Source organism: Equus caballus, chromosome 17, assembly GCF_041296265.1.
Source record: "Equus caballus isolate H_3958 breed thoroughbred chromosome 17, TB-T2T, whole genome shotgun sequence".
In the NCBI taxonomy this organism is placed as follows: Eukaryota; Metazoa; Chordata; class Mammalia; order Perissodactyla; family Equidae; genus Equus; species Equus caballus.
In genome coordinates, this window is record NC_091700.1 from 93,276,158 (window position 1) to 93,420,336 (window position 144,179).

The 144,179-nt window shown below is 36.7% G+C and overlaps 1 long non-coding RNA gene across 1 annotated transcript; it reads left to right on the forward strand.

Moving 5' to 3' along the window:
- The first annotated feature begins 68,960 nt into the window (after positions 1 to 68,960).
- LOC138918565 (uncharacterized) lies at positions 68,961 to 112,943 on the forward strand. Its single transcript, XR_011428081.1, has 3 exons — positions 68,961 to 69,600; positions 105,477 to 105,677; positions 105,907 to 112,943. It is a non-coding gene; the product is annotated as an uncharacterized lncRNA (long non-coding RNA).
- The last annotated feature ends 31,236 nt before the right edge of the window (positions 112,944 to 144,179 follow it).

Consider the following 144,179-nt stretch of genomic DNA (forward strand, 5'->3'; position numbering starts at 1 on the left):
ATCATAAACTTCTTAAAGCTAAATCCACATCATAATATTTGTATACTTGCATGACATGAATTCATTGAAAAAGAACGGCATTGGAAAGGTAAAAATTGAGTATGTCAGAGAAAAATAATTGAGGTGGAAAGAAGGATGACAAATTAGATGGAAATGTAGGAAAATAAATGAACAGAATTTTTATTAGTTAAGGTCTTATGAGTTTAGAGAAGACTGTCATCCTATATGAGCCTGAGTTAAGAAATTTACACAGCATAGTATTTTCAGCAACTGCTGATACTTAAGTTCAATAAGTGAACAATACAATGTACAGCAAGTCTTTGACTTACTAGGAAATAACAATGGGATTAGGAAGTCCAATGTAACTTTTTTTAGACACAAATTCAGAAGCTGTAACTACAGGCAATTATAGTACCATGATTATGAACTTGGGATTTGATGTCACTCTGAGATTAAAATTCTAGCATCACCACTGGTTGTTTTGTCACTTTGGGAAAGTTACTTGAATACTTGAACTTCAATTCTCTCATATATTAAATAGGAATAATAAAAACACATCCTCGAATGAGTTCTACTTGTTTTGTTTTGAAATAAAGTTATTTAGTACAACACTAGCATAAAGTAGGCATTCAGTGAATGGTAGTTGTTATTAGATTGTCGAGAAACTAGCTCTCCACTGGTACTGACTAAAACGAATCATGCCCCTACTCTGCTAAATAATTCATTATACTTTACTGAAATCACACATTTAAAGTCATTTTTTGCCACAAGCCTGTCAGTTTGTAGTGACAAGAAGTCTTCCATTTTTCTTCATCCAGACATCTTTTGCACCAAGCACAGAGCTGGATATGCAGTTAGTGGTACAAGTTCAAGAAAGAATTGTTGGATAAATATTGTATATTGATGAATAAATAATATAGTAATATATAATAAACTGATATTAACAAAGAAAAATGAACGCATGTATTATAAATATAAATAAATTATAAAAATAGAAAATAAAGTCATGTATTAATTACTCATCTATTCACTCAGTTTTCTCAACTTTTCTTATTAATGTTCTTCTAGAAAAAATATATTAGATCCTGGAACACAATAATTCAATTTATCTATATTGTGTTCACAAATTGAATGCCAAGAAGTACTTAGCCAGCCAGTTATTCTATAGAGTGGACCCAAATTCCATTTTTGTAAATAAATCATTTTAGTTTCTTCACAGTTTCACTTACATTCCAATCAGCACATCCCGGCCAGACCAACCATTAAGATGTTCTTTAATGTAATATGCAATTAGCACTCCAGCATTTAAATTACTATTACTGTAGGACAATTCATCTTTTTAGATACATTGTAAAGAGAATGAGGCATACAATTAACACCATATTTGATCAGGTGAATTAAACCAATGGGTAAAGTGGTCTTTAAAGATGATGATGCTTGTAAGGTATCCCCTCCACGGTGGTTTGTGAAGACAGTTGTCTTAGAGCTCTGAGGTAGGTGCTCTGAGGAAACTTCCTGTTCAATGATTCTTCTCCTCCCCCAATATTTTTGCAGATGTCAGAGCATTTCTCCATGCTCCAGAATGTCTTTATTTCTGTTTTTAAAAACTCACCTCTTCATTGAAAGTTTACAACCAACTGTTTTGGTACTATGAATATTTGTGAAGTCCCTTAGTCTTTGTAAAATATAAAACAGAAAATATTTTTATTACAAAATAATGAAATTCGAATGTGTGGATTTGCACATCTGATACCTAATACCTAATAAATGCACATATCTTATTTTGCTTTATTTGCAATGGTACTTTTTGGAAGAATAAATTTTTTAAAATGTTAACAATTAATCGGTTTAGGGTGATATATTAAAGGGAATTATCTTATCTAAGTAAATCTCATAAAAATGTCAGTTGATCTATTTTCATTGATTTGCATCTCCTGATGTTTCTTCCCAAAACCTCTATGTCTGAATATCCAATCATTTTATGTTACATAGGCACAATTTCATTAATTGTGGTCTAAATAGAATAGACTACATGGATTATCCTTATCTAGTGTTTTTTGTTTCTTTCTCTTTTTAAAAAGAAATCTGCTTTTTAATTTTTTTTTTCCATTTTCCGTATTAAAAATACAACTTTTATATGTGAAAGGGCTTAAAATATTTGCAAATGGTTAAAATTACCAAATATCACCTCTAAAATGTATATATTGTATGTTGAGCATTACCAATGAAAATATATGTCATCTCTACTCATTATTTTCTAATTACTGTTTTTAAGCCTTCTAAGATAAAATTCTTCCAGGTTGTTTTGTCAACAGCTTCCATTCCAAATGAGATGTAAAAGACTCCTTGAATCCATTATGGAAGACATCACCAACTCAAGCCATCTTTATCTTCTTATGAAAAGATTTCCCTTCTCTCTTCCAGATGCCTTTTGAACACCAGCCAACAGAAGCTTGAAAAAGGAGTATTTGAAAAATATATCGGTACTGATGGGGCTAACGAAATTACAAGAAATACTTTTATAAATTCTAATCCAGATACATATTATAAATTAGATATGAGCTGCCAAAATTTCAGCTATGCTGCTTATTATATAAGATCTACAAAATTAATGATAGTGGTCTAGTATTTTTTACAAAAGACCTAATGCCTTCATTATTCTGAATTAAAAAAAAAAATATATAGTGGTCTCAGGACATACCTAAAGTGGTGCTACTCTTAAGTTTATTAAATAATTAGTACTTTTAAGTAAAAATAACCTTTTAATCATCAAGTCTTAGTGATTACTACAACTTCATTTCAAATGAAAAAATGAGTTTATCATTTGTTCTAAATAGATAATTATTCCACTCTTTAATACAATTTTTGCTTACTTCATTTTTCTTCCAATAACATTACATATGCACACACAGACACACATAACCTTTAAAAAATCTGAGACTTCAGAAGCAAAGGGAGGTAGAATTATGCATTCAACCTGAAAAAAACGCTGGATTTCTCAGCTTGCCATGGGCTTTTTTATATTAAAAAAAGATACAAAATCTCAAGCCAGATATGCAGTCAAATGATTCTCAGATGTTGACAGTTACACTTTTTAAAATGAATATAAATCTCAGCAAATAAATGTCAGCACTCTATATGCATAGAGCCTGAAATTTGTATCTTGCGGTGAAGGAAGTGATGTGAAATAATGATTTACACCACTAGATATGAAAGCCTTTGGCGGAAAACAGCAGATGCATTCAGTGGAAAATAGAAGAGTTAGTCAGATCACTGTTGCCAGGAAAGACTGAGAAAACATTTTTTCCCTTTTTATTTTTTAATTATCCTACATTAATCTGTTTACCTGTCCTCAGGAGATAACGCTGGGATGGCTAATGCTACATCATTCCTTAAAAGACAGCAACAACACTACATAGATTTTTCCAATTGTAAAGGTCACCTGTTACATTTTGATTTGCTGTGTGTAAATTTCTAATATAAGGAGTGCTGTATCAGAAAAAGAAAAATAACAATTTACTAATTTTCTGAACATAGTGTGCTCTTTAGTTATTTTAATCAATATGCTGTCCTTCAACGAATGCTTTCCTGCTCTCTCTGTGTCTCCTAGCAGGATCATATCTAATTAAATTATCTTTTTCCCTACATTTCAAAACAGTAGCAGGGGGAAACCTTTTCATTTCATTCTGAGAGATATGCCAAATAAATTGTAATGTTTTCTAGGCACACTGAACTCATGTAACTTCATCAAGTATAGTTGCTGTTTTCATTAACAAAACAGAAACACTATATATGTGTATGTGTACATGTTTTTATATATGCATATATAGTATGCATATCTAGAGAGAATAGGAATAATATATGTGTATATATGTAAATTCATAAACACCTACAAACACACGCACACATTCTACGTTTAACTGTAGGAAGTTCTCATTACCGATCCTTAAATTAAATAAGGAAGTTTGATTTTTACAGCCTAAAAACAAATCCCATTTATATCCAGACTTCACTGTATGAGACGAATTAATTTCTCTGAGCCGTATACACATCTCCCATTGATTTATACAAGAACCTTTAATATATATGAACGGAAATTTCTCACACAAGCTAGGATGTAGTTACGCAATTATCTATCTTTCCTTCACAGTGTACCTAATGTAATAGTTTTTTCTTGGAGACAAAATATTATACATTCTCTCGAAGTATTCCTGGTATAAATATCTCAGAAAGTGACTCACGAGAATAAAATAGTAGATCAAGTATTCCTGTGCTCTCTAATATATGTTTAGCAAAGATTCTTAGATGTAAACATTGCCACAAAAGACTTCTCAAATTAAGTGAAATTTAACGGCCATAAGTATGAGCAGGAGGGAGAAAGGGCAAAGACCACCTTTCTTTCTTTCCTCCGTCTATTTTTCAAAAGCTCTCTCTCTTTCCTGAGAACAATTGGCAGGTTGACTGTTTGATTGCCTTACCATGGTTCGTGCACACTCTAATATTTTCCACCCAAAGTAAGAATGGAGGAAGGCATTGACTGTGTTGATTTGAAGCAATGCATTATGTCTGTAAACATTGTTTCACTGTTCAAACATTAAAAGTAACCTTCAGCTACACGCTCCAAGAAGTGAGATAACTGGACACCAAAGCTACTGCTGCTCCATGTTTCACTTCCCCTGGTTCTTTGCCATTAAGCCCACTTTATTCTGTTTTTTGGTGAAGAAGGTAACACAAAGCCCTAAGGAGTGATTCTCAATCTGGGACAATTTTGCCCCCATCCCATTGGGACATTTGACAATATCTAGACACATGTTTGATTGTCCAAACGGGCAATAGATGCTACTGGTATGTAATGGATAGAGACCGAGGATCCTGCTAAACATCCTATCATGCCAGGACAGACCTCCCTACAACAAACAATTGCCTGGCCCAAAATGTCAATAGCTCCACAGTACAATTCTGGGAGACCGAGAATGAAAATGTAGAGATTGCTAAGGAAGGTAACATGAGGAGGAGGAAGCAAGGAAAGGAAAGAATGTGGGAGAAAGGAAGGAAGGGAAGAACAGTCACCTAACATTTGCCAAAGACATTAGCTAGCAATGACTGTTCATGTCACTTTTACGTGAATTTACATTTATAGTTAAACTACAGGTGTGTGGGCACCATGCTAAGCACCGAGGCAGGTAAACAAAAATTCAACATGCTTTTCTTTAGGATTAATCACTTCAATTTCGCTATGCTTAACTGAAACATTTGGTTTTCTGAATCTAACCCTCTCCTAAAATTACTCATTCTATGGAGTGAACAGGCAATATTTATATCTCACAACTAATCAGAAATTGAAACACAAAGCTTGAAAACTAGTCATCATTCAGAATAAGATTTGTGTTAAAGAGGAATATGCTAGTTTGGAAAATGCATAAAACATGTGAAAATAAAGTACAGGGTAGGATATAAGTCAAAGGGTTCAAAATAGCATCTTATAAAATTGCATTTTATACTGAATTATGAAAAAGTTCATTGGTGGGGCTGGCCCTGTATTCAAGTTGTTGTGTTCACACTCTGCTTCGGCAGATGGGTTTCACTGGTTCAGATCCAGGGCACAGACCTACTCGCCGCTCATTAAGCCATGCTATGGCAGCATCCCATAGCGAGGAGCTAGAATGACTTGCAACTAAGATATACAACTGTGTGCTGGGGCTTTGGGTGAGGGGAGAAACACGAAGATTGGCAACAGATATTAGCTCAGAGCCAATCTTCCTCATGCACACACAGAAAGTTAATTTGTGAGCAAGTCGTGTAAATTGGTCATATCAACAGGAGACCTTAGGCCTTCAGAGGGAACACAGCTTTGGAAATCAACACAGTGAAGCCCAACACAGCGGTTCTTGGAAGTCTTGGACTTAGCCAGGTCTCCCTACAGTCATGTCACACCCGTCTCCCTCTGTTAGTCATTTATTTACTAACAGAAGGAAATAGGAAAATACTGGAGGAAAGAGAGAGAAAGGCAGGAAAGTGGCTTCACGTTATCAAGTATGTTCTTATACTGATAATACAAGTTTATATCTTCATTTTCAGCCTATCATTTAAATGTCCATGGCAATATATGGTAGATCAATAATCTCACTGGACTATTCTTTTTCCCTCAAAAAATACTTTAATAAAATGAAGAATCATTGACTGTTTACATTTCAGTGAGTCAAGTGTCCTGGGAAAGTGCATTTCATCATATTTAGTTGTTTGGGCAAGAATTGTTACAGTATGTTATTTTGATAGCAGTTGAACCTATGAGGAATTCAGTTTGCAGTGAAGCAAAATCCTCAGAGAAGGAAGATGATACAGTCTATCTTGCCTTGTGTAGTAGGTTTTCCTAAACTTTAGCACAGTTGGTTTCCTGGTTGAATTCACTTGCTTTGTTTATCTACGGATCCCTACTATATGTTTGACTCCTTTATGACAGCCTTCCTATAGGGACAGAATAGGTCTCAGTAACCTTGGAGAGCTGATTTACAAAACATCTCTTTTAGGGATTGAAAATCCAGTAAGAGTACTTTTTATAAATTAACTTTTAAGCATTTCCTATCATTTAAGTCAGGCTCATTTGGCTGGTATATATTTAGGATAATTTGGAATTATGTAACATAATTCTCGAAATATAAATTTCAGTTTGCAGTGATAGCTTTGTGATAAGCTGGGTTTAAGTAATAGTACTATTATGAATCTCCAAATCCTAAAGACTTCGTTGAGTAAATTTTTCATATAAAGATTAATTGCGTTTAAATTCAATTTCAATTCTCTTCAAACTAAACAAAATGTAGCATAAATCTAAATTCTGTTTAGAAATGAATATTTAAGAAATTCTTTTTGAGGGGGAGGTGGCAGAAATCATACGTTTTTATTTATTTGTTTGCTTAACAATCACTTTATTGAGGTATATTGACATACAAAAAGCTATATAATTTAATGTACACAGCTTGATGAGTTTGGAGATAAGCATACACATGCAAAACCATTAACACAATCAATCCCTTAAATCTGTCCATTACCTCCAAAAGTTTCCTCCTGATCTCTTCTGAGTGTGTGTGATAAGAACACTTTACATAAGATGTAACCTCTTTGCAAATTTTTAAGGAAAATCAGACAAATTGCATTACATCAAACTAAAAAGCTTTTTCACATAAAAAGAAACAATCAACAAAGTGAAAAGGCAACCTATAGAATAGAAGAGAATATTTGCAAACCATATATCTGGTAAAGAGTTAATATCCAAAATATCTAATGAACTCCTACAGCTCAATAGCAGAAAAACAACCCAAATGAAAAATGGTCAAAGAATCTAAAAAAACATTTCTCCAAACAAGACACACAATAGGCCAACAGGTATACAAAAAGGTGCTCCACGTTACTAATCATAAGATTCTTTTTTTAAAATTAACAAAAATTGGTTGACTCAGTTCAGGTTTCATAGCTCTCTTTCTCAAAGCTTACTTTCTGGTAACTCATGATTTTATAATTGCTCTAACAATTGAAGACTTTAACCTATTATTTGTATTTTTGTTTTTGTTTTATTTTTGTGATACATTTACCCATCACAGTATATGAAAATATCTGCATAATACATTTGTAAATAAATTTTAAATTAACATAATAAAATTTTTGTTTTGTGTTGAAAATCATTTGGTACAATAACAGCTCCTGGAGACCAGAAAAGTCATCCCAAGTTTTCAAAATCATTGCTTTATACCATTGATAGATTAGTATTAATAGATTATTCCTAACTGACCAAACTTGGAAGCAACCAACATGTCCTCAATAAGTGAATGAATAAACAAACTGTGGTACATCTAGACAATGGAATATAATTCAGCACTTAAAAAAAATAAGCGGGGGCCTGGCCCGGTGGTGTAATGGTTAAGTTCGTACACTCTGCTTCGGTGGCCCAGGGTTCACTGGTTCAGATCCCAGGTGCAGACTTATGACACCGCTTATCCAGCCATGCTGTGGTGGCATCCCATATACAAAATAGAAGAAGATGTGTACTCAATGTTAGCTCAGTGTCAATCTTCCTTAGCGAAAAGAGGAGGATTGGCAGCAGATGTCAGCTCAGGGCTAATCTTCCTCAAAGAAAAAAAAACAGAAACAACTCCCTTGACTCATACCCATCTCCACTCTCCCATAATAATTTTTAAAAAGACAATATTACAAGTGTAGCAGTAGATTATATTTTAAATGGAAAGCAATAGCCTGATAAAAACAAACTTATACCTTCAAATGAAAAAACAAAATTGACCTGGGAAGTTAAACACAACATAGTACACTAAATAAAGACTTTTTGATATAGAGAAGATCTATTACAATGAATTCAACTGATTACTGATCTAACAACTGGTTTGTGGCTAACACAAATTCTGAGAACTATTCACTTTTATGATACACAAATGGAGTCACATTCTTTTATTGTGTTTATAACATAATCCAGTCTTTAGAATTGAGATTAAAACATATTGGGGTGTTTTCTTAATTCTGCCACCAGCTAAAAAATAATAAATGTTATTTTTAAAAATTATATATATATATATATGTACTCATATGCTTCCATCTCTAAAGAAATGACTGTGATTCACATAATACATTACGTCCAAAATTAGTGAATTATTTATATTCAAGAAAATTAAGTTGTCAGTTTTTCTCATGCAACAGTGGTTTATAGAGAAGAAATGTGCAACTGCAAATTTGATTTAGATATAAAATTGTATGTAACATAGTCCAGTAGAAAACGGTAAAATGATTTTAACAGAATGAATTTAATATTTCTGTCACATATAGTTTCTTTCTTTTTTTTTTGCATGCTTTATTTTTATTTATTTATTTTCTTTCATTTATTTGTTTATTTTCGGATGCACATCATAATATATTTCGAATTCTGTGTAGATTACATCATGTTCACCACCCGAAAACTAAACTAATTATAGCCCATCCCCTCACATGTGAGCCTAATCACCCCTTTTGCCCTCCCCCCTTCCCCTATGGTAACCACCAATTCAATCTCTGTTGCTATGTGTTTGCTTGTCGTTGTTTTTATCTTCTACTTATGAGTGAGATCATATGGTATTTGACTTTCTCCCTCTGACTTATTTCACTCAGCATAATACCCTCAAGGTCCATCCATGTTGTCACAAATGGCCGGATTTCATCATTTCTTATGGCTGAGTAGTAGTCCATCGTGTATAAATACCACATCTTCTTTATCCATTCGTCCCTTGATGGGCACCTAGGTTGCTTCCAAGTCTTGGCTGTTGTGAATAATGCTGCAGTGAACCTAGGGGTGCAAGTATCTTTATGCCTTTGTGTTTTCAAGTTCTTTGGATAAGTACCCAGCAGTGGGATAGCTGGATCATATGGTAGATCTATCCTTAATTTTCTGAGGATACTCCATACTGCTTTCCATAGTGGTTGCACCAGTTAGCACTCCCACCAGCAGTGAATGAGGGTTCCCTTCTCTCCACACCCTCTCCAACATTGTTGTTTCCTGTCTTGTTAATTATAGCCATTCTGACTGGAGTGAGGTGATACCTCACTGTAGTTTTGATTTGCATTTCCCTGAAAGCTAATGATGTTGAGCATCTTTTCATATGCCTCTTGGCCATCCATATATCTTCTTTGGAGAACTCTCTGTTCAGATCTTTTGCCCATTTTCTAATTGGATTGTTGGGTTTTTTGTTGTTGAGCTGGATTGGTTCTTCGTATATTTTGGATATTAACCCCTTATCTGATATATGGTTTGCAAACATCTTCTCCCAATTATTAGGTTGTCTTTTCATTTTGTTGATGGTTTCCTTTGCTGTGCAGAAGCTTTTTAGTTTGATGTAGTCCCATTTGTTCATTTTTTCTTTTGTTTCCCTTGCCCGGTCAGACATGGGACTTCAAAATATGCTGCTCAGACCGATGTCAAAGAGCATGCTATGTTTTCTTCTAGAAGTTTCATGGTTTCGGGTCTTACATTCAAGTCTTTAATCCATTTTGAGTTTATTTTTGTGCATGATGTAAGAGAATGGTCTACTTTCATTCTTTTGCAAGTGGCTGTCAGTTTTCCCAACACCGTTTATTGAAGAGACTCTCCTTTCTCCATTGTATGCTCTTGGCTCCCTTGTCAAGTATTAGCTGTCCATAAATGTGTGGGTTTACTTCTGGGTTCTCAATTCTGTTCCATTGATCTGTGTGTCCATTTTTGTACCAATACCATGCTGTTTTGGTTACTATGGCTTTGTAGTATATTTTGAAACCAGGGAGTGTGATACCTCCAGATTTGTTCTTTTTTTTCAGGAATCCTTTGGCTATTCGGGGTCTTTTGTTGTTCCATATAAATTCTAGGATTCTTTGTTCTATTTCTGTGAACAATGTTGTTGGAACTTTAATAGGGATTGTGTTGAATCTATAGATTGCTTTAGGAAGTATGAACATTTTAATGATGTTAATTCTTCCAATCCAAGAGCATGGAATATCTTTCCATTTCTTTGTGTCTTCTTCTATTTCATTCAACAATGTTTTATACTTTTCGGTGTACAGATCTTTCACCTCTTTGGTTAAGTTTATTCCTAGGTATTTTATTTCTTTTGTTGCACTTGTAAATGGGATTGTATTCTTAATTTCTCTTTCTCCTACTTCATTGTTAGTGTATAGAAACACAACCGATTTTTGCACGTTGATTTTGGATCCCACAACGTGACTGTATTCCTTTATTGTTTCTAAAAGTTTTTTAGTGGAATCTTTAGGGTTTTCTAGATATAAAATCATGTCATCTGCAAAGAGTTACAGTTCACTTCTTCTTTTCCAATGTGGATTCCTTTTATTTCTTTTTCTTACCTGATTGCTCTGGCTAAGACTTCCAATACTATGTTAAATAAGAGAAGTGACAGTGGGCATCCTTGTCTGCTTCCTGTTCTTAGAGGGATAGCTTTCAGTTTTTCTCCATTGAAGATGATATTTGCTGTGGGTTTGTCATATATGGCCTTATTATGTTAAGGTATTTTCCTTCTATACTCATTTTATTTAGAGTCTTTATCATAAATGGATGCTGTATCTTGTCAAATGCTTTCTCTGCATCTATTGAGATGATCATGTGATTTTTATTCTTCATTTTGTTAATGTGGTGTATCACATTGATAGATTTGCAGATGTTGAACCATCCCTGCATCCCCGGAATGAAAACCACTTGATCACGATCTATGATCTTTTTAATGTATTGTTGTATTCAATTTTCCAGTATTTTGTGAGGATTTTTGCATCGATGTTCATCAGTGATATTGGCCTGTAATTTTCTTTTTACTTGTTGTCCTTGTCTGGTTTTGGTATCGGGGTAATGTTGGCTATTAGAATGAGTTAGGAATCCTCTCCTGCTCTTCAATTTTTTGGAAGAGTTTGAGAAGGATAGGTATTAAGTCTTCTTTGAATTTTTGCTAGAGTTCACCAGGGAAGCCATCTGGTCCTGGACTTTTATTTTTTGGGAGGTTTTTGATTGCTGTTTCAATCTCCATACTGGTGATCAGTCTATTCAAATTTTCTACTTCTTCTTGGTCCAGTTTTGGAAGGTTGTATGTTTCTAAGAATTTATATATTTCTGCGAGATTATCCAATTTGTTGGCACATAGCTTTTCATAGTATTCTCTTATTATCTTTTGTATTTCTGAGGTGTCGGTTGTAATCTCTCCTCTTTCATTTCTGATTTTATTTATTTGAGCCTTCTCTTTCTCTTGGTGAGTCTAGCTAAGGGTTCATCAATTTTGTTTATCTTTTCAAAGAACCAGCTCTTGTTTTCGTTAATTTTTCTACTGTTTTTTTAGTCTCTATTTCATTTATTTCTGCTCTAATTTTTATTATTTCCTTCCTTCTACTGATTTGGGGCTTTGTTTGTTGTTCTTTTTCCACTACTTTTAGATGCACTTTTAGATTGTCTGTTTGGGATTTTTCTTCTTTGTTGAGGTAGGCCTGAATTGCTATAAACTTCCCTCTTAGAACCGGTTTTGCTGTATCCCACAGATTTTGGCATGTCATGTTTTCATTTTCATTTGTCTCCAGGAAATTTTTTATTTCTTCTTTGATTTCTTCATTGACCCAATCGTTGTTCAGTAGCATTTTGTTTAATCTCCACATTTTTGTGGCTTTTCTAGTTTTCTTCCTGTAGTTGAGTTCTAGTTTCATACATTTGTGGTCAGAAAAGATGCATGGTATTATTTTGATCTTGTTAAATTTATTGAGACTTGTTTTGTGGCCTAATATGTGGTCAATCCTGGAGAATGCTCCACGGGCATTTGAAAAGAATGTGTATTCTGTGGTTTTTGGGTGGAATGTTCTGTATATATCTACGAAGTCCATCTGGTCTAATGTGTCCTTTAAGGCCAGTGTTTCCTTATTGATCTTCTGTTTGGGTGAACTATCCATTGGTGCAAGTAGAGTGTTAAAGTCCCCCACTATTATTGTGTTACTGTCTATTTCTCCTTTTATGTCTGTTAATAATTGTTTTATATATTTAGGTGCTCCTATGTTAGGTGCATAGATATTTACAAGTGTTATATTTTCTTGTTGGATTGTTCCCTTTGTCATTATGTAGTGCCTGTCTTTGTCTCTTGTTACAGTTTTTGTTTTAAAGTCTATTTTGTCTGATATAAGTATTGCTACCCCTGCTTTCTTTTCTTTGCCATTTGCATGAAATATCTTTTTCCATCCTTTCACTTTCAGTTTGTGAGTGTCTTTAGGTCTGAAGTGTGTCTCTTGTATGCAGCATATACATGGGTCTTGTTTTTTAATCCAATTGGCCACCCTACGGCATTTGATTAGAGCATTTAGTCCATTGACATTTAAAGTAGCTGTTGATAAATATGTATTTATTGCCATTTTGTCACTTTTTTTTCTGGGTGTTTTAGTAGTTCTTCTCTGTTCCTTTCTTTTTCTCTTGCTCTCTTCCCTTGTGGTTTGATTGCTATCTTTAGTAATATGTTTGACTTCTTTTGTCTTACTTTTTTTCTTGCTTGTTATATGTTTCTGATTTGTGATTACCATGAGGATCCTATTTAATATACTATGCATATAACAGTCTATATTGAGTAGATACACTCTTTAGCTTGACCTCTTTCTAATGGCTCTACTTTTTCACTCCCCTCCTCCCACATTATATGTTTTTCAAATCATATATAGTCTCTTGTTTAGTGTGTGTCTATACATTACCCTCTTATGATTGAAATAGGTGATTTTAGTACATTTGTCTTTTAACCATCCTATTATTGTCACAGGTAGTTGATCTGCTGCCTTTACCATATTTTTACCTTACAAGTGATTTTATTGCCTGGTTTTTTGTTGTTGTTGTTTTGTTTTTTTGATATCTCTATTTGTGGTCATTGCTTTCCCACTTGAATAAGTCCCTCCAGCATTTCTTGCAGCACTGGTTTCTTGGTGATAAACTCCATTAATTTTTGCTTGTCTGGGAAGCACTTTCTCTCTCCTTCCATTCTGAATGACAACCTTGATGGACAGAGTATTCTTGGCTGTAGGTTTTTTCCTTTTAGAACTGTAAATACGTCATGCCATTCTCTCCTTGACTGTAGGGTCTGGGCTGAGAAGTCTGCTGATAGCCTGGTGGGCTTCCCCTTATATGTCACTTGTGGCCTTTCTCTTGCTGCTCTCAGGATTCTCTCTTTGTCTTTAATTTTGGACATTTTAATTATAATATGTCTTTGTGTGGGCCTCTTTGGACTTATCTTGTTTGGAGCTCTCTGTGCTTCCTGAACCTGGATGTCTGTTTCCTTCCTCAGGTTAGGAGGATTTTCATCTATTATTTCTAAAAATAAATTTTCTGCCCTTTGTCTCTCTCTTCTCCTTCTGCGACACCTATAATCCAAATGTTTGATATTATCCCAGAGTTCCCTTAGACTGTTCTCATTCTGTCTAATTCCTTTTTCTCTTTTCTGTTCTGCTTGGGTGATTTCCTCTAGTCTTTTGTCTAGCTTGCTGATCTGTTATTCTGCTTCTTCTACTCTGCTATTGAGTCCCTCTAGTGAATTTCTCATTTCCAGTATTGTATTCTTCATTTCTGATTGTTTTTTTTAATATCTTCCAGTTCTTTGCTGATGTGCTCATTGTATTCATCCATTCTTCTCCCCATATCTGTGAGCACCCTCATCATATTTTGTTTGAACTCTTTGTTGAGTAGGTTACTAGTTTCTGTTTCATTTAGTCCTTTTTCTGGGGTTTTGTATTGTTCCCTTGCTTGGAAACTATTCCTTTGCCTCCTCATTATCCCTCTTTCTCTGAGCTTATTTCTATATATTAGGTGAGTCGGCTATGGCTCCTGATCTTGGAGAAGTGGCCTTATGTAAGAGATGCCTTATGAGGCCCAGCAGTGTGCTTCCCTCTCATCACCAGTCCATAAGAACCAGGAGTGACCCCTTTGTGAGCTACTTGTGTCCTTCTGCTGTGGCAGGGTTGCTCCCACTGCAGGTACCCAGGGAGTCTAATCTTTCTTTCCTTGACCAGCTGATTATAAATCTGGTTTGGGGAGCCTCAGCACTGTTTGCTACAAAGTCTATCACACACTCCTATTGCAGTTTTCCTCTTAATTGGGTTGGTGCCAAGTGTAGCTGGTTGCTAGGCTCAGGGGCTTACAGTTGTGATAGGCCTCAGGCCTACAAGGCTGTTGTCAGTTCTCTTAGGAGTGCAGCTGAGTGGGGCTGGCCCTTGGCACAGGAGCACTCAATTGTTTCAGGCTTTGGAAGATGGGGCTGATCCTTTTTTATGGCTATTTGTGAAGCACACGTCTTCTGCTGATGATAAGTCTCACCCCCCACAGGACCACATACACCACCAAGTCAACACAGTTCTGGTCATTCACATTTCTCAACCCCGTGGAGCGCACCCCGATGCTGCACTGCAGGGGCCCCCACTTCTCCACCAATGCCTCCCACAGTTCACCTGGTCCTCACACAGGCCCTGCCCCACAGAGGCAGACACCCTTGCCTGCCTGTAGAGGATCAAGGCACCCAGTCAATGCAGGCTGAAAAGTAGCCCGAGGGCTTGCTGTTAGGTGGGGCCAGTCCCTAGGGGGTGTTGCCTACCCTGGCTGAAGTGGATTAAATCTGTGCTCTAGTGGGCGTGGCAGACCCCTGGGCTTACAGGCCAAGGGATGAACCTCAATGGCACCCACCCAGGTAAGTGTCAGCACACCTGGACCAGCTCAGAACACTGGCCCCCACCAATGTCCCAGTCTCTGGTAAGGTCCTTCCTCTTACCAAGACGCCCCCAGAGCCCACCAGGTGAGTCTCATTTCACCAAAGGACTGTCAGCCTTCTCTCTGGTGATTTTAGGTTGCCGCAATGAGTGAGTTTGCGTATGGGCAGTTAAGACCCGCGTCTTTTCGGCTTTTGGCCAATAGCTTTTCTGGGGGTATCCTTGCTGCAGTCAATGGCCAGCAAAGCCAGATAGTAAGACCTCTGTCTCAGCTGAGCTGAGTCTGAAGGATGCTTATAGCAGTATCAGCCTAGCTCCGGACCTCACATCTCCAGGGAGGGCTGCTTACCTTGGGGTGACTCCGACCTGGCCAGCTGAGAAACTCCACTGCTCCCAAAGGTGGCTTTTTTCCTCTCTAGCAGGAATTTGTGCCTCTTCTGCCTTCATCAGGACTGTCCCTTATTGTGGGGGTTCTTTTTGTCCAGTATTCAATTTTCAATCTGGGGTAATTTTTCCAAAAATTGTTGTAACTTTGCTGTGTTAGTGTGAGGAGGCAAGTTCAATGTCTGCTCACGGCGCCATCTTGACAAAATCTCCACATATAGTTTCATACTTTAGAATTTTCCCCTTTCCTGTTGTTAGGTCATTTTAGTTACTAATTTTTGAAAAAAAAATCTTAAATAGAATTTTGCCACAGTAGAACAATAATGTTTCCTTCTTGGTTTTGGCACTCTAATAAATCTCTCAATGATTGAATAAATCAATGCAAATTGAGCCATAAAACAGAACATTATGATGGTGATATTTAATAATATTATCAATAATGCAATACTATCATTTAAAAATTCATATCAACACATATTTTACTACAGTGATATGCAAACTGATTTTTACTACTTGAAATATGCTTTCTGAAGACCCTCTGGTTCCTCTAGTAACTTCTAGCCATTACACATTCATAGTATATTTCCATTATAGTTCCAAAATACAGTATAGATGATCTTTTCTAATTCTTTCCAATCTAATTTTGGTGTATTTAGCAAGTAAATAGGAGACGGGATGGGGTCAATGGATGGTGTCTTTGATGAAATTATGTGACTATTCCCTGTGTGTGTGTGTGCATGTGTGTACGTGTGTAATAACCAGTTTTAAATAGTTCCACTATTCCTCATGAGAGGGCCAGGCAGATTGAAATTCTCTTTCTTCCTCTGTGTCTCTGTCTCTCTCTCCTCTCTCAGAGACAGCTTGACAGCATGCACAGAGGTATTAGAATGAGCAAACTTGTCTGAAGTTTCAGTGGAGGCCTTGTTCTTGCATTTCTTTGTTCTGTGTCATCAGGTAGTCCATTTAATTTTCTGAGACTCAATTTACATTTATGAAAATCAGCCACAGTGATGCTTTACTTGTATCATAGAGGCGGGTGTGAAGCAGGATGAAATACTATGAAAATATTTGGCATATCTCTAATATACCACATAAATGCAAGTCATTATTATGAATCTTGAATATTTATTATTACTGCTATTGGATTTATCAACCATGGTTGTACTTGGAAGCTCAGAAAGCTAAGGTAAACATCATAGAGATCGGCATTAGATGACAACAGATAGTTTTTCCCACAAGAAATGAGTGTGTAAGATCAAGAGAAAGTTTCAGAAAATAATAGATGGAAGCAGAAGAAATCAAGCAGTTGAGATCAGAGTGTAATAGCAAGAAGAGATGGTGCCTTTGTAATGAAGACGGGAGTGCAGGGCAGAGTCTGCGATCTACAGAATAGATCTGAGGAAAGACAGCAAATTTTGATATTCAGGACAAGTGTGTGATGGACGAAGAAACAAGGCAGAGACGCAGACTAAAGAAAATAACTCTTAGTGTGAGTTACTAAAACTGAAATTTTAAGACATTCATTTCCAATTGAGAAAACAAAATGTCTAGTACTTTATAAAATAATGCTCTTTATTTTGAGCTACTAAATGTTTTCTGCTTTGAATCTAAAATTTATAAGACCCTATTAACAATCTAAAGTAAATAATAGCAGTGTTTAAGTGACAAATTATACTTAGAGGTAATCTATAATATTTCTATACTCTTCTATAACAAGGGCTGTTTTTAAGATGCTACAGAGAGAATTGTAAGAAAAACCACAAATGCTGAAGTATCTGTTGTCACTATTCCATTTGGTTTAACAGGCAAAAGCAGATTTTATTATTATTTAAAAATATAGCTTAATTTTAGCAATACACATTATTTAAAAATAACAGTCAAGGAGTGGGTGGAATCAATTTTGTAAAGTGATGTATATATGTAAAATTTCTTCAAGTCAAACAACATTCAATTTAACCCAGTTATCTGTGTTTGGTGGTGATTAGAGATAGGCCCACAGGAATTGACAGAGTTTTTAAAAGAAAAATTACATTTTATACATCATATTTTTTAAAGTGTTACTGAATTTTTTTGAATAGTCATTAAGTGAGAAAGCTGAATGGTTTCTTTAGCTAAAATAACCCAAAGAAAAATATTTAATATTTCTAGGGAGATAAAGTCTGGCCTCTGATTTCACCAGAGTACCAGGAAAATAGTAGCCACTTCCTCTATAAAATGACTTCAGAGTCTGGACTGGTCAACTGGCAATGAGAAAGAAACAGAAATTTATTTCTTGAAACCATACCAAATATGTACCTTAGCCCTGGATATTGTGAACTTTATATAAAAATCAGACTCAAGTACTTAATAAAGAGAGTAGATAAAGGGATTCAAGAGAAGTTAGAAAAGAGATAATGATTTATATTTTGAAAACCAGGCTTAGTCCTGTCTCAAGAATATATTGTTGAAAACTTTTCATTCGATTGAAACTACACCAAGAAATAAATATATACAATCATCTAGAGGGATAATTTTTTTTACTGAGTTCTTACCTTAACCCTTATGGAGGAAAATTCTGAAGAATTTAATAGACATCAGACATGCAGCACACAGTAAACATATATACCCTATTTCTGGATTATACATAGGAGTAAATAATTTTGTTCTATGTTGAGTACCCAAAGTATAAAAGATCTCTTTGGGGGAGCTCCTTAGAAACAGTCTGGCAACAAAACAAAATTCTCAGAGAGGAAGGAAGATTATGTATTCTATTTTGCCTTGTATGGTGGGTTTCACTGAACTTCAGTATAAGTGTTTTCATGATTTAACTTACTTGTTTTTTTTTCCTATTCTGATGCTAGTTTCAATTTAGGGGAAAACTGATAATCTGTACCTTGTGCCCATTACCTCACTGGATGGAAATGTGAAATTGCCTCTTGTGGGCAGCATATAGATATCATTCCAAAAATGATTATCTTTGGTTATTTATCTCAGCTACTTAGAGCAAGCTTTTAATGAAGTTTAGACCATAGACCATGAATACAGGGAGTATAGTACCAATCCCCAAAAGGAGCATTTAACTTTGTTATTGCCCTTCCATGGACTTTTGACCCATTTTTAACTAGTAATTTTATAAACAAATGTAGACCAGACAGAATGGATTATTGTCTATCAAGAATGTAATGACCAATAGATTGCTGTTTACTCTAGTAAATCACCTAAGACGGCATCAGAGAGAACATTTACTAAAATTTTTTGAATAAAACAATGCTGGGAACTAGATGGTACATAGAGAAAATGTGTAGTATAACTTGAAATTATTGGCTGCTCAGGGCTTCTGAGTGGGTGCTCCAAAAGTTAGGGCCAGTAGCCCCTGCATCTATTTCTCAGAATCCCCTTTGCAATTGCATCCAATTAAAGTGTTTTCAAGGGTGAGGTTTACTGAAACCACACACACACACACACACAGTCACTATGATTGTTCTGTAATATGTTTCCATTTCTTCTGTCTCATCTTAACCAAAAATCTAGATCAGGGTTTGGCAAACTACAGCCAGCTGCCCAAATCTGGCCAGACACCTGCTTTTGTAAATAAATCTTACTGAAACATGGCCATGCCCATTGATTTGCATATTCTTTCTGTCTGGGTTTGTGTTGTTCTGGAAGAGTTGAGAAGTAGCTGGAAGACGGTATGTCCTGCAAAACCAAAGAATTTACTAGTATAATCTCCCTTAAAGAAAAACTTGGCAGATGTCTGATAAAGATTTTACAACATGCGTACGGGACTCTTTCCTTCCCTCAGCACATGTGGCACCTGGTATGGGACCCTCTCCACTACACACAAACACAGCCCCTCCTGTTAATTTTTTTTCCTCTTTACCTGTAAAACCAAATGCTTAAATTAGGGAATTAAAAATCAGAAGAAGAAATAAAAGATTTAAAAATGGTTGTTAAAGTTTTGTCAAGGGGTTGGATGAAGTCGTTTGTGGCAGGCCAATGTTCCCACTGAGAACAACAAAAAATATAGATAATTCACAAAAATCGCACCTCCTCCCTGCCACTGTTATCTCTTCAGAATTTTCTCACAAATTCTATTATAGGAATCTTAGAATATATCCTTTATAAATGTCAATGAGCCCCATATTTTATTTGATCAAGGATAAAGGCTTTCAAAGAATGAATTAAAAAAGGACGTTACAAGTGGATTTTTGGATTCACTGAAGATTGTAATTACCATATTCATAATTAAGAACTTTGGAATAGATCAGAAGGCTTAAACTTAGAAAGTTTATACTGAAATATAGTGTGTTTTGTTATTTTTCTCATAATGGCTTATGCTGCATCTGAAAAACAAAATCTTCTGGACAACCAAGGAGATGTTTTCAGGCTTTTGTGATAGGGAGCTCATTAATGAGGAACTTCTCAAAGAAATGGTAAGGACTCTGGGGTTTATAGAGGCAGGCCAACAAGAGAGTCATCCACAAGTCTATGGAAGTTATAAGGAAGAACAGAGACAGTTTCATCTGAATCATTGAGAGAGGATAAATGTGGGTACTTATCTCAGCATATGTAGGAGCTGTATGATCCTTTGAGGCTAGCGTCTTCTTGGGGGAAAAAAATGGGTAGGGAAATTTCTCAACTATTGCTGCTTTCCTGGACCACAGGACTTCGATAACGTTCAATATTATATTGCGGATAATGCTATGTAAGAAATAGAGCAAATACATAATCAATGCATAAATAAATATCTAATAAATCAATCAATTGTTTTTCATTTTAAGTAATATCATTATAATTTTTTAGCATTATGAAACTTGAGCACATTGGTTAACATGTAACTTTTAATAAAGAGGATAATATATGATGTGCAAATGCATTTTCATTTATTTGTGGCCACGGCCAATGTTCATGGCACTAAGAATTAAGTAATTAAATGATTGTCTTGTTTGAAGTGCTATAGAAAGATAAACTGTAACTATAAGAATTACTCTTAGATTTTTACAATGATATAATATAGTTATATATACAGTTATATATGCCAAAGCCTAAAACTTTTTGCAAATATGTAAAATATTTCTAAGACATAATGCATTTTATTCAATATTATGAGCATTGTGAAAATGGGGTCAGTACTTGAGACAATAATAGGTGTATTTGTCTTTCAGTGTATGAGGAAATTTAGGAAGACAATGCTATTCTCAAAGTGGATACAACTGCTCCCATGCTGTTTTACAATGACATTTTGCTGTTTCTCCCATGAAAGATGGCATGTACTTCTCTTCTCCTTGAATCTGGCCTGGACAAAAGACTTGCTTTATCAACAGAATATGGCAGAAAAGATGCTGCACAAATTCTGGGCCCAGGTGTCAAGAAGCTTTGTAGTTTTTTGCTCTCCCTATCTTGGAACACTACCATGAGACCATCAGGCAAGGAAACTGGGCTAGCCTGGAGGATGAGAGGGCACATGGAGGAGAACCGGAGTCTGCCAGGCAATTGCCTGCACACACCGCCAGATCTGTGAGAAAGGCGCCTTGGCTTCCTGCCCAGTCGCCTGGCAACTGCGTGAGTAAGGCCAGGTGAAAGCAGTTCAGAACCACCCAGCAATTTGCTGAATGGTGAGAAGTTACAATTCACTGCTATTTTAAGCTGCTACAAATTGGAGTGTATTTCTATACCGTAATGGCTAACTGAAGCATGTAGACTTAGCAGATTACTTTAGTTAAAATTGATCCAATTGAACACTATCATTCTGGAAAGATATTAAACATCACATGTTGATATTTTGACTTACCATATTTTGTTGGCTTGCCACAATTTTGTACTTTCTAGAACATGTATTCTTCATTGCATAGACACCTCCCTTGTGAAAAAAAAATATCTGTTTATTTCTGGATCATTATACAAATTGTATGCAGGAAAGCTGTCTCTTTTGGTTTGTATCTTTTTAAGGCTACAGAAAATAGTTATGCTTAAAACGCTTTAAGCCTTACTTTTCAGTAAATATCAACCTTTTTTGAAGCCAAAGGTTTGCTTTTGATTGACCTGAAGCTTTCTGACCAGAGAACATTTGTGCTGGACTGGGCACAAGCACTGTGAACCGAAGGCTGTCATCAGATACACTTGAGTAGTTTCCATTGCCTTCATCTAAGGCCAGAATTTAGCCAAAGGCATTTTTGTAGTTTATTAAATTGGCTTTTTGACCAGCTTAGAGTCAATGAGCCAAAATGCTAGATAATTGCCAAGGCAACCTTAGAAAAGACATTGTTCAGTATAAAGCTGGTAGAGGAAGAATCTTTCAGTCAAAGCCTCCGGTGACTCTCAGCCATCATCGGGATGACCGAAATGACTTCCTTTACACAGAGCCGCAAATGAATTGTTAAATGGATTTAACGTTTTAAATCTGCTGTTTATCGTGTAAAATATCTCATTCTAATTTAGAATGCTTTCAAGAACCAGAGGAAAACTGGTGGTTTTCCCTTCATTGGTGGGCCTTTAAGGAGAGCACACCACATTGTGTATGTAAAAAGTCTGAAGTCTAAAATCATCAGTTGTGTTGTTTCTCCTGGGTGGCCTGGGTGCAGGTGAAAAATATTTGTCATTGTTTGATTTTTTGCTTGCTAATGAATTTACAAATGTTTGCTTTAAAAAGAAGTACATTGGACTCTTAAGCTTCTAAATAAGATGCTATTCTAGTCACTGTCTGTGTCTGGCCTATATCTTATCATGAAATTTTGACAAGTGACTATATTTATGGAACTTAAATCAACTTGGACATGACGTTTCAATTTTCCAGATTTAGTTTGGTGTAATTTTGTTCTTATAGAAATATATACACTTACTGCTTGGTGAAGTAAATGAATTAGCTTATGGTTGAGATCATAAGAAAACTTGTCCATTGTGATCATCATTTAGGATATGAATACTAACTCTGGAAATGTTCATGGCAAGATTGGTGTAAATCTTTCTTCTTTTCATTTTTCTAAATATTACACAAGTAGCACAGACCAAGATGCTAATTCTTGGATCATATGTCGATACTTAAAGAATCCTATGGTGGTCAGTGGGAATTATTGAGCTATTGATGTAATTTAAGTCTTATTTTATTTTTAAAATTTGTTTTCTACAAGTTTCTATTGTAACTTCTTGAGATAAGGACATATTTTAAAGATTTGATCATTTTGGGAATATAATGATCTACTTTCCCATTCTTCTAAGATGAATAGTTCTAATGACGAAAGTTGATTCTGAATAAAACCAAGCTGAGAAAATGTCTAGAGTACTTTCAGTTTTGCATGGAGAATTGCAGTGTATTACTTTTCTTGGGCAATCTGCTTTATTATTGGAAGAAAAATAGAAAGAGCGTTTTTTCCCACAAAAAGACAACAGAATCGTGTAGGAAAGAAAATTTTCTCTTATAATTAGATGACACAATTTCAGTTGTTGGGACCTAGCCAGACTACAAGCTTGAGTTTCTTGGATTATAAAATTGTTTTATATTCTAACTCTGCAACAACGTTTCAATTAAAAATTGAATTAAATTAAGTTGAATTTAATTTGCTTGAAAAGATATGTGCTGAATGTACTGACTTCCACAAGAAACTACCAAAATACTTCAAATAGTGCTGCAGTTTTGGCAACCCAATACTCTTAAGAAAATGAGAAGATTGTACCTCTTAGTTTCTGAAATATATGTTCCCCAATTAATGTAGAATGTAAAAAATATCTAATATGTGACTACAATTATATCAAGCCTACTATTTAATAAACTCAATATATATAGGGCACAAAGAATATAAACATAGTATAGCTTCAAAAATTATTACCAATTTGTACTACCATTAAAAGCTTTAAAAGAGGTATTCAATACCAGTTCACTTATTCTGTCAAAATTTACTTTAGTAAAATTTGTTTCACTTTCGTTGTCTATTAAGTCTGTAAAGTGTGGGCAATGATTATAGAATTACTGATATATGAAATATTAATTTTATTTTCCAAATGAACACCATTTTAAAAACAAAATATATTCAATGCTGATTTTTTAAAAAATATTATTCAAAATATTCTCTGACAAAAGCTGCTTTAAAAACTTTTAACTCGGGGCTGGCCCCATGGCCAAGTGGTTAAGTTCGAGCATTCTACTTTGGTGGTCCAGGGTTTCGCCAGGTCGGATCCTGGGCACCAACATGGCACTGCTCATGAATCCATGCTGAGGTGGCGTCCTACATGCCACAACCAGAAGGACCTATAACTAGAATATACAACTATGTACTGGGGGGCTTTGGGGAGAAGAAGAAATAAAAAGAACAGAAGATTGGCAACAGATGTTAGGTCAGGTGCCAGTCTTTAAAAAAGAAACAAAATTAGGGGCCGGCTCCGTGGCCGAGTCAAGTTCGCGTGCTCTGCTGCGGCAGCCCAGGGTTCGGATCCTGGGCGTGGACATAGCACCGTTCGTCAGGCCACGTTGAGGCGGCATCCCACATCCCACAACTAGAAGGACCCGCAACTAAGATATACAACTGTGTACAGCAGGGGTTTGGGGAGATAAAGCAGAAAAAAAAGAAGAAAAGATTGGCAACAGTTGTTAGCCCAGGTGCCAATCATTAAAAAAAAAAAAAGAAAAAATTAACTCTTGAGACTGACAGTAGTCATGTAAAAATAAATATTTGTAGCAAATATACATTTGTTTCTAGTTTCAGAAAATATATTATATTATCATTGAGCCATAAGGCAGTACTTTTTCAACTTTTTTCTTGTCGTATTATAATTATGGAATGGTCTAAAAATGCTATATCTTTTTGAAATTTATAAAATCATGATGTAGATAAATTCCAATACGGTTCAAAGAGTATGTATAAATCTCTCTCTCTCTCTCTAAATTTTGTCTCTGTCTATGTGTTTATTTCTATAGAGTATAAAGTTGCATCCAGTAGCCCAATGTCATGCTGAGAAATCTTGGGAACTTAAGGAAAGCAGGAAAAAAGTTCAAAGTATCCCCATGTTTTAATATCCCTCTCAAATATAGTCACCTCTGTGAATCATTTCCTAAAGATTCAGTGCTGTGCTTTCCCACCTTGTAACTTTGCTCCCAACTTCACCCTACATGGTATCCCACAGGCATTCAGCATGCAGAAGCTCTAGCTCTCTAATCTGAGCTGCCCTTACCATTTAATTTGTACTTTATTAAGGCCATTTATCCTTGTCTTCTTGCATTGAAGCTGGGTACAGACTTATCTAACTGCCAGTGCCTTAGCATTAATACCTTGATATCTAGTTATTTGTAGCACAATACCTGGGAATGGAGTTTTAAAAACAACGTGGTCAATATAATTTTCGTTACGTACTTTGTATGCAATATTTCATTTGATCCTCACAAAACCCATATGACATAGGTCTATTGTTAATTTCAGACTATTTGAGACCACTAATGAACGAAGAAGTGTCAGGGCTTGTGCCAGGATAGAAGAAGCTAGATTTGAATACAAGTCTAACTTCCAGTCAATACTCTTACTATAAATCCATAAATGAAGATCTTACCTGGAAAATCCAAACTATGTAAATAAATTTCAAAAAATATTTCTCTAAGAAAAAAAAACAAAAGTCACCATTTAATGCTGTCTCAAACTTGCCTAAATATAGCTGATCGATCTGAATTAGTGTGAACTAACATCAATCTCAATCTTTTATCTAAAATTTATCTTGTTAATTCTGAAAGTTAAAGTCAAAAATATAATTTTCCTAACCTACAATGTTTCCGTACCATTCAATTACATTTTAAGGGAATTATGATTAATTATCAATAGTATGTCTCAGAATTTGGTAGGAAAAACAAGTTTAATCTCCAAATTCAATAAATAATTGATAAAAAGTTAATTATGCATGCCTGTGGGCAAATGCTCAGTCTCAAATCAGTAATTTTGGTGACATAAATTAGCAGGAATTTCCAAAATAATATGCCAGCACCCTCAAACTGTCAGTAATATTCAAAGCAGGTCCCAGTTGTGTTATTATGGGGTAGGAACAAAAGCAGATGGATTCTAGAAAGCTACAATTTTGACATTATAATGGCCTTAAGAAATTGTCAAACTGTCCCTATGAGGCAGCAAATAAAATCAAAATAGAATTAGGACAAGAATCAAAAACTTTTGGTGTGTTGTCTTGTCCAAGGACTCAAATTAAAGTCCTGCATTGTGATGAGGACACTCTTCCCATAGTACAACACATTTTTAAAATGCTTTGCTTTTTTCTATAATGCCTTTTATCTTTTGGAAATAACCCTTCTCTCACTGCTGAAGTAAAAAGATGATTTGGTAATGGTTATTGTTAAAATAACCATGGAAGAAACACTAGCAGTGTCTTCTACTGTCTTATACCTAAGCAGAGGTGGCCATTGACAGAATGTGTTGAGTCATGACAAAAAGACTACACAGAAACTTTTCTTTCCGAGGAGGTTGTCAGAGTGAAGGGATTGGTCAGATGCCCATTGCTCCCGCCTCCCAGTCTCTCAGCCTTATCTATCCTCAAGTAGACAATTCAGTAGTTTCTGGTAGAATACATAAAGCCGCTATGAAAATCCAAATGCAAGTCTTTGTAAAACAAATGTTTTCGTTTCCATATTGTGTATGTAAATGTATGTTAGTCAACGTATATTAATTGCCAATGGCTATACCATTTTGCTTTTAACCAGCAGTGTGGGAGAATTCCTGTTGCTCTAAATTCTTGCTGAATATATTGGTATATCTGTAATGTGTTATATACTTGGTACATTAAGGTTTTCAATTTGAGACATTTGAGTGAGTGTGTAGTGATATCTCATTGTGGCTTTAATTCGTATTTCCCTGAATGCATTATAAACCACATATCTTTCTCCTCAGAAACAAGTTTTCTCTTAAAGAATTGATGGATGATGATTTACGGTAGATCGGCATGTGTGACAATCTTGGTGTATTAATTTTCTAGAGTTGCCTTAACAAAATACCACAGACTGGGTGTTTAAATGACTGAAATTTATTTTCTACAATTCTGGAGGCTGGAAGTCCAAGACCAAGGTGTCAGTAGATTTGATTTCTTCTGAGGCCTCTCTCTTGGTTTGCAGGTGGCCACCTTCTTGATTCGACCTCACATGGTCATCCTTCTGTCTGTGTTGTCTATGTCCTGTTGTCCTCTTTTATATGGACACCAGTGGTAAGGCCCACCTGAAGAAATCCATTTAATTTAATTACCTCTTTTAAGACCCTGTCTCCAAATATAGTCAAACTCTGAGGTACTAGAGGTTAGGAGATTAACATAGGAATTGGGGGAGGGCACACAATTCAGCCCCTAACACATGGTCAGAACTACTCAAGCACAGTTTTGATATATAGGAATAGTGACATGTAATAAAGAGTTTGACTGTGTTTTTCATGCTTGTCTGCTAACCATTTTCAGGCCCCTCTACTCCCCTTCTCCTTCTGTGCCACATCTCCTTAAGCTGTAAGAAAGCCTGATGCTCCAACCACACAAGTCATGGCTTTTCCAAGGAAACTCCACCTCAGTCCTATCTCCTAACCACCCTAAATCCCCAAGCCATTTTAGATCTTCTTGGTCTTAAAATGACCCTGATTTCTCCAGAAAGACTCGTCAGGTGAGTAATAAATATATCCACATGCTCTTGATGCCTGTGTGGTGTCATTACTCTCAATATCAGAACCAATATTGGATGTGAGGTCTAGCTTACCTTTGGGAGTGACCACAACCGCAGGATATTTCTTGTAATTCACTTTTCTCAAAAGTTAATGATTATTTTGCAAAGGATGTGCCCAAAGATGATTATTTAATAGTTTAATATCCATTAATTGCAATTAATAAAGCAAAGCTTGCAAGCAAAATGATATTTAAATTTATAGTTAAGAATAGCAAGAGAGATGCTGAACTAGTTAAATTATGAGAGCTCACAGAATATCGACTATTTAATTTTGAAATTCCAACATAACATTGCCATTTAGAATATTTCAAATTGTAGATGAATCTTTGAATAAAATTTCTTAATGAATCTTTTAATATCCACATTTGGTGAAATACGTAGAATCAAAATGGAAACAACTTATTTGATGAGTTTTGTTTCACAAACATATTTGTTAAAAAAAAAGAGGTACTCAAAGGGAGGCAAAAATATATTATCTATAATATAGTTATATATGTAAATATAAAAATATATGGGGGCTGGCCTGGTGGCATAGTGGTTAAGTATGTCTGCTCAGCTTCAGCAGCCCAGGGTTGGGGGTTCGCTTCCCGAGTGTGGACCTACAAACTGCTCATCAAGCCATTCTGTAGTGGTGTCCCTTATGCAAAATAGAAAAAATATTTATGTATACATATGTATGTACATTATGAATATATGTGGATCAAAATACTTTTACATTTTGAGAGAAACAAATAAGCAATGAAACACCAACCAAAATAAAAGCCCTTTCAAAGAGGTACTATCAACACAGTTGACCACCAAACCCAAAACACAAAGTAGGTGGGTTCTGAGTTGTAATACCAATGTCATGTCAAGGTTTTCTTTTCTAAGACAAGGCTGGCAATTCTTCATCAAAGTAGCTCAGGAAGTAATGTGCGATCTAATCCAGTCCAGATGCTCTTCTGTTCCAAGCTGTTTTAGTTTAATGCAGCCTCATCCAGGATTTTCACTTCTTCCCTTAGGGACTGGGTCACTAAAGCAACGCATGTTTCTAGCACACTCCGTCAATGGCTAGAAATAATGCTCAGATTTTGCTAGTTGTGTAAGCCTCATCTTCACTGCTAATGGGCTTCAGCACCCTCTTCCACGGTCCCCTCTCCTGTTAGTATTCCTGAGTGTTCTTGAATTCTCTCCCATGTGTTCTCAAACACTGCTGACTGTGCTCTTCCTGCCACCGCTGCCCTCCTCGGAGTCCCCACATTTGCTCAGGCACCACCTGAGCACTCCAACCCACACAACACTCCGTGGGACAGTGGAGGTGCACTGGGCCGCCATCATGGATCCTTCCTGTATGTTATAGACAGCCCAAATTCCATCTCTACTATGGAGAGGGCAACTGTGGTTGAAATGACGACTCTCAAGCAGGTGAATCAAATTCTATGAAAGGTCTGTCTCCAGATCTCTTTCTGTCTTTCTCGTATACACACACACGTATGTGCATGTGTTTGTGCATATATATGTACACAGATATACATTTTATGTATTTCATATTACGTTTTTAATATATGCACTATATAGTACATAATATATATTATGTACATATATATGGATGTATTATGTATCTATCATAATATATATATTATGTATATATCTTCTTTGAAATCTTTATCCAAATATTCCATAGTGCATAGTTTTGCACACATCTGTTTTGTAGTTTTAGAATAATCAAGTATGAATAAGATAGTTAGCATCTATCCAGTAAGAATTTATCAAATGAGTACCAATTACTATGTGGGAAAAAATAGCATTTTTAGAATCTGTATGTCTACCTTATATTTCATATAATATACATATCATCTGTGTATTTTAAATAAAAAATTAATATTTATTTGAGAATATAACTAGACTATAATGTCTTCTTTTCTATCTTGCTAAGGATTATAGTCTTAGAGATTTTTTTTAAAAAAGACTAAATTAAAATCTAAATTTCATCCTGATCTCTTGCAGCAATGTGGCCAACATCTGTAGACCTCCAATCACTACCAAAATCGATAATAATTTTGACCTTAAATAAAATGTATAATAGCTTAACATTACGTATAAATGATTTGGAATATGAGCACATCATATTCTTCTGGGTTTTAATTCAATTTGAATAAACAAATGAGCTTGGGGACTATGTCACAGATCGTGGAACTCCCTGACATGGAAGCCGTCCACTAATACAGAGAATTCATTTGACCCCTAACTTGTTTGTAGGATTGAAAGGGCAAGTGCCCTTTTGAAAGATGCTGTTCCTTAATCAAATTTAATGTCAGTCAGGTCAACCTAGTTTTAATTTTATGCTACTTTATACATCCCTCAGGGTTCATTGTTCCTTTTTTTATAATGCTGTATATGTTTGATTATTTAAATTACCAGTCAAGAGTATGCTCTCATTTCTGTGCTAGTATGCAAATTATTTAAAATTTCATTTCTAAAACTTTTTGTGTGCATCTTAATTCCTTTTGTCTTTCCAGACGTTCATAGAGGATAGCCAAAATATGTTCTCAGTTGCAGGAAAACCAGCGCCAAGTTTTTCAACTTTAAAAATATTTTTCTACTTCTGTTGTTTTTCCTGGTTATGCTATTAAAAATTATCCTAGTTCTTAAAGAGCTGGCATCCTAAAGCAAGCGCACCTAATTAGAGGATAGAATATTGGGTGGGTGGCCTTGGAAGGGAGGTTTCCTAACCCAATTTCCTTTGCTCTTCCTTTTAAAATAAACCTGAATTTTAAAATGAAAAGTACGATGCCTACTATTTAAAGTGGCAAATTTTATGGTGGATGTTCATTGTTCTCGTTTTTTCTTTTTCCCCTGGGAGGTGCCCCTGCAAAAGTGTATAGTATTATTTTATCATCTTTGAAATCTTTTTTATCCAAATATGCCATGGCCCATAGTTTTATACACACCTATTCTGTGGTTATAGGGTGGTCAGGCATGAATAAGAAATTTAATATTTATCCAGTAAAAAGTTACCAAATGGTTACTACACTACTATATGGGAAAAAAATAACGTTTTTAGAATTGGTATGTCTGGCAAAGTCAGAAAATTTAACACAAATGGGGAAAGTAACACTTGATTTGGGTCTTTTAGGACACAAATTGCATCTATATGTTGTGAGTAGAAGGAGGTCATTTAGAGAAAAAGGAAGTGGGATTAAAATACATAAAATTGGAGAGATGGAAAGGTACAGTTTATGCTACATAAATAGCTAGTGGATTGGGTGGGCAAAGTGCTTATTTTCTAGTGGAAAACAAATGCCTGAAAGGATAACTCTATATTGAGTTCCTAATATGTGCTATTAATTTCATATAAATTATTCAGTCATGGTAGTGATCTTAGGTATAGTCCTTGTGATTTCACGCACACACACACAAATTAAGTTGCCTGAAATCACAAAGCAAATAAGAAGTGGGGCCAAGATTGGATCCAAGATGTGTGGGCTCTGAATCAATGTTTTCTTTTAGCTATACTCCAGCCACTAGAGCATGTTCCATGTAAAGATAAGGCCAGCAGGTATGTTGGGACTAAGGGTTGGAGATACTTGGAAATGAGGAAAACTATTATCTTTACACTTCCCACCTCCTCTCATTCTTGGAGGGCATCTTTGCCCTGTATGTCACAGGTCCAGTTCTAAATTAACCTATTACTTCTATAATATTTCTTTACATCATGCGATCATGTTACGGGTTATAATTCTGAATCCTTGCCAAACCCAACACATCACTTACTGCTTTAATCCTATCCCTTTCTAAAGTGCTCCCTCATGTCCCCCAGGAAGAGTTAACTATTAACTCCAATTAACTCATAGTAATCAGTACATGATTTTATGTTAGAATCTTATCCCACAAAATCAGTGGTTCTCAACTCTGGCTGCACATTTTAAGCAAATGGAGAGCTTTCAAAAGTATGAAATGTCCACATGTCTCAAAGATTTTCTTTTTAAATTGATCATGAGTAAGGCAAGGAATTGGTCATTTTAAAGCTATCAAATTGGTTCTAACATGCAGCCAAGGTTGAGAATGACTGTCCCCTAATATTGCAGCTTAGATTTGTACCTCAACCTACCTTCGACTACTACCTTTTTGTGGACAGGCACTGAAGTCCTTATTTAAAATATCTACATAACCTGAGTCCTTTCACACAACTATGACATGAAAAAAGGAATGTGGAAGAGAGGGAAAAACTGGAGAGGACTGATTATGTATAGTGACAACGGAAGAAACAGAAGACCATAATGCCAGGGAAGAGAAATTTCAAGGAGATGGCCTTGAACTTTTTATACATTTTATGGAAGATGATTTCTGAGTGAAGGAATTTGCATATGGTGAGTTGATGACTAGTGTTAACCAAGAGGACCATTAAAACTTAGAGTGATGGTGGTAGAAGGCAGCTTGAAAGGGGTTAAAGCATGAACAACAGGTGTGGAATTGGAAAGAGGTGTAGATATATTGTTATTATTATTGCTATTATTTTCAATATTTAGGAAAAGAAAGAAATTAACAAAAAATATTGAGGGCTTGCTTTGTAATCTTCATTAGAAGAAACTTTCATCTGTTTTAGTTTCTTTGTTTCATGCTGAATAGACATTCAGAAAGTGATTATGAAGCTCTGGAAATTGAAGTATTTTAAGTTGCTGTGAATATGACATTGCCCTATTAAAAAGCCTCTGGCTGTTCCTCTGGCTGTTTAGAATGATTTCTAAACTGAAGTATATTTTTCAACGTCCTCACTTTTCCGGAACCTTCTCTACTACCTGAGAATTAACTTTGAGCCCTGATGACACAAGACCTTTTTTTCCGAATACACCCTAAATCGTACCCTCGAGTCTCTATATCACATGACTTCTTATCATAAACTTGATAAGTAATTAATAAAATATAATGCATACCAGGCAATCTCCATGTCCAAGGCACCGAGAATCCAGAGTTGAAGATAAGTGAGGAATACGAAAGAGCAGTGGGCAGTTTTAAGAACTATGAGACCCACTGCACCCCACTAAGGTATAGAAAAGCCTGGCTATGTTTTGAATTCGACCTGTAAGTGCTCCCTGTTTTTAGAGACTCAATTTACATGCATCTATTTCAAAAATGAAAATAAATCTTTAATTCCCCATGTTGAGAGCAGTCTTTGTCTGAAACTCTATTCATTGTTATGTTTGTTACATTAGAGTGATTTACGTGTTTGTGTCCAACCTTATGTTACAAATTTCCACAAGACAGGGTTACTAGTTCTTTGTTATCTGTGTTTCTTCCTCTACACATCGCATATATAACTATTCACTTAAGTCCGCAACTATTTTTTCTCATGGTTCAAGTCGATATTTCCATTTGTAGATTTACATAGTTTTTCATTTGTGTACATACATAGTTTTCCTTTGTGGTCCAGTAGAATGTATCTTAGACCATGAAGAACATTTATATAAAAGGAGTTGGTGTGTTAGCAGGGTATTCCTTCACTGGGAGTAAATCCTCTTCATTGCATACCCCACAATGGATTTTTCAATATTATGTAACATCTGAACCGCTAACTTGTAAGGTTCACATATCATCTTGATAATACTAACAAATATTCCAATAATCATGCTTACTGTTCTGCTATAGAACATCCTACTCCTCTCAAGCCTTATTAAGTAATAAAAAGAATGGGAACCACAAGGTGGAAACTGGTTACTAGAAAGTAAAATATAATTCAAATTTTTTTAGAAAGACCTGTTGCTAGTTACTTTATAAGGGAAGAGAGCTCTTTGTACTAAAAAATCATTCTTTCAAATTAACATCTCAATGGCTAAAATAAAGATGAATGAGTCAAGAATTAAGTACTCAGTTACAGTGCACACAGCTTCTGAAATTACTGGAAAGTGCATTGGCAAAGGATTTTGGAGCTGGCTATATTCTATACATCTGAAAATAGGAGACTGTCTTCTACTAATCCCCAAATCAGTAGGTTTGGTCGAAAATTACATTTGGACCATCATTTACTCTCTTCCTGTAACTTAAGGAAATGGAAAGATTTCATCAGTGTTGTAGGGGAGGAAAAATAATTTCCCCTTTACTCTTCTAGGTTTTTGGCTGAGAGCCCCCTGTAAAAAAAAGACAGATTAACAGGAGAATAACAAACAGAGGTTTAATAACATGTATACCTCCTGTATACATGGGTAATACCCAGGAAAACTAAGTAGCTCTCTGAAATGGCCCAAGCCATCACCTTAAATACCATCTCCAGCTGAAGACAAAAGATGTTGGGAGGAGAGAAGCCAGTTATGGGAGGTTATTAGGCAAAGCACAGTAACAAGGGTAAGATTGTTACATAGGTCTGAGTCAATGCCTTCGCCACTGATAAGAGTTTCTAGAGATTGACTCATCTTTCTCTTCCTTGTACAGAAAGGGAGACATCGTTATGAATGGAGATTTCCCTTAGAAATGCAAATGTCTCTTACCAAAGGGAATCTTCTACTCATTTTTCAGATATTCTCCTATTCTACAGTGCTTTAGAAGTAATCAACCTAAAATAACCCTTATTATATTTTGGAGTGGCAAATTCTGTGGTCCTTTAGTGTCATCAGATAAGTGTTCAGATGGCACAACATCTGGAAATAGAAAATGATTCAGGTCCATCTTGGCTCCAGTTGTAGTAAGAAGTTGTGGTGTTTGTTTTCTTGTAATGGACGAAGGGCTTCATTGACATGAACATTTTATATATTTGTTATTTTTACTATTATGATGTTTTTTGTCCCCAGTCCCAAATGTTATATTAAGAATAGCCTTCCTTTTCTCGTACTAAAACCAATTCAAAACTGAAATGAAGCTTCCTCTTAGATGATCATGTGTCAGAGAGCTTTACAGTATTGTTTATCTTTTAAATATTTGGGGGAATGAACCTTGCCTTTGCAAAACTTGTGTATCTTCTACTCACAGAAGCATAACTAATTGTACCTTTTCCTTCAACGAAACACCAGGGCTTCTTTGAGAACGTGTGTCATTTGTTTACTTCAAGGTGAGATACCTGAATCCTAATGAAGCAACTAGACTCCCTCTTAAAGCACCAAACCCTGTGACCCTACTTTAAGTGAATCCAATAGTACTTGCAGCCGTGTTCTTCATTTCTGGATGGAAACAAGGTTGATGACAGTTCTCACTGACATTTCATTAAAATTAGCAAATTGTCACTCCAGCAGAGGCATTTACTTTTTAAAGTTCTCCTCAGTTTAACAATAAGTATTTGGATAACTTTTTATTCTTTCCTCAGGCTCAGCTGGAAGAAAGTTTTACCACAAAGGAAGCCTGATTTTATGCGTGTTTGACTTAATTCAGAGGGATTTATGAATACCACAGTAGCTTGCTTGGCTTGGCTGTGAATAATATGAGGCAGGTAGTTTTCATATCTTTTCAAACTGAAATAGCTGATGTTTTCTTGGTAACTCTTTTTAGAGAAATAGACATTTTAAATACTGGGACCCAAGCATCAAACATTCTTATTTGTTCATTTTCCACACACTTTCTGAAATATGTGAGAAAATTCAACTTTTACAAACGTACGAGCTCAAAGAGTATGAAATAAATGTGGCTAAGTCCAAAATGTGGTGCCAACTCAGACCTAATATTTTATGTTATTTCATAGAATAACTAAAAGGAAACAGTTGTTGAAATAAACTATGTCAGAGTGAAACACACACAGAATTGGTGTTGGAATATATTATTGCAATTTAAACATAGCTGGCATGTGATTTTTAAGGCAGAGATTAACTTGGATAGCTATATTTTGGTAGGTATTTATTTGCTCAAATCGGAAGATAAATATTTTAGTAATTATGCTTTCTTTTTCATACTTACTACTTATACCACTTGATGATGATAGTGTTATTTTAGATGAAAGTATCATGTTAAATCTAGTTAGAAGAAATGAACTTGCTTAAAATTCTTATTGTCACATATTCTTAGATTTGGAATTTGTAGGTGGAAAAGAATGGAACAAGAACATCTCTTCTCTAAAACACATAGATATTAATGCACTTGATGAAATTCGTCATTTAGCAGACGGTTTTGGAAGACAGACCTTATGTCCAGTTCTGCATTAGGAGACATGAGGGATTGTGAGGCATATAGAGACTGTTTAGATAATGGCCCCTCCCTGGGAGGACCCAAAGAGTCTAGGAGCATCCTTTATGTGAATAGCATTCACCTGGTTCATTGAACTCTCCCCTGACTCCAGAGTCACCAAGAAAGAATTGTGTGTGGACCTCAGCTTGGAGGTAGGGAAGTGCTTGCCAGGACGATTTCAAGGTCTTCAGGAATCTAAGACATAAGACAAAGAAAATGTTTTTACACTTCATATATTCTCTAGTTATCATCTATATAAAGAGGAAGCTAAATAATGATTATGTTATGACCTTAATTTATATAAATTTTGTTGCATGTGCTAAGATCATTCCTTAAAAAGATAGTAATCTGATCCAACACTAAAACATAAGACATCTTTGTCATAGTTTAGGTCTGGATCCAAACTGTTCTACCATCTTGAGACAAAATATTTGACTACTGGTATTCTGTCCCTTCAAAGCAAGGATGTTTATTATTTGCCACTTTAATTAGTTTTCTTTAAAGATTTGGTTTAACAAAATTTGTATTGTGATAAAACACCTGTTAACGGCTACAATTTCACCTTTTTTAATTCAGTTAGTCAGTATTAATGACTGCAGTTAGTATTGAAATTCTTGGCTAAACTGCTAACAAGAGCTTACCACACTTGGGTACTTCTAAAGAAGAATCCAGCATCTGCTATCGTTTTCCTTACTTTCACTTTACCTCCCCTCCAAACACTGACCCTATCCTGAGGCTGTCCTTTTTAATATAAGTAACTTCAGTCCCTTGCAAAATGAAGGAAAAATATTTTAATAAAAACTTTTGCCTATATGGACAAAAATTGTAATCAGGGATTGCAGAAGACCTAGCAAAAATGACATCTGGAAGTTTTCACAGATGTAGCAAATATATGAGAACCTCTTAAAGATCTTTCTTTGTGTGACATAAGCACTAAATCAACAAATGCATCTGCAAGTGTCAGATACTCCTCATGATTCCTCCCATTATGAGAATATTCCTCTCCAGATGAATGTGTGAGCTGCGATGTTAAGAGATAATTATGCTTTATTTTCTAGAGACTCACATTTAATTTCTGGTAAATGAAAACTGTATCTTTTGCAAGCAGCACTGAAGCAAGTTGTATTTTATCATAAAATTGAATTAATTTGCTTTATATGCACAGTGTGAGTGTTTACATGCGCCTCTGTTTGATACTCACTGAAGCACGGCGTGTCTTGGATATTTTCTGAAGACTTAATAAAATGTGAAACTTTCATCTACTATCTAAAACTTAATAAAACTGGGATTCATAGTGGGGGCAAATGTCTGAAGTTAATATCTCAAATTCTGTGTGTGACATTCAGAGAATGATTATAATTTGTTCTATGGGGAGTCTAAAAATTAATTTTTTGCTTCTTTATTTATTAGATTTTTCTTTCTCAAACTGTTTAGATAGGTTTATTTCTGGGCACTTTTATTAGCTCAGAAAAAACACAGAGCCTAAAAAAATCCAAAGTCTTTAGCCAATATCGTTTCTCAGTGCTCATTTAGTACATTTTCAAACAATTCTAAAAATAAGAGTTTAAATTCCAACACTGTCTACGCTCTAATACGATTTTTCCATATTTCAGGGACATAACGGGTCATTGCTTTCAAGAAAGAGTCTTAGTGAGGAAGAATGATTCTAATTTACTTACTTGAAAAGGAAGTGAATTTTTGTGGTTACTTTCTTCCCTTTCAATTTGAGAGAAAGAGCTGAGCTGAACTGTTGTCAAGATACACATGTCCTTCCCTGGACACAGCAGGCCTGTCTACCTATTTGGCCATCATGGCCTTGAACTGGAGTAACTAAATGCAATGCAAGTGCTTTGACGACAAGTCACTGAGAGGGTGATCATGCACTGTGGACCCTGAGTGCAGGCACATCTTTGACACCTCTGAGGGTAAGTCCCTCAGTCAGCTGGTGCTGTTCATAAGCTCTCAGTTGATTAAATAAAAGGTAGTATTTTCATCTGTTTTCTGCAAGTCAAAGTTGCCATTCCTCAGTATTCTCATTTCTAAAATAGGAATAAGAATAATGCCTATTCGGAAGAATTAGAGCAAAGAGTACATGGATACTGCCTAGACGATATCAAGCATGCTGTTCATTACAATTTTTATCTTATTGAACAAAATGGAATAGACTATTATTGACGATCTTATATTCCCTTTCATCCTCATTTTGCCTCTTCACTATAACTAAATATTGTGAGGAAAAGTTAAAAAGAATCTCAATTCAAGTATTTTTCTTGTACAACTCAGAAACAAATTTCTGGAGATGAAAAGAGTAGCTAAAAGATGATGATGGGCAGAATTCCTGGATTATCAATGATAAAGGGCATTTTCTCTAATGCTTGCTGATTTCAGACACTGCTACATCTCCCAGAGTCATGCTGGGCCTACTTCTCTTATCAATGTGTCTGGCATTGTGCTGCTAATCAAGTCTTTCAGATGGACTGACTTTTTTGGTGGGGCAAGGAGGACATAAGGAGTCAAATTATAATTCTCACTTGATTGGAAAGGTTATCTCCCTTTGGTCTGATAATCTAAACAAGATGAGAGCAAAGTTGAGGATAAATTTTTACATAATAATGGTAACAGTAATAATAATAATAGTATATTAGAGTAGGTTGTAGGTTATGGAGATTATATGTGTTTATATAATATATTAACATATTTTTATATTCTGGATACAAATTATGGTGAATATTTCTACCTGCAGTAAAACAATTGGAAAGATAACTGCAAGGGAAGAAGTGATAGAAATTCCCTTCTTCTTAAAACTGGCTAAGCTATCCAGGCTTAGGCAAAGCAGGAGAGCTTGTCGATACAATATAAAATCACTATTAAAAACTATATTTATTCAGTGTCCACTATATGCTAAGCACTATTCTAGGAGCTGGGCCAGTTCAATGAAACAAGCAACAATGCCCTTGCCTTCCTGGAGCTTCATTCCAGTTAGGAAGACAGAAAATGACCAATATAAAAAATCACTTCAGAGTGGGGAGAGTGCTAGGAAGAAATGAAACCAGGGTACATTGAAAAAAGAATGGAAGTAGGCAGGGTGTTGGTAAGTTGGATCTGAGTGGTGAAAGGAGCTACCTATGAGAAAATCTTGGAGCAAGCATGGCAGACAAAGGGACAACAAGAGCAAAGACCCACTGGCAGGAACAGCCTCTCCATGGTTTTGAAGCACAAAATGGAAGTCAGTGTAGTGTGTCATCAGGAGTAGTGAAGAAAGTGAGGGCAGGAGCAGATAAGGTTTCAGTGGGAACCAGTTCATGTAGAAATATGGACAAACCGTGATAAAGGAGAGTGGAGAGCTTTAAACAAGGTAATAAAATGATGTGATTTGTGTATGAAAACTAATATAAGGGAAGCAATTCTTGCATACCTGTCTTCACAAAAACGCACATACACAGCCAAAATGATTAATAAGAGATCATGGCTATGAAAACTAGAGTGTTGATAAAATGCAATTGTTTCAGTGCTATGTAACAATTTGGGCTTTCTTTTCATTGTCGTAAGTAATACCAAGAGATCCGTAGACATCTTTGGACAAATCAAGTCTAATGGAAAGATAGCAATTTAATCCAATCACCTCGCTAAAAAATCTTCTGAATAATCACCAAAAGGTAGTACCTACAAATTTAGTTCTAGAAATATGATTCAAACTCAGTCTACACATACTTTTTAAGCGCTGCCAAAAAAGTTTAATTACTATGCCTAGTCTATGTTATACGACTAGTAACATGAGCATGGCCCTAGGATTCAATTTTCAAATCTTCCTTATGAAAGATAAATAATATAATTGTATCAACTGTATGTGCATAGAGACTTATGGCTTAATATTCTTTTTCCATGAAAACTCACTTCATTATGTATTGTAATTTTCTTTAGGAAGACTATAAAGGCTGAATTTTGAAAATTAATGAAATAATAACATGACAATACTTTTAAAAAATTCAAGAATCCTACTCTTTGCCAAATGCCTTTCACTAAGAAATAAAATATATTCTTTATAGTTAGGATTAGAATTTATATCACTTGATATTAAGCATTCTTATCAGCATTTTGTATTTTGATGATTATTATTCAAGAATACTGCCAAAAGAGCTTGTATGTAATGATAGATTTATCGATGAAATTGAATGTTATTTTATCCCAACAATATGTTTTCAGAATGAAAGCTAATAACTGCAGCCTGATTTCCCAACATTTCCAAATTATTTGGTTATATATTTCATGTTTATCATTTACATGTTGTGGTAGATTGAAAAATGCTCTCCTCAAAGATGCCCACACCCTAATGCCCAGAACCTGTGACTATGTTCCCATACAGGACAAAAGGGTCTTGTGGAATTTATTAAATTAAGCATCTTGTGATAAGTGCATGACCCTAGATTGTCCTGGATGGGCCTGATGGAGTTAAAGAGGGAAGAAAGATGTCGGAGATGTGATGGCAATGTGAAAAAGGAGGCAGAGATTGGAATGGTGAGGCCACAAGACAGGGAATGCCGACACTTTCCTGAAGCTGGAAGAGACAAGGAACTACATATTCTCCCCTGAAGCCTCCGGAAAGAACTAGTCCTGCTGACACCTTGATTTTAGACCCATAAAATTCATTTCAGACTTCTCAGCTCCAGAACTTTAAATGAATATGTTTGAGCTGTTTTAATACACTAGGTTTGTGGTAATTTTTATAGTGGAAAGAGGAAACTTATACACATGTTAAACTGAGTTAAACTGATAGAGAAACAGGATGAAATTCTAACATATTAAATAAGAATAATAATATATAATCCTAATTCTCTCCTAGAGAGTTGAAAGAATTAAGCATTGCTTGGAGACTGTTTAATACATATCTACTACATAATCAACTTTGTTAGGGTTTTTGAGGAATATAATTGAAAGCCAAAAGAATAGCTTCCTCTGAAAAAGCAATCAATTGAAATTACCCTTTGAGGATCTTAGAGAATATTAATTTTAGAATATTATTCATATTCACTATTTATTTTTCATCCTCATATATTTTGGTAGTATAAGGTATGTAATTCATGGAACTTACTAAAACAAAAATCATGCCTAACCTGCATGCACATCTGTGGTTTTTAACTGGTGCCTTAAAGGTGAAAGAAACCCTCAAATGTGTTTACGGTTGAAAGAATGGCGATAACATATCTAGCAAGCTTCCTATCATGGTTAGATCTCATCACATTTCACTCTTTGCGCCATGAAGTGTGCGGCTTATTTGTAAAATGATACACCCCTGTCTGGCAAGGCGTGGCTCCACCCTAGAGAATGCTGACGCATGCATTAGAGCACAGGGTTACTCCTCAGATCCCCGCTTTGAAGACTGTAGCCTGAAATAGGCTCCTTTGGGCTTGAGGAGTGTTACTTTTTGTCATTGTAACAACTACAAGATCAAATTCAAGGAAGCATTATTTTTATGCACAATGTTCACTTTTTGCTTTGAGTTCCAGCTGTGAGTGGAATTAACTTTCAAAATAAAGAAAATGGCCTCTGCAGCTGGGGAAGAGAGGTTGGGGCCTGCTTGACTCAGACACAGTTGGTGGAGGGAGGAAATATCATGAATACCCTTCCACCACTTTGTGTCACTGTAGGAAGCCTTTGTAGAAAGATTCTAAACATTATTCTGCCTTTCCATCTTCCGACTGAATGGACGGGTAGCAGTGCTTAGGAAAACCAGTTCTGAAGAAAGTGCCGGCTTTGGTCACCACTTTTCTGTTTAAGAGAGGACTAGTCTTTCAATGAATTGCAAGAACGGGATTACACATCTAAGTCATCCCTACTCTTGAATTCAAAGCCTGAATAATGGAAGGATGTAAAATGCATTTTCTAGTGACTTTCCTTCACTGAGCTTCAATCTGCGATATGCGGTTATTTTAAAAATCATATTTTCATGCATTTAGATATTCTGAGTACCATACACTCACTGTTAAACTCTGCAGTAAAATTTAATTTTTGCTGCTAGCAAGAAGACAACATTATTTGTAATATCTGCAAGTGTAGTGAATCATGGTCCTCTGTTACTTTTAAAAAGTAAACAACTTACTCTACTTGTTCTCAAGATACTTGAAATGAGAAAAAATACAGAAGCACAATTTATTTTTGTGGTGACTTTCTTCTCAGGTATATTCACTCATCACTTTTTTATTCAGTACCTGCTACAGATCAGTCATTGTTCTAGGCACTGGCAATAGAGGTGGAACAAACCTGTGATGCCCCTGTGCTCATAGAACATTCATTTTTGCGGGCATTTCCCTAGGAAACCAATATGACCATTATCCCAGAGAGTTGTAAGCTTGATAAGGCAAATACAACAGGGTAATGTTATTAGAGAGTGCAGGTGGCCAAGAAGGAGGTTGGTCTAGAAAGTTTTCTGCGGATCCCTAACTGGCCCGTCATGCAAAGATCTGAGAGAAGGACTCTCCAGCCAGAGAGAGCAGCAGGCACCAGTACTGGAGGCTTTTGTGTTTGGAGATCTTAGTGGATGAGAAGTAGAGGGGAAAGAAGGAAAGAAGGAAGGATAAACTGGGCGGGATCAAGTAGAGACTTAGAAAGTGCAAAGTTTTATATTCCTCATAGGACTTTCTCACGGACAGACGTTATAGGTACCATGGCGGCTCTCTGCTACCTATTTCTAACCATCATTTCAGGTTGATTAGAATATCATGAAGTTATGGTAATTTGTTTTTTTTCTTCCTGAAGAGCTTCTTGAGCCTACAGCCCTCAGTGCTGTTGCTGATACTAATATAGCTTCGATTTTCTCTCCCTCATATCACAACATCGGATTGAAAAGAGGGACTTGTTTATTTTCCCTGAGTTCTCAAAGAATAGCTTGTACTTTCAAACCTACAGAAAGATGCTTTAAATCTCATTTGCTTATTTTTTAAGTGTTCTTTTTTGAGCATAATACGAATATGTTCAGTGTTACATGGTAGAGAACACGAAGAGCTGACATGTGCTTTCCGTATTCACCTCTTTCTTTTTCATCTTGCCCAGAATCCTTCCCTTTACTTGCTTCTTGATAACTTGATATCTTGATGTCGAATTTCTGGCCCGTAACATGATCCCCCAGGGCATCAGTCCATTCATTCCATTTTGGGTGGCATGTGATAAATCACAATTTTCGACACCAAGCTGTACTAAATCTTGTTTGTGCTCCATTAATGAAATCATCTATTTTATCTCATCACTGCAGGTAAAAACAATTTTCCATATGTTACATACCCTTATCATGACTTCTAAAATGCCATCATGGTTACATACTATCTAGTTTACATTTAGGAAGCAGAATGTCAGCTTACCAGAAAATAATTCTAAAAATATGTAGAGCTATTCATCAGCCAGTCTCAGCTGCTACTGAATGAATAATTGCATGATTAAGAGCCTGGACTGTGCAGACACTCACAGAATCTGCTGTTTTCATAGAACTTGATAAATTAATTAGTTCATCTTGTGCTTATGTGACTCTGTTAGAAAGAACAAAGTATTGCTGGGATAGCTCGGGATAAACAAGAGCATACTGAATTTCCCTTATTTTTAAAAGAATTTTGGGCAGAAATTAAATATCTTAAAACAGATAAGGCTACCGATACTGCATATAGTAAACACCCTAATCAATTAAGCTGAAATCTCAGAAAAGATATTGAGTGCACAGCATTCAAATAATGGATCAATTAAGTCCAATGAAATGAAAATACATCTGTAATAAGTTGATATTGTGTGCCAAATAATGCATTGGACAATTGAATTTTTCAATTTTTCAATTTACAATTAATTGTAATATTTTATGGTCCTAATCAGATATGAGAATGTAGGAGAAAAATACTTTGAAACAAACAAAATGATAAATCTCTATTTCTATCTATATCTACACACACACACATATATATGGAGTATGCGGCGTATATCATTTGTTGAATGAGCATTTACTTATAACTTACTGTATGCATGCTGCTGCACATATTTATATGGAAAATTATATACTCAAGGGATATGATTACTTTCCAAATAATTTTGATATAACACTGCCCAAGAGGTTTTAAGATTCCAATAATTCTATCACATGATCAGAAGAATCGCATTATAACACTCCTACTGATAACAATCTTTAGTAGACTCTGAGTCTGTGCTATCTGTGATGTGTTCGGGTTCATTGTTCTTGGAAAAATGGAAACATAATTTCAAAATGTAGGAAAACAGCATTAAAGAAGGTAAATACCTCATTTATACTTGGAGTGTTTGGTTTTGTTTCTATATATCTGGTCAAAAAAGTATGACAAAGGAATGAAACTATGATAGCACAGAAACATTAGATAAATAGAAGAATTAGGACAGCATGTCAAAAGTTTTGATGAAAAAAGTTCCAACCAGCAAAAACCCTCAGTATATTTGACAGAACTGAGTGCTGGCTGACTTCCTAAGGCCCAGAAACTCTTTTCAAATTTCCATTTGAGATTTTTGTCTGCTTCAATCTCTACACAAGTGTACAGTTGGTCTTCCAGAGCAAATCTCAATCAGTGATTCCCTTTTGATCTGATTAGTCTGCAAATTCAATGGCATTTGTAATTTCCTCCAGTCTGTGAATAGTGTGAGTCTCACATTCTCTTTCAAAGTAGACTCTGGCATTTGGAATGTACAGCACTAATGGGAACGTATATTATCAATTTGACTCAGTGTACTAGGAAGAGTGCACTTTCAAACAGGAACTGCTGTAGATGGCTGTCTCCAAATGTGTGAAGAGCTGCGATGTGGAAGGAGAATTAGATTAACTTTGTGCAGCTGTAAGTTTCAGAAATTGGACCAAGGGCACAAGCTACAGGAAGATGGAGTTTAACTCCATGTACAGAAGTTCTCTCCAGCCCTGACAGGACTCCAAAGAATGGAGTTTGTTAGGTGTGGAGACACTGAGCTCAGTAGAAGAATTCAACCAGAGGCAGAATGACCCTCTACCCGGGTATCACAGAACAGATCACTGCAGTTGGGTAGGATGTTAGGGTGTGGACTTACGTTGGATTGTTTTCCAAACCTAAGTTTCTATGCTTATAAGTAGGTTGGTTTCAATGCTATCGCCTTTTTCAAAATCTGAATATCTTTGAATCAATCGAAATATCAAATTGAACTTTTATGTATTACATTTGTTGTAATAAATATTAATATTAAAATGCACAAGTACTACCAATTCAAAAAGAAGTCATCAAATAGCCCAGACTTAACAAAAACAACAAAACTATATAACAAAGTTCTATAGGAGTGACTTGAATGAACTATTGAGAATAGTAAAATATGCTTCTTTCACACTTATAGAATAAAATGCTTGATAGAATTCATTCAGTATGTAGCGGAAGAATCATGAAAGATTTCTGCCTTTGTAAATGCACACATGTGGTCAAATTTTGGCTAGGCTGATATTTAAAAAGTTGCCACTAGCTGGCTGTTCAAATGAAGCTTGGTTCTTGGTCTCAAAACCAACGTCTTTTTTGGTTTCAAGACGCTGGCTTGAAACATCCTTCAGTGAAAGTTTTCTTCTTGTTAAGTCTTGTTATTGCTCACAATTCATGAAAATTCCATTTAGACAACATTCAGTGAAGCAAATACGTATAAGCAAATTCCATGAAGTTAAAACTCATGGAATTATGTTCTTTTTCAATCTACCCTTAAACCATTATTGTTTAATCAGGATATTTTAACAGGCATTCACATCAGTTTAAACCCACAGGTCAGGTACTCTTAGTTCATACACATTAGAAGTAATGGAATAAGCTATGGTATTATGTGCTTTCCAGCTATTTTTGTTTAACTTTTACCAAAATTTGATAAAAGAATTCTCATTTTTTTCTAAAAAGTGAAATACATTTCCCTTGAAATATTTGAATTCTTTAAGGCTTGTCTAATGCTATCTAAAGAGTTTTCTCCTTTTTTACCTTTGGATATAAAGATGCTATCTGGATTTGTTGTAGGAAGATGATTTGTTTTTGGCTATATTCAGACATTAATTAAACTAATTAATTTCTAACAAATCATCTAGTCAATTAAAATGTTTAGTTCCATGTAGATAAAGCATAAGACTAAGGACATGTGACCAAATATTTCACCTCTTCTTCGTTTGCATAAACATGTGAGGGCATATACTTGGTTATTTATTTGGAGAACAGCCAATAGTTACTGTAAAAAAATTTTAAAAATCCACACATTCTACTACATGCCCAACACACAATTTGAGGAACTTGCAATCTTGAAAAAAATGTCACAAGTAAAAGTATATAGTTTTTCTTTCTAAAATATGGCAATTAAGAGTGTAAATACAATTTTGTTGGGGGTTTGCGTCAGGCAATGCTCCTCAGATCTGAGAGATGTTTTAGTTTTGGGACACATGCTTGGTGAAGAGAGCTTCTCAGTGAGCACTAGTTCTGACAAAGCTTTCTTTTATGCAGATGCCAAATCAATTTCATAGCAGGCTTTTCATCTCTCACTCTGCCAGGGGAAAGTATGTACTTTAAAACTGAACTCTCTGTTAAGGAAATAAGAAAGTCACCCAGAGGGCTTCATGGTCTTTGCAAATCAGTGCCTAAAAATTTGCAGATGTACCATCTGATTTTTAAAAAATCATTTACAATAAATATAAACAGAAGGACAAAATTTCTCCAGTAACCCTGTCCTCCAGGCTCATTTGGGTCTTCAGTTCGTAATCAAATACGGCGTTTTGCAGACTCCAATAGGGTGTTTTGAGTTTACCTTGCAGAAATTCAGTTTTCTCTTTCTCTCAAGAAAAGTGAAAGAAAAATTATCTAATATTTAAAGATTGCACAATTAAATCACTTGTTTTCCAGTGAGTAAATATCTTTATTATTATAGAAAACGTTAATGTTTCTTAGCAAAAACTTGATGCGCTGTGTAGTGCGGTTTCACGGTGCTTCTGTGCTTGTGAAATACTTTAGTTAATTAGATGATATACTCTATCCTGCATTATCCTTTTGTTAATTATTGGTATAGTATGTCTGAGAAACTAAGTACTGAAGATTGAATTCCTTATTTCAGCAAAATGTACAGAAGTAGATGGTGCTTTCTCAGTTTTCAGTTTATTCTATTGTGTTGTGCTAAGTAACATAAAAAGATATACAGGATAAAGAAGTCTGATGTATTCTCTTACATTGTACAATGTTTTCCAGTTACTTTAAGGCATACGTATTTTAACTACTGACTTAGTTTGCTAGGGCTGCCATAACAATGTACCATAGATGGGTGGTTTAAACAAAAGAGATTTATTTTCTCACAGTTCTAGAGGTTACAAGTCTGAGATCAAGGTGCCAGCAGGTCGATTGCTTCTGTGGACCATAGCGGGAGCTCCGTTCAGACTTTTCTCCATGACTTGCAGATGGCTGTCTTCACATCACCTTCCCTCTGTCCATGTCTGCCCAAATCTCCTCTTCTTATAAGGACGCCATTGGGAATCAGGGCCCACACTACTTACCTCATTTTAATTTAACTATTTCTTTAAAGACCCTGTATTCAAATACAGTTACATTCTGAAGCATCAGGAGATAGGACTTCAACACATGAATCTGGGGCGAAAATGATTCAGCCTATATGGGCAAGGGGCCCTGTTTGTGTTTAGGAACTTAACCTGGTTCTAAATTCTGTTGGGTAAATTTGTGTTTGTAGTAGTTCGGAAGATAACTCATAAAGGAAAACAACAGAGGAAAAAATAATAAACTGGAGTATAGGTAAAGTCTCATCTATATATGATCCATCTCGATACAGTATTTATAATGAAAACTAGTTAATTTACTTTCTCTTCCATCCTGAGATTGTTCGTTACTATCTCATAGTAATTTTGCATACTTTTTCCACTATCTGGCCCCACTATCTTGCATCCCCAGTCTCCATCTTGTCTTTACTATTATACATCTGTGAAACTAAAACCTTATTTTCACAAGAATAAAAGTCAAAAAAGCATTTTTTATGGTTAATTACCCTTGACTCTAAAACCAATTTTGGCTGCACATGTACTAATGCTATATTATAGTGGAAATGTGATTTTAGTGCAGAAAGTCACTATATTTCTCTTTGAGTTTATTTTGTTTTATGAGGGATATTCATTTAGTTCATTATGACATCTCCCAAATAGATTAAAAGGTGCTAGAGGGCAATGTATGTTCCTTTAATTTATGGTGGTACCCAAGGCAGCATCTGGGTTTGTGCACTACAAATAAGAACTCACCGGGAAAGGTTTCTTCATCAGCTTCACATTGAGGCACAATAATTATTGTACTCTGCTATCCAGTTTATGGAGGCCGAATTCCTTCCTCTGTAGCATTGTGGTTCATCCTTGTTTGCCACATCTAAATTGATCCAGGAAGCATATTTTTCTTGATGTATGCCTCAAGTAAGCTGCTATAATAAGAAGTCAAATAACTGGTCAGAGATGTTCCTTGGACTGTGCCTATCTTACGCAAACACTCTCATATGACTTATGGAAAGAACACATTTTCTTTCAGCCAGCATAGTTACAAGTCAAGTTACTGCATGCATTTTGCTTGGTTTACCTTTTAAGCAGCCATGCAAAATATGCCATAGATTTCAATGCTTTGTATGTATGATCTCTTGGTGTTGACATTTTTCTTCTGTAAAACTAAGTGAAAGGAAGGTATTGCTGAAAGCTAAAGGAATTATAGTTTAAGTGCTAAATTCTCACCAGCAGGTAAGCCACATGCTAGTAGTGAGTTGGGCACATTGAAAAGTGCGCTAACACTCCTAGAGTCACATAGTAAGAATCAAAGTATTTCCAAACTGATGGCATTTTGGCAGACTCACTTCTCATGGTTAAAGAACTGAAAAAAATCACAAATTGTTACAATCTACTCAATCCTTATGGAGTTAATCTCAAATTAAAAGACCATTGAATATTAATGAGGCTTTGCAAAATTTCAGTTGCTCATATGAAAATACAAGTTTTAGGATAAATATAAATATGACAAAGGTTATTTTTGTCTCTGAACTTCCCATATGTTTGTCTTATTTTAAAAGTTTGGTCACATGTCATTTACCTGTTTATTATGTAAAATTTCAAACACATATAAAGTAAAGATACTAGTTTAATGGCACCCCATCACTCAACTTAAAAAATTAGAAACATTTTGCAATTATATAAATTTAAACAAATCAGATTGTTCATTTGTTTTGAGAATTTATTGACTGGTTGTTTCGTGGATCTAACTAGCCAAATATATCAGTTCTGTTAAGTAATTATTAAAATTAGTTTAAAATGTCTTTTAGTATTTGCTAATATCATTGAAGAAATCTAAGTAGATCTTTTAGTAGTCACTTGATTGGTTTTTTACATCAGATTAGCCTGTCATTACATCTAAAACTTTGGCTATAACATGCACTGAATTCACTGGGGTTTGACACAATGTTCAAATCATACTTTTTTTTCCCCAGATTCTATAAGTCTGGACGAATCTTGTCGGAAAAAGCAAAGTAAAAGGTTATTCAAACCTTACTATTATTATTCTTTGGTCTATAAGAGGAAAGGAGTGGAACTTGCTTTTTAGCAATGAGGAAATAATACATATCAGTGTACACACCTTATGCCTAAATAGAAGTCATATAACTTATCAATTCATTTGTTCACGTGTTCAACCAAGAAGTATTGAAATCTCTCTGAGTGTCATGCCCTTGCTCAGCACTGGAGTGACAGTGAGTGATACAGACAAGCCCTGACTCTCATAAAACTTACAGAAAAGTCAGGCACTGAGCAAGTAGTTGCAACCAAAGGGCAGAGAATGGAGCATTCAGGGAGGTAACTGGTGTTGTAGAAAGTTAAGAGAGGACCCAATCTAGTCTGAGTCAGGGAAGTCTTCCTCAAGCAATCAAATGAGCCTGAGGTGGAGGCCAGAGGAAGAAGGGAAGCCCAGTTATTGAGAGCAAAGAGACAGGGGCCAGAAACAGGCTGAAGAAGGAAGATGCGGGCAGGACGCACACTTTAAGCTAAGGAATTGCGATTTATTCTGGGCCTAATGCAGAGCTACCCCAGAATTTTAAAATGATTAGAAGGACACAATTTGATCAAAATTCCCTCTGGTTTCCGTGAGGGAAATGGAATAAGGTAATAAGTCTGCAGGCAGGAAAATAAGTTAGGTGGACTTTACGACTACACAAGAGAGGTGGGATGCTCAATTACATTAGGACAGAATCCCCTGGATAGAGAGAGAAGGATAAGCCATAGAGAGAACATAAATTTTCTCTCTCTCTCTCTTCTTTTTTTTTACTAAAGATGGAATAAAACCCAGTAAAGATAACTAACTTGCTCAAAATTAAATGAAAGATTTCAGCTTTTCCTTGATTCACAGTCCAGTCCTTTTGGTTTTATGATAGTGCTTCCCTTTAGCAAAAGTCCGTGTTCTTATCAATCCTTGTCACTTAAGAATACTTTTTATGTGACAAAAATATATCTTAGTATCTCAATCAATCTGTGCTAATTTTAACTTTTGCATATTTTATTTCAGTACTCTTCAATCCAACTCCCTGTTGGCTGCCATCTTGCTTTGACCTTCTCCATTGCTAACTGGACAATGAGAAAGTACAATGCACACAGGAGGGAAACTGGTCACCAAAACACCAAAACACTTGATTGTTTGCATATGTCCCACCTAATTAACAATTGGTGTATTCAAATGTTTGGTTTTTTGTTTTTGTTTTTTGGTAAGTAAGATTGGTCGTGAGCTAACATGTGTGCCAATCTTCTTCTATCTTGCATGTGGGATGCTGCCACAGCATGGCTTGATGAGAGCTGTGTAGGTCCGTATCCGGGATCCAAACTTGCAAACCCCGGGTTCGTGAAGCAGAGCATGCAAATTTAATGAATACACCACCAGGCCAGCCCCTCAAATATTTCATATGTATAAGATTTTTTCACATGTGTATGATCATCTTATTCTCTAACTTCTAATGTGCTTAAAATATTTCCACATGACAATATATACATAAATTATTTTTTAAAAAGTTCATCTTGTTGTTCTCAGCAGATTCTTTATGTTCGAAGATCTCAGAACAAATGGCAACACTGAGAAGTAGCAATTTATATTTCCTCCTCTAAATCCTTTTCCATAAAGTTAGCACAATGATTTGGGTTGATTGGAAAAGCTGCAGCTAAATGACAAGAAAATAAGTGGTAGGTGCGGCCAATTCCAACAACCAGTCAGTTTAGAGTAAAGAGCAAAGCTGGAGAAATCGCCATGATCAGCAACAGTCACAACAAGCTGTTACAGAGCTGACTGAAAAGTTTGCTTCGGATCCAGAGCTTAGGTGAGAATATAAGATCCTAGTGTTTAATTTAGTTTTTCTTCAAGAGTTTATTGAAAGGAATAATTCAGGCTTCTTTTCAAATTACTTCTATTTTTGATTCCCTCTTGAAAGAGCTCTATTTACACAAAAGCCCAGGCGTAGGGTTTATTTGAATTTGAATTAAAATGTGGGATGGCTCCAAAGTCTATCATGTTTACGTTCCTGGCAAAACCTAAATATTGCTGGAAGGCACGTATTCCTTTGTGGACTGTGTAGGAATTTGAGGGATTTTGGTGTTTTAGCTTTCTTTTTGAGGTTATGAAAGCTTCCTAAAGGAAATATACTGTGGCTTTACAAATTTGAAGGTGAGAATTCTTTCAATATGCCAAGTTCACCACAGATTTCTGTTGGTATTAAATTCTCAGTATATGAAATGGAAGGAGCAAAATAGGAAACAGTTTCTACTAAAATTGTTTATTCCAGATCGGTGCAATCAGCAATTACCGGTTTACAAACTACAAGTACAGCATTTAGTGTGCCGCTGTAGTTTTTCAAAGCAGCACATGTAGATTTAACCACAGGACACCTGTTCACATTAATGGTTGTGAACATACAATAAACTTCCCAAGGATTTGAACATGTATCCTTAATTGTACATTGTGTTTTTTCAACAATCACATGTCAAAATAAATGCCTTCTGAGAGATATTTTAAAAAGACACAGGAGGATTGATTCTTTTAAAGCTGTATTTGTATAATCTTTATAATCTTACCCCCTTCACCTTCAATTTAATCTAATCTAAGTCTTCCTCCCTTAGGTTCGGATTAGGTGCTCCTATGACACCCTGCCTTAATACTTCAATATTCTTACAAGCTTTTCTGTTTCCCTCCCTAGGCTCTGAGATTCTTAAGGATGAGGACTGTGTCTTGTTCCTGAGCCTAGCTCAGTTGTCCCCTATGGGAGGCAGAAAACAGCTATTGTTTATTGAATAGTGTGATCAAATTTGATTGGGTGGTAAAGCAAATATTCCAATTGTTATATCCTTAAAGGTATGTTAAGGTCATAACTTGGCTGCATAAAGTTGCACAGTAATAAAACTATGGAATTCAGGTTGTTCCAAGAATATTCTAGTAGTATTGTTGGAGCACAGAACACACCTATTCTCCATCCTAGAGTATAACCTATAGGGACAGCTTAGAATTAAACATAGGAGAAACATTTGCTCTTACACCTTCATATGTGATCATGCCTCTTTGCAAGATATTTGCAAATAGGTGTAGATATATTACATGCATTTCAACTAAACTATCCTGAACATAATTTCAAAATCATAAGAACTGCACAACAGGAAAAAAAGGATGTTAGGCTCTCTTTACCTAGATGACCGCTTTTTCAGTTGCACAGAAAATTATGAGGCTATTCCACTCAGATAATTGCCTTCCTTCAGTCACAGGCCACTCAGACGCATTGCAGAAAGCAGTGTCCTTAATTCTCCACCTGCCTGTTTGTGACTGTAGTATTATATCTATTGAGGTTCCCTCCATAGTCATCTGTATTAGTGGCTGCTGTAACAAACGACCACAAAGTTGGTGGCTTAAAATAACACAGATTTATTCTTCTACTGTTCTCCAAGCCACAATCCTGATTATTCTTCCTGGGCTAAAGTCAAGGTCCTGGCAGAGCTGGTTCCTTCTGGAGTCTCTGGAACCCCTTGGGTTTTCTAGCTTCTGAAAGACACCTTCATTCCTAGGCTCGTGACTCCTTCTTCCCATCACTCCATTCTCATGATTCTGCCGTCATATCTCCTACTTCCTCTTTGGGCATGCCGGCCTCCCTCTGGTAAGAACCTTTGTGATTACACCTTGGGCCCACCCGCAGGTAACCCAGCGTAATCTCACCATCTCAAGATCCTTACCTTTTTCTCTGTAAGGTAACACTCTCAGGTTCCAGGGAATAGGAGGGGATATCTTTGAAGGGTCATTATTCAACCTACTACACCAAAACAAACACTTCAAAACACTCCCCGCCAAAAAGCTTAAAAAACAGAAGGAGACACTTGCCACCAAAAAGCAGTAGTTCCCACTATAAGAGGTTTCCTATAATAGCAACCACTCCCCATGGAACACAGATCTGCCTTTTAGAGTCTCTTCAATTACTTGTCCACACTATATGACTTAAATGAACATTAAGAGAGTTCAGTAAATTACTTTACTAAAATTTCAGAATGATAGTGTAATATCTGCAATGCAATGACCAGATTAAAAGGACATAGTGAAGGGACTGACTCCTTTCCCAAGCGTAATGCACGTGGCTCCCTGAGTCTTGCTCCTCTTACTTTAGCTCTATGCCAATTCTACCCACACTATAAGCAAGAGCTCCTTTCTTGCAACCCCAATGTTACATTTAAGAAGAATGGCTCACTCTTTCTCTGACAACCACTTACATGGTCTCTCCAACTCAGAAACATCCCGTGAATCAATGACTTTTAATGAAATTCTTCTAAGTGTAGAGAACAATTCAATGGATAGGAGTTTTCCTACAACTATTTTCGTGCTGGGCACTGCACAGTGTCTTTAGTATTTACCCTTCCAGCCTCACTCTCTTGGCTAAATCTCTCTCCTGAGGAGCTTCTTTCTCTGTTTTTGATACTCTTGAAATTACGACATCCACCTCCCCATTAGAAATCTTGAAGGGAAAAGCTCTTCTCTTTTATTGTATTTTTCTTTTGCAAATTATTGCTGGTCAAGGCAAGAATCTCATTTTATTAAATATGAAAAGCATTTGTCTACAGCAGATTTATCTATCCAACCGTCAATTCATTCAATAATAACAGATACCACTTATTGAGGGTTTTCCCTCTGAGGAGCACTGAGCTAAACACTGCATCCATGTTATCTGACTTAACAGATATCTATCAAGAAATAATTTTGTGCACAGGATGATGATAGGTCTTATAGTGGATAGAGGAAACAGTGACTTGCAATCTAGTCTGAGAACTGTATTATAACACAAATTTAAATAATGCTTCAACCAAGGTTTACAGACGCATAAAAGAAGGGGATCAGATTACATGTGAGGAAATAGAAGTGACATTTGTGGATAGAGTAGCATCTCAGAAGGACAAAGACATTGGTGAATCAGGGAAAGTCCCAAAACACCATGCAAGTAAAGCAAAGAGAAAGGTTGATCCTAATGTCTACCTCATGTATCTTAAATGTGCTGTTTGAAGGTTGAGAGCCAGAAAATATGGTAAGATATTTGTAATTCAACATAGATATGATAAGGGACTATAAATCTTTTTCACCTATATAAACCTCAGCCATATAAACCCATCGTAAGCTGAAAATATCCTAAGTTGAAAATGCATTTAATACATCTAACTTAGCAAACATCATAGCTTAGTCTAGCCTACGTTAAACATGCTCAGAACACTTACATTAGCCAACAGTTGGGCAAAATCATCTAACAAAAGCCTATTTTATAATAAACTATCTCATATAATTTACTGAATACTGTGCTGAAAAGTGAAGAACAGAATGGCTGTAAGCATATTGGTTGTTTACTTTTGTGATTACGTGGCTGGGAAAAGATCAAACTTCAACGTATGATTTCTACAGGATGTGTATCACTTTTATACCATTGTAAGTCAAAAAAATTTAAGTCGAGCCCTTGTATGTCAGGTACCTTCTGTATTTCTTCTGTATGTCTTTACACGATCAATCTGAAGATAAATTCCCACATCACAAGAATTTGCACAAGAGAAGCAAGGTTGATGCTCTCATCAACCAGATGTCTGGGTTCTCCAAGCACGTCCTGAAATCTTGGTTCTCCTTCAAAGACCTTTAAAGAAATTCTTGATTTTTCCAAATGAGTTTCTCCTTTTTAGAATCTTGACAGCAATTTGTAAGCACCTCTCTTATGACACTCTCTTCTTGGTTACAGCTCTTTTTCTATATATTTTTCTAATCTGCCATGCAAGACTGTAACCTCCTAGAAAGTACCACCTGTGTCATCTTTATCCTTTTCACTTCTGGAGCCCAGCACATGCCCTTGTTTACAATAGGAAAAAACTAAGTAATTGGAACTATTTATTGTGAAATATCAAAGAACCAGGAGGCTATGGAGAGAAATATTTTAAGGGCAAATTGGGCTTGGAAGGGAAAGACCAATCCATGTCCTGGAAAAATCCACTTTGATTCTGTCCCTCTTGTGCTCTATGAAAGTGCAGGCTACACATTCCTGTCCATATTTTTGGCTAGGGGGAAGCTTAGGAGACTTGATCTCCTTCATGTGCTCAGGAGGCCTCAGAACAGGGACCTATTTACAAAGAGAAACACAAAGTGTCCTCTGTGGTGAGAGTTGTCCATACATACACATTATTTTCCTGATCCCCGGCTTTCTGATTCCAGAAGTTGAACTTTGGAGAAATCGCAACACATCTGCTGTGCTATGTTTCAACTCCACTATAAATCAAAAACCAGCAAGCCCTTGTCAGTAGTAGTGTTTGAACTGAATCAGACCCACTTAGTGTTTTGTCCAGGATTTTTAAAGAGGGAACTGCTCCCCTCAATGAGATGTTTCTTCTTTTCACAGCTTGATTGCCAGCTCTACCTCTGGCTGTGCAGGATGTAAAAGTGCTTTGAAAACCATGAAGTGCCATCCAGAAGTTTCGTTCTGCATCCCAATGTGATCTGACTCCATCCTTCTCTCTCTGTGCACTGACTCCCAGCCTGGTCCTTTGCTTTTGCCCCAGGCCCATACCCAGCAACCAGAGTGGTCATTTTAAAACATAAAGCCAGTGGTATCGCTTCCCAGCCTGCCTCTCCTCCTAGCCATAATCTGCCCAGTCCACATGATCTGCCCAGAGCTCCCCTCCAAAATCACCCCCATCATGCACCCCTTCACCTGTAGTGTTCCAGACTTGCTCTCCTTCCCACTACTTTTCAAGTGCATGTACCCTACTCATGACCTTGGTGCTTCACTTTTTCTCAGGTCCAAACTCGGATGGCACACATTGGAGTTCTCTATCTACCCGAATGCCTTCTCACTGCTATCCTGCCCATTGGGCCTCTCCTTCTTACATTACCCTCCTTTATTTTCTTTGCTGTACTTATTATGCACTAATTGATTGATGACTTTGTGTCACTCCCTACTAGAATTTAATTGGAATCTTGCTTTTCAGATTTGTTCAATAAATGTTGAATGCTATGCAAATAAATAATTCAGTTTTTTCTTACTTTCATGCATTTAGTGTTTATCTTTTTGGAATGAGTATTCTTCATTATTTAGTATTATCCATGATGCCATAACTATAAAGAATTGGGATTTGATTTTCAAAACTTTATTGGGGAACTTCTTTTGCCTTATGAGAGGCTGCCAGGGTAGAGTGAATAAGGTTCCTGTTTCAGACCTAGACCGCTTGTGATCTAAATCCAGCTCAATTATTTACAACTTGTGTAACATTGGATGAATCCCTTAATCTACCTGTGCCTCAATTTCCTCTTCCACTGAATAAGAATTATAATTAAAAAATAATATTACCTTAGAAGATTTCTATGAGGAAGAAATGACTTAAAACATGCAACCACATAGAACAAGACCTGGCCAACTGTGAGTGCCCCATAAGTATTAGTTATTATTGCAGATTTAATAGACTTAGAGAATACGCATTTAAGCTCTTACTGACTATTCGAAGTTTTATATAGTTTACAATTAATTTATTTTTTAAAATACATGATATTTAAGCTGCTAAAAGGCTAACAAGACATTTTATCCCAGATTACACATAATTTTTCATTCTTTGAGTCAAGGAAATCTAGGCTATATTGAGGTTTTGACAAAGGTTAGTTAAAAGCTTACTCTTTGAAGCTTATGAAATCATACCACTCCAGCTATAAAAAGATAAATAAAATATTTGACTTGTAGTCTACCTAATGACTTCTATCTGTTTATTTATTTAATTAAAATCATCCATGGGGAACCAGGTATGTTGAAACTAGGCTTTTCATGGAAGTGATATGGAAATGTCAATTAGAGTCTAAGAAAATCACATATTGCTTAAAATTCAGCTGGGCCACAGCTGGAATTGAATCCATAAGCCATAATTAGTGCAAATATATATCCCAAACTCTGTTGTTTCTCTCTTACAGGAAAAAAGAAACATGAGAAATGTTCTTCCCTATGGGGAATCAAGTTGTACCAATTTTATTAAAGAAACTAAGCTGGTTGTATAATAAGATAAAAGGAGAATTATATGCATAGTAATGTTGCTAAAACTGAAGCAGAAAAATAGTGTACCGTCCTTTTCAAGAGATCACTGGTTCTGATTCTCTGTGCAGCTTCTGGTGAGATGCATGTTTTGCAGCTGAAACCTCCTGAAGCTTTTAATAGTAATCAAAGAATCAATGAAAAGACAATCATTTTCCTTGTACACATTTCCAAATTGAGGTCCTTTTGGAATGTCTCATTGATGAACATTATTTAATATAAGGAGTACTCATATCCCTTCTTTTTAAACAGATGATTTTGAAAAGTGTTGAATAACTTTATCTGCTACATATAATATAATACACAATGTGATAAATTATGTCCTGAATTTACTTAAGGCGGAAAATGAGATGAAAAAACTATTCTTCTAAATTACTGACTGCTTCTATATCCATCTTTCCTATAGATTGAATAGAACTTCTAAGTATTTATTTGAATACGAATATGGAGAATGAATTGTGTAGAAAATCATTGTATGTCTTTGTCTAGCACACTTTTCTTTTACCTATAACTCTCCAATTTGAGAAAGCAGAGATGGCTTGATAAACATGTTGCAATATTTAAGACTGTAACCTTAATTTAATACCATGATAAGTAAAATATATATATATATATATATATATATATATATATATATATGATGAATTGTGTTTTCCTTTTTAGGTAAACACTTTGATTCCAAATACTGTTAGAAAATATTAGATATTGGTAGACAGAATTTCTTAAACAAAAGCCATTGGAAAATCATCCTAAGGAGAAACCTTTGACAATGCATGACTAAAACCTAATTTCTCTTGGGTACTCACTTCTGAGAAAGCTACTCCAATAGCTCAACTTTATGATAGACAAAGACTGAACTCTAGGAAATGCTCTGTTCAAATTAGTCTCTGAAGCCAATTGTATAGATGCTCTTGCTTCAATCTGACTCATTGGTCTCTAAATTGTTAACCTAATCTTTTTGGTTCTGGTCATATCATGCTTTGTCTCATGCTTGATATTCTTAAAATCTGTTTCCAGATTGACCCACCACATGGCCATTTGGAGAGCTTTCTTGAATATCATCACCGTCTCTACACTTTGCAACTCAACCAGCTTTTCTCTTTTGTGACTTCAGGATGCTACTAGCCAACACAGTGTTCTAGCACAAAACAAAAGGCACATTGTTAGAGTGGATGTAGACATTCGGTAATAAGGCTTGATGAGCAGAGAGATGGGTGGATTTCAGCCCTGCTAGCTCCATAAATCAAGAGCCCTTGAGCAGTGCACAAGTTGTACATACAGACACAACAACCCCATATAACTTACAGCTTAGATGTGGGTGGACACAATGAGAATCCATGTATCGGGAACTTGAATTAATCAAAAACTGCTCAAAACAACTGAAATAATAACTTAAGAATCAGTCATTCAATGAAAGAAATATCAAGCCACCATGTATAAGATGGGTGTTTCTAGAAGTATCCTTATAGAATTTCCTCCAGAAGAGGAAATCTTTTGTACTTTTGTCTTACACTAATCTCATTTTCCTGTTTAGTTATTATGAATTTAAGTGAAATTGTGAGTGAAGATTTTATAAATCTCAAGGTTGTCCTGTATGTGTACTTCTCATTAACACCAATTTACATGTAAAATGAAAGACTAAAACTTAATTGCAGTATTGAATCAATGCTTAGTCAGATTTAGACTACCTGTGTTCAAACCCTGGCTCTGCATTGTCTCCCACTAGTCAATATTTTTAAGCCTCGATTTCTCCATTTGTAAAAAGAGGATAATAAGCTTGCCTGGCTCTCAGACTTTTTATTCAAAACAAATGAGAAGGTTCACACAACATGCATAAGACATTGTTTGACACATGGTACCTACTCAATAATTTGAGGTTATATTATTTTTAAGACAAGCAATATTAGGTAATATTATTTAAACAGTGACAATTCATTTGCATCCTCAAATAGAAAGGATAGTTTACATAATATTACTAAGTACCCACTCTTTTTGATTGAAAAATAAAAACAGTATATGAGAAACAGAGGTAGATCTCCCAGGACCTGAAATAACTGTATGTAGCCTCTGGTCCTCCTCCCTGGGAGCGCTCAGTTATGCCAACTGCTGCAAGCAGTAACAAAGACTTCTCATCTTCTTTCTAGACGGAACCTCCTCATTATATAGCAATCTTCTCTTCACAGGAATTTATCCATACAATAGTCAGAAAAATGTCTAATTTATTCTGAATCAGTGTGAAGATTTATCTACTTATTTTCCTCTTTTATTTCATGGTAGAAGATGTTTAACTGACAAAAGATGTCCCAGTAAAATAGAAACAGTAGGTTTAAATATATCACTTTCTTCAAAAAGTTAATCCATACTGAGCTAACTCCTACATTACTAAAGGAAAAAAGCAACAGAAAAGGGAGTAGGAGCCCACTTGACCCCAGTAGTCTCTGCTTTAAAAACAGCAGCAAAGGACCCTGGCATTACAGGTCAGGGAGTGGATAAGCGGCGTGCTTGTTGACGCCAACGTTCAAGATGATTTCATTAAAACAAACTCTCCTTTTCTTACTTATTTCATTTCAGGTATTAATCTCTTCCTTTTCTGCTAAAACTTTTACAAATATTTTTCTTAGAATGTAGTTTTTATAGCTCTCAAGTACTGTCTTGGTTACACAAATTAAAAATAGAATGAGATGTGACTGGAATTATATCTGAACCAACCTGTTTTTACTTGAGAAAACTCTAGATGGAGAATGGTTTGTTAGAAAAATGTTGATGTAAAAATCTTCTTGTTGTAATAGAAAAATAATATAAAAAATACCATGTAATACATAAAGCCAATTTTCCTTATGTTCGCAGTTTCCGCCGTCATATAACTGTGGGTTGTGAGATACTTCAGGGCCTTCCTACTTTAAGGATAGCAGACTTGAATAGAAAGACAAAGTAAGATAAAATTTACCAAGTTCGTACATAGCAGTGTGATTCTACATTTAGAATTTTACCAACTGAAAAGAAGTATTTAAGGGGATGTGGCAATTCTTGCATATTGCTTTAAAGCTAATAGTGTTGTTTCTATCTGCATACATTTTTAAATTTCAGAGAGATTTTCTACATGTGACCTGATTTGATTTTACAATAACTGAGTAGGATGTTAAACACAAATATTATTTTCACTGCATATAAGAGTTTTCTACAGCTGAATCTTCATATTTTTATCAGGTTTTAATTTCTATTTGTGCCATCCTCTCGATTTTTCAAACCATCCTTTGCTTTTTGTACTTGCTTCACTTGGATCAAGGCTTTCAAATGAGCTCTGGTACGTTTTTCTACCTGTTGCTATAAGTTGATACACGTGACTATGCTATTCACAGTCATAGCTCCTGGGACAGGGACCCTGAGCCTGGTAAGGATCAGACGCCTATCTGACTCCCCCAGCCAGGAGATAGCAGGCTCCAGTGCACATTAGTCGGGTGAGCGGGGTTCTGTCACTCACCCTGTCTATGTATTCATTTCTTATCTGTACAATGTTGATATCAGAGAAAAGTAATTATCTCATGGATATCACTCGCTTAAAAATGCTATGATTCCATAAAAGATATATGGTCACATGACTGTATCTATGACCAAACTGAGGCTACAGCACAGGTCTCTAGGTCACTACTTATCTTCCCTTTGCCCCATTCTTCCATGTCATCTGACACTGAACCAGTTAAATCGTGGCACTTAGGAAGGGAGCACAGAAACGAGCTCCAACAGTATTGAAGAGTTGTTTCATCCCGTCTACTCCTCCAAAACTAGTGCGGCTCCATCCGTGAAATCAGCTGGAGGTGACAGAGGGGAGAGAGTTTGGAATCTGTTCTATTCTCTCTCTCTTCTTGGATAGGAAATCAACATTCAGTAAAAATTATGGTCCTTGTGTGTAGCCGTAGGCAGGCTGGCCTGGTCGTCTTCCTACTAGCAATGCAAACTGATTATTTTGGTTTTAGTCTTGTCCATCAGGGCATCTCTTGTCTTGTGGTCATCAAGAATGTATTGTTACTGAGCTTTTGCTCTCAGATAAAATCAGTTTCTGAAGCATTCACATATACATTGCTGAAAACTCTTTCATCACACACACAGACACAGGCAGACAAACAGGCACACACAGACACACGCACTCTTGTACACATGCATGCACATGCACTCACTCACCCACAGTCACCGAGCACAGTGCTTTAGTTTGCACAAATGAGAGTCTTCCCTTTGTAAACTAAAGGAGAGGAATTCCACATATATTCACACCCTGATCAACCTTGATATTCAAAATTGCAAAAGTTCTAAGAAGCAATGTGTTCCATTTTATTAAAAAAATGCTTTTGATTGCTTTCGAGTTCTGTTTCTGAACCACTGACAAGTATTTTGTTTGTTTGTCTTTTAATAGCTTCAGGTGGGACCTAAACATTTGATGAATTCCATCCATTCATAGCATGTTTGTTAAATAGAAGCTCTACATCCTGTTCAGGATCAAGGAGGAACATTTTTGTTTGTTAGCATTGGCGAGATTTGGTGTCGGCTGTATGCTGTAACTCTCCTCATGTTGAAACTGCTTACCTAAGGATGCAGGGCTCTGCACCTGAACTCTTGAATTGAGACATCAAGGTGTTCCTCCTCTCATTCTCTTATTCTTCTGTTTTTAAAAAAGAATTCTGTCAGTTAAATCAAATTCCTGGCCATAGTATCCTTTCTGGAGTATGTCGGAGCAAAGCAAAGGTATACAATTTTTTCCATCTTCTAGATTTTTCCTGAATGTGTGAAAAAGCTTGTTTTGATGAACCAGTGTTAAAATAAGAAGAAAGAAAATAAACCAACTGGGAGGAAATATATAAACAATTATTTGTTAAAGGAATTTCAAGGTTAAAAAACACAAGGTCTGTCTAATTTTTATGTCACTGATGAGCTTTTCTTGAGGTGCACACCTTTTTGGGTGTGCAATTTAACTAAAATTTCCCTGAGGCAAGAGAGGCGTTTCCAATTTCCTCGTTTTCATTATATCATAATATCTTTGCCTCTAGGTGTTAAAATTATAGTCATAATCCACATAAAAACTGTCAGTTTTAAAATGCATCCATTATGATCTCAAATAGATATTCAAACTATGAAATCGTGAATATCCACGCTCCACCACTATCTGAACTCAGAAAATGACAATTTGTCATTGACACTGCATTGATTGAGGGAAATCAGGGCTCTGTTAGGATGGACAATAAGTGAGAGGAGAAGGTGTTGGATAGGCCATGAAAGACACCCACTAGGATGATTGGCTGTCTTCTTTGATGAAAGTTGCTATGATCTTGCTGAGCAGAGACATGATTTCTTTTCTTATCACTGTTTCCAAAGGCCCAACTCAGTGCCAAGCAGCACAGAGGGAAAAGGTCCTAGTGAACAAAGCTTAAAGACAGCTTGATAGTCCAGGCAGCAAACGATGAGTCCCCGAATTTATAGAGGAATTGATGCGAAAATTAAAAAACTGAAAGTTAAGAAAGTAAAAATAACATGGCAGCATTGGTGAATGGTTGGATTGGGGCTGAGGAGAAGAAACAAAATGAGGAGAGTCCTCAGATTCCACAATGGGAAGGAATGCTGCCAGAACTGAGAAGGATATGGAGGAGGAAAGCCAGTCTGTGGGAGAGAAGGATATGGAAGGAGTGAGCAGGGATACCTATGCACGAGGAAGTTTTGTTGGAGGTGGTGGCACCAGACGTTGGCGCAGACACGTAAAGCATAGGGAGTGCATTCCTCATGCACAAAGGTGACATCGTCAAAGATATATATGGAAACAAGGACTAAGGTCATGTGTAAGGACTAGAGGAAAGGTAAACTGAAATAACACCAACAAGACGGGATAGAGGACAGTGAAAATCCAAGATGAAAATGTACGTAGTTTACGATATCTGCAAGGAGGAACCATGAAATATTTTTAAGCACCACAGTGATTTTGTAGAAATATAGGTAAATTAACCAGGCAACTGTGTACAAAATCACATGGTATATTAAGAAAATAATTATTTGTCCCCTGCTATGTTCCAGACACTGTACATCACCCAGGAGTTGACAGCGAATAAGACAACAGGATTCCTACGCCACAGACAGCACAGCTAAGGGAGAAAGAATCTAGAGATAAGTGTCCAGTGAGAAGTCTACTGTGATAGTCCAGGTTTAAATAAGGAGTCCACTGAGAAAAGTAAAGAGGGTTTTGTTTTGCTTTTTTTGGCTTTTGTGTTTTGTTTTCTTTTCTTAGAAAAGTAAGCAGTATTTGACAAATGATTGCAAATAAAAAGTTGGAATGGGGGACTGTAAATGAGAGACATTTTGAATGTCTAGTTTTAAAGACTGGCTCTTGTGAAAAACATGGTGACATGAACGAAATCAAGAGCAATGGGGAAGGAAATTCTGTAATGGGGAATAAAGGAGTCACCTTTTTATTTTAACTACTAAAATTCTAGAATATGCTTTCACAAAGCTTCTCCTTGTATTTTCCCCAATTATTTTGTATGTCCCTCAAATTTTATCTATCACAATCCACCTGGAGCATGAAACTTTGACATCTAGTAGAAGTTGTTCTTCCTAAATTACTCCAGTGTGGTAATACTTGGCAGGGAGATGGAATACATGTGGGTAGTTCTGTGGGTAGTTGTGTGCATATGAATGCACATTCTCCACATTATTGTGAAAAGCAGAACCTACTTTTAAGGTAAACATTGATGTGAAACTAGTTGAATTTTACATGCAATTGCAAATAAGTTTATATTGTCTAACTATAATGTATTTCACAAAAAACTTAAAACAGCAAAATGATAAATCAATTAATTTAAAGCAAGCCATGTGCCTGTACAATCCTGTCAAACTCTCAAACATGTATGAACTAGTTATGTAGACTTCTCTGGGCCTGCGCTTTGTCGTCTTTGAAATGAGGAGACTGGGCTACACAATTTCCCAAATATTTTTCCATTTTTATTGATGTGTCTGATTATGTATAACGAGCATGTGCAGGAAAAATAATCAGTTTGATCTCTCTTGTAAAACAGAAAAATGTTTTAGAGTCTTTCATCATCTCACTGACCTCTTTGGAAGAAAAATTCCTATGTGCTGTGTAGAAATCATCAACTTCCGACAACCTGCTCTGCTGGTTCTGTCAACACAGTGTTCTAGGTTATGTCCCACAATGGGCCATCTATCCAGGAAGGAAAGGAGGATTCAGATGTGAAGCCACCTCATTCTTATGAGAGATGGAAGGAGAGAGGAGGAGCACACCATTCCCCAAGAACTGAATGTATCATGTGTGAGAGTTTTTTGGAGGGGAAGGGAGGAGAGAATTTTATGATCAATAAAATGATGAATTAGTTTCTGTTTTCATTTAAAACATTTACACTGTCTGTATTAGTAAATCATTAATCATCTAGATATCAGCAATGGTTTCTGGTCCTTTGGGATTTAGATATGTTTAAATCAAACCACCTACTACCCCAATTCTTGGAAAAAGTCCCTTGTCCTGACCAAGAATTCTGTAACTTCCGAGAAGTTGACACATACATGGTAAGCTCTGCTTCCAAGTTTCTCTCCAGCTCTTTTCTTGTTTCTTCTCCAGTCCAGAATTGGAAGTTAGCCCCTTTCCCTCCATTGCCTCAAAGACAGAAGAACCAACAAATCCTTTCGAAAAGTTTAATACCTTATCCACACAGCATTTTATACAAGCCATGTGTTCATGTAGCAGAGTTCACTGTTCTTAAAAGCCCAGTTGCTGTTCCTCCACGAGGACTTATTTCTGGGCACTCGACTCTGCAGATGCCAGTCTCCTGCCATATTGCCGACTCCCTTTTACCACTTTGTTTGGCACTCCTTCATTTCTGTTCAAGTTAGCTATCTCTGCTGTCTCCCATATTTCAGAGCCCTTAATTTTAGAATCACCCTTTCCAAATTCTAAGTGCTTGGCAGTGCATTTGCCTAAACAAATACAGCCTCTTTCTGGGTATAACTAAAGTGACTGCTATTAAAGTAATATACACACAAATATGTCAGTATGTGAGTGTGTGTGTATGTATGCGTGAACTTCACTTCGCATTGAAGCAAGTTTCAGTATGTTCTAAATTCTTTGGAAAAATGTACCATTCTATAAAAAGGCACCCATAATTATGGCTCTCCATCATGATAAGCAGTCTTTATTGAAGTTTCTGCCATGCCGTTCTTTCTGAGTAACAGAGGGCCCTGCTTCAAGCAAAGCCAGTTGCCTGGGAAAGCCAGCCTGCACTGTGACCCACTTCCCCACATTTTACACTTTGGTCCCATATTTTACCTGGCAAGACAAGAACTGTGGTGAGAGCTGTGTTGGCAGCTGACCCACTGGCAGCAGGCCTGCCGGGGAAAAGATGTTGGTGCCTTTTCAAGACTGCCATTTGCTTTCCTCTTTGTGTTTCTGTGAGTACACAAAGGTTCAAAGAATAAGAAATGATCTTTCTCGTCCCCTGTGATTACAAGCCCCTCTATCCAGTCCTGTGGCAGCTTCTTCAGAATAGCCTCATCAGTTGTGTGTGGTGCATAGTGAGGTAGGAGCATGCATATGCTTTGCATTGTACTAATCACATGAAGCTTGAACTAAGCAATGAACAAATGAGCCAAGTACAAAGACAGGAGGGCATCAGGTTCACTGTTTGGTGCTTTTAAAATACCAGGCATTACTAGAAAATGTGCTTTGAAAGAATTTTTTTTTCTTTTTCTTTTTCATCCCAAGAGAAGATCTCTCCCAACCATGATACTCATTGCCCTTTCTGTCTTCTTGATTTCCCTTCCTGGGTCTGAGTAATTTAAGGAGATAGATATTCTGTTTGTAAAAACAGGTATGGGATGTAGGGGCTCAAATTACTAGTGATCATTAAGGAGCTGGCACAGATCATCTTAAAACTATACCTTAGATTAATGCAATTAAGCCCTTTCTTACGCAACACAGTCTTGTAACTTTTAGACTCCAGAAATAGCACAGCAAAAATATTTTGTACATTTAATAAAGTCTCATTGCAGGTGCCATCACAAGCTGACAAAGTGTGACCTAAAGGGTAGGATTCAAGTCACCAGTTGTTTCAGAAATCCCAGGAGACTGACCTAACCCACATTATAAGGATATCCAACTGAAATTTTATATTGAGCTCTGATTACAAAAGGACCTGACCTCTGGATTTAAAGTAAGTTGAATATATATAGAATTTCACTTTTGGCCTAATTACCTAATGGCCTTGCTTCTTTCTTTGAAACTGTTCCTGTTCCTTTCAGTCTATACCAGCCCCGTCTTTTTCTGTTCCCAACGTCTGTTTGGGCAGTTGTCTCCAAATACCTTAGTCCAGGATACCAGGAGGAGAACCTACCCTTTCTCCCATAGAAATGCAACATTGTTTCCCTTCTGTTACAGGAGACACAGAATTTAAATTTGTCAACAAATTTAAATGAACGCATTCTTGGTGATTGCGATAAAGATGGTCACATGTAATGTGGCTGTTGAAATATTATTTGTGGGAATGTGAGATGTTGAGACAGGGCCTCATAACAAAGGAGGCACTTATGTCTGCCTCAGGGCTGCATACGGCCAATTCACGTGGCTCAACTCCACAGTCAAATTGAGAATTCAATAGTTTATCTCTGGTGCATGCAAAGAATCCCTGTTCTTCCTCAAAAGTAGTTTAGAGGAGTTAGACTTTGAAAAGCTGTGTTTTCTCTGGTTAAATGTAAAACTAGTAATAAAGGCAATAAACTTTGTTCTAAGAGAGCTTCGAGAGAACTGCAGGGTTTAAGGCGGTAGCTTTGGAATCCCTCACAGTTTAAAAGCATTTGAACTACTTGACGATGGTGCATGTGGAGCCCATCCAGACTCGTAACTCCTCACACGGTCCTGGCGGTACAGCCTGCACCTCCTGGTTATTATCAGCTGTGACTAACACCGGTAACCACCTAAAAGAACAATGGCGATTTTTTGTTTCATCACATGGTGAAAGAGCACTATTGGCACACTTTTATCTGTGACTCAGAGATACATTCGCAGAGGACTAATAAGGAGAGGAATTTTGTGTGGATGGTGAAGTTTCCTCCACCACCAGTGGGAGCTCCTTACCTAAACGTTTCCCATAGTTAATCCACCCTACAGTAAATTTCAGCCACTGAAGTGAAGGAGCAGATCTCCACAGAACTCACAAGGTGCTTGTGTGCATGTGTGTGTGCCTGTGTGCACCATTACGTGATTTTTAAGTGCCTTAAAAAAATAGAACAAAAATTCAGAAGGGATTGCTATTGCCAGCAAAGGAAGCAGAAGCAATGGCTATAATAATGACATTCTCTTGAGACAATTATATTACAAAGCTAATTTAAAGTGATCCCCTAAATTCTCCCTCCAACTGTTAAAACTGGGTCCTCGGGGGTTAGAGCTGTGTAAGGCCTCATAGCAGCTTTTCTGCAGCTTGAAGTCACTCAAGACAGCACAGGCCTCTCACACACCTGCCTCTTCATTCTCCCTGTTAGAGAGGTAGTTTTTCCTTTCAATTTTTATCCTATCCTGGTCTGAGGAGCTTGGATTCAAACCATGCACAAATGACAGAATTCATTTTTCTTTTTATTTTTGACTTAGGAGAACAGGAAGGAAAGTAAGATTTTAAAAAACAGAAAGAGAGAAAAAAGAAGATGAGTATGGAGATTAACCAAATGCAGAGATTTTTAAATTTCTGAACTATTAGTGTTCAAATTTTAAATGGATACGATTGGTGGTGTTATGTTCAGCTTGAGTGGTTGTGTGAAGATTGTAGGAACTCATCTGGCTTCCCTGAAGTCAAGCTGGGTGTGTGTGCAGGGCATAAAATGGCTGGAAGAGATTGTTGGTTTCAGTGGGGGTGTAGGTGGGGCAATGTGTGATTCCTGCCTTAGAAGCCTCACCCTTGGATACAAAGGTTATTCAATAAAATGTCATGATTAATAAACAGCTGCGAAGGAGGGGGTGGACAAGCTGGGGCCACAAAAGACAATCAAATTAGCCCAATCCACCATCAACACAAAATGGATTCCTGCCTAAGTAATAATTGCTGGGCACTCACTGTCCCTTATGAACTGGGCCTTTTCTTCTTGTTCTAATTCTCAGTTTTAGCAAGAGAAAAGAGGAGGATCTGTAAATGAAAGCACAAGAGAGAAAGACAGAGGTAAAGAAGCTATAAATGTCTCCTGCTCCAGTGACTAAGGCAGAGCCCCCTCCCCAACATGCCCTTTCAGAAGAAACACCGGAAAAGTAAGGAGAAAAAGATTAGAAAAGTGATGAGAAAAGAATGAGAGATTTTGGCCAGCCTTTTGATGTATATGGACTATATATAGTAGCCTACTGAATAGCAGATACTCCTGGGGGGAAAGAAATAGAAAATGCAAAAAAAAGAAAAAAGAGCTGAAGATAAAGTTCTCTAAATCTGAGTTAACTTAGATAACCAGGATTTAGAGTTACTTTTAGAGAAAAGTGAGGGCTCTGGGAATTTGGAAGAATGAGCCTAAGGAAAGTTGGACTGAAAGAAAGACTAGAATCAAAACATATTTACTTAAATTTTTATTCATATATTAATAAATCTGAGTGGCAAACTTTATTAGGAGACATTTATTGCTTTTTTCCACGTGCTGTTTATATTTTTTTCCAAAAAAAACCTTCAGACGATATCACTAATATTATGTATATTTTTTCAGGATTAGAGGAGAGAGAAAATAGTGTTTTTTGAAACAGGGGGTCAAAGGAAAATAGCAGGGAGTGACAATTAAAAGGTCAGCTGGTAAGTCAACTATCGCCCACAGGGGGCGCAAACTGTCTGTGGTAAGAAGATCTTTAAGATGGGCTCCAAGATTCTCGTGGCGGTTATTCAATTCAACCTAGGTGCGTCTGGGAAAGGCCTTTACAAATGTAGTTAAGGTCCCAGGTGAGCTAACCTTAAGGTATGGGGATTACCCAAGTAAGCAGAGCCCTGTCAGGGAGGCCTTCACAAGCACAGACTTTTCTCAGGCTGGGTGCAGAGGTCAGAGAGAGGGTAAGGTGACCGGAGACTGGACGTGAGAGGTTTGCCTGCTGCCAGGTTATGAGAGGTCTGCAGGACCAAGAATGAGGGCGGTCTCCAGAATTGAGAGCAGCCCTGGCAGACAGGCAGCAAGGACACAGGGATCTCGGTCCTAGAGTCTCAATGACGTGAGCTCTGCCTGTATCGGGGATGAAGGAAGAAGATTGGGAGCTCCAGGTGGGAGCACAGCCAGCTGACCCTTGATTTCAGCCTCATGAGACCCTCAGCAAAGGACCCAGCTACGCTCTCCCGGACTTTTGACCTACAGAAGTACAAGATCATAGATGGGTGTTGTTTTTAAGCCACTAAATTCGCAGTAATTTGTTACAACAGCAATAGAACACTAACACACCTTCATTAAAGAAATGAAAGAGAAAGGAGGAAGGAAAGAAGAGGAATTTATCAGCCATCCGGGGCTGCCACTTCTTCCTCCTCAACACAGGCGTGGATTTCCTCCTCCGGTTCCTAACCTGCAGGCAGCTCCCGTGCCAATCCACAGGTCCCCTGAAATCCCCATCGTCACCCAGAACCTCTCGCAAGGTTTGTATCAGCCAGGGTGAGGCCCTAATCTCCACACTGAGACGTCGTTAGATATTCCTAAATTAACATTTTAGAGACATTTCCTGTTTATTAGATTCCCTTTTGAGTATATACTTCAATTTATGAAAAGAAAATGAAATTCTTATGAAGTATTAGCACTGCATTTTTAAAATTATATATTCCAAGTTCCAAATAATTGAGCTACAGGACACAAACTGCAGGCAAATTGTAAGTTCATGTGTGTGTGTGTGCGTGCATCCCCAGATGACCTTCCTTTTAGTTTGCTATCACTTCAACTTTGGATTGAATAGTAGAAAGAACTATAAGCATATTAAATATCAGGGGATAAAAAATCATTTTGCTATTCTTTTTCTTAGCTTTGGGAATCAGTGAAGGAATTTTTAGAGTGATAACTGCAGTGCCTTCCCAAGAATACCTAGGAATCTCTGCCCCACCCTATGGAGTAAATAACCTGGTTGTTACAATAATGAAAACACGTTAGGGAATTTCCCAAGAACGTATAAAGACAACATTATCATGGCATCTACCTGCTGTGTGCAAGAGGTCCACATTTGCCAAATGTGGCCATGGTGTTCTTAAAATCTAAAGAAAGCTAGACTACTGCAAAAAATAGTTTACCCTCACTTCTTTTCTGTACTGGACACTGTTTCGGACCATATTTTACTTTTTTCCAGCCTCTACACTGGATCTACTTATTAGGAAGTAAATTAAAAAGAAAGGCTCTTGTTATATTTCCTTGTCAATAGTCTGTCTGTGTTGGCAGGAATTCTAAAGTCGAAACACTTATGGCAGCAGCAGGAACCTAACTTAAAAATTACGTGGAGAAGTGGATGAAGCAAGGCGTCGCTGTGTGAGCTCTCTGCCTGCCGAGCACTTTAAATTTCTCTCTCTTTTTTTATGATCTAAAAATAACCAGAACAGATTAACTAAGCCTGCAAATAAAGAGATAGGCATGTGGAAAACGCAACCAGATTTTGAAAAATGTTCATCTGGAAAAGGAAAATTAAAGAACATTTTAATCCACCTTTTCCTGGTCATTATTAATATGATATACACTGAATTTGTGTAATGCAGCCTTCCAATTCAATTGTGTAGCTAATGGTTGTAAACAAATGAAGCATTTCAAGCCCTCTTCCACCAACTCTTTATCCTTTGTTACTTATTAAGAAGGAAAAATTTCCAGAAATATCTATACAAGTTACTCTGGATTTATTCAAATCTGTGGAAAGAGAGAAACTTAGTAAGGGGCAGGGATCCAAGCCCATTGCTCTATCTCTGGGTTGACCCCATTGTCCTTTAAGCTCTAAGCTCTGTAAATATTTAATTTCTGATACCCCCCAAATATGAATTCATTCTAAAAGAACTCCTCCTCCAAGTATCATTTCTGCAGGCGTTAGCTGTGTGACGTTTATGGAACTTAAAGTGGTCAAGGAGATGGTTGGGAATCTGTGGAGTCTTTCCAGGGTTTCACGCAATTGCCTGTGTTTTGCTGCATTGGTTTGAGTTGTTCTTATGTAACTGTTGGGAAGTCATCATTTAAAATATATCCTAGATAATTTAGAGTTTCCCCCACCGTTAATATCAGATTAAACAGAGCCTTACAATCCTTTGGAAAATTCTACCAAAATTGCACCTGTTTGTTGCATATTTAAAAAAAGGAATTAGTACATTTTGTTATTAAAATCTTAAGGTAGGTGGTAGATGTAATTTCCCCAAATGCCTGACAGCTCCCACACGGTAGCTTTTTCAATGAGAAAGTATGACTCACTCAACCTATGGATGAGCTAATTGCGCTTTTTCATTTTATCATCAAGTTTGAATAGAGCAAGGTTTGATTTGGATAAGACTCCAAAACGTAAACATAAGTGACTAACACCAAGTGTTGTTTAGAGAAGTCTTTATATCATGTCTTGACCACATAATATAAGTAGAACTTAAATTCGAATTTTGTCTATTGTAAAATCACTATTGTGCTATTTATTTGGAATTACAAACACATCATCTAGGGAAATCTGGGAGTAGAAAGAAAAGAACCACCATGTATTTATCTCTGACTCTATCCTAGGCACAATGCTACTTAGTTTATACATTCCATTTATCACCTTTATTCTCACAATGATAACCTGCTCTTACTATTTAGGAAGTCGCTGTAGAACTGGCAAACAAATTAAACTTTAAAAACCAGCACATATACAGTTCTAATAGGAATATGCAAAATATTATCTGTTTTAATATGAAGCAGGAATCATCCTGCCCTCTGGACATCTCCCCAGAAGTTTCCACATGATCAATATTTAGGTTTTGGCCCTTAAAAATAAAGTGATTATATATATGGTCTGTCTTCTTTGGTAGGAACTCATCTTTTTGTGTTTTGTTTCCCTCTTTCATGAGAAATCTCTTCTTTGTTTTCAAAATCTAAGCATATATATTCTTTTCCTTTATTTCCCATCATTTACCGCTAACAAAGACCTTCCAAATGTCCCTCTAGTTTTTCTAGAAGGATGACTCACTCCTCAAACTTACCCCTCTGGATGAGCTTATCCCTAGCAATGCTTCTCTCTGTTCTTTTGGCTCTCATTTTTGGGGTTACTTGACCAGCAGAGAGGCCTACATGCAATTTGGACTCTTCCTAAGAAGTGGTATTTCCAAATGCACTCACTCATAATTTAACAAGAAAAGTTTAAAAAAACATTTCTAAAATGAGACAAATTTACCTCTAAATAAGAAAGCCTGATTTTTTTAAATATAGTTTATTTATAAAAATAAATAAACCATAGATCAAGAGACTATTACTAAGAATATTTGGTTTATAGTTAATTTTTATGCATACACCTCTGCCTTACATTGGAAAATTTTCCATTGTCTCCTGACTCAGACTTGCCCATTGTTACCAAATAAAGACAAAGGTCTCCTTGAGTAAGGGCTCAACCTTATGTCAACTCTTCCTTTTGGCAATCTGCAGGAGCCCACGTTTAGTTTAGGACTCGGTTCAAGATTTCTCTTCCACAGATGTTGACTTAATTTAGGGACTTTCAATTTCCCGTATCAATGTGCCCAAGCCTGTGGTTTCACTTAGTAAGTGGATAAATATCTCCAGTTGATGCTTCTGTGATGATAGACATTCAGGTGAATAGGTAAAAGGTGCACCGTAAACTGTAAAGTGGAAAACACTAAGTAAAGGGGCACTGGAATTTGTTCGAATTTTCAAGTAAAATGTAAAATACTCCAAAATTGCCTCAATTAAATATTGAAATGAAAAGGGTCATGATAAGATGGTTCTTCCAATTATTTGGCATATGAAAAGATAATCCTACAAAAAGGCCTCACATGAATAACTTAATTTAAACCTGCTAACCACTTTCTCACCTCAGCAGGAGTCCACCTTCCCTTTGTCTGGAGGCTGCTTCCCTCATCTTCGCTTTCTCAGTACTGCTGCACACAATATCCACGCCCCACCTCCCACACAGGGAATTCTTCATTCTGTCCACCCCTCCTGCAAGACTTCTGACCATCGATTCCTCTTCACACCTTGCTCAGGACATAGGAAGCGTTCAACCACTCTCTCCCACTCCTCTGGAGGGCATGAGGCCCAGAGAATCTGCCTCAGGTGGACCCATCCACCTAAAATTCCTTCCCATCCATTGGTCTTCTACCACTTAGGAAGGTGCTGGATATGGGACATCTAGAAGTAACCTGCAGTGTCTTTAGGCTACACCCTATGAAGTTAACAAATGTTTTCCTATGCTCTAGAATCACCCACATCTTCTGCAATTTCATTCTCATCCCCTTTTCTGAGCGTGACTCTGCAGGTTGAAATACTAAACCATGTCTTACTCACCAATAGGTGTTTGAGTTCTACTCACATAGTTTCCCATTCTACCAAAGTCATCTTCCCCTGAGCTCCCTAAGCTTTGCTGTTTGCACTCCAAAATGCTTTGCTCTCTTAGAAAAACCCAGATCTTGTACATCCCATTGTGAAAGGGAACACTAACCCCAGTAACAGTCAAACCCAGAAAGCCCAGTGACTTCAGACCAATAGAAAGTTATTTCTAACTCATATGAAGACTAATCAGAACTGGGGCAGTTGGGAAGGCCCAGAAGCAAGAGAACCTCTGCACCATTGAGAGTCAAGGGTCTCAGCAGACGATGGCTCTGCTGTCCTTAACACATGGCCTCCATATTTATCCCAGGCTTCGGCATCCAGCCTGCTGGATGGTATAGGATGGAGATAGAGACAGGGTTGCAAGGGACATATTTTTGGACCTGGCTTCGAAGTGGTTTCTATCAGTCACATGGACATGCTTAATGACAAGAGAGCCGAGAAAATATATTCTATCTCCGTGCCCAGGGGGAAAGGGAGATAGATACAGATAGTGAAAAACTGACCAATCTCTAAACAAATTCGTCTGTCACATCAAGCATGTTCGTATTGCATCACTATCAGTTTTGGTGCCTACTTGGAATGCTCACCCCATGTAAAAACAAAACAAAAGAAAACAAATAAAATACGAATATTTATTCTCAGCTACCTTTTCTGTTATTTTCCCTAGAATGATCCTCATAGAAAGCTTCTTTACTATTTGAAAAGAGTAAAAGGGAACGATTGCTACAAGAAAGAATGGGAGATCAACTTTTGTTAATCTAGGAAAATATGATCCCTGTATCTTTATATGCATTTATAATGTTTAACTTCCTGATGGTTTTCATTCCAACTAAATATCTTCACTGGATTTCTGGTTTCTTACCATGAGCTAGCACTGTGCTGAGCTCTGTGTATAAATTATTTGATTTACTCCTCCCAATCCTTAGGAAATAGGCACACTTATTACTTCTACTTTTCTGCGTGATTAAGATGTCTTGTTGAAGGTCCAACAAGACCTATTTTGGGTTTTGAGGTCCTAGGACCTATGTTGGAGCCCTTAGTACACATATATCTTGCTTATAGAATCACAATATTGCTGTATTTCATAGGGAAAATTATTTTATATGCTCTAGAGAAGCTGGATTTTTACAAAGATCCCGGGGTAAAAATTTTTGTAAGTCACACTTTTGTCTTGTGTTATTTTTCTCATAAATTAAGCAAATGTTTATTTTAGAGTACCTACTTTCTATTCAATTGTAAAAATAAAAGTGTTAAGTAGCATTAATTATAGCATTGATCCATGGGGCTAACTAGAGCTAAGTCTGGGAGATAGCAATAAATAAAAGTATACTCAACTAAGAGAAAATAATAGAAACATGAAATATAGTCTGAATTTTGTCACTCAAATTGTATGTACTTATTATGCTGTATAAAGATTATGGTGATCAAGTAAGGCTCTGTGAATGAGGAGGGCACTGGAACAGGATGAGAAAAGATAAATTAGGAAAAGAAGAGAGGACAGGAGAGGAGAAAATCTTGGGGGAAACAATGGGAGAAAGCTCAGAGGTGAGACAATGTGGAAATCAGAACTGGAGGCTGAATTCAACATGTGGAGTGTCAGGCAATAAATTTTGACCTGTGGTAAAAGATTTTATGCTGAAGACAGGAACAAGGGAATACAGACAAGAGACATTGGAGGTATAGGATGGGGCTTGTGTAAGAGCACAGATCTAGACACATAACAGCATGAAGGTGCCATTTCCCTGCTCAGAACCCTTCAATTGTTTTTCATTGATTGACAGATAAAGTATATAATCTCATCCATTGATATTTCAAATCAGATATCTTTTATCTCAGGGGATTGTTGTAAAAATGAACTGGACTGATAAATGTGAAAATGTTTTCTAGACACCAGTGTGCTCTATGAACAACAATCTCATCTCCATTTACTTGCCAATGAACCCATTTCCTCCATGAAACACATTTTGCGTATTCTTGCCTATGTAACTTTCTGTTCACATCCATGGTCATTTACAAAGTTAATTAGAATTCAGCGTAATAAATACCTGGTGCCTGAGCAAGGAGAGTTCAGATTCGAGAAATAATTTGTTAAGAGTCCCTGTTCTCCTTTTATCAGATCATCTGGAGCTTAACTTCTACTTTTGAAATCTAACTCTCCTTTGACCACTAAAGCCAGGCTTAGCTCTCCCTCCCTCTTAACTATCACAGTGCTTATCTGTTCACATTTTGTGGCTGTATAGCGACATCAGCATTCTAAGCTTCTTGCATATATCACCCCTTTAGATTTGAGTCTGTTATTTGAAGATATTTGATTCAGTTGTTGAACTTCCATCAGCATCATCTCCAAGCTTTAGCTCCTTTGGCAAATTCTTTGTTTGTTTTTCTGTCTTCCTTCATTGGAATGAAATTTCCATGAATGTAAGTATTTAACTGTCATATTTATCTGCTATGTCTCCAGTGCAGCTATATCTCCAGTGCACACAAGTGTGGCTCACACATATTGGACACAAAAACAAAAAACAGTTGTGGAATTAGTACTTGCCAACCCCAATGTATCCTGCTCACATCCCCGGGAGTACATAGCCAAACACCCTTTTCTACCTTTGTTCAGCAGTATGGACCAGGAAAAAAACACCTGACCCACAGGGAAATAGAATTCACTCACTCATGACTTGTCCTGAGCAGTAGAGAGACTGAAAGTCAGTTAGTCAGTCATTGATGAATTTCGAATTTGGAAAGCCATGGAATTTTAGAGACAAGGTGGCTCCCTTGGGGTCACATGCAATAATAAGCTGGATGGGAGAACGACTCTACTAAAGGAGAAAAGTGGAGGCAATGGGATGATCACTTGGTGGGAGGAGAAGAAAGAGATCATATGACCCCACAGGTAAAGAGAAAGAGGAGAAAGTGGAGAATGACAATACCTGTAGGAGCTGCCTTGGTTATTGGTAACTTCCCACTTTCCAGTTGAAGACACTTAAGAGACCCAGCTGTACTTGATGCTCTTGTGATCAATGAAGTTCTAATCAATAATTATGATGGTTTGAGGTGAACAGCTTTCAGAAGGGAAATGACTGGCTCTCATATCCTTAGTAGCCAGAATCAGAAGGTCATTGCCTTCCCTTTTCTTTAATCCTACAGTTAATCTATCACAAATAGATTGCGTTCTTAAGTTTCTTCCCAAGTAACTAAGCCATGAGAACCAGGGACAGGCAATCTATGTTTTGCTGATGTTTGAGCCCCAGTACCTGCTACGTGTAAAGGCTTACTGCACTCACTGGTTTACTCTACAGTAAGTGCCCACCTCTGCCACACAATGATTTAGACACTGGGCAGATTGCAGTGAACAAAATCAATAGCCCCTCCTTATTATCTGGAGCTTGCATTCCAGTGGGGGAAGGCAAGAGATGAACCAAAATTTAAAAAGTATTATACAAAAATGATAAGTACTGGAGATGGTGATCTTTTCAATGAAGAAAAAATGGAACCAAGTACAAAGGATTAGGATGTTCTGAAGAAGGCTGTAATTTGTGAAATAGTGATCAAGAAAGATCTAACTGAGAAGGTGATGTTTGAGCAGATACTAGAAGGAGGTGTTGGAGAAAGAAGACAAAGTACCTGTAAACGTTTTTTGGAAGAACATGAGATATATAAGTAAAAGTAATTGCAAAGATGCTAATACAAGAATGTGTGTTGTGTGTGAAAGGAATTATAGGAGAAGAGGTGTGGCGGGAGCAGAGTGGGTAAAGAGAGAGAATAAGGGAGGAGGTTACCAATGGTAACGGGAGGCCAGATCATGTAGTGCTTTGTAAAGCATGGTGATGACTTTGGCTCAGACGCTGAGGGAGATGGTCAGCCATTGAACGGTTGCAATCAGTGGAGTGATGGGATTTGACTTACATTTTAAAAGGATCTTTCTCTTTGGAGGACAAGGACAAAGATGGAGCATGTTAGGAAGAAGTTACAGCAATCCGAGGAAAAGGTGATGGTGTCTCTGTTAGGATGTAGTCCTCTGTCTGACAGATGAGGAACTTGATTTAGATTTTGGAAAAAGATCAAGATACTGAGCAAAAAAACATAGCTAGCAAATGAAAGAAGGTTTCATTTGAGCAAGATCACCCCCATCTGAGAATCTTCTAGTAGTGCCATGAGGGGAAAGAAAAGAAATGTATAAAGAAATAGGAGGATCAAGAATAGCAATAAAACAAGATCAAATGTTTAAGACAAAAGCTACTGGAAGAAGGCAATGAGTCCTCTAATCAAATACTGGCAATAGCGATAAGATGGGAATAAGGGAGAAAGATACTGGAAAAGGACAATGGCCAAGTAACCAGATGAAACATTGAATTAGGAGAAACGATTGGGGCTAGAAGGAAAAAATGAGAAAAGAAAAGGCAACTCCGAGATAGTTGGTGGGAGCAGTGGGGAAGGACTAAAGTAAGCCTCCACAAACTGGGTTCCAGTCACAGCTCCCCAGCCCCCTAGGTCTGGTGACCCTGAGAAAGCCTCTTCTCATCGTGAAGCAGATTCCTCTCCAAAATCCAATGGAGAGAACATCATTTGGTCTTATTTGCTCACAGTGCTTTGTGGCTTAGATGGGAATATATGGGAAACTACTTAGAACATTAGAAGTTGCTTTACAACTGTATGATTATTATTATTATTATGTGCATGTAGGAAAATTGTTAAAAATATCCAGTTTGGTTTTTTTTCCAAAATTAATCATGATTAAGCATGTGTTTTCCTCTGTAATTCTTTTCTTTTGCAAAGAAGGAGGCAAGAGGGATTGATGCATTTGTAGTTGCCTATATATTTTCTTGTTATCATTTATATCATAATTAAAGTTATTAAAACTTCATTAGATCTGCAAAAGATCTATTGCACGTCAAAAAAAGAAAGACATTAACAGTAAGATTAGGAGTGGAAATACATTTTAAAGATGGGAGCAGAACCTAGAAAAATAAGAACTGCTAGTTACTGTAGCACCTCTGTACATCTCTGTAGCATCTTCTGTAGTATCTCTCTTTACAGTAGGTGCTTCTGAGCTAGAGCTAAGCCATACACATCATGCTGTAATGTAAAGGATATTATACCACGTTTTACAAAAGAGGGCACCAGGACTCAAAAACTGCATTTATTCAACAACCATTTAAATGCTTACTATATTCTGGCCTTGAGGAAACAGTGTTAAGTAATTGTATCCTTAAGCCCAATGGGATAAGACATATAATATCTTAATAATCTATAAATATGACACGTGCTATATAAATGGGGGAAGACACAAACATGCAATAATGAGTACTTAATAAATATAATAAATACATGAATGGTAATATTTCAGAGTCCTAGTGTTATGGAGAACATAGAGCAAAGTGATGTCATGGTGTCAAAAGAGGGAGGATTTCTTTAGATTGGACAATCAGGGACTTTGGAACAAAGACCTGAATAAAAAGAGCCAACAATGTGATATCTTCATTCAGATAATTACAGGAAGAGGGGAAATAAAATAAAATGGCCTCAAGGGAAGACAAGTTTAAGAGATCACTAAAAAAGGTACTGTTAGCACTTAGTATGAAATGCAGAAAGGAGTGGAGCTAATGCTATAGACGTGGGTAGGAATCTGATTACTTGGACCATGTTAGGAGGTTGCATTCTTATTCTAAACCCAATGGGAAAATGTTGGAAGTTCTTCAGAAGGGCATAATGTGGTCTGATGTCTTAAAAGTTCACTCTGTCTGTTGGATAGAGAAATTATTTTGGGAGGGCGAAAGCCATGGAAGAGCAGAGATGAGTTCAGAAGCTTTTTAGTAGTCCAAGCAAAAGATGACTGCGGTTTGGGTCAGAGTTTTAGCAATGGACGTGAAGGAAAGTGAACAGATTCAGATTGTAGTTTGGAAGAGTAACTAGGTGTTGGATTGCAGGAGGTGGAAGAGGGAAAGAGCAGAGTCAACGATGACTTTCTTTTTGGCCTGAGCAACATGTTGAAGATGAAGTCGTTTGGTGAAATGGACTGGAGAGGGACTGATATTCAACAACCTGGTAAATGATTTGCTAGACACCATTCAAACAGTAAATAGTAAATCAGATAGAGCTTAAAGCCAACCTTGGAAAGTTTCAAGGATTTTGATACTTCATCCTTCTGCCTAGTGTAGAATAGATATAACAAATAAGAAATGTTCCAAGTTTGGAAGGAAATCAAATTGTGAATATATTTAATTGTTCACATAGAAGATGGTTTTGCAGGTTTTCCACTGAGTAGAAACCACAACATACACACACATACACAGAATGACACACAGGTGAGCCTGTTCCTAACCTAGTTCTTCTGATGTCATGTTGTATGTAGGATGTTTGTGTGTTCATGCATTCATATATTTGTTCACGTGAGCAATTTCTCAGTGGAAAGGTATTTATGAACATGATCAACCTGAAGGACTTGAAAAAACATAGTTAGAGCACAAAGTCCACATTTCAAGGACAGAATTCTCCAGTTATTAGGTGTAAGGTATTTTCTCTGTTATTGCACTTTGCTGCAGAGTTTAGGTCTTTCAAAACAGTTTTAGTCCTATAAACTTCCTAGACGGGTCACAGCAGAGGAAAGTATCAAGGGGCCAACATAAGCCCATTTTGGATAAAGGAAATTTAGTTATACAAAGAAAATTGTAGTAAGACTAAAACTATGAATATTGTACAGTGACTTAAACACTAAAACATCTAAGCTAATTGGTGGCTCAGGGCTGAACTACTAGGAAAGTTCCCACACTTCATGCTTAGTGAAAAATTAGGGTATGTGTGGTCAGAAAGAAAATTCCTCTGGTCTAGTGTTACACACTTTAGGTGAATTATGGCTCTCACCCTTCTTAAGCATTTACCATCAGCCACCTAAAGTTAATGGTAAGTATTAGCTCATCAATCTAGGTTACATGAGCATTTGAATTAACTGGATTATGTTGAGATTTACGTGATTAGAATTTGGAAGTCAGGTCCCAGAGTCCTGGTTAAAAACTCTTAATCCTCCAAAGTAGGTCAGCTGAACATTTTAGCATTTTACTTTTACATAATTGCTGAAATTGGGACAATTATTCAGACATTAAAATAAATTAATTTAGATTTAAATGCTTAATTTAAAAAATATGGTGTTTCATGAAGAATAACAAAGAATAGCACAATATGTAATAAAACATTTAAAATTAAATAATAGAAGCATACACATATACATATATGTATACATATACATATATGTGTGTGTGTAAATGTATACACATATATATAAGTACACATATATATTTTTTAAATATAAAGTAAAAACCTCAGGACATACAAGGAACACATTCAGAACAACTTTAGGATAGCGGTTATCTCTAGGCAGAGGGAGGAAGGAGGTAGAAAAGGATGGATAATGGCATTTTAGCTGTTTATCATGATGTTTCACTTAAAACATACACATATATAAAGAAGAAAAAAAAAATCCAGTGAGTCACATTGAAGAATTCTGAGAATAACACGGAAATGTGTGACAATGGAATGAAATTAATTTTTCACAGCACATATATGCTACTTGTACTCATTGTATATGCCATGGATGAGAATAAAATTTAGAGGTGAAAATATCATAATTATTTTTCCCTTAAATGCCATGTATTCTTTTATTACTATCAATCCCTGCTTAATGAGGATTGTGTGCCACCCTGAATATTTATCTGATATTCTAGGTAATGGGATAATGCTGAAGAAAACATGTCAAAAGACAATTTTAATAGAAGAATTTTTGAGCTTTGAGTGTATCTGCTTTTCTTTAAGGGCTGACTAACTATATTTGCTCTTATCCAGTGAAGAGTTGAAAGTTAATGTTTTTCCGAATTAATCTATGGAAATCAGAAAATAAATCCTCAGATTTTAGTGTAAGGTTTTACTCTAAATGCAAAAGGTATGTGGGGCTAAGAAGAAAGATCTGAGAGACCTCATTCACTGATGCTAGCCAAGGTGAGGGGAAGAAGGGAAGGAGCAATCCTTGAATCATATCCATTTCTCTCTATCTAATAAACATGGTCCATTATGCATTTTGGTTCTTTTATTTTCTATTTGGAGGTCTAGTGGTTAAGATTCGGCACTCTCGCCCTTGTGGCCTGGGTTCATTTCCAGGCCAGGGAACCACACACCAATTTGTCTGTTGGTATCCTGTGGTGGCTGCACGTTACCTTGATGCTGAAAGCAATGCCGCCGGTATTTCAAATAACAGCAGGGTCACCCGAGGTGGACAGGTTTCTGCAGAGCTTCCAGACTAAGACAGACTATGCAGCAGGACCTGGCCACCTACTTGTGAAAAAAAAAAAAAATGTCTTTGAAAACCCTGTGAATATCAGCAGAGCATTATCTGATACTGGAAGATGAGAGGATGGTGCAAAAAGACCAGGCAAGGTTCTGCTCTGCTGTCCACACAGTCGCTAGGAGTTGGAATCCACTGGATGGCATGAACAAAAACAAGTTTTCTATTTATTCTCAAGAAGGCCAGTCATAAGCAGTCAAAATTAAGCATTGGAGACTTGTGCAGGGCATTCTTAATGAAAATTTGCAGCTGTAGCCTTTGCTCTCACCTGGCTGTCAGCCTAAACATAAGTTTGGAGACAGTGCAAGACACACCATTCCCTGTGATTTCTCGACAGTAGCCTAAATCAGGCATGCTTTCTTTGTAATAGCCAGAGGTGCTTATCAAGAAGGATGGCGGTGTCTGCTGTCTGGGTTGGAAGGCTATAGATTAATGTGTTGTTTTAAAGTATGTAATGTGCCCAAAGGCTGTAGCAATAGGGAAATAAATCATTTGGGGAGGGGGATTCAGGAATGCAAGTGTGGGGGGAACAAAGTATGCATGCAGGTTGCCAAGGGAACCAGAGTTCTGATTAGTAAATGAAGTATAATAACCTGTCCCACATAAATCTCCAGGGTCCTAGAAGGGAGCTTTCAAGTGGATAACAAAGTTGATTCACTAGTTCTCCTTGACACTCAAGCTGAAGATCTAAGTTAAGTTGTTTGTGACACTTGATGACTTCCTTCAAGTATGGTAGTAAGATTCTTGCCCCCATCAGGCCAACTACGTAAGGTGTTTTGAAGTTTGAATTTAGGCTACAATGAAAGAACCCACAATTGAACTTGGGATCAATTTTGAAAATTCAAAAGAAAGTAAAAACATATTCTAATCAAATTAGGTTAGAAAATCATAATGCACTTTAAACTGTCAGATTATTTTTAAGCATAAACTGCTATAAAATATCAGGTTATGATTGAAGATTATACAGTAGAAAACATTGTGAGAAAGAGTAGTAAAATGATAATGTAAGTTGAAGTAAACTTTGCTTCATTTGCTTGCAGTAAATATATATAATTTATAGTGATACTTTATTGATACAAGGGATGTTTTCTAAGAACTCACAGAAACCTGCTTAAGGAAGAAAAGAAGTCACTGAAATCTTACAGGCCCCAAAATTACACTAAGTATTTGGATGTGAAATTCAAAACAAAACTATGTTAGCCAAGTCATAGAAATTATTTTCCATGACATGATGTATCATTGTGTGTGGTAAAAATCGAGCAGAGTATTCTCAAGGTATACTCTTGGGAGTGATGGGCAATATTCTTTCACTGAAGTTAAACACTTTTATTTATTTTTTTCCACTGAGTGTAGCTTTAAAGTTTTAGTGTTAATTGTTGGCATAATGTGGAGGTTGTATGACTTTACAATGTGGGAGATGGAGAGAGGATGGGCTGTCTTTTATCTACAACTAGGTTTGAACATGTCTTTGTATAACATGTTTTTTAGGAATGACTTTGTTGAAGTTCCCAGAAGGAGCCTTAGGGTAAATATCCTTGCTTATTGCTACAATCCATCTGATGCTAAAGAAACAAATTTGGATGTGATGAAGACATTTCTTCCCTTGAGATCAAACCTGAAACAGAATTATGACAGCTTGTGAATCTAGCCAATACCTTTAGGAAAAAGAAGAAAGAAAATGAAAGATGGAGAGAGAGAGAATGAGAGAGACGAGAGAGACCAGGTCCGCTCAGGGCCAATTATGAAGCCCTATCTGATAATGATGAGAGGTGTCCAAATCCAGGGACCTAAAGGAGACTCAGAATTCAGGCACCATTCTCTGCTGTTTGGGGCATGCCTTCGCCCTTGGAGATAAACCAAGAAGTCAAGCTGTTGTCTGGGAATGCTATACTCCAGAGCACGCAGACAAGGATGACAGTGCTCTGAGCCCCATAACAATACTTTTGCTTTTGTTTCTTGTGGATATGTGAGACCTTTCATGCATATGTGCTTTGTTTGGCACTTGGGAAATAAAAATTTCCTTTTCTTACCTTGTGCCCCTGCAGAGTCGGGTTTCTGGTAGCAGGCCTGTTCTTAAGCACTTTTCTTTGGCATCTATTTATTGTTTGAAGAGGCAAGATATAGCTGAAATTGTTTTCAGTGATGTATATTAAAAATCACGGATTGCTGAAAGCATTTGATGTTATTTTATTAAAGGCAAGATCTCTAGCTTTTTTCTATCTCAAGGCAGATTTTTTCATGGTAAATGAGCCATGCCTATCGATTTTATTTTTTCCTGAAATGTACATATCTCTGCAATGTCTCAGAGAGCTTGGGAATTATGAATTTATTTTACAAATTATCAGACTAATAAAGAAGCAGGTATAAATTAATTGGAATAAGTTAATTTTAGTTCTAATTTGAAATATCACACGGAGTTTCTTTGAGTTAGGAAAAAGAAGAAAGAATAAAGCGCCTACATGAAGAAAAGCAGAGAAATAGGCTTTGTTTGTCAGTATCTATTCTCCCTCGGGATATAAATAGTTTCTAATCAATGTGTGCTCATAGAGTAAAGATCATGCATTGTCTTTATAGTTTCAAAAGTCATCATAATTCAGAGCACAATACGGGGCTCCTAGAAGGTGTTTACGTATGAAAAATTGTCAATTTGTCTTGACTTTTGGCCCCTGGTGAAATTGAAACACAAAATAAATAAGGAAAATATGATGATATTTTTCTAGGACACTACAAATATCCAGGTACAGCTGAGTAGGACCGACCCCCACATTGTGTACCAGCGTGTGCAGTATTGTCTTCAGCTTGACTGCAGATATAATGGAGCCTCGTTCAACCTGGCCTGAGAGGCCAAGACCTTGTGGGTATTTGGAGGATGCACTGCCCCAAACTGAGGGATTCTAATATGAAAAGGAGGATGTGGGATGCAGAAAGCAGGCAAACACCAAATGGCTTTGACACTGCGAGCACTTCAGTTTGAGCTTCTCTATCACTCTCTCGCCTACATCACCTTCTCTATCAAAGCACGTATCCTCTACTGCGTCAACTGTCAGCTTCCCCTAGGTCACCTCTCCACTTAACATATTGCCAAATTTGTAAACTTCTTTTGTATTCTGTTTTCTGCTATCCTGTCTCCTTTTCCTTTATGGTTTTATGCTCTTTTTGATTCCTTTATAGGCATTTTTGCATTTTAGTGGGGTTTATAGGCTGAGCAGAATTGGAACACATGTTCAATCTACCATGCTTCCTTCAAAACTCTTGATTTTTTGTAATAAAACTGATAAATCTTTACCATGATTGCATCATATATACCTTACCCCGCCTGTGCTTTGTTTTTCTGTTTTGCTTATGATTGTGTAAAATGTTTTTGAACATGATTTTTCTTTCCTTTCATCATTGATTCTAGTATTTTCTTTATTGTTTTAAGATGATTTATATATAACAGTTATAAAACTTTTCAATATTTTTAAGAGAATTAACTCAAATTTAGCTGCAGTATATTTTGGCTTACCATGTAAATTGAGCGTCTAATTTGACTAACTTTTTTCCAGTCACTTTACTTGAAAGAGAATTGTTTGTTTAATGTTCTATGTTCCGTTGTTACTGATGCTTCTATTATTATATTTATTTATATATAATGAGAACTAATTTGACCTGATATTCTAATCACCAGTCTTTCCAGGAGACTGTGTTATACTTTGTATTATACAGAAATTCTAAATAGAAACTATTTTCTAGAAGGCTCATCTTCTTTGTGATATATTCTAGGATCCAGAGTCTCATCTTTCTTTCCTATTCATTTTTGAAATTTTACTGATCACTTTGTTTCTCTGAAAACTTGTATAATTATTTTGTCAATTTTACATTAAAATTTCACTGAACTTTTTCAGTTAAACTTGAAAAATAGAGTGAAAACATCTTTGAAGCCCAAATTTTATTTCCATTCTCCCTATAGAAACTGAATCAAAAAAAGCTGTCATATAAAAGGACAATCAGAGTATGCAGCCAAACAAATCAGAAAAAAACATATTTTATATGTGTTGCACAGTAAGCTAATAAATATATTATGTTAAATATTTCTTATTTGTGTGCATGTATTTTTTCTTCTTCCCATCCCAGAATACAGAAGAAGTATCTCTTTTCCATTTAGTTTTGTTTTCCTTTAGATTTCTCTTTGTTTTGAAGTTTAAGAAATCACCTCTGCTCCTTTCATTGCAGAGATATCACCTCAAGTTCATAAGAACTATATTCGTGTGTTTCAGCAGGTAGCAAAGGGAACTTACCAGAAAGTTAGTGAAGCTCAAACTCCAACCCTCATTTATTTCCTAAAACCCTGATAGGGGCCCTAGGAAACTTCTTGCTAATTGCATGTTTTTTCAAAATTTATAATAGTTTTTAAAAAATAATTTTGCTAAAAGAAAGTGCCCTTTTACGGAGAAAATAAATCAAATGCTTAGGGTTTCTCAATTCAAGACTTACTTCTTCCTTACTACCAATTGGACTATCTCCTTTTCCTCTCTGCACATGAGCCCACGCTGTAGTGAGGATCAAATGTGTCAAACACACAAAAAGAAAGAAGAAAAAGGAGACCGGCTGGTGTAACATAGTATGAGAATGTCAGCAATTATGTTAGACTTTAAACAATCTACTTAATTAAATCTTAAACAAAAGAACATAAAGTTTTGGTGTTGAATGTAAGTTGGGGACAACTTATAGAAGGTCTTGAAAGCCGCTGGAGGGAATTTTGTCAGATATTCAAGGAACTAGAGTGGTACTTTGTTCTGTGTGTTCTCGCAGAGTCACATAAATATAATCTCTATAATTTCTAGAGCAGACCATGCCTTATGCTTCCCTAGAAGTGGGCTACGAGGATGCACTCTCAAATAATCTCATGAGGTAATATCATCACTCTCTTTTTATAAATTAAGAAACTGAGGTATTGAAATGTGAGCTATCTTGTCGAATTTCTATAGCTCTGTAGAAGTGAAAGTGCGTGGAAATCCAGGCATCTTTCCTCAGGGCCCACAGTCTTAAGCACAACATCATCCTGCTTCCTCTTTGGGATAAACGAAAATGAGGTTAGAAGAAACATGGATAACGTGAAGGAATAAGTTACGTGCACTCAAGTATAAGCTTGCAGAAAATTGTGGTCAGAATGAAGAAAACATGCACATGAGACATATTTCAAGGTAAACATTGGCAAGGTCTAATGATGCATTTTATTAGAGTAATGGAGCAAAGAGAGAAAAATAAATTCAAATATTGAAATTGCATGACTATGAAGATAACCAAGTCATTGTCCAAGATAAGGGTCTTGGACTATAAGCAGATGCACTTGACTTGTTCACATGTTTGTTTGCATTTACGGTAGAAATTCTGTCAGAAGCCCCTTTGGGCACAGTGTAAGCTGGCAGAGAGGTCAGACGTTGAGGTAACATCTTACAGCTGTTAACCTCACCATGGGTGGTCAAACTGTAAGAATAGAAATTCTCTAAGTGGAGACAATGGAGAGAATATTCTGGAGGGCCAACAGCTAAATATCATTGAATACTCAGTTATAGGGGATAGGAGAGACCTATCAGATGTGGCAGAACAGAAAAGTCATCTCCAAAGTGGGAAGTGTGGTGAGGACAGTGACTACAATAAAGAGAGCTGCATCATCAGTTCACGCTCTTGTGCACAGGCTGCTGTTCCAGCAAGACCTTTCGGTAATATTCTGTGGCAGAAACTGTGTTTCTTATTTCTCTCTAGGTGGAGCCTCTTTAGTTAGTTTACATGAGTAAAGGCAATGACGCTTGTGTCATTGGGCCTGATATTAGGAAATATAACCGAAAGTCATTTTAATGATTGCTTCATAGCTGAAGGCCTTTGAATCAATGTACGTGTGTTTTATTGAATACATAAGTATTTTAAGTGTGTACATATTTGAAGAGGGAACATTTTAAGGATTTAACATCTAAGTACACATCAGAGCAGGTTATTTATACTTTAGTTATGGTTTTGTCAACACATTAGCTATTTTTTGTGCTGCGATCTTTTAAATTTAGCAGATATCTTGAGTTCTCTATTCTCTGAGGAAAAATGCAAACACGGCATAATTGGAGGATGATCTTTATTTAGCAAGCATAAGGTTATCATGGCAGTTACTGATGAGTCTTAGATTTTCTTTTTTTAAGATTGGCACCTGGGTTAACATCTGTCACCAATCTTTTTCTCCTTCTCCTTCTTTTTATTCTTCTTCTTCTCCCTAAAGCCCCCCAGGACATAGGTGGATATTCTAGTTATGAGGAACTCTGGTTGTGCTATGTGGGACGCCTCCTCAGCATGGCCTGATGAGTGGTGCCACGTCCATGCCCAGGATCTGAACCAGCGAAACCCTGGACTTCCAAAGCTGAGCACGTGAACTTAACCTCTCGGTCATAGGACTGGACCCTTGGATGTTTTTAAGTAAACTACATTTCCCCAGTTATATGAGGTGGTGAGTGACCATAGATCACTGAATCCCAGCCCCAAGTAAAACCCTAGGGGTACTGGAGTGGGCATAGAGAATTACTAGTCATCCAACTTAGTTACCACTCAGTAACTGACAACCATTGCTCAGCATAAGAAAATAGTCAGAAATAGAAAATAAAGTAGATAATGTAAAAAGTATGCAATTTTGTCTCTGTCAGATTGGAAAAAAAATGTGAAACCAGATGAAAGAAATGTGGAAATGAAGAGACTAATAAAATGAAATATATTTATTTAAGGGGATACTATACAGCAATTAGATGTTATGGATTGAATCTGTACATATCAACAAGAATAGATCTCAAAAACAAAATGTTGATTGAAAGAAATAAGATTAGATTTATGTATCACACCAAGGATACAAAAATGTTATAGCCAAGAAATATTTTGAAAAATATACAAACTTTTAAAACAAGCCGATAGAATCTGGACTGGAAGGATGTATTTTGAATACTTTAGGGTATGTTTCTATGGAAAATGGGAAAAAGGGATTGGAAATGTAGGATAAAGAGGAAAAATCATGTACAATAAAAGACAATCTCAGTCTGAACTGGTAATATTACACCACACAAACTGCAGAGACCCTTAGGTCCTTGAGGTAATTCTCCTCTTCATTTAAAAAACATGAAAATCCTCTTCATTGTGCATTGCTGTTTACTTTACAAACCATTTTCACATCATTTATCTCGTATAAATTAATCTAAGGAAAATATATTTGGATATTTAGGCTTAGTTTAAAAGAATGGGGTCTAAATAGGATGACTTCTGTTAGACCATATTTCTGAAAGACTATCACTAAGCCAGTAAAATGCTTCTTGGAGGAATTTATTGAAAATAAGAAAAGTGGTCCAATGATGCAAATGATTCAGGAGCCACTGATGATCGTGGAAAGGCAGGTAACAGGCTTCAGTTCTGTTATTGTCTAATTGGCCTTTCTTCTACAAGTATGCAGACACACAAGGATGCAGGGAAGGTTACACGGTCTTTTACTCAAATCTTCAGATGTCCATCCTGTGGAGATAAAAAATTACAAACCTTATATCCTTTAGCTCTACCCTGGCCCAAGGGCAGCAGAAACCTGGTACTGTAAGCTTTCCTTCGCCACTGTTACTGAAGTACCTTGGGAAGACAGGAGTGTGTTGCCTGGTGAGCAGTGGAGCAGCGTTCTCACCCAGCCCTTCCTGTCTCCTTGGATGTGAGTCAAAGTGGGGGACTGTTCGAAGACCCAAAGAACACAAGCCTTAATCCACAGTTGGAAAACAAATTCCCTTCTTGTCTACTTTATGGTTATTCTTAATCATGTTATAAAATATCCTGGCTTTTTTTCCCCGCAGATGTTCCCTTGAGACATCTACACTTAAAATTATCGTTAGCGTTCTAGAATGTAACACTTAATCACTAAGTAATACCTAAGCATCTGTGATGGAAAATTACAGTAAGTGCTTATCTACAGTTTTGCTGACATATTCTGTAACTTTACAAGGAAATACAGGGGCTTTGTTTATGGAAAGCATTTAGCTGCTTTGCCTAGTTTTCACTCTTCAAGAGTTGATCGTAACAACAACAATATTACTATCTGAAAACCAACGCAAGCCTGAAGGTTTTTCTCACAGTCTAAAGCAAACTGAATTCAACTTGGGTGGGTGGATGGGACATGCATTTTCTTTGTTAAGGACTTCATTTCTTGCATTATTCAAAGGTGCAAGAACCTCATTCCCAGGCCTTCCTCAAGCGCGTATGCTGATCTCCTTGCCTCTCCCTCTTTGTTCGACCTTCTCTCTTCCTCCTTTGCTGTCCCAGTGGCCTCAACTGGCTCCATTCTCTTCCCTAAGGATGTGGTTAAGGTCCAAGCTCCCTCTGGAATCTTTTAAGTTGCCCAGTTTCCAGTGTGTCTAGGAGGTTTTGGAAAAAATTGCAAACGAAGGTAAACAGTTCATACTCTCTTAAAATATCTAAACTCAAGGAAACCACATACTGGGATGAGGCCTTTCCTACTTTTCTACTTCATCACCCCAATCTCATTTGCCTAAAGAATTTATATTATTCTTATTTACATTCCTCAGTCTCATGTATTGAACTTATAGCCCTAGCCTTATTACACTTAGAGAGTGTTTGTCTTCTACATGCTCTGGGGCATATTACAAATCTTTCTTTGATTGTCTGACAGTAAGATGTGCCAACCCCAAGCCTCTAGTCCTCATGTTTGAGGGTCTCCCTTGGTTTCTGTAGAGATGTTGTGACGTCATTTCACAGTGGCTGTTTGTGGGTTGCACATCTGGCTTTGAAGAGACACCTTTTTTCCATTTATTATTTTTTTAACATAGTCTACAAATTGTTTACCACGTCCCTTCAATTTTTCAGGCATTCTGCCACATATTTGAGATAAAGGTATCTGAAGCTTGTGGTCCAGCTATCCAATGAGTTCCTGTAACTTTTGCTCCACATTTCATTTATGGTAAAGTTACATAAGTTGCTTAGCAAAACTTTTGTGCATGTTTACCAGTGAAGTATTCATCATAGTTTTCCTTTTATGAGAAATATGGACATAATATTTCTAAAGACAAAAGCGACTTAAGAATTAATTCTCTCAAATCCACTTCCCAATTACAATGACGAATATCTAATTGGCTTTAGGGTAACTGAAGAGAGAAGCCAGAAATAGCAGAAAGATGGATCAGAAATTGCAGTTAACGTCTTCCGCCTTGCCTTGTGGTTTCTACATGTGAACTGAAGTTACCATCTTGCCAATTTCAAGTGCAAATTAATTTAGATTACAATTGACATTTAGGTTTGAAGAGGGAGAGGAAAAAAATCAACAGTATGTGAACACTGAAACCATAAATAGCAACAAGTGGAAATCCCAAACGTCAAATGCTTTTGAAGCATGTTGTAAAATCCCGCAAAAACATATGCAAGTGTATAATGGATAAAATAATCATGGAAGGTTGACATATAGGCCTTAAGCCACAGGGACCATGATGGGATTTTTTTGTTATTGTTACTCTAATACTTCAACATAATTTCTGGCATAGAAAAATACGCAAATGTTAAAGAAAGAAGAAAAATGTGCTTATTTTATTAGGCTTAATTATAAGGGAGAACAAAAAGCACTTGGAACTTTTTTTTTAATGAATTCATCTCATTCACCAAAACCAAGAGCCCAGAAATCGCTTCGAGCTTAAAAATGCATTTTTTCCCTAAGATCAGGGCACTGATTTGATGAATGTTCTCAAGTTAATCACCCATATAGGACTTCTTGAACATTACTCTGACATTGAGCGCTGTCTGTGTAACTTAATGTTATAAAACCTGGAAGGCATATTTATAGCCCAATCCAGATGGACCAAAACAAAGTACAATTATTCCTTCAAAAGTCGACCTTTGCATACAGATTAAAATGGATTGCTTCCAAGATTCAAACGGAGAAATGAACTCAGTTCCCCAATTGTGGTGCGTTCATTATGGCCCTATTGGACTTGGTTGTGGGCAGTGCTAATTAGTGACATGTCTGTGTTAAAAGTTGGACTCACAGCCTGATTTGCAAAGTGGCAGCAGGAAGAATTGTTATGAAACCAATTACAGCTATCAGAGATGGTGCTGTTTTAAATAGGATGTGAATTAAAAGGTTTCACAGAGGCAAATGAAAATGATTTTACTATTGACTATGAACATTCCCATGCAAAGATAGGAATATCTGTGTGTTCGGCCATTTCTAGATAAACCATGTTATTCTATTCCCCTTGCAAAATTAAAATGGAAAGTTTAATTTTGATTCCCATGGGGAGGTGAGGATAAAGAGAGGATTTTATGACCTCTTTTCCTTTTTCATAATTTTTAAAGGAATACAGATATTAAAAAATTTTAATCTTAGAGGGCTCCATTGTATATACTTTGGGTGTTTACAGAAGATATATTGTTTTCTTTTCAATATCTTTTCTGAGTATTACTAAGTGCTATGAATTCTTTACAAATGTCAAAAATCTAACTTTTAGCACTCTCATGAGAGAAACCATATCCCAGTATTTATAGAGGCGTTGCTGAGGCTGAAGTAGCTTAAAAAATTGTCCCCTGCTCTCAGTAGATTTGGGGCAGACTAGAGATGCCAAATCAAGTTTTTTCTGGTGTTAGAATCTTTTACTTAAGTCTAAAACCACTTTTTCCCTGATGAATCTGACTACATAGTTCCAAAAGAGAAGACAGAAGAATTCCTGTGAAACTAATGATACTGGGATGTACAACAATAGTGATTCCATGCATAAGGCAGAGATCAGTTTGTATTGTATTATTCTAAGCAGACTTTCAATGGATATCAACCTGTTGAGGTGGATCTGTGAAATGATTTTATTTTGCAGTGACCATTCCTCCACTGTGCTATATAGAATCACCTTTCATGCTATTTAGCAGCTCTTTTAACTTATTGACTGATTCCTTAACTTTTCAGCCACTTTAAGCTATTACATTAGTTTCGTCTTGGCATTCAAGGTCTGTCTGTTCATTCCCCATCTCAAGCTCTTCTCCTTTTCCCCAACACAGACTGCTGTGGTGGTTATAGTCAACCAGAGGTGGGGACTGAACATAGACAAGCTATAACATGTCTCTTCTTTTTCCCTTTTCTAAGGATGAGTTCCATCACCCTAAGGGAAAGACAATGTGAAGAAGAAAGAGTTGAGTGTAGTTGGAGTGGTTTCCTTTGATGGCCAGGCCTGCTGTTCAAACGTCTCTGTCTATGGTCTTCTTGAGCCCTGGGGTGGTTCTAATGTATCCAGTGGAGTTGATGCTTAGGTTCATGGCATTTCTCTAGGCTTTGGCTGTCTTGTCTTCAAGTTACCTCCTTGCTGGTGGCACCAGGACACATTCATAAAATGTGTGCCTATTTCCCTCCATGCATCTGATCAGATAATGCAATGGCACTTTTCAGTTTTACTGGTTCACTTCTCTTCATATGAAATTTTATGCCCCTTCTCTCACCCTTGGCTTTAGGGCTAGGGAAAAAGCAAAACCCTTTTCTCTATAGCCCACAATTTCATCTACTCTAGTTTGGCCAAATCAGGTCTACAGCTATGTACAGATTCATCTTCCAGAATATGGACAAATCAGAAGAATCTGTGTATGTGTGTGACAGGGTTTTGGGAGGACGTGGTGGGGAGATGGGAGCGTGAGGAGAGTCTAGAATAGATGCTGAGTGTTCTTAGGTCTCATGCCTTTTCCACTGATAGCCCCTCAACATCCCATCTCTCCTAGTTTTCTTTTCCCCTCCCCTGGGAAGGGGAGTTCATCCAGTTTTGTAGTTCAGCAGTCATCTGATCAGATAATGCAATGGCACTTTTCAGTTTTACTGGTTCGCTTCTCTTCATATGAAATTTTATGCCCCTTCTCTCACCCTTGGCTTTAGGGCTAGGGAAAAAGCAAAACCCTTTTCTCTTTCCTTAGAGGGCAGAGGCTAGCATGTTCATTGCAGCATTTTTAGAAATGACCTTTTCTCTCGAGTTCTGTGGACCTATGTGGGAAGTAGGAAGTTATTGAGGCTGATTCTTCCAGCACAAGCCTTTAGCGTTATGCAGAGAAAACTGGCTTTTATAACCTCTGAATTACCCCTAGGGTAAATGAGGGTTAAGATTTTTAACATTATATTTTTTAGCATTATAATTTTAATGTATTTTAAAAAGTGAAATACAAGGAACTTGTGAAAATTTAGATTTAAGCATATTTCACATTAAATTTATGTCATAAACTAATTCTACAAACATGTCTTGAGTTTCTGCTGTGTCATAGTTACTTGGAAGATTCCGGATATATGGAGATAATTAAGACACGACCGTGTTCTCACGAGGCTCAGAAGCTGAAATTTAAAATATTTCATTCTTGTGAAAAAAACAACCGGTAGAATTTTAAGGATGAATACTGAAGCATTTAAAACACAGTGTTGTTGCCACTTATACACAAGTAACTATTAACACAGTGCTTCTCACACTTTAATATGCATTTAAATTATCTGGTAGTTAGATTAAAATACAGATTCTGAATCAGTAGGTTGGGGACAGGGCTTGTGGTTCTCTATTTCTAGCAATGTCCTGCCGATCTGTGAAAGATACTTTAAGTAGCAAGGGCTTAGAAAATCCTACGAATCGTGTTTCTGAGATACACCGAAAGGTACCTGGGAATCTCAATCTAGGGTGAATGTTATTTCCATAACACCTGTCCCCTACCATAAAGGAAAAGAATTCTGACAGTGTGTTATTTCAAGATTTCCCATTGCTTATTAAAAAATGAAATACAATAAGCTTAAATGTACAGAGAGGTTAAGTGATGTCATATTGTCAGAGAGTAAACTGGTCAAAGTTTCAGGATTTGGCCTGACAACTAGAATGACCTAGCTATTCAATTGCAAGTCTTGACTTTCACCCTTTTAGGGGCTGTTAACTGAAGTGTAGAGAAGTGAACTAACTCCCCCATCTCAGTGATGAATGGCCCATGAGGTCAGCTGACCATCCATCTGCTGCTGCGATGTCAGACACATTTCCTTGTCTCTAAAGTAACTTGATGCGGATGATTGTAAATCAAAGTATTGGCATTTGGCCTCATTCAGTGTGAGAAAAACTTAGAGGAGTGCCTGATTCTCTTTTATTTAAGCTTTCAATTTTCTTAATCCTGCCCACCCCCTAACTTTTTTCTGAGAACTAAAAGAGCTTGGCCTCCTTGAGGGTAGCCTTTCTGATTAATTCACATTCACCCTTTTAACATATGCATGAATTCCAGAAAGTCTAATGCTTCTGTCCACATGGGAGTGAACATTACGTCAGTCGCAGATCTCGCCCCTGCTGTTCATAGAGTCTAAAGTCCAAGTTCGTGGGTGTGTTTAGCCATTAAAGGATTTTACAACATAGAACAAAAAGGATGGAAACTCAATTGCTAGAATAATTTAAGAGCTCTTCACACGGCTTGAGCTAAATACTCCCATCTTGCAATGATAAGCTCTAGGGCAGTTAATTAAAACCTTCACCTTTTCAATCTTGGATAGTATTGAATCCCAGAAGATTTTTTTTTTTTTTTTTCCTGAAGGAACTAATTTTAAGGGTTAAGGAAAAGAAGGCAACAGAAGTCATATTATTGGCCAGTTTAAAAAATTAAATGTAAATTTTCGTGCCAAGAAGAAAATTTCAAAGTAAATTAGTGACTTTAACTAAAGTGTAGAGCATATTCATTAAGTTAAAAGGAAAAGAAGGTTGCTGTGAATGTGGGTTTTGAATGCTTTCCTCAATCCACCTCGAGTATACTGCTTCCCCCAAACTTTTATCCAGTAACAGCTTCTTTATTGTTAGAACTTTTTTATGGGTCTGAAATGTACTCTATATGCTTACTGAGGCTCAGTCAAACTTCCCTGATTGCCACTTTATGTAAACTATGTGAAGTTGGAACCACCAGTAAATCAAAATTCAATCCCTTTTTATAAGTGTCTGGACACTTCCATATTTCAACTTAGTTCAAATCAATCACCTTTCTCAACATTTTGCTTCTCTATAATTTCTAATACACTTAGCCTTCAACTGTGTCCTGGCTTTCATTTCCAGGACTCACCCTCCTACTCAGTTCTTATCTCTACTTTTCACATTTAAGACTGTTTTACAAAGTGCATAGTTTGCAAAGTTTCATTTTTTAAAAAACCCCACAAAACCAACATTCCTTCATGCAATATCAGAGCTATTTTTTTTCAGAATAGAGCATATTTTCCAAACAGTTTTCTTCTTTGTCTTTTTTGTTTTCATAACACTTCTATAATCAAGATAATATTATAATATGCAATTGACATTAAATATTCACGCAGAATTGTTAAAAATATGCAAGAGTTTTATATACATAAATGCAAACTTAGAATTATGCTCACAATTCCTAAATTTATAATCTGTCACACAGAATACCAAGACCTCAAAATAAGACATATATGACAGATTCTAAAAGGTAGTCAATGCTATCGTTTGGGGAGAATTATTGGGTAAAGAAAAAAACAAAAGGTATATTGTTTAAGCCACTCTGCTGAGAACTTGAGCATGCATCAGCAAGTTCAGACGGCAGTTTGGAAAGTTTGGGATAAGCACTTGAATATTTGGAAATTAATTTATCAGTGCTTGCAAAGCACGGAGACTCATCTCAGAGAAGAGCTTGAAGGCATCTGCCCACGCAGTTCCCATTGTCATCCTTAAAACAAACACCTCAGATTCAGATTCCCTTCTGATCAATTCAACACACATTGTAGAATTCTGTGGCTTTGGACTCACCTTGTGAAATTGGAGTCTTTTCACCTTTAATTACTAGAATTAATCTAAATTTCCAGACTCAAGTATAAAATCTCCTCCTATCCTATAACACACAAATAAAAAACTTCTAAGACCATGTACCCGCCAGAAATTACCTTGATGATAAAGCAATAAAAGACACAAAAGAATTTCCTATGTTTTTCTCTTGTACCTAATGAAGTAATAACAGTTGTAGACACTAAGATATAACCTTCTGGAAAAATGTTGTTTTGCTTTGTTTTGTTTTCATTTCATGGCTGAATTTTTGAAAATATGGACTTTCTGGGAATTATTCTTTGTTAAGGACTCTATTTTTCAAAGATTCTGTTTTTTGATGGGCATGACAATGAAGGGGAATAAAATTCGCCACCCCAAAATGTATTTCTTAACTTGAAGATCATTTGGAGCTGATTATTTTTAAGAATAAAAGACTCATGAGGAAGCTTGGACCTTCCGCCTAACTGTCTAAAAGAATTTAAGATAGAAGGCCTGTTCCAGGAAGAAGCTTTCACCATGGATAGCTATAGTATAATATGAACTAGGTGTGGTAGACAGGGAGGAACCTGGCAAGGCCCATTTAATCAAAGTCCTCTCTGTGTCCCATTGTCTCTAGCTGACCCAACAAACATTTGTTTACTAAACATTAACTCTTTTCATCTTTCGGCAAATTGTCTCCTTTCCCTTTGAAGGTCCAGAACTCTGTCCCTTTCTCCTTAGTCCAGAATGACATATATACCTCATTTTTGCCTGACTGTTTTTTGAATCTTTTACACTTACATGAATTCCCCATGTGCATGTATTAAACTTTGTTTGATTTTCTCCTGTTAAACTGCCTTATGTCAGTTTAATTATTAGACCAGCCATAAGAACCAAGAGGGTAAGGGGGAAATTCCCTGCCTCACAATGGAACCTCATCCCTAAAGTACTTTAAAGGACTACATACATCTCAGTTTATAAAGCAGAGCTGTATTAGGGCTTGAATTGGGGGAAAGGATGGATTGAATGCTTTTCTTATTGTCTCTACTTTGAGAATGATCTGCCAACAAACCCAGGATTTACATATCTGAGGGAGCAAAGAGGCACTTTCATACATTTTTGAGTTATTCTATTCGTTCATTCATTCATTCATTCATACACCTACTTATTCACGTATTCTGTTGGTCATTAATACGCTTCTCGTTATATTAATAGTCTTAGTCATCAACGTCTTCTGTGTTCCAAGTACTCTGATGGGTACGTGCAGAATGAGGCAAATTTAAATAAGCTCTTACTGTAAAGAATATACAGCCACATAATAGCAAAGAAATATTTTGAGATCTCAGAATACAGCATCGTGGAGCAGATGACGTTTTAACTCAATCTTGAGGCATGTCTAAGAAAGCGACAGGCAGACGAGAGGGAGAGAATATTCAAAGGAAATAGCATGATTGTAAACATGGGATTGAAGTGCAAACCCCACTTTGAGTATATGGAAAGTAGATCATATATAGGGTTGGAGAAAAGTACAGTAGGACAAACAGCTGGAAGTAGTGTCAGGTGAAATTAGGGAGGGAGAAGTATCGGTAAGTGATTCTTGATATCTTTCTTTTATGTTTTCTCCCATTCACTTTCAACACCTCATTTTTTCTCCTCCTTTCTAGATAAACAGAAAGGATAGGTGATAGCTGTAAGAGACAAGATTGGCCCAGGAAGTGGGCATTGTGACTACTCTGGGAGAGTTTGGGAGGCATATAATATGAGTGTTCACGTCCATATCACACTTAGGATTTCAGGTACAACTGGGGACAGTAGCCATGTAAATATGGAGGCAGTCCCGTCTGAACCAACATTCATTTCTCTATAACTTTGTCTTTGATTTTTGGCTCATCATGCAAAATCCCTGGGCACTAATCTTTTCAATTCAACAATGAAGACCACAATCTCTTCTCTATCAATACAAAGTTTGTTGGATCCAGTAATTCCTTGGATTTCCTTTAAAATTAAATTCTATAATTCTATCACTATTTGTTCATATTCATTTCATTCTGAGTAATACATAGAAGTAACATTTCTAAAAACCTTAATCTGATCTAAGCTAAATAATTCACTGCTGTAGGATGAAGAAGATGTTATGAAAACTTTTTTAAAAATTTTGGAATGGGCAAAAAAAGATCACTTGGTGCCGTGTCTAGCACATCCTTCCAAGTCAATTCACCTTTCGTTATCTTTGAGCTTCTTAAAACTCTGTAAATTACAGAATGCTGATAGTAATGCAAACAATTCTCATCCCTAAAAATGCAAATAGTGCAGGTGGAGATTCAATTGATTATTGTCTTATGGACATTAACCAATTTATAAACTCATTTCAGCAGTTGTAATGGCCTATATAAGTATGTATATACTCCTTTGAACTAGTTCTAATAGCCTGCTATTTCCCATATTAATTAATTTTATTTTATTTGGCTTCATTATATACTTGTATAAGAGTCATAATTTTATGGTAAAATTATTCTTGAACAAAGATAAGGGACACCGCTTAAGGTCACAAATCCTGTTGTCACAATTTACCGGGTAGAGGCAATACAATTTTCCTTATACTCCATTCCTCTCTAGAAGTGCTGTGGAACAAAGAGCATTGGAGGATTAAATAGGAAGGGTTTATACAGTTTTCGACAAATAATATGAAAAACATGTGGATCATTAATGCATCAAATAAATACTACCAAAGTTATTTGTTAAAATTACAAGACACATCAATCGACAACCTGACTCAGTGATAGAATTCATGTATCTTAGTCTGTATCAAATTGTGGTTCAACATTTCCTTGTCTGCTTTCCTATTTTTTGAAGACAGCAATTTTCAGTAAACTAGAAATTATATCTCTGAGTGGTGTTTTTACTTAAAATGTCTCAAAATAAATTAATTGGCACATTTTTTAGTTGACAAATTTCAGTCTTAAAATAAAAGTGAATAACTTCTTGTTGGGGGAGAGGTGTAGAGACACAGAGAAAGGGAAGGAGTGAAGGGAAAGAGGAAGGAAGGCAGGAGGAGGGAGGGATGGAGGGAAGAAAGGAGCACAGAAAGGAAAAATGACTGTCCTCTTGCGCTATTTAGTATATCCCTTCTCCTGGGGGCAGTGGAGGAGAAAGAGAAGCTGAAACGCTAGGAGGCATATTGAATGATAATTAAGGAAACATTGTTTTAGCTACTTTCAGCCTTTTCATAACTAGCACCTGAGCAATTTCTCCCCTTGTCTTAGTCATTAAAGAGAAGCTATTTGTCACCGAAGCTTTTTCATTGTGTCCTCACTGAAACAATCCACTTTGCTGGACCATCCCCAAGTTTCTATTTGAGTCTTTTTGAGATTAGAGATCAAAACATTTTATTACTGAACCATGACCATTCCATGGCTTGGTGAAGCATTGGCTTTTACTGCAGTATTTTCTATCTAGATTAAAATAATTAACTTTTAATTGTTCAACATTCTGTTTCAAGACTGTAGAATATTTTGACAGCTCTTACCCATTGGCATTTTTATGATTTAAATTTCTAGCAAAGCATTTTCTTTGCCTACATTTTTCATATGAGTCATTCTTGCTTTTGTACCTTTGTACCTCCTAAAACGTCTTCACTCCATCCTCAAGGATTTGCAATTTTGAGTGTAATTATATGATATATTCTTCCCTGTGAATCAGTTTTAAAACATATTAAACAATTATTAGTTCCTGAAAGAAACAGTCCTAAGTGGGAGAAACAAATGCCAGACCAACAACCCAGAATCTACTGTATTGTTCCTAGGTTTCGAATTGGAACACTTTGAGAAGTTTGACAAATTTTCATATTTGAACTTAAAGATTAGAGAGAGTGAAAATCCAAGTACGGAACTTTTTAGTATGATAAGCTAAAATTAAAATTGGGGTTTTTAGTGAAAAAGTCCAATCATTTAATGTTATTTACTATGACCATTTATACAAACTAAAGAAAATATAATAACAGAAAATCTAAAACATTACCTTTTACTTTGGTTTTCAATTTTGTTTTCAGGTGTACATCGTAATATATTTTGAATTCTGTGTAGATTACATCATGTTCACCACCCAAAGATTAATTATAATCCATCACCACACATGTGGCAGATACTTTTACATATTTTTCTCATTACTCAAATATTAACAGTGCAGGGCAGAAAGTTGGAAAACAGAAAAATATTAAGAGAATAGTAAAATCACCAGTAATTCCATTCCTTGAATATAATTACCATTATATATACATGACAATATTAATATTGTGACATATCCTACATACATATATACATGTCATATGTGCATACATATATTTTATATTTTTAGCCTGTTCTTAATGTTAATGATGCATTATGAACATTTTTTCTTAGTAATAAGCAAATCTATGAAATGTAATTTTCAATGGCTGCATAGACTTTATCTTATAGGAGATTCCATAGATAATTTATTTTAATTCCCCTTTTTTGAATATATACTTTTCATCAATAATAAATTATTATAAGTAATACGTTGCTGAACATTTATATCTATCTATCTTCGAATGGTTCGATGTATTTTGTCAGCATTCAATAGCAAAATTTCATCTATAGTTACTAGCACTTTCCACTTTGAAGATTCCAGGCAACTAAGAACAAAAGATATTCATACTTCAAGGTCTTTTGGTCCATACTGTCAAACTGTCCTCTAGAATTATTAAACTTCTTTATGTACTCACCAATGGATTAACAGGATGACAGCGTTTAAAAATAATTTCTATTGTCTAACGAATATTTATTCAGTACTCATCAGGAAAGGAATGGTTGCATTTGAAGTACTCTGTAAATTATTGTCTGAAGAATATTTTTTAGTTTCGTTACTTATTAAATAAAGACGTTCATCATTCAAACTGGATAACGTCAAGGATAGATTTAAAATTTGTTCTTTCAAAAATACTGAAACGATTTTTTTTGGCTAAATTTTGAGCATAGTTCTATCTCAAATTATATATGACCTAGAAACGGGTAATTAGATGTTATGTTTAGCAATAAGAGGAGGAGAGATAACAAACATCTTTTTGAGTTTCCACCACTGAGAAGCCAAGTCCTTCCCTTGTCCATTTCTTTCCTCAAACTCCTCCCAATTCTGCAAAATGTATTTGCATATGGAAAGGGAAACAGCTCCCTTAGGGAAAATTGCAATTAAATGTCTAGCAAGGGAAGCAAACATAATGCAAGCTTAAGGGTTATCAAGGGTCCTCTCAACCATCACTAGACAACTGCTGAGTGCTGTAGTCACTAACAAATCAGTACTACACTCTTCACAAATCTGGTGAACCCACATCCAAGTTGGCTGTCAAGTCACTGTCTGAGGTGATTACAAATGCCATGAAATCTTACTGCCATGGAGTTTCTTTTCAGAGACTCTACTCTTACACTCCTGACTATTGTATTTATATTTCTATTTTTAGAAACATTTGGCACTTCTTCTTTGTGTGTGTGTGCGTATGCGTGCACACATGTGCATGTTTATCTTTGAGTAGGAGTAAGAATGCCACAAATATTACACATGGACCATTTGGGTTCTGAGGATTTAGCCCTCAAAAGATTCTGAGCTACCTCCTACCTAGGGAGGTCTGATTATCACCTCTTAAGCATATAAGAAGCCGTAAGTTGTAATTGTTTGTATGTAAAACACTGATGATGGCATTTTAAGTTACAGAACTCACAGAGAGAAGTGTATGATATTGACTACATTTCCACTGGGATTTCAAAATACCCAATTATTAAAGGAGACAGTAGTCATAGATGAGCAGATATGGACAGGAGACCATTTCTCACCATCATCCACGCAATGCTGTTGATTGATGTCTACGCCACTGTTTCTGTTTCATCAGGGGTCGGGGTTGGGTATAGGACAAAATTGTGTTCATGACCTACTTTTAATAAAGGCCTCAGAAACTGAGGTTTTTTTACTTCCTACATTTATTTACCTCTTGAGACATAGCTGGTAATTTATTTTTTGGAGATTCTAGATATGGCTAACTCTGAAAAGAAAGGGGAGTCGAATAATTCAAGTAAAGGATTAAAATCAAGAAAAATAGCCATAGCTGAACTTAAAAATATGCCTCTGCTGACAAGTGACAAAAAAGGAGTGGAAAACCCTGTGACCCTGACAACAACTTCTTAACTTTTTTTCCCCATGTTTCTCCAAGATTCACAGATTTTAGACACTAAAGAAGATAAATGATGAGTGAACAGTATCAGGTGTCCTTCAATATTCTCAGCAATGCCCAGGGGTTCCATCTGTATTTCAGTACACTCAACAGCCAGGTGAGCTACCCCAAGCACTTATTGAGTTTGTAGCTGAGGTGCTGGGGAAATAATCAGCATCTGCATAGCCTGCCTTTTGGGGCCACACTTGTTACCCAAACGCATTTTCTTTAAGAATCTAATAGTGGATCCAAACAGCTTTAAAAGAAACAAAAAGAATGAGGTAATTTATTTTAACATTTCTCTATGGCTTCATCTAGAATCACTTTAATACATATCCCAAATTCTCACTGAACTAACCAGAGGCACTCTGGGCACCCTGGTTTTCCAACACTTTTGCCCCCAAATATCAAAATTGTAATGACAAAGTGCAAAATAAATGCAATAGATATGGTGAAAAATGGCTGAGAGTCAAAGCTCAAGTGATAATTCACTCAAGGGGACCTGCTGATGTTATAAGTGGGGAAAGTAAGGTTTGAGTTATTTATATTTAGCAGAATTTTAAGAGTCAACCATCACAATTTATCCAACTTGTGGGTATCAATTATCTTTTCTGTGTCTATCCATCTTGAAAACTGGTAACCAAGGTGGGAAAAATTGCCAGTTAATGAAGAAAACAAACAAGCAGATTATTCTTTGGAAAGTCCTTATCTTTTATGGATGATAAGCAAAAACTGTTGTAGTGTGTGCTCTTAAGCTTAAATCAAAGCTATCTAAATACACTTTTCAAGAAATCAAAGAAAGGACCTAAGAAAAGAAAAACAAATGATGATTTCTATAATCAATTCACATACCTTGTGATTTTTAATCAGATAGTTTTCCTGGCTTGCTGAGAAGTTTTGTTACTTTCATTATTATTTCCTCAAACTGAAGGAAATATTATTAAACATTTGAGTAATTTTTCATTCTAGACACTTATACTGAGGAGACCATGACATTGAGGAGTCATCAGGTAGTGGGGCCTCGTGTTTTAGGCTGGAGTGTGGACTTCCGCTGGGAGGCCATCAGCGAGAGTAAGCTTCTCTGTCCCTGGAGCCCTGCCTCCTTAGCAGCTTCAGCCTGCTCCCGGCCATCACCTGACTCCGATGTTTGCTCATTCAGCATTTTTACGTCTACTGTCTTCGCATCCAGTTAATCTCAGCCTTATTTGCTTTCTGTGTTTGGATTTGAAGAAGTTGTCTCCCAGCCTTTGGAACCCCCTCCCTCATTCTCCATTTCTCAGAAGTAGGCCTGATCATTGTGTTCTCTACCTGTTCTAAGGGACGGATGATCTCCGAGAGTTTTCCTCTAGCAGGAGCATGAGTAACCTTTCTTTCTTACATCAACTAATACTGATAGTAACGTCAACGACAGCAACAGCAAGAAAATACCTCTTGTTGTGAACGTAAATTCTAGCTCATTCGCTTGTCTTGTTTCCTTTTCCACGTGCCATCCAATACAAGGCTGTCCAAATATATAAAACCTCTAATACTTTTTCTTGTTGCCAAATAAATGTAGAGATTTTCCTACTCCAATATTTCTACAAAGAGGATTTCCCTGGCAAATAGGCTTCTTCCATTTTCTGTTTTTTGTTTTATTGCTTCTATGTCTTTTCATACATTCTTGAAATAATTCGACATAGTGACAGCATTTTTCTTAGCATAAGCAGCATATCCTCAGAATTAGAGTGTCCTTATGTTCTTGATAAAAATGAAATTTCTCTATACCCCTGCAAACTACTGAATCAGGATCACTAGTAATAACTTTAGAAGGAGCGTTTTAAGTGAAAGCACCCAAAGGGCATCCTTTTGAATGGTAAACTTCAGACAAATAATGAGTACATGTAAATCCATTGTGTTACTGATCTTTTTCACAGTCACTGCTGATTTGCTGCAAAAAACCAGTACAAATTTTTCTTGTCATGATTATTTGCATACAGTTGTATGTTTTTTGGGGGCATAGGGGAGAATCTATCAGATAAAGTGTTGCAGAGGCGGGTTAGTCACTTATCACAATAAATCTCTGAAATGTTGACATGGTCCCTACCATTGCATGTTACTCCAGATACCCTAAGACATTCTAGTACCTCAAGTGTGAATGTGATAAATGTTTAAATATGTTATTAAATAGTAAATATATATTTTGAATCAAAAATAAATAAAATGGAAGTAAAACTTGATAACTGCGTTGTAGAATAGATAATACACTAATACATCAATAATTGAAAACTATACTATATTGCCACGTGTTCACTAATGCCGACATGATGATCTGTAAAATGAGTTCGTCGTTGGAAAACCACATCTATTGCTTCTGAATTAGAGGCCTGTATACAAAGCAGCCATTAAAATATCTTTTTATTTGCAATTTAAGCCAGTTTCTTTGCATAATTAAAAAAAAATCACCGTGTGTATAAATGTTATGACATAATTATATTATCCAAAAGTTAAAAATCACTGTACAGTTCTTAATGTAACAAGATATCCCCCTACTCCTTGAAAAAGTTAACTTAAAATTTTCAATTACTACGCAATTATCATATTAAAATTTCATTAGAATATTATAAGCTACAGGGCTGTGATCATCAGAATTATCTTAATAATTATTTCCTTCCAAAATAGGACAGGAACGTTGAGAGTGAAAGCTGAACGAGAAACGTGATAAATACTGTGTGGTTCAGGTGAAGAAGCCTGTTAAGAAAGGAGAGTCACGCCTGGAGGGTTGGTAGCCAGGGACAGTATTCACAACGCGATGCCGGCTGCTCTGATAAACCACCGCTTCATTGAGTCTGCTCACTTCATAGAATCTATTCAGTACCCCAGGTAGATTTATCACTTTTGTAACAAATAATGGTATATTGATTGTTAGTTGTATTGATGTCAACAAACTTTATTATGCAGTCAGTGGCTTAACACTGGTCTAATTCAAGTTTGGGCTTTATATATATATATATATATATATATAGCCTCTAGCATTTGTGTATATTTAATAATATATTGTCTGTGTAGTTCCGACTCTAAATCATCACCACAATCTACTCATCTCTTTCAGGTGCAAAGATGCTGGATCACTGGCACTTCCAGGGCTATTTTTGATGTGCTGAATGATGAACTATCAGGATGTCTTCATAAGTTGCCATAGACCACCAGTGAAGCTCACGGTCTTGGTCTTCGCATGTAAATTGGCAGGAGTGCCATAGGGATTGCCTATCTCATGAGGACAGGGCTGGCCTCACGGAAGTGTGACCTGAGAAGTCTCACAGAGTCTTGGGCTGAGAAGGACCCCATGTCTGTTTTAAGGTTTTGCTGCTGCCATCCTAAATTTTTAGTTTTTGAACAAAAAGCCCCACATTTCAGTTTGCACTGAGCCCCTCCCATTGTGTAGCCAGTCCTGGATAAGGTTGTCACAAAGATTGAACAAAATAATATAACGTGTGAGAATACCAAATCCCCGGAATATAGTCTCTTGTACTGTCCCCATACAAGCACTTAGGGAAATGCTTACCACAAGGGAGAGGCAAATTATTCACCATTAAAACATATTTCAAGGTCCAGCTAAAGAAAATCACCTCCATTTTATAGCTGCTCATGATTCTTCAGTTGAAGACTGTTAGCACTAAGCACTTTAGTTGCAAAAAGCAGAATCATAATAGCTAATTTTAGCAGAAAAGAGATTTTATTTCCCTCTCAATCCATTTTCCGTGTGACAATTAAGCTCTAATCTGCCAAGGCATCCAGTGTATGCAGTGAATGTATTTCTCTCCTATCCATGAGAAGGGAAGTTGCCATATGCATGATAGTATTATGGACCATCTTTGGGAGGATTGAGAAAATCATCACTCAAATCATTTTGCATTGTATGGTTCAGTTGAGGAACCCAGTTAAGGTAGTGCTTGAAGTGTCTACAGCCAGGAGGAATATCCCACAGATGAGGCAGAATGCCTCTGCAATGACCCCATCATGCTACAAGCACTGAAGTTCCATCACATGCCAAGCACCAGGCAGCAGAGCATGCCTGCGCAACGTCACTGCTCCCCCCAGCTGGACCTCCCCCATCACCTTTGATGGAATTTGGATCCCACCTGGTCACTGCTTCCTAGAATTACCCTCTTCAGAACCCAAGTTCTGGACTGATTCCTCTTACTGTTGCAGCCTAGGTCACATGCACATGATGCAGTTTCAAGGGAGGCCAGGGAACTGAGTTTATGGTTTCTATATTAGGAAGGCAGAAGTCATAAAATAGAAAATGCTGACCTGCCATAATCATGGAAAATGTCCAAGAGGGGAAATCGTTTTGTTTAAAAATTCTGTCGTCCTTAACTTGGCGTAGTTTTGTCCCAGGGACAACTTGGCAATATTTGAAGACATTTTGGTTGTCACAACGTGGGGGTGCTGGGGAGGGAAAGGGAGTGTGGTACCATCAACTAGTGAATAGAGGACAGAGATGCTGCTGAACATCCTACAGTGCACAAGTCAGCCCTTCACAACAGAGAAGCATCCAGCCCAAAACGTCAGTAGTGTCATTGTTGAGAAATTCTGCTTTAATCTGTCTTTCTCCCGTAATTACCATGGGTCTCTCACATCATGATGACTAAGGGTGAACCCCAAGAATCTGTATTATTTTAAGTGCTTCGAGTGATACTGAAGTATCCAGGTGTTGCATTCAGCACAGACCTCTTTAATGTACGGCACATGTGTGTCTTTCAATCTAGAATAACAAGTATTAAGATTTACCTCTGTTAAACTGTAAACTGTTGATCTTATTAATTTTTGTCAATGTATCCCCTGGAATAATAGATTTCACCCAGTCATTCTTAAAAGATACTTCTTTATTGGGAAAGGATACTATATATATTGTGTAGCAATTATGTGACAGATATTGTGCTAAGTGCTTTTACATCATATTCCCACTTAAATTCACAACAAAATTCTGCTACAGACTTTATTTTTCCTATTTTATAAATGAGAAAAAAATTAAAGCCACACATAATTATGTTATTCGACCATGTTTGCAATGGTGGAGCTGGCATTTAAATGAGATCTTTTAGAATCTCAAGTCTGTTTTATTTGTTTGCCATTTATTCATCTACTTTTTCAGTGATTCTGGAAATATTTATAAACAGTGAGTAAGAAAACAATTTTTGCCTTCAAGTTGCTTGGAGACCTCATTGGACAGATAGAAAAATGAAAACGCCCTATTCTATCTACCATGAGGAATAAAGGGCCCATATGGAAACGGAAACTAACTCCAGGCTAGGGGTGAAGGAAAGCCAGATGGAGGAGAGGTTGTCTGCGCTGGTATTTAGGGTGAGAAGATAGCCAGCAGGGGGCGCAAAGGAGGTCCTCACAGAGTGCGTGCCAAATGATCAATTCTAAGGGGTTGTATGTGTCCTTTGAAAGTGATTCTTTTGAATGTCAAGTGTCATATAGAAAGAAAACGGATTAGGCAATTTAGGAAAATGGTGGAATAAAGCAACTGCCAAATTCTGGTAGAAAGATATTGATTGAGTTAATGAGCAGTAAAAAGCGGCAGGATTTGGAGACCAAACATGAAGGAAACAGAAAAGGCAGTAGACTCAGATGTCACCCAGGTTTTTAGTCAGTCGCCTGGATGGATGGTAGTACATTTGGCTGCAGGTAGGATCACCTGCTGCGTAGTTAGAAGGGGCTGATGAGATTGGCTGCCAGAGTACTGTGTGACAATCAGATCAGGTGGATACATCAGCACTCTCCGGGCTTTCTCTTGGATTTATTTCTCTTCTTGTTGGAGGTGTTTCCTTCAATATTTATTCCAAATATAGCCTTTGTGTGACCAAGTTTGAGTCTTTCATGCTGAAAGATATCTTTATTTTACCTTTTCATTTAAATATGAGTTTAGCTTGATATACAATGTTGGGCTCCAGATTTTTTTCCTTCACTTTTTGAAAATATCTCCACCTTGCATATAGTATTGCTGTTAACATGACCAATGTCCACCTGATTCCAGGTCTTTGTATACAATCTGCCTTTTCATTCTGGAGGATCTCAGATTCATTTCTTTGTTTCTGATGTTTTCACAATTCATTCAAATGGGTTGAAGTGTGTTTTGTTTTCCTTTCATATGTAGTTCTATGGGCCCATTCAATCTGAGTTTCTCATTGGTTACTTAAATACTAGGAAAACTTTGTGCAGTTTTTAAAATATTTGTTCTTCTAAGAACTATTATTTCCTTTACTTCTGAGATTTCTATTATACAGATGTCAACACATCTTGTGTACACTATACCCCGTTAGATTTTAAATCTTACCATTTATCTATCTTCTGGGAGGCCTCCTCAACCTACTCTTCCAGCCCTTATTCATTCACTATCTTGGCCCATTTTATTATTTATCCCGTCTAGTGAGTTCTTTACTTAAAGTAACGTACTTGTCATACTCAGAATCTTCATGAATATCTGTTCTGGTTCTTTATGAATATTTGTTTCTGTTTCATTTTTTCAATTTCTATTTCTATTCCTCAAAGATATTTATAATTATTGGGTTGTACTATTTAATTTGTAATCTACCTGGTCTATTAATTATGCCTCCTCTGCTAAGGTTTTCTATTTTTGGTTTCTCTTTTATGTTGCATATATTCCATAGTTATCTCAATAATTGTTCTTAATTTTAAGGTCATATTCTTTTGGAGAATCTACTCCCACTCTGGTTTTGGGTACCACAGGGGTGATCAAATCCTAGGGTCTAGGTATAGACTCTGGCCACATTGGAGTTGTGGAAGTGTCCTTTGTGCAAGGGAGCTTCTGATGTGACATCAAGGACTCAGGTATTCTGTGTCCCCTCTCCCCACATACGCACATAAGGGCTGACCCTGCTCCTTGGGATATTATCGTCTAATCTCTGTCCTGGACACTTGACTTTTTAAAGAGATGCCTCCTGTATTTTAGGAAAGAAAGAAGATGTGTGTTACTTTTTTTTCTATCTCTTTTCCATCCAAATGGGTTTCAATCTCTATTTAGCATGCCATCTCTTTTTGGCACTGACTCTAGGCTACTACATTACTATCTTAGAGGAGAAAGTGTTAGACAACTTCCTCCTGGGCCAATGTGGAGAGAGAAAGTGGGACAACCCACGTCACTGGACCCTCTTGCACACATTGCTATGGCTATGCTCCTACTTAATAACACTCTTGCCCACTCCCCCGACCTGACACCCACAGCACACTCTGGACCCCTTTCACCTTTGGCCTCAAAGGGATTTTTCATAGACTCTCTTGATAGATTCTGAGACTCATCTGTGCCCCTTCTCACATTTGTGATAATTCCAGAGAGAATTCAAGCAGCAAATGTGGGTTTATCACCTCCTCCAGAACTGGAATCCTCATGTCATCTGTGTGATTGCCTGCTCTCCTACAATGTTGGTCTCACTTTGCGGTGTTGCTGACATTTCAAGAAACTCTCTTAAATAGGGATATTTAAGTGTTTCTCTTTGTAAATGCTATTCTCCTTTGGAGATGCGATAATTACACGTTATAATTACACTTCAAGTTCTTTGAGACAATTATCATAAGCCATTCCATTGTTTTACTTGAAATGAGTGAAAAACTTTATACAAAGGTTTTTTGGTAATGTTCTTTGCAGAAATATTGCAGTTGGTATGAACTTCTCAGAGAAGCAGGGTTTTTCACTTTTACCTGCCTAGCATCTAACCCAGGTCCTAAGATGTGATACAAGATGTATGCTCCAATAATGTCCATTTTACTGAAATGCTAGAAAACAAAGGGGAATGGTGGTTGGTGTCAGATAGAACTGGGTTTATGTCTCAGCTAAAGAATTAAGCCAGATCTTTGCTCTTGCTAAACTTATTTAATAGTTCTAAAATAAAAGGGTATTATTGAATGTAAAAATAGAATGCATTAATATACACAAAGTTCTTAATAAGTACAGCGCTTGATGTTTAATAAATTTTCATCATATGGCAGTCATTACATCTATAATAGTAAGTAATGATTTTATTTAGATATATATATCATTTACAAATCTGATTTTCCACATACTGCATGAACCTCTGAGCTGGCTTACATGATTCTAGGATCATCTAATCGATCTTGAATACTGCTGCCAAATCCCTCTTTCTTAAAACCACTTTGATCACTTCAGGTTCCCATCCAAAGTCTTTGATGGTGTCATTTTCTATTATACCTAAATGCAATTTCTCTGCTCAGCTTTCATAACTCACCATGACTTGGCTTCATCCTGCATATCAGTGCTAGTCAAGATTCTTTGGTTACAAAAACCAGAAAACCACTTAAGAAATTCCAAGTAAGTGTGGTAGGAATAACTATTTTCATAGTGCAATAGCCTTTGTGATGATCACAAAATCTAAGCCACCATATTCAATAAGAACATTTCAGGGAAGCAGCTGGGGAACAAACCTCTTCTTGTGTTCCAGAAGTGACATACCCTCTACCTTCTCTGCTTTGGAAACCCTTCTACTAGAGAATGGCAATACATGGCCACCAGCTTCAAGTCAATATGATTCTATAGAGCTAACAGTTCCCAACAGCCAACTACAGCCTCTGCATCTTTCCAGATAGATCAACTGGTTTTGAATTCAGCATCTACCTCTGGTCCATTCTGCTGGAGAAGTGGTAGAGCTGGGGAGGCAGCAGGTGAATGGAGTGTGCTTCCCAGGCAACAGTTGCTGAGAGAACTTCTACAAATGATTATAAAGATGATGCATACAGAAAAGTATCCAATATAAGTTTCCAGGATATACTTTTTATGCTATTCAGTCATGTCTCCCTTATAATCAGGAACCAAACATGTTCCACTCTTCCTCAGCGTATTTGTACCTGAAACCCAGGCCTTAACAGGCAACACCTCCCTCTTCTCCTTTACTTCTACAAGCTTGTAAGGGTCTGCTGAAGTTATTAAGTGGACATAGATGTGTACTTAATAAGTGGGAAGATGAGTGAGTGAATAACGCTTGCCAGGATCATTCCACTTTCCATTGGTTTTCATTTCTGTGCTTGCATCTACAAATTTTTCTGTCTACTCAATAAAACTTGGCACACAATGATGTGGTTTATGAAAACAAGTTTCTTTAAGCTATTCTGTCATGGACTCCTTGTTGTTTGATGTGTGTTAATTTGCTCTTCTCTGGGCATTACATATCTTAGGGCAGAAATCATGTCTAAACTTCTATTATAACTCCTTGAAATCTATCATAGCACTAAGATCATGGTTCATATATAATTAACACTTATTGGACCGGGCCAACATTTGGTCAAAACCAGACCAAACTGATTTAGAGAAACTGGGTTTGGTTTTTACTTTTTACACAGGAATAGAGATATGAAAATCATTGGTGAGATCCATAATTTTTCTAACTTATTCATAGTAGTCACTGCTCACTCCTCACAGAAGTAACTACAACTCAATTATACCACATGTTTTTGCTGTACTTTTAAAATTTTCTTAACAAAGTGGAAGAGGAGAATGGTAGTATGTAGGGGTAAGACAATTACCCAGATGATAACTTCAACTTTAGTCAACACTAAAATGGGAAAGTAGGAATTCAGTGAGCTCTATTCGACATATCAACTTCAGGAGATTCGATAATATGCATGATAGCCTTGAACTGCATTATTCTCACAGCTGTTAATATAAAGGGAAGAGCTCTAACTCCTTACGTTTTTAATATAATAAAAGTAATCTAATCAAAGATAAGGTTTTGAGGCATGCTTTCCTAAATCTGTAACAACAACAAGAGCTATGTTTATTGAGCATTTAGTATTTGTCAGGCATTAGATTAATTGCTTTACATAGATTATCTGTTTTATCGTGGTAACTATGTAAGTGTTTACTAATATTTTACCCTATGAAACTGAGGCTGAAGAAGTTTGAGTAATTTGTCCTAGAACACAACCAATCAGTAATGGATTTCTAATTTAAAGGTGTTCTGACCTCATAATCTGTGTTCGCTTTAAGTAAAGCAGACAGCTAAGGATTTCTGATGAAACAAAATAGGTTTTTTGGTTGAACATATTTGATTTTTGAGTACATTTATATTTCAGGATATAAAAGTGAAAATAAAATTATGTTGAACTCAGTAATTTTGAATATAATTTATTGAGAAGACATTAAAGCAAAAATTATTTCTTTGATAACTATCAAATGTGGGAAGAAACTATTTTTAAATGACGTTCTCTCCCTCCATCTTCCTTTTTTGTTCAAAATTCTTAGTGAATTTAATGGTTCACAGGACCATAAACTCTGAGCCTTTAGCATGCTTATTTTATAAAATAATGTTTTTGTAATTTTAGAGGAATTTCCTAATGCAAAACTACCTTTTGAATTCTAACTTCAAATAATTGCAGTGTGCCACATCACAGATGACTCATGGCTGTTGCTGAGCTCTACAAAGTGTAGACTCTCTTGCAATGGAGAGCAAGATATATGGTATTATGCTGTCTTGTGGTTTCTCCTTTTTCCTTTAATACCTAAGGAAGTTAAAAACACTATTTTTACAATTGGAAAATATTCCTTAATTCATCCCATTCTCCTCTGGCTAGTATGGCATTTCCAGTTTGACCTTATAGCTTAACGTAAATTTTATCTATCTCTGCTTGGAGTAGGAAGAAGGCAGTGAGTACCCTGGTCAAAACAGGAGAATAAAGAGAAAAAGAGGCACAAGAGACATGTTCATCTCTTTGTTCTCCTAATTTCTCCGTGTCTATGATTCCAAACTTAGTCAAGCATGTTTATGTAAATATCACTAAATATCTAAAAGGAGCTTTAAAAACCTTGCTATATATTTTATTTTAAATTAACAAGTAAAGGAAAGAATGTTCAAAGGCACAGAGGCACGAGAGAATATGTAAACTTAATGGAAGATTTTCCAGATAGTATTCTCAAACATTAGTGTGCAAAAAATCACCTGGGTCTTGCTACGAAAAGTCTTCTGAATCAGTAGGTCTGGCATGAAGCCTGCGCCTCTGCAATTCAAACAAGTGTCCTGGAGATGCAGTTGACGCAGGGGCCATTCTTTCAGTAGAAAGCACAAAGAGGGAATTGCCTGATCTCTGTCATATTTTGAGAGCTAAAGTATAGCTCTAAGAGGTGAAGTAAGTATTCATGTAGACAAAGTAAACCTCTCCTTTCTCTGCTCCCCAGATCACTACTTTGTTTTGACTGCTGGACCAAGGATGATGAGAATAAACAACTCTTTATAGCTGTACAGTCATGCGTCACTTAATGACGGAGAGGCGTTCTGAGAAATGCATTGTTAGGCAATTTCATCATTGTTTAAACATCATAGAGCGCACGTACGCAAACCTGGATGGTCCAGCCTACTGCACACCTAGGCTCTATGGTATAGCCTATTGCTCCTTGTCTACAAACCTGTACGGTACATTACTGTACTGAATTCTGTAGGTAATTGTAATGCAATGGTAAGTATTCGTGTATCTAAACATAGAAAAGGTGCACCAAAAATATGGTAGAAAAGATAAAAAATGGTACATCTGTATAGGGCACTCACCATGAATGGAACTTGTAGGACTGAAAGCTGTTCTGGGTGAGTCAGTGAGAGAGTGGTGAGTAAACGTGAAGGCCTAGGACATTGCTGTGTACCACTGAAGCCTTTATAAACACTGCACGCTAAAGCTACACTAAATTTACAAAAAAATGTTTTCTGTCTTCACCATAAATTAATCTCAATTTACTGCAACTTTTACTTTAAGAACTTTTAAATTTCTTTTAACTTTGATTCTTTTGTAATAATACAGCTTGAAACACAAACACATAGTAAAGCTGTACAGAAATATTTTATTTTTTTATATCCTTATTCTAGAACCTTTTTCCTATTTTTAGAATTTTCATGTTTTTTTTACTTTTTAAACATTTTTGTTAAAAACTAAGACAGAAACACACACATTAGCCTAGGCCTACACAGGGTCAAGATTGTCAACACCACTGCCTCTACCTCCACCTCCTGTCCTGCTGGAAGGTTTTCAGGGGCATTAATACACGTGGAGCTGCCATCTCCTATGATAACAATGCCTTCAGGAATATTTTTAAAGGACCTGACTGAGGCTCCTTTTGAGGAGATGTCACACTTTTTAGCAATATGTCCATGGGAGTTTTCTTGGTTTGTTTCTTTTTTTCGTCAAGATTTGCTTGTAAGCAGATCATGCGCCATGAACATTCCTCTCTATTAATGAAAACCTTTTGGTATTGGGGTCCATGTTGTCAAACTTTTAAAGGAGTTTGTTGAGGTCTGAAAAAGCTTCTGCTAAACATTTCACTGTGGGGTTCTTCTTTTTCTTCTCCTGCATTTTCCTTTCTCTTGCCTCTTCCTCAGCTATACATTTCTGTTCCCATTCCAACAACTCCTCATTAGTCAATGCTTCAGGAACCACCTCTAGAAGCTCCTCATTGTCATCCTCACTTGCATCCACGTTAAAGTCTGCCTTCTCAGCTACAGCCTTGTTGATTTTTGCAATCTCTTCATACTTGGCAAATCCCTTGAAGTCATGGACAAACCTCTTGAGTGTCTTTGAGATGCCATTCATCCACTCCGTGTTGAGATGGCCCCAAGCCCAAGCAAGATTCTTAATGGAGTCATAGATGTTGCAATCTTTCCAGAATTGCTGCAATGTCTTCTTAGTACTTCCTTTGGTTGCTGCAGCAATAGCCTGGGCAAATGTCCTCCAGTAGCCCTTACAAGCTGCTCTAACTCCTTGATCCATTGGTTAGATCGAAGAGGTGGTGTTTGTAGGGAGAAACCCTTCTTTGATATCGGGATGAAGATCATCAGTTAAAGGAGGATGTCCAGGAGCATTATCAGCAGTAAGGAAAATCTTGAAAGATATGTTATTCTCCAAATAGTACTTCTTCATTTTGTTGGCATAGCAATTCAGGAGGGCATCTTGGAAGAGGAGCTGGGTCATCCAAGACTTTTTATTGAGCCTATAGTGCATTGGTATTGTGTGCTTATTGATATACTTGAAGGCTCTGGGGTTCTCACTGTGCCAGATCACAAAGGATTTCAATTTGCAGCCTGCAACATTGCCCCCAGTCAGGGCTATTATCCTGTCCTTAAAAGCCTCAAAAGCATGGATTTGGCTTTCTTACAGATGAAAGACCTTTCAAGCATCCATTTCCATAATAGAGAGTTTTCCTCCATATTGAATATTTGCTCTGGCAAGTAATTTTCCTCTACAATCGGATTATCTAGAGTTTCCAAAAATTATTCAGCTGCCTTCATATCAGCACTCACAGACTTGCCACTCACTTTTACATAATAAATAACAATTCTTGAATTGTTTAAACTACCCAGAGCTAGCAGTAAACTTTCAACACTGTAGTTGGGTCTAGCCTTTTTTTCCAACAACACAAATAAACTTTTTGCTTTGGCTGTGAACCTCTCGGTGCTGAGAGGGACATGCATCTGTGTCTGATCTTCAATCTAGGTCTTTAGAAGTTTCTCCATGTCTGATATAGGTCCTTGAATTTTTGTTAGTCCCGTTGTCTTCAATGGAGCAGATACTTTAACAGCTTCTGTCACTTTGTTCTTGTTTTTCAAGATTGTATCTATGGTGGAATGGGACATGCCTGACCAGCAAGCAATAACCATCACTGGCTTTCCAGCTTCACAGTCCTGAATCACTTTTAATTTCATTTCCAGGTCTATCACTTGACATGGCCTCTTACTGGCAACACTAGAAGTGGATTTTGTATGTTTAGGGGCCATGATTAGCAGAACAACGCAAGATTAAATCAAGATCAAGAGAAAATTATACAATTAAGAGATGCGGTAAACAGGAGATGTTTGAGTTTGCTGCTGGTGTAATGCAGCATACTGTTTCACAGTAAACTTCTTTTATCAATAGAAAGAGTACACTCTAAAATAATGATAAAAAGTACAGTATAGTAAATACATAAACCAGAAGCATAGTCATTTATTATCAAATATTATGTACTATACATAACTGTATGTGCTATTCTTTTATACGACTGGCAGGGCAGTAGGTTTGTCTACACCAGCATCACCACAAACTCGTGAGTAAAGCATCGTGCTATGATGTTATGAGGTTACAATGTCGCTAGATGGTGATAGGAATTTTTCAGCTCCATTAGATCTTATAGGACCATCATTGTATATGTGGTCCATCGTTGACTGAAATGTCGTTATGCAACACATGGCTGTGTTTAAAAATCACCAGTTTTTCTTGAAGACCTATTAATTTTAAAAAATTCAAGTACCTGATTATACTTTTATCACATTAAAGTAGTAGCTAGAGTTCTACAGACTCAGATGTATCTGTGGAGTAGGCAGGTGACATCAGTGTGTGACAGAGGCTGATGTAAGAAGGTAAGCCCCATACTGTTTGTACTGCATACCTTATCTAAGGTAGAGTTCTAAGAGAACTCTTGATGTGTCATGCCCTTGTGTTATCCTCTCTTTTTAAGTGTGGGCAGGAACTTTAACTTGCTTCCAACGAAGAGAATATGGCAAAGGTAGGATGGGATATCAGTCTCCTAATCATTATCTTCTACGGCAAAGGTGATGGGATTTTGCAGGTATATCCAAGGCCCTTAATCAGTGGACTTTATGTTAATCAAAAAGGACATTATCCTAGGGGCCAGCCTGGTGGCACGCAGTGGTTAACTTTGCACATTCCTCTTCAGCAGCCTGGGGTTCACCAGTTTGGGTCCCAGGTGCGGACATGGCACCACTTGTCAAGCCATGCTGTGGCAGGTGTTCCACATATAAAGTCGAGGAAGATGGGCACAGATGTTAGCTCAGGGCCAGTCTTCCTCAGTAAAAAAAGAAAAAAAAAAAAGGAGGATTGGTGGCAGATGTTAGCTCAGGACTAATCTTCCTCAAAAAAAAGAAAAAGTACACTATCCTGGATGTGTCTGATTTAATCAGGTGAGTCATTCCAAAGAAGGACAAAAGATCAGAGCCCAAAGAAGAGAGAGAGACTCTCTTGCTGGACTTGAAGAGACAAATTGCATGGTATGGAGAGAGTCACATGGCAGAGAACAGTAGATGTCTCTAGAAGCCTAGGGTCTCAGTCCTACAACCCTAAGAAACTTAATTCTGCCAATTTCCAGTGAGCTAGAAAGAGGAAACCAAGCCTCAGATGAAATCACAGCCAAAAATGACACTTTGCTGCCTCATGAGACAGTGGGCTGAAAACCCGGTTGAACCACACCAGACACTGACTTACAGAAACTATGAGATGATAACTGCTCGCTGTTTTAACCACTCAGTTTGGGGTAATTTGTTACTCAGCAACAGAAAGCTAAAATATCAACATATCTGCTTATTTAATTTGCATTTTGAAGCTTTATACTCTCCACAGAAACTGCCAACACATACGTACATGTGACCTGAGTCTCCACTGTGTAACACTCCTCTCAACCCCAGACTTTTGCAATCTACATGTAGGATTTGCTCATAGATGGGCTGTGGACTAGCCATGTTTTCCCTCTTGTGGAACTTTAGTTTTCTTAGACACAAAATGAAGACTATGAGATATATTCTACAGTATTGTTGTGAGTCAAGTCAGGATGAGGCCTCAGAACTACTTGCTCAGGATGAGAGCATCTGTCCTAGATTCTAAACCACCATTGGCCCACAGAAGAGACCGCCTCAGGACCTGGAGTGGAACTGGTAACATGTCCAGCACTCCTTTCCCTCTTAAGCTCTGAGATGCTTCACTAATATCAGCTGGGGTATCTCATCTGAATTCATCACTTTATGCTCACTATCCCAGCTTAGACTGCAAGAGGTCAAGGCCATCACTTGTCTCGTTGGTTCTCACCTCCAAACAGACTTATGGTCAGTGAGGAAACCTCCTCTAAGTTCTTTATTCTTCTCCTCTCCTCCTTCTTATCCTTCTTGCCCTCTTCTCTTCTTCCCAAACTCTCCTTCCCTCTGCCTCTCTCTTTTCCCTCTCTTCCCTCCTTCTCTCTTTCCTCCCCATCTGCTCATCTCCCATCTCTTCTCCTTCCTTCCCTTTACATACTTACACATATATAATTTCTAGAACAGCGTGTTTGCCCTTGTAATATGATCAATAAAGGTCAGTTTCCTTTCTCAATTCATCCCTCATGGGTAGTTGTGGGTATTAAATTAAATTTAACTAATGCATATGATGCTATCTAGTACACAATAAACTCCAAATTTTTATTTTCTTCTTTAACATCTAAATGATATATGCTAACTAACTGGTGGAATGATTTAACTAAAGGATGGTCACTGAAGTTCTATTGTGGCAAGGTCTTATGAGGGGTTCTCTGTTGGATATGGACATATATTTGGTCACAATCTACCACTGAGATCAAAGTTTGTTTACACAAAATGAGTTGATACTCAAACTCACTCACACTTGCATTCATTTTATTTTCAAACTGCTTTATTTATGTAGCTGGAAAGCCTAAAAACCTGGTTGAAATTTAGAAATGATTTATGCCTACACAATTATTCTTGTCTTCTTGGAAATATTTTTTGCCCACATGACTAGATGAACATAACCCTGGAAAGACAGATAATTTGAATCCTAACTAAAAATTCTATGGAGTTTTAAGTGTAACGTTATTATCATGGCTTTCCCAAGTATTCCCAAGAACACCACAGCTTTGTCATTGCCATCAACACTAACCAGTACCCTTGTTATCGTTTTGTTAATTCAAAATGTTAGATATTCATTCTTTAACAAATGTTGTTTGATTGTGTGTATCAGGCACTGTTCTAGGCACTAGGGACATAGCATGGCATGAGTGGTGCCCGGGCCCCTGTGTGTAAACAGCCTCCATAGAGCTCTCCAATCACAGGAAATAATTGAAAGTACAAGATACAATGTACAAGGAAGACTGGAAAGAAGGATGGAAAATCCTGGGGCATTTTGTAAATGAAGACATACTTAAAGAATATGACTACATGTAAAAGCCAGCATACTGAAAACAAGAATACATCACTATTTTGTATGTGTATGACTGGAGTAAGTTTTAAATATTTAGCAATAAACACTGCTAAATATTTTGTATAACTTCCAGATATACACACATGTTCATACACACAATTATTAGCAATTATAGCATCATAAAAACTCCCTATTTGAATTCTCAAACTATCTTAGGCAAAGCATTTTTTTTTCAGAATAAATTATCTCAAAATGATAGCACGTGATTTTCTGTGTGCCTTAATGGATCTTTTCCAAAAAACTGGCAAGCTAAAGCAACCGTCAGTAAGGTCTTGTGGTTTTCAGGAGAGATCAAAGGAAGCTTTCATAATGCACAAAACATGTATATTTATAATGTATCATAAACATTCAAATGGATGTGACTACAACACATTTAGTTCCTTAATAAGGCTATATAGTAAACTTTAAGTTAAACCATTTGATTTAGTTTTCACTTTTGATTTGAAACATTCTAACTTCGGTTTTGCCAAGCTGAACACTGTTTTTAATCTAACCAGATCACTTGATTCATTTCATCCTAATGCCCTTTTCATACCATGTTTTGACCTACAGCAAGACCTTGCTGAATGCATGAGCGCTGAAAAGATGGAGAGATTCTCAGTCAATTGACAGAATGCCATCAGCTTCATGGTAATTTTCAATTCTTATGCATGAATCTCATGGCAGACCATAAATATGTTTATTGGAAAGATGCAATATACCTTTTTTTAAAGCAAAATATATGAATAAAGTTAAAGCATACGAGATCTTGTAGTCAGGAAATTAATGTTCTTTTGTTCTATCAAAACCACACACACAAACTTGACAGAAATTTCTTGTGAATTACTAATGGGGGTTTAATCCTGACAAGGCTTTATTTGTTCAAGAGTCAGATCGCGGGTCTGGTTGCTCAAAAAGCCAATTATCAGAGAATATCCTCTGTTGCTGCTGTCATTAAGAGACAGACACTGATGACAGTTTAACTTGGTTTCAGTGCAGCTCTCAGGCCACAGCTGCTTGCCAGGCAAGCCAAGTACCACTGGAAAACGCCCGGTTGCATTGACCCTGTGGTAATTGAGGTTATGAAAAGGCTCTTGTTCTCAGAACTCTTGAATGAATGCCTCTCCCAGCGGGACCCAGCAGGACCCTTGAGGAGGGCAGACCCCCTGAACGACTGAACTGCTCAGAATCTCAGCTCTGGGCCTCAGGAGGTCAGGTCAAGAAACAAATGTTAAGGGTGGGACATAAGGAATGCCAGAGAGCAACACATTAGGCTGGAGTCCTCGATTCTTTGCATTGTTTTGCTGGATGCTCTCTTTCATCTATTCTGCACCAAAAATAAGCACAGAAACTGAAATCTGTTAACACTTTAACCTGAGTGTCATGCGGAAAGCTTCTCTTGCTGATTTTTGGCCACCCCATCATTAAAAGCGAGAGAGTGGTTGTGGTACAGATTTCATTGGTGCAACAAACTGAACCATCTTCTGAAATGGCCAGCGTTCTACTGGCTGAGTCAGGCACAAGATCCTACTACTAAAACAGTCCTGGTCCTCTTTCACCAATAATGGGCATTAGCATCAGGTGAGAATTAACATGGAAGTGGTCAAGCAAAATAAGGATAATTAGCCCAATCAAATAAATTGCACAACAGCATTTCTAAAAAAGCATCTCCCATCAATTAGTTGTGCTATTACCTATGATTGATGTGATAAAACATTTTTTCAAATTAGTAACAACAATTACCTGGAAAGAAAATTACTGATAGCTCAGTGGGTTTTAAAGGTCAAGATTAAATAAATATCCTTAGCTTTAAATATGATGTAAAAGGTACGTAGCTATAGTATGGACAGTAGTATTTTATTTCTTTTTCACGCAAATGAAGAGCAAACGTTTTGTAATTATGATCTGGTAGGTAATTGTTTTATATTTTAAATTAAAATGTGAATATGTATGTGCACAGTAAAAGAGAAGGAACTCATTCCTTTATTTATTCAACTAATACTTGTGGCACTTGTATTATGTTCTAGGCAGTATGGTAAGGGCCAGAGAAACAGTGGTTAGGAATGATCAGAAACAGTTAATGCCATTATGGGCTTACAGTCAGGTACTGTTCACTTTCTAGTGGAACTTGAATAGATTTTTGTGAGGAAGATTGGCATAGCTGTGTGCTCAGCTACGATCTTTAAAGAGAAAGAGGAAGATTGGCAACAGGTGTTAGCTCAGGGCCAATCTTCCTCACAAAAAGAAATAAATTTTAAAAAACAATAAAAAAAACACTTGAGGATTTTTACTTTACCTTTGCAATCTAACGATTCTACGAGGATTCGTCTGACAGTTTCTTGCTCTGCGTTGAATTTCCCATGGACCTTCCAATGTATTGACTCAGGTCTTCTTTTATTTTAGATGGTTTTCTTAGATTACGATTTAAATATTAATTCTGTCCCTTTGTTTTGCCCTTGTTTCCCCATTATAGGAATGGTGTCCCTACCCTGGCTGTTTTCTGTTTTCACCACTTTCTCCTTAAGCCTCTTGAAATTTTTTTTCTTTATCACTTTCATATCCTCTTGGTTGGTTTCCTACTTTTCTTCAATGATTACTTAAATATGTTTACTTGAGTGTCTTGAGATTTAGTGATTTCTGAGATAATTTTGTCTGTCTTGTCCATTTATTTTGAGTTCCATAACTCTTTATTTCTTCATATTTTTAGTCTCGTTTTATTTCAGTTTTGAATTTCCATTCAAGGTGGCTTTTCATATTCCTGAATGCATTGTTGAATATACTTAATTTAGTTTGGATTGTAGCCTGATACTTTTCATCTGCTTCATGATTGTTTTGAGGGGCAATTTTTATCATTTGATGTGGGTTTGACATCATTTTCTGAATATTTGTGATAAACTTATATGATTTACTTCTTTTTTTTTGTTCACGTTTGTGTTGGTGTGGTTTACAAGAATTGTAATTCACATATTCACAGAAGAGTATACTCTTCTGTTAGTACAGCAAACTACTAATTCTTTATGGATTTTTTGGTGATTAAGAGAAGTTGTATAATTTTCAGTTTTGCTTTCTTTTCTCTTTAATGACCACGTATTTCCCCCTTTTTCTTATTTTCCCTTTCACGGTTTGTGAAAGGGTGGCTCACCCTTCCCTTTTTGCTGTTTCCTCACCAGAGATATGCATTATGAAGACTGCCGCTGCAATAGCAGTCGTTTAGGCCCATTACTTGTAGACTGTGCTCTGAGCTCTCAAACTCTCTTTGCCCTTTCAGCATTTTCAGGGTCAGGGTGGACTTATTCTTTACCTCAAGTTCATTCCTCTTGCTGGCCTGTCTCATCTCTTCCCCACAGTTTTTCTTGTCGTGTTCTTGCTTGTCAAAGAGCTGTGTGGTGGAGCAGGGTAATGAAGGATTGTTCACCTGGCTTTAAATTCCATTGAGAGCATAGCCTTCATATAGATATGTACATAAAATATATAAAATTATATATATTTTGGGGGGAATCAGCTACCATTTTCTCCATCTACAAATACCCAGTCATTACCTTTTTTTTTAACTTTTACTTTTTCTTTATTTTTCAATTATCACATAAAATATTTATAGTTGGGAAATAAAAAGAAAATAAAATCATCTTTAATCTAACCACCCAGAAAAAAAAATTGAAGAATATCAGTTTAGGCTTTCTATGTAACAAAAAGGAAAATAGAAAAAAGTTTCCTGATGCACACACTCTTTATAACCAGCTTTTTATATTTAGCAATATATATTTAGTAATACATTTCTCCTTATAGCTAAATGGAATTATTTTTATAACAACACCTATTTCTGGTTGGTTTTGCTTTTTACACTTGTAAACAATAATATAAAAAGAAGAACCTAATAGCAAGTAATATGCTTCATTAATCCCAGAGGACAAATTCGTTGAAATGTTATAAACACAGATAATTACTTACTAAAAGTATTTATTGTACATTATCAAATTGCCTTCTGAAAGGTCAGTATAATTTATGTTTCAGCAAATGTTAGGGAAAAAAAAATCACCATTTATTTATCTAAAATCCTAATGACACTAAATATTGCCTGTTTAAAATTTAATTTTGCAAATATGCTAGGTAAATGTTTTATGTATTGAGTGTTTTAATTTATTTCTTAAATAATTGGATATAACCATTTTCATCAGTTAACTACTGGATCTTGTGGGTTTTTATTTTGTAATTCAAATGCTCTCATTTCCCAATTTCTATTAATGTACTTATATTTTCCTGATAATTTTGAAAGTGTTTACATATTAATCACATAAATAGTATTTTAATATTTCTTATATTTTTTCTTCAGTTTGTTTAATAATTTTCAAAATTCTTATTATGATGAGTTTTGACAGACAGGAATTTTTAAATAGCAGGATTTATCAATATTCATTTTTTTTCCTATGGTATTGTGTTTAGATATACACTATGTTTTTAAAACGATATGATTTATGAGCTAGCAACTGGAAAAAAAATGCTTCCTTCCCTCACAGCTTCAATAATATCAGTTAAAACTACCTTTATAAAATATGGTTTAAATTAAATATAATTTTAACCAAAATTATAGAGTGCTACCTATGAACTAAGCACTCTGTGTGTGTCTCTCTAACTGAAGATAGGGAAAGAAGAAAAAAAATGGAGAAATAATCATTCTGTTATTTTACAATACTTTTTGTTTCATTTTGTCTGTTTCAAATGCTTATAAACATTTTTTCTAAAATAGGAAAAACAAATATCTATATGTCTGTCTGTATATATACGTGTATATGTTTGTATAGTATATGTAAAATATTAAACAGAGACATAGGGGTTCAGAGACAGAAAGTGAATGAGATGAGTATGAAAGAGACAGAGGGAGAGTAACAGTCATTGGCAACTTTTAGATCATCTTCAGAAATACTCCAAACATATTATCTTCATCTTTGTTAAACAGAGAAAACAACATTTCCCTATTTTTTTTTCTTCTGCATGATATCAGTTTATCTTTAGAAGGCATTGCAGGAAATTATGAATGAGAAGATGAAACAGTAGCTTTCAACCGCCTCTGTAAAACATGAATACTGCCAACGTTTTTGTCACCAATAATTCTCCATAAACATGGGTCTCTTTTCTCATTATGCAGGCTGTCATGCTTTATTGAACCACATAATTTTACCCAATTAAATAAACCGTATGTAGTCTCCTCCCCCATTTCTTTTTCTTTAGCTGGACAAATGCCAGTAATTATATTTAGAGTACCCTAAGAGGACACCATATTCAGTATTCATTTTGGTGCTACTCTGCACAATCAAACATAGCTCCTGCTGCTCTTTTAAATACTAATGTTCATTTTATTTATAAGATGTAAAAATTGCACACTTTTTAAAAGCCAGAATGAGTTAGGCTCATGGAGACGTCATGCCAGCAAAGTGGATATAAGTTAGTTGGCTTCAGTCAAGTATATGGTCTGTCTCTTAACAAAGCTCTCATAAGTAATTAGTTTCTAAACTGTTTAATCTATTTACACTAATACAAGTTTTATTAAGGTAGCCTGCCAGATATGTGGCACTTTTTTTCTTTTTTTTCTCCATGAATAAAAAGGTTGAGTCTTTAACCTTACCAGTTTCTGTGCTAGAGTTACATAGGAGCTACTCAACGTAGTTTCAGAAAAGAACCTCTAATATAATTCAGCCGAGGTGGTAGTGGAAACTGAATTTATCTGCAGCAAGTCAGAACTTACACACAACCGGAGAAATTAAAACAAAATAAAGATAGCTTCCTTGTGTGCTTGACATCAATGAGATTTTCTATGGAAGGGAAAAGACTACTCAACAGTATGTTCTTTGAGTTGAAAAAGGCAAAGATATGTAGACTGGCACCTACTAAGAATTCTGTCACCTTGACTGCGACCTAAGGTGCATCTGGTTTTGCATAAGGTCTTAGCAGTTTCCTGTTTCACATGTAAACTGGCCATAGGAAAGCACTTATTATCTGAGAGTTATTGTAGCTGTAGGTTAATTTCATATTAAAAGGAGATATTTGTGTGAAGTCAGCTTACAATTTAACATATCAACACCTTTTATTCCATTTGTTCACTTCTATTAACAGTTCCTACCTTGCAGCTGAATTTCATTTTCAGACAGATTTAAAATCGCACTGCATCCCATTTGCACAGATGGATAGGCAGCCAGGGAAAGCAGGCAGCTTGCTAATGCCAGAAGGCTGAACCGAGTCACAGTCGTCATCCACAATGAGACAGTGAGGCCGTGGTGGTCCGCAAACAGATCTCCCTTACCTGGGTGGCCGGTGTCCTTCCCTTCCCTTTGGGGTGTTGGATTAGGGGGACTGTTTATTTTGATTCTTTCATATCAGCTCAATGTTGATTGACACTAAGTATTACCTGGTACTTAACCTGTGCAGTGAGACCTACACACACCTTTCCTTGACCTCTAAGACTTGTCTTATATAAACCTTTTGAATCAACATGAAGTAACAATCAGATTCCTTTATTTGTTGTTTGTTCATGTCAATTCCTTCCAACTAAATGCTGCTTAGGAAGTAGTTCACATTTCCCACGGCGTCCTATTGACAGTGGGTTCACATTGCTTAAGTCTGGGTATATTTTAATTATAACAACATAGATGAAGGTTTTTCATAGCAGAAGCAATTGTGGAATGCCTTGGTGAAGGAACCGAGTATATGAAAAAGGCACTAATTTTTACAACAGAAGATGAGTCCGCTCTCACTTACTCCTCCCCTCCTCCTTCATCTTTTCTTTGCACAGATAACACGCCTACTGTTTTCACACTGTAACACAAAAAGCAGACTTTAATGGCAGTTTGAATCATCCCCAAAGTATTAGCTATTCAGACATTTTCTGTTGTGTCTACTTCTGAAACTGCCAATGGCGTGATGCTGAAATTAATTATTTCCTGCTTCATCTGCTCCACGAAACAGCAAGAAACACATTTTCTAACTGACAAATTTACTTGAATTTATGACAGGTCTCTTACACTACAACCTACATTTTTTAACAATGAGAAAGTAATTTGTTGAAAGGAAGGGAAGGCTTTGTTAAACATGTACTTGTAACTTTATTTTGTTTCCCATTTTAACCCTGATTTCACATAGTTCTACTTACTGTTTTAATTGTTTCCCCTTGCTGAGCAGAATGGGGATGGGAGAGAAAAAATGATTGGGGTTCAAGAAGAGTAAGCATACAATAAACACAAGAGGCTGAAGAATAAGACATAAAATGAAACCTCCAAACAAAAATTTGTTAAATAAAATTCTGCTTAATCAAGGATGCAATTTTACAGTATCTTTCTAATAATATAAACTAAAATGGATCTTCAAAGAAATAAGCGAATAGGCTAATAATCTATTTTTTAGCATCTTAGTTTTAATAACGTATTTATTTAGACTAGCGTTATTTGAGAACAAAGATGATTTGCGAGAATTTTCTTTTTGAGTTTGGGTATCAAAACAGGACCGGGGGATGGTGATTATTCCACGCTGGAAAGTTTGGTAGGTCCAAACCTCCATGCATAGTAAAGGAGATAATTCCAGGCAGTGTAAGACAAGGGGGAAGATGGTTAAACTACCTTACAAATTACACTTGGCTACCTACTCCCAGGGTGCTAAAAGCAGAGATCATTTCCCCTATCTCCTCACTAACTCATTATCCAAATATAAATGAGGTATACTTTTTCCATTTGAGAAAGGTACAGACCCAAGGAGGAAGATAGGTAAATGGTCAGTGGCGGAGTTAAAACACAATGTGCTGTAGAAAAGGAGAGAAGAAGAAAGGAAGTGTATTAGTTCCTATTGGTGTGTAATGAATTTGCTGTGTTACAGTTCTAGAGGTCAGAAGTCTGAAGTTAGCTCTCCAGGGCTAAGATCAAAGTGTGGGCAGGCTCTGTTTCTTTTGGAGAATTTAGGGGAGGATCTGATTCCTCACCTTTCCAGCCTTTGGGCATTGCTCACATTCCTTACCTCATGGCCCTTTTTCTCCATCTTCAAAACCAGCAATGTTATGTTTTATTCCTCCAAGTCCTTCTCAGGGTACCCACTCTCTGCTCTCCCTCTTCCATTTTAAGGGACTCTTAGGATTACATTGGGCCAATGCAGCCAATTCAGGATCATTTTCCTATCTGAAGTCACCTGATTAGCAACCTTTATTTCATCTGCAGCCTTACTTGCCTTTTGCTATGTAATATAACGTATTCACAGGTTCTGGAGGTACAGATCATTGTGCCTACATAGTGGATAAACCTGAAGGGTCCCCAGCAGCATCCCTCTAACCTTCCAGAAGGATATGAGTTTCCAAGGAAACACACTCTGAGGTGCTGAGGTTCTAGTTCAGGAGGTTTACTGGGAAGCATCTTCAGCAGCAGTCTTCATGACAGCTGAGGGAAGCAAGATTGGGCAGAAGGTGAAGGCGAATTTCGATGTGGTTGGAACAGAGGACTCAGGTATTCACAGAGGAGCTCTGGACCTGGGGGACCCTTCAGAGTTGGCCCAACTGAGGCAAGGGGGTTAGGCCTCCCAACTCCCGACCGTTTCCACTCCTCCCTGCAAAGACCAGCCATTGACTTCCAATGGTCCCAGGGATAGGCCAACTGCATGGGACCCTCTGGCTGACAGCAACTCCTGGAGTCTCAGCTATTGAGTCCATCAGCAGCCAATACCACTGGGCTGGTTATGAAAGGGGTCAGAGTGTTTGCACAGCAGCATCCTCTCCACCTCAGAAATAACTGTATAAACTCAATATGTTGCCTTTCTGTTGTGATGAATAATATTATTTTTAAAAGAATATGCCCTTGGGAATAGATCTTAATTTAGATCATAGCTCAACCATTTACTAGCTACATAGAATCAGACAATAACTTACGCTCATTGAAAATTTTTCTCATCTGTAAAAATATGTTCATAATAACTATTCCTCATAGTTAAAGTGAGAATTAAATGAGATAATGTACATAAGCTTCCTGGTATAGTTATTGGCATATGGAAGTCACTATATTTTTATTACTGTGATTATGGCTAATATGGTAGACTATTTATTACACATAACAGTAAAGGGAGAAATTATTTCCTTACATTTGCTGCTAGAGGGTTCTCTGAGAACTGACATAGAGACAAAGAGAAAGTAAACAAAACAGACAATATCTTGCTTTTTTACTTGCAGAGGTCAAACAAGCAATGCTCTTATCTCTGGGAAGAAGACAGTGAGTCTAGAGGGGTTAGCCATAAAACACTGTATACTGTAGAGTGCTGCTTCCAGAAGAGCATCTTGAGGAGCTCTGTGAATGCAGTTCACAGCAAAACAGAATAACTGGTGAAAATTATTTAAAGAAATAAGCCCTCTGGAATTATCTTAAGGACTTAGAGTAAGTGATGAAACATTTATTCAGAAAAACCTCCTGAAACTATATATAGTTTAGTTTAGAATAGTGAGAACCTATGGCCTTTGAGCCACAACCTGTCCCCTTCCCACCACTCCCCCACCCAACCTAACTCAGATGGACGGAAGCTCCACTGTGGGCAGGTGTGGCAAAGATGGGAGATCTCTCTTCTTCGGCTCCCAATCAAAGGATACAGTTTCTCACCAGGAGGGGAAGGCTGCTAACATTTTTAACCCCGTCAACTCCAAGCTGTGACTCCAAGTTACAAACAGTAAATTCCTAGTGAATATGGCAGAGAGTTAGGGAGCTCCCTCTGTCGTCACTGTCAGCTTACAGGATGGAGGCTTTGCACAAGGCATGACAGGCCAACGATACTGGGGCCCTGGTCACCCCCACCCCAGCTCACTTGTTGGGAGGCGGTTCCACTCTGGAGAGGCAAATGGAGAAGACTGGAGCAGTGGCTCAGAGATTTTCCCCAGGGAGAAAGGCCAGTTATAAGAACAGAGCTCCTACGTTCTCCCCAAATGAACTGATATTATTTGAAACAGGCCGGGGGTGGGGGGCAGTTCATGTCCAATGGTGCACTCGAAAATAATGGAAATTTTGGAGATAAGCAATTAAGAGGAGGCTGTAACTGTATTAGAATAACAAGATAAGCTATAGGACAGCTAGTTTATCTGAGAGAATCAGAGGAAAACAGTCAGCTGGAAATTAGTGTAGGCTAACAGCTGGGTGTGATAACAAAGGACACGTAAAACATAACAGAGAGATGAGGACAAAGACAAAGAAAGCAGTGGGTGTATACTTGTAAATTTGGTCCTCAAACGCCCTAGTTTTGCAATCCTTTCTCAGACTAGATGCCAATGGTGTCCCCCTTCACCCACCGGTGTCCGGGCTCCTACAGTTCACCTGCAAATTAAATCCTATCCTGAAACTTTATTTATTTATTTGTTAAATTGTGGAATAATATACATAACATCAAATTTACCCTTTTAAACGTTTTTAGGTATAGAGTTCAGTGGCTTTAGGTATATTTATAGTGTTGTGCATATCCTGAATCTTTCATAACCGAACTTCATATTTGAAGCCAGTTAGCATGAATCACCCACACAACTTTTTTTAATTCAATTGAGCTTCTTCTTTAGAGTCGCATCTTCTATTCCTAATTGCCTTAAGTATGTACAAAAATTATATATAATATATATGTAATTATACATATATAGTCACGTGCCACATAATGAGGACCACATAAATGATGGTGGTCCCGTAGATCAGGACCATACAGCCTAGGTGCGTGGTAGGCTGTACCACCTAGATTTATGTAAGTGCACTCTGTAATGTGCATGCAATGGCAAAATTGCCTGCTGATGCATTTCTCAGAACGTGTCCCAATCATTAAACAACACACCTGTATATAAAACAATGTGTGAATATACATATGTATATATGTATATAGAAATGCACATGCATATGTGTATATTTTTAGATTCACCTAGTATTTTACAGAGAGAAATTCTTAAACCATAAGCTTTGTTGTTCTTGTTAGTATTGTTGAGTGGATTCTGACCCCAAGTGCCCTGTGTACCCCAGAGTAAAATTCTGCCCAGTCTTTTCATGCCATCCTCTCACCTTCTGGTGCTGTATCAGACAATGCTCCACTGCTATTCACAGGGTTTTCACGGCCAATTTTTTCATAAGCAGTTGGCCAGGTCCTTCTTCTTAGTCTGTCTTAATCTGGAAGCTCTGCTGAAATCTGTCCACTGTGGGTGACCCTGCTGGTGTCTGAAATACCAGTGCATAGCTTTTAGCACCCAGCAACACACAGCCACCACAGAATGACAAGTGATGGATGACAGACAGGCGGTGTGGTTCCCTGACCGGGAAACGAACCCGGCTGCGATGGTGAGCGCTCCGAATCTTAACTACTAGACCACCAGGGCTGGTTAAAGACTATGACTAAGAGAGTACAATTTCCCATTCGACCTGCTATAGCATCACTGATAGACTGGCTTTAGGTAGTAAGTTAACTTTTATTAACTTTTATTGGCAGCTTACTCTGTTGCTGCCACTCTGTACGCAATCCTCTTTCTGATAAGCCGTAAGACGTAGATGCACTTCATGGCAATACTACATTTAACGATGAGGAATCTGAGGCACGAAAGTTTAATTTAGCTGCTTAAGGTCACAACGCCACGAATGGCTTCGTCTAGGATTGAAATCAAGCACTATCCCTTCAGCACCCTGTCTCATTACCACTATGCAAGAGGCCAGATCTATGATGGAATTATCTTATTATTTTGTTTTTTTTTAATTAACTTGAAGTACAAATAACTGCTTACCTATTTTTTATGCATTTTCTTTTAGTTGTTTCTTTGGTAATATTTTAAAAAACTGTTCAGCACTAAAAACGATGTTATATAATAAGATGAATGAGATACACATGGAAAGAAGAAGTCTAAAATAGTCTTCCAGAGAAGTATTACTCGATTTTTAAATAATCAAAATGCCAATTTAAAACTGTAAAATTTCGCTCCACACTTCAAACCTTCAGACCTTTAGATCTTACCTGGGACAGGACAAAAACTGCAGACAGTAGGAAATGTGATTCATTTTGTTATTGACTTATTTGTTTATGAAAAAAACTGTGCTATAATCCTTTATCTCCAGTGAAAATTATTATTTTGTGCTTCTGCTGGGGTTTTAAAGAAGTCACTCAGGAGAATATAGTATCTCATTTGAAAAAAAATACTGGATATGTATGGTAAGAATTGCTTACACTGCAGTCAGATTAAGCCTTAAAATATATTTGAATTCCCATATTGCTACGTACACATTAAAATAAGTGCTTTCCAATCTATCCCCGATAGTATAGCCATTGAGTGATGTATTTTATTTGTATACATTTTCCTAATCTGTTTTGAAGATTGTAGGATATCATCTTTTCTATTTCCTATGACTTTAGGTTTCTTATATGGACTAAAGTTTAGTAAATTGATCTTCCACCAGTAAAGCCCTCTTGAATGGTTTCTTATATTGAAATTGCCTTTTTATTTTTAATCTATTTTTACTTATTTCATAAACATTATGACCGTGTCTATCCACTCTAAAAACATTGAGCTTCAGATGCCAGAGCTATGAAGTAAAGATAGATAAGAGAGAAACACAATTCTAAACAAAAAATATAACAGCATGGAAGCAAGGGAAAGGGTGTATGGAGAGAGTAAAGAGGGAGGGACACTGTACATGTGTTGAGAAGAAAGAAGTGATTTCTTCCCAACTCAACTGGTATTTCTTGTGGAGTAGGAATGATGTTTTGTTCCCATGCCACCTCCTTTAACAGGTAGCTCTGAAGAGAGTACCCAATGGAACTTCAGATGACGCTTATTGTATTAGTGTTCTATAGCTGGCAGTTCCTCAAATGATTAAACATAGAGTTGCCAAATCATCCAGTAATTCCAAGCGTAAGTACGTACCCGAGTAAAATGAAAACAGATGTCTCCACAGAAATTTGTACATTATTCCTTGTAGCCAAAAGGTGGAAACAAATTAAATGTCCTTCCGCAGACTAATGGATAAACAAATGTAGTATATACAGTCATCAGTTGATTAATGACAGGGATACATTCTGAAAAATGCATCGTTAGGAGATTTCATTGTTGTGTAAACATCATAGAGTACACTCACACAAACCAAGATGTTATAGCCTACTGCATACCTAGGCTATATGGCACGGATCTTATGGGACCACCATCACATATGCAGTCTGTCATTGACTGAAATGTCCCTATGTGGTGCACGATTTTACATAAAATGGAATATTATTTGGCCCTATAAAAGAATAAAATACCAATAGATGCTACATGAATGAACCTCAAAAACATCATACAAAGTGAAAAAAACCTGTTGCAAAAAACACAGACTCTAGGATTTCATTCATATAGAGGTCAAAATCTATAGGAACATAAATTAGATGGGCAGTCATTTCGGGCTGTATGAAGGAAGTGGAGGAAAGGAGGGTCACCAGAGCATACAAGTTTTTTCTTAAGGTAATGAAAATGTTCTAAAATTGACTCTCATAATGGTTGCACATATCTGTGACTATGCTAAAAACCATTGAGTTGTACACTTTAAATGGGCAAATTGTGTGGAATGTGAGGTCTATTGTACTAAATCTGTTTAATTAAAAAACCCAATTTTATAATTTATATATGCACATAGAAAACATTGACAGATTTCAGATTAATATGTCAAGATTGGATATCTCTGAGCTTCGGGGTTACTGTTGATTTCTATCCCTACTTTGTCCTTCCAAATTTCCTACTATATATATATGTTACTTTCTTAATCAGAGCAAATAAATTATTTTTAAATGTCTCATACTTATATTGCATTCCAGTAATTACAAATCTCATGTAAATTGTTAATTAAGATATGACTTGAAATAAAGCTAAGTTTTGATGGGAAAAAAGGAAACAAGCCTTTTTTGAGAACACATGGTGGGGAAAAACGGAGGTTATGCTACTCAGCTGTGTGCAGCATATGCTCTGTTTGGGGTGTGCACTTCTGGAGAAAAAATGTGCTATCTGGCTATATCAACCCTGGCAGCTCCTACTTTTTCCTTGTTTCTACATGAAGCCCACTCTAGCATTTGTCTAAGGTCACAGACAGAAGTTGTGTGTGAGAGTACAGAGAATGACAGCTTATAAATAAGAACTCCAGATAATTTTCTTTTGTTTACAGTTATCAATTTTTGAAGTAAACGTGGCTAAATGAAACATAACCACTAGCTGAACACTTACTTTACACAATCTGAGATATCACTAAAAGCAATATGAAGACAAAGCGTGGAAAAAGTATTACAATTTTTAATGATTTTTATGACTAAAAGCTAAAGAACAAATATATTAATATATATAGGGTCAAATTGTACAAAATTGCCATTTTGGATGTTAAAAACAGCAAATTATTGGCAATTTCATATGGCCCAACTTAAGGTAAATATGATTAACGTGTAGTTTCCCTGAAGGAAATATTTTAGTTTTAGATACTTTCACTTGATTAACATTAGGGGGAACAGTAATCTTTTAGTTATTCACTCATTTTTATAGACATTTTGCTTTTTCATCCTTCTTTGACAGTTATTTTTGTGCAGAAAATATCATAATCAGCTTGATACAATCTTACCGTTGCATGAATTAATCCCTACAAAAGCTAATTAGTTTCTTAAATATAGAAATACCTAAAATTAATTTTAGTTAGTACCACTATATCTCCAACCTCAATCCCAATGTGTAAAGAAGGAAAAGATGTAATTTTCGATATGACTTCTGGCTATTCTCAAACTAATTCCATTTAAATCAGCGTATAACTGTTGGATATCCACACAGCACAGCTACCATGAAGAACGCATAGACAATTAAAACTCATTGCCAATTCTCAGTCCAGCATTCCAGCAGGGAATTAGACCTGAAGTCCAATAAAGTACACACACATGATACGCGTATACGGTAATGTACAGTACAAAGCAGCAGAGAACAAGAGTTTTATTAGAGGTAAATTAATCACTCCAAGTACATTAGTGAAGTTAATCATGTTATACACCTGAAACTAATATACTGTTGTATGTCAATTATATCTCATTCAAAAAAAAAGATCTTAAAAGAAAAAGAGTGCTGGACTTACTTGTAGGGACCCTTACTTGAGCAGGCGTCCCAGCAATGAAAGTAAGCTATTTAAACAGCAATTGTTGAAGTCACTGCATCTCTCGAATCAATATTCCCTTTCAACTCATTACCTTTCATTTAGGTGAAGTTAGAGTGACCAGGGACATTAGCAGGAGTCAGCTAAGAGGAAGCTGGGTCAGAGGTACATTTGATGTCAGTTAGGGAGATGTAGTTATGTTGTTTGCAGTTACTTCCATATGGAGTTAAGATATTCCTAGTCATTCATGGATAGAAATGGATTCCACCATCACAGGAGAGACTCACTCAGGGTCATAACCCAGATGTGCGGTACAAGAGCTATATAGCAACATCAAGGTGTTCTCAAGAATGTAACCCCAAAGTGTGTTTGAAGTGGTGGGGCAATTTCTTCAAATGTACAGAGATAGAATCTGGTTAATGGAAGATTCTCTAAAATTGCCCAGCTCATAAATGAAAAAAGGTTGATAAAATTTCCCCAAATTTGATAACTAACCTACAGTATTTCATGAATTTAATAATAACAAATTTTTATACTGAAGGAAATTCTAGGCTGTCAATAACTTGAAATATATTTTGGCCAATCATAGTAAAAGTAGTATTAATACATTTATGCTCTCTATATCAGAAAATTTTATAAAATCATCGGTATTATAGAGCTCTTATGGGTAGTTCACTAATAAAAAATATTACATATTACATGATTTGTGATTTCTGCCATTTTTGTCAGCCTTTTCAAAATGTATATGTTGCAATTTCTTTTTTACTTTAATAAACACTCCCTTTCATACCAAAGTTTTTTACTCATAATTTTTTATCTTTTTTCTTATCCAGGACTCCAAAAAGTCTAAAAGCTTCAGGCTCTAATAACCTGGCACTGCCTATTGTTTTGAGAAAGTAGAGGAGCAGATTATTTTATGTTAACTAGTGGAATACGGAAGTCTTCAGCAGCAAAGACAAACAGAATGTTGAAATGTGAAAAAGGCAGGTAAATGCATCATCTCAGGTGAAGGGAACTTGAGCAAGAGCATGCCTGTGGGAGGTTCCTGCAAAGTCTGAAGCCATACGTGAAGGACAGAAGGGTAAGATCAGGAACGGGGTTAGCACCAGGTGTTGGAGAATACTGAGCACCACTGTGACCTTTAGTCCATAAGCCTGGTGAGCCCCTGGAGTTTCTTGAGCAGATAAGTGACTTGGTAATATCTATACTTTATTTAGAAAGATTTGGCAGCAGTGTGGAAGATGAACATACAAAGCAATAGATTTTATCGAGGGAAAGCATAGCAAAGCAATTGAAATATTTCATGTAAGAGATGATAAGCATCTGCCCAGGAGATGGTCGGAGGGGCGGAGTCAGGGTAAGGCTGTGAGAGACAATATGAATTAGCCATTTTCTGGATTGTGAGGGGGAGCCTGGTGGGGAAAGGCGAAATGAAGATTAGCAAGACTTAAATGCAATTTCAAGTGTATGCAAATGGGAGAAGAAAGGATAAATTGAGATTAGAAACATAGTATTAGGTAGAACAGTCTTGGGCAAGGATATAATAGAAATATGGATGGTGTTGAATTAGGTAGGAGCTTAAGACATTTAGGAGTACCCAGTGTTCAGACTTGTGAAGGGAAATAGATGAGTGATCAGTGGTGTGGAGATGATTTAGAATGAAATGGTTAGGGGGGTGCAAATAAAAATCTGGAAAACTCCTACATTTGAAGAATTTAAGAGATTGCCATAATTTTTTTTTAAGTGGGAAAAGAATTTTGGTTTACATTAGAACTTTTTTCTCCAGATGGTTAACTAATGCTTTCTAATATACATTGAATAAAGTCATTAAAAAGTAGCATATTTGTTTTATTTTGGATCATTAGCTATAGCATAGATAATTTGGAACACGAACAAAAAAATAGCATGCCAGCCTTTAATTTTAGATCAATGATAGCTTTCACTTATTGAATGTTCACTGTGTGCTGGGAATTATTTTGAGAACTTTACAAATACTAATTCATTCAATTTTTATAATAATCCATAAGTAAAAACTATTATAATTTTTCTCACTTGTAAATGAGGGAACAGCGGCACAAAGAGGTCAAGTATCTTGTCCAAGATGACAGCCGGTAAACTGAGGAACCTGGAATTAAATGACAGCACTCTGGCTTCAGAATCCATTCTCCCAACCACCGTAGCAAACTGATTCCTAAAACTCAAACTTAGGGAAATGTTTTGATTGATAGATAAGAAACAAAACAATCTACCTTCACACACAGCTTGGACACCGGGGTCTGAAACTACTCCCCACACAATTTACTCATTATATTAGCATGGCTTCACCATCTAAGGAGACTCATGACCCAGAAAATGGCCTGATTGCTCATTGCAGAAACTTCTCATCACCTCTTCAAAGGGCAAATCAACGGACGGTCTGTGTCCTAGGGTTCTTTGAATCCTCTGCCTCCGAAGTTCTTGCTTTGCTGTTTTCACTGATCCTCAACAGTTGTATCCTAATCCTCAGCCACTCCTAACCAGTCTCTGCTCTGGAAGACCCACCTTAAACCGACCCTCAAATTCACATCAATTCCCCGCTTGCCCTCCAGCCCCAGACCCTTGCAAAGCTCTGACTTGGTGCTCTCCCTTACTGCCGGACACAACATACTCAACTCCGTCTTATCAATAATTTGCTGGTGATTTTAGGGAACTGGCATTTGACAATAATGTACTTCTTGCTATAATTCTGATAAAATGGCGGAAAGTCAGAAGCAAGAAGGCACATTCTAGAGAAAGAAATGATAATTAAAGAAAAGCAAGACGTCACTGAAGTGAAAATTAACAACAGAACAGATAAGCTGATCTAGACCGTTGAATGAGAAAGAGATTTCAAGAAGGGAAATTTCCAAAGGACACGTGTCTACTGAATTGGAATTAAGAAAAAAAATCTCTAGTAACACGTTTACTGGGAGAATTTTGCCCATCACATTTAGATTAGAACCTTTGTGTGGCGCTTACCATGTGCTAAGAGTTTCTAATGCCTTGCAAGTGTTCACTGGTTTAATCTTCACAGCACCCCTGTGGGGCAGGTTCTATTATTGTTCTTCTTTTACAGAAAGGTTTAAAGAGGGTATATAGCCCGCCCAAGGTTACACAGCTACTAAGGGACGGAGCCAGGGTTTAACCAGGCAGTCATTATCTAAAGAGCAGTTCACTATACTGCTTCCCAGTGATGTCATGAATATCTGTTGATTATTGGTTTCAGTCACAAAGAACTATTTGAACCTTTCTGGAGTGCATCAACCACTTTGTGCACCAATTTCTCTGAAATACCTTTCCCGCCTTTACCCGTCTGGACTATAACTACCATCTTTCAAGACTGAACCAAGTATTATCCCTCCAGAAGACTTTCCTGGCTCCTGGTGTAGAAATGCGGAACAGACAATCTTCTCCTTGGGCTACTGTTGTGCCTGTACATGTTTCTAATTTAATTGCTTATTTGTATTTCTCCCCACACAATTATAAGCTTTGTGTAGTTCTTACCTCTGGTACATAATACATGGGATTTGAATAAATAACCAAACCACCAATTGCTCTAGGTGCTTTACCCACTAAATCTGAGAATTTATGAGGAAAATACATTCAAGCAAACTGCCTCATGATGGGACCACAGGCATTTTCCTCTCTATAGGCAATGCTACCTCACTGGCTGTTCCCTATAAGGTATCTGAGTAAGAACACTCCTGTTTATTCCATGCCTCTTAACTCTTTTCTTCCAGGCTTCTTTGCTTTGACAATTTCATTCTGAAACATGTTTCTGAACAGATGTCTTATTTGTTTTATCTGTCTCCCCCAAGATTCTGAATTCCTTGCTAAAGAAACTGGCCTGATGATCCTGATTTTTCCTTTATTGGCCAGTTTCGACAGACATTCTTCCCCCAAATGGACTTTGATCTATATTAATTTTGTGAAAGTGTTGTAGCAGAAAGATCCTGGGAACCAACTCTTGACAGCTATTAGCAATGCAAATGTAGAGGTCATATGAGACTTTCTTATGAGCAGAATAAACAAATAATGATCTCATTAGGAAGGCCTTGTGAAAAATTCAAGCTTTGAGAACTTTGACTTGGAAAGGTCTAAATATGGAGTAGAACTAATTCCTTTATTCTGCTTTAGAGACGATGAAGAAAATATTCGAATCTTTGAAGTCATTCTAAATGGTTCTTGTGATTAATTTAGCATTCTTCCTGGCATTTATAGCTCAGATATCCTATAGATATGGAATAACTTTGCATGACCCCCAGGAAAACTCCTGGATGCCATTAATATTAATTCAGAAATTTCTGGTCAAGACATGCTGTGGAAAGGATTCTAGACTACAGTACAGGGCATTGGTTCTAAGTCTTACCGTGCCACATGAAAAAGTCATTAACGTCTTTCAATCTCAATTTTGTAATCACTAAACACACACATATATATGTGCGTGTGTGTGTGTGTTAGTGCACGTGCACTCGTGTATGTGTGTGTACACTCTAACTCCTTGTCATTGTAAACATTTTAAAAAGTAGCATATACTTGCAATAGGATTGTTATTACACAGTCCTGTGTATTGTCATGTTCTTTGACAAAAGCACGTGAAATAACTTAAAGAAACATTGAAATGCTTACTTCTACCACAACTATGATTAGAGTCAGAATTTGTCTCATTGTATAGATCTTTCTTTGCAAATCAACTCTTGAATTTAATTCATTACCCACTCTTTCAGTATATAAAATCTTTACTTTACCTTGTATATATCAGCGACATTGATCGATCTTTCTTTCTTTTTCTTTCTTTCTCTTTTTTTTTTTTTGCTGAGGAAGATTAATACTAAGCTAACATCTGTTGCCAATCTTCTGCTTTTTGCTTAAGCAAGATTAGCCCTGAGCTAACATCCATAGCCTTATTTCTCTATTTTGTATACGGGAGCCCTCAACAGCATGGCTTGATGAGCGATGTGTAGGTCTGTACCTGGGATCCAAACCCATGAACCCTAAGCTGCTGAAATGGAGCATGTGAATTTAAGCACTTCGCCACCGGGCCAGCTCCAACATTGATTTACAGATTTTAAAATTAGTTTTAGTTCTCATAAATACAAAAGCAAAAATATCAAAGTTTAGTTTTTGAAGCTACCTGCGTGCCACAATGCAAAAAGCCCATTAATGTGGTTGAGAGAAAAGACTGAATTCAGTGGCTTCATGATGTAATAAACAGAATCAATATAATTTTTGCCACCAATGGCATTTTTTTTCTTTATTGTAAGCGAAATGAAAGAAGAGAGCATCAAAAACATGACATTTGAGTTAAAAATGCAATTTCTGCTACTTAGCAGCGGTTTCAGCTCCGGAGATCTGTAAGTCACTGTCTCACTCTCTGTAATGCTGTGTCGATGAACTCTAACTCTGAGAATTAAGCTAGACAACCCATGTGAGTCTTCTTGGAATGGAGGAGGCATTAAATTTCTATTTGACAACTTTTAACACCAGTTAGAAATACAATAACTTGGAGAGTGTTTGGCCAGTCATCTTACTTTGATGTAGCTAAAATTATATTCTGAAAGTTTATAGCCTTATAAACATCATTTTCATTTTCTATAAATTATATTTTCCTTAAATAATTTTTCTCTCATCCAAACCCAAACCTGACTAGACACTGAGATATTGGTTTAGCTACACAATTGGGAGCATTTAATGGGAATTATACAAAGAAATTTATAAGATAATTCATTTTATAAACAAATGAGAATAGCTGTGTACGTCCATCTACAGTGGAAAATATATACATTTTCTGGGGTTCCCAAAACCTTCCTTCAAAATGAAGCATCACTACTTTCTAGCTATGTGAAATTCAATTTAACTTCGTCTTGCTGTGCCCTATAATTCCCGTGTCTCTCAAACTAGACAACAAGCCCTAACCCTGGAGCATGGATGTGCTATTTAAATGAGATAACATATGTAAAGTGCCTAGTATGTTGCATGGAAAATGTTAGGTAAGAAATAGATCTTAGCTCCCCTTACTTCTTTCTTCTTTCACTTTAATCTTTATTTCCACACTGCTCTGTGAAATAGAAGTCATAACTTGATATCTTGAATCCAGAACTTTTTTCTCAGCCTTCACTCTCCTTAATGCATCTTCTGTTTTTTTGACAGCTACTGATCACTCGTTCCAGTTTAATAGGTTTTGTTACGTGTCTGTATTAAAGTAAAATTTTGCATTGCATAAGGGAGAACGTAGAGTTTTTAGGTGAACAGTTTTGCTTGCGATGTACCAGCTGAGTGTTCTTGGACAAGTTATTTAACTTCCCAAAGCCTCAATTTCTTTTTTAGAAAGTGGGGATAACAGTTCCCATCGGGCAGGTTTGTAGAACAAATTAAAGAAAGATCGTAGCACAGTATCCGGCACAGCATGTGTGTTTAATTTCAGTTTTATAAAAGGCAAAATAAGAATTAGGATAAAAATCTACCATTCACTGGTGCCTACTTTCTGCCCCACATGCTCAAGTTAGTATGTTTTAGAATGATCAGAATAAAATGTACTCAATGAATACTGAACATCTGATTTAGTAGACAGACTGACAAGCCCTTTAAGTACTAGCCAACAATAGGAAAATAAGATCTGAAGTTCCTTTGTTATGTCTTAAGCCTCTAATTCTACTCAGTTTGAATATTTCACTGATTTATAAAAAATGGAAAAGTTTCAAGTGCGTGAAAAATTCTCTTTTTCTGTGAGATAATAGATGAAGATACCATCTTGAATTCCTGAGGGGTGAATTTTAATTAATTGATGATTAGAAAATATCTGCAATATGTACTAGATTCAGTAAACGCATCCTAGTGTCCTCTTTTGAGACTTGTAACCCAATCACTGCAAGATGTGGCATAGCTTTTCCGTGATCGTATTTGATACCTCTCCCCAGTTCCCTTACTAAACCAGCACAGCATGTGCTATCCAGGTGGTGGTGAATGAGGTAATGGAGTAATTTCCAGAAAATGTCTAGGGAAAACTCCACTGAGAACATGAGGGTAATTAAAATATTTAGAGCTTGGTATCCTAGGTACAATATCATTCTTTCTATGTAATAGAATTTACAGGAAGTCAGAAGTAGCTAGCCTATAAGGTTGATGAAAGAAAAGTTGACCTGGCAAGGATATAAAGCTAGAAGGTAGAGTAAGGATTATTTTACTTAATAGCTTTTATGCATCTTAATCTTTCATGGTATATATTTTTGGCATGACTTTGAAGTAAAGAATTACTTATAATTTATTGAGATGGTATCCATTTAGGAAGACTTTACATATTAAGAGAGGAAAAGAGAATTTTCTTGAATGTTCTTTATCTATTTCAGAGATTGAAAAATTGAAGCAGCAGATGTTGCTGCCTTTTGAGGATATTCTCCACTTGCAGAAACATCCCTTGCATCCGCCCAAATTAGGATATTTAATATCCAAACATCAACATTTGAGTTAAAAACAACTTTGGTTTGGATATTAAAAAAGTGATTCATAGAATAATTAAAAATAGTATTTTCTTACTGAAACGTTTTCATTACAAAAGCTTGTTTTCCACCAAATATGTGTGTGTGTGTGTGTGTGTGTGTGTGTGTGTACATATGAGCCAGCCCTGGCGGTCTAGTGGTTGAGATTCAGCATGCTCACCACAGTGGCCTGGGTTCGTTTCCCAGTGAGGGAAGCATACCACCCACCTGTAGGTTGCCATACTGTGATGATGCATGTTGTTGTGATGCTGAAAGCTATGCCACTGGTATTTCAGACACCATGAGGGTCACCCAAGTGGCCAGGTTTCAGCAGAGATTCCAGACTAAGATCGACTAGGAAGAAGGACAGAGCCACCCACTTATGAAAAAATTAGCCATGAAAATCCTGTGAATATCAGTGGGGCCTTGTCTGATATAGTGCTGGAAGGTGAGAGGATGGTGCAAAAAGACCAGGCAGGCCTCAGCTCTGCTGGACACAGTGTCGTGAGGAGTCAGAATCAACTGAGTAGCACTAACGACAACAATGTATGTATAGTATTTATATGGATATATGTATACATATTTTGTTTATTTTTGTTTTATTTTGAAAAAGGCACCTAGAAATTTTCTAGGTGGACATATCTTTGAATTTCAAATGAGAGGTAAAACATTGCTGGAAGCATGGGGAAAAGAAAAATATCCCAAATGGAATATTCCATTTAGAGCCTACCCAAGTTGGGAGCTGAGCTTCTAAGATGTATATTGCAATATATCCTGAGGACAGCATTGTGCTGCCAAACAGGGAGCAGTTTCCCTGGCCATGCCCAGGCAGTTCCTACACCCACAGCTGCTGTAACATGGCACAGCTGAGCCTCACCCCTCAGCAGACGCTCCAACAACAATATATCAATGAAAAATCCATGGAGAGATGTCATGCACGTTGCCTTGGATGATAAAAACTGTGTTCCCACTCTGGAGTGTATTCAGTGACAGGAGACCAGGAAGAAAATGAGGAGGCCATGGAATCATGGCCTGCCTTCAGCTCAGCCTGTTACCCAGCATCCAAACTGGCAGGGAAATGTCGAGAACAGAGCCGCACCCCGATGATCAGTGATGCTCTTAGAAGCTCTCTCCATTGTGCCATTCATCCCACAGGAATACGTGCTGTGACTTTGACATCCTGAACTACAGCTCAGGCGGGATAGTGTTGAGAATGCTTTGAAGATCCAATTTTCTTGGGGGCACTTTCGCATTCAGATGTCCTTTTAGCAGAAAGTAAAGTAACAAGGTTCTGGGATTAAGCCAGTGAAAGGACTTCTCTTAATAAGTCCAGATTTTCATACTCTGTTGAGACTTGGAAAAAGATACCTAAAGACTTACCAATTTTCAGGAAAAGGCCCCCTCAGTATTCTCCTAGATGATTTCTTATTTTGTTATAAGAAATATATTTTTAAAAAACATGTAAGATACGCTTTCCAAAAGCACATTTAGATTTACGTATTCCACACATATGTGTGTATACACGTGTGTATTTGGTGTTTATACACATATGTGTATTTATGTGTGTATATAATGATTGCCTTCTGGTATTAAACAACATTGATAAAATCCAAATTTGTAACTTGGATTACTAAGCAAAATCAGAAAAAGGAAAACTATCTCTTTGACTAACTTCATGTACTTTCGAAATAATGCTTTGTTTATTTAAAATAATTAACAATTTTAATACTACTCAGGGTGTTAGAAGATTGCAGTTGTCTGTCTGGCTACGA